Source organism: Lepeophtheirus salmonis, unplaced genomic scaffold, assembly GCF_016086655.4.
Source record: "Lepeophtheirus salmonis unplaced genomic scaffold, UVic_Lsal_1.4 unplaced_contig_942_pilon, whole genome shotgun sequence".
NCBI lineage: Eukaryota > Metazoa > Arthropoda > Copepoda > Siphonostomatoida > Caligidae > Lepeophtheirus > Lepeophtheirus salmonis.
This window is the reverse complement of record NW_027296841.1, coordinates 1-124,889: the sequence shown is the minus strand read 5'-3', so window position 1 is coordinate 124,889 and position 124,889 is coordinate 1. Positions and strand designations below refer to the sequence as shown.

At 30.6% G+C, this 124,889-nt stretch overlaps 10 protein-coding genes, 1 long non-coding RNA gene and 2 pseudogenes across 13 annotated transcripts; 6 read left to right on the top strand and 7 right to left on the bottom strand.

Annotated features, from left to right (window-relative positions):
- Nucleotides 1–23,622: 23,622 nt before the first annotated feature.
- LOC139907581 (cytosolic purine 5'-nucleotidase-like) lies at nt 23,623–24,024 on the top strand (the record flags this gene model as incomplete). The annotated part of the gene is made up of 1 exon (XM_071894009.1): nt 23,623–24,024. A coding segment is annotated over one exon (402 nt), but the record flags the coding sequence as incomplete, so codon positions are not given.
- A 1,013-nt stretch (nt 24,025–25,037) lies between these two features.
- Nucleotides 25,038–25,716, top strand: LOC121123368 (cuticle protein 8). Its single transcript, XM_040718489.1, has 2 exons — nt 25,038–25,123; nt 25,198–25,716. The coding sequence occupies exons 1-2, from the start codon at nt 25,118–25,120 to the stop codon at nt 25,660–25,662; spliced, it is 471 nt and encodes a 156-aa protein (XP_040574423.1). The 5' UTR covers nt 25,038–25,117; the 3' UTR covers nt 25,663–25,716.
- A 4,083-nt stretch (nt 25,717–29,799) lies between these two features.
- LOC121123340 (cuticle protein 8-like) lies at nt 29,800–30,523 on the top strand. Its single transcript, XM_040718458.2, has 2 exons — nt 29,800–29,935; nt 30,005–30,523. Exons 1-2 carry the CDS (start codon nt 29,930–29,932, stop codon nt 30,467–30,469), a joined length of 471 nt encoding a protein of 156 aa, XP_040574392.1. The 5' UTR covers nt 29,800–29,929; the 3' UTR covers nt 30,470–30,523.
- Nucleotides 30,524–34,817: 4,294 nt separating this feature from the next.
- Nucleotides 34,818–35,600, top strand: LOC121123193 (pro-resilin-like; annotated as a pseudogene).
- A 3,169-nt stretch (nt 35,601–38,769) lies between these two features.
- On the top strand, nt 38,770–44,569 carry LOC121123194 (uncharacterized). Of its 2 annotated transcripts, none has more exons than XM_040718327.2 (2): nt 38,770–38,810; nt 44,051–44,569. In XM_040718327.2, the coding sequence occupies exons 1-2, from the start codon at nt 38,805–38,807 to the stop codon at nt 44,513–44,515; spliced, it is 471 nt and encodes a 156-aa protein (XP_040574261.1). In that variant the 5' UTR covers nt 38,770–38,804; the 3' UTR covers nt 44,516–44,569. The 2 variants fall into 2 exon arrangements, with proteins under 2 accessions (XP_040574261.1, XP_040574260.1); XM_040718326.2 differs by lacking the exon at nt 38,770–38,810 and adding an exon at nt 43,898–43,984.
- Nucleotides 38,936–39,598, top strand: LOC139907582 (pro-resilin-like; the record flags this gene model as incomplete). The annotated part of the gene is made up of 1 exon (XM_071894011.1): nt 38,936–39,598. A coding segment is annotated over one exon (384 nt), but the record flags the coding sequence as incomplete, so codon positions are not given.
- A 17,737-nt stretch (nt 44,570–62,306) lies between the features above and the next one.
- Nucleotides 62,307–62,967, bottom strand: LOC121123513 (cuticle protein 19.8-like). The gene is made up of 2 exons (XM_040718639.2): nt 62,891–62,967; nt 62,307–62,825 (listed from the first exon to the last, which is right to left on the bottom strand). The coding sequence occupies exons 1-2, from the start codon at nt 62,894–62,896 to the stop codon at nt 62,361–62,363; spliced, it is 471 nt and encodes a 156-aa protein (XP_040574573.1). The 5' UTR covers nt 62,897–62,967; the 3' UTR covers nt 62,307–62,360.
- A 6,774-nt stretch (nt 62,968–69,741) lies between these two features.
- LOC121122890 (cuticle protein 8-like) lies at nt 69,742–70,386 on the bottom strand. Its single transcript, XM_040717969.2, has 2 exons — nt 70,321–70,386; nt 69,742–70,255 (listed from the first exon to the last, which is right to left on the bottom strand). Exons 1-2 carry the CDS (start codon nt 70,324–70,326, stop codon nt 69,812–69,814), a joined length of 450 nt encoding a protein of 149 aa, XP_040573903.1. The 5' UTR covers nt 70,327–70,386; the 3' UTR covers nt 69,742–69,811.
- A 4,305-nt stretch (nt 70,387–74,691) lies between these two features.
- LOC121122923 (uncharacterized) lies at nt 74,692–75,371 on the bottom strand. Its single transcript, XM_040718000.2, has 2 exons — nt 75,314–75,371; nt 74,692–75,241 (listed from the first exon to the last, which is right to left on the bottom strand). The coding sequence occupies exons 1-2, from the start codon at nt 75,317–75,319 to the stop codon at nt 74,762–74,764; spliced, it is 486 nt and encodes a 161-aa protein (XP_040573934.2). The 5' UTR covers nt 75,320–75,371; the 3' UTR covers nt 74,692–74,761.
- A 5,405-nt stretch (nt 75,372–80,776) lies between these two features.
- Nucleotides 80,777–86,581, bottom strand: LOC121122889 (uncharacterized). Of its 2 annotated transcripts, none has more exons than XM_071894010.1 (2): nt 86,541–86,581; nt 80,777–81,295 (listed from the first exon to the last, which is right to left on the bottom strand). In XM_071894010.1, exons 1-2 carry the CDS (start codon nt 86,544–86,546, stop codon nt 80,831–80,833), a joined length of 471 nt encoding a protein of 156 aa, XP_071750111.1. In that variant the 5' UTR covers nt 86,547–86,581; the 3' UTR covers nt 80,777–80,830. The 2 variants fall into 2 exon arrangements, with proteins under 2 accessions (XP_071750111.1, XP_040573902.1); XM_040717968.2 differs by lacking the exon at nt 86,541–86,581 and adding an exon at nt 81,361–81,437.
- Nucleotides 86,582–89,810: 3,229 nt separating this feature from the next.
- LOC121122891 (uncharacterized) lies at nt 89,811–90,520 on the bottom strand (annotated as a pseudogene).
- A 4,271-nt stretch (nt 90,521–94,791) lies between these two features.
- Nucleotides 94,792–95,470, bottom strand: LOC121122924 (uncharacterized). Its single transcript, XR_011784275.1, has 2 exons — nt 95,377–95,470; nt 94,792–95,311 (listed from the first exon to the last, which is right to left on the bottom strand). It is a non-coding gene; the product is annotated as an uncharacterized lncRNA (long non-coding RNA).
- Nucleotides 95,471–99,626: 4,156 nt separating this feature from the next.
- On the bottom strand, nt 99,627–101,655 carry LOC139907580 (uncharacterized; the record flags this gene model as incomplete). Its single annotated transcript, XM_071894008.1, is given in 3 exon segments — nt 99,627–99,882; nt 99,885–100,142; nt 101,321–101,655. Coding segments are annotated over 3 exon segments (796 nt in total), but the record flags the coding sequence as incomplete, so codon positions are not given.
- Nucleotides 101,656–124,889: the final 23,234 nt, after the last annotated feature.

The following is a 124,889-nucleotide window of genomic DNA, read 5'->3' as shown; positions in this document are numbered from 1 at the left end:
GATATACATAATTCCTTACAAGTCACATTTTCCTCATATAATTTTGATAGCTGTCTTTGGAGGGTCGATACTAACTGTAAATGAGCTGCATTTAAAAAAAGCACTATCTACTCGCAATGCCTGGGACACTTCAGTCCAGGTAGTAGAGGTAATTTTCATGTTTTTCCAGGTAAAACAAATTAGGGGCACATTTTTGTTGACTAGTGTGATTGACTTCCTTATAGATGTAGTTAAACTGACTTTATGAGGCATAAGCGTTGTTTACTTTCATTAGTTTGTAAACAAATTGAGAAACTTTGACTTAGGGTTGAGACAGGAAAAGATCACATCTTCTTTTATAAGGCACTTTTTTTTTTTGATATTTTGGCCTTATCATTCAGTCCAATAATCGACTCCAAGTGTCTCTTCCAGCCCCTCCTGAATTATCCACAAGAGACAAACTCACAATCATCCCAGTAAATCCTCATTATAAAAGGTTGCTATGATTGAATTTCAGCTTTAGCTTATTTTTGTTATAGCCTAAACTACAGAATATCAGACCACCTAGCAGACTCTATATAATTTTTTACTTTATTCATACCCTATTCTTGAACATAGAGTTCATTAATTCAATCAAAGAAAACAATCATTTTTCTTTGCTTTATGATTTTACTCGTACTGGACTTGACTCAATAGTCAAAAACTCAAATTTGATCAAACTCGGTAGTTAAAGCTTAAATTTAAGACAATGATTGACAGACATACAGGATTGATGCGCGTCAAAAATACATGCAATAAAACATGAATGACTGAAAATATCTTAACCCTGCGTGACAAACAGGAATAATTTATTAATGGAGATAAAAATACATGCGTAACCTGTAATAATATTGATAAATACATTAAAAAATTTATTGGAAGATTTATTATTAAATTAATGGAACATAGATTTATAAGTACATGGAAGACTTATTTCATAGTCTATTCCTTATGTAACCATATGCATGGTTTCGTGCACCGTTGAAGGTGTCAGCAACTTGAAACATACGCATTCCAGGAAAAACAGGAAGTATATTTCCCATTTTTAAATTATTTATGACGTAAAAAACAGCAATTCAAGCTAAAATGATTTGAAATTATGAGTTCATCAAGACTTAAATATGGCGAATTTAATTATGTTTTAATTATAACAATAAATTAGTGATAAAAGTCAGTATCGTTTTGAACTTTGCAAAAAAATAAAATTAATACTGATATCCTTTCTACACGCTAAGTAAAATACCAAAAAGTGGATTTTACTTTAAACGCCCTTGTTCTTTCCTACTTATCAAGATGTTAATAGTTGTTCACACATAGAAATACATTTCAATAAATATATATTCTGTTAATTGAAGACCTAACTTACATTCTAAATAATCTGTTGTAAATTTGACAAATATACAGAAAATAAGGGCCGATTATTGAAGTCCAGTAAAACATAATGTAACAGTAATTCCTGTTAGACCCTTTCCAATAAAAATTACTGCCTAACACTGATAATTAATAATATATTAATTGATAGTTGAATACCTATTCAAAAACGGAACTATTATTTTCAAAGTTAAAAATGATCTATTCTTTCCAATGCAAAATGATGCAGGTCCCATAATACTTCTTTCAACAGTATTAATTATTGGCCTATTAATCACAAAACCGTGATTACAGCACTGATATGTGAATTCATGCAGACAATTAGCATTCTCTAAATTTCCTTTAACAATTTGTTCGTATGCTAATGATATACCATTGTAAATTATTAAAAATTACAATATAATTTACATCATTGTTCATAGATAAACTTTTACTAGAAATATAGTTAAAATAAGGTTATCATTAAATTAATATCATTAATATCAAAGACCTTACATTAAGATATGAATTTATGAGCTAAAGTTAGGATGTCATTATTTATCCCTAGTGAATGTTTTCATTCTTCTTTTTTTGTTCATTATTGTATAGTTCGTCGTGGTGTTAACTTCTGTCTCTGAAGTAAGCCTTTTTGCCTATCTTCGGTGTAAATTGTTTTTAAACTTCATTATAAAATTAATATATATGAATTTAAGTATAATTACAATATTTTCCATGCATTATTGCTATTCTAAATGTAGAAGGGCCTATTTTTAAAGGAGTAATTCATTTTCTTTTCCAAAATCAATTAGCCAGCAACTGATATTAACTTAACCGCCTACTCCTTTTTTTTTTAAATGAAATCTTTAATTACGACTAACTTTATCCGAAAAATAATTTCTAAATTATATTTAAAACATAATAAAATAATTGAATACACTTTTACATAATAAAAACGTAACATGTGTATCTAAACATCTAGTGGGGGCGTTTAACAACCTTAAGCAAGAGTCCAAAGCATACGAATTTTGAGAAGAAAGTGTAGAACAATAAAATGCCAAATCTACTTGGAGTTAATTTATTTTAACTCTTCATGTAAAGACTGTGATAAACTATTGAACAAAGATATCCATGCTTTAAGTAATTTTCAAGCTTTCCAAATTCTAAGGTAATTTATCAATTTGAAGAGAGTTTTAGAATAAAGCTGCTTATTTCATTCTATTATTGGAATATCGACAAGGAAAGTTAATGCATCAGAAAAAAAAAAAACCCTCGTAATATATTTTGTTACTTTCAATTGTAAGGCTCCTTTTTTAGGAAAAATGACCCATTAAAAAGTTATTTCTTATTAAACCCGAGTAATAACATCTCCAATGGAGCTGCATAGCTCAGTGGATATTGCATTCAGAAGAAGCTATTATACGAACGTTTGCAGGGGGTGGGATTGAGGGGATGTACCCCCAAAAAAATAAGGAATTTTTACTTGTTACTATAATTTGTTTTGGCCGGGATGAAAAAAATTTACGCAAAAATAGGGGTAAAAAGTTTTCATTTATTAAAAATAAAGTAATTCTAGTAAATTGAGTAGCAAGGCAGCAAAAAATTTAATATGTAAAATTTTTTTGGAAAAAATTTAATTTTTTTAAAAATTCCTATCGAATTTTGAAACTGTTTTAAAAATAAATAATTTTTCAATTTTTTATCCCAAGAAAAAAAGAAAAATCTACGTTAACTGAAATTGGCGTTGTAGATGGAGTTGTTTTTTCACACTAAAATCTGTTAAATAGGATAAATTAATTTTGAAATGGTTCTTTTTTTCTTTTGTTATTCATTTTGGTGAATAAAATAATAAATATTTTATTCATCATAAATTATTTAAAATAATGTATGTCAGACAAGATTTAAACTTATGCAAGTATTTACTAAATATTTAATACAATCATCTCAGTGTTGTAAAATTTAAATTTTCAAATTTTTACCAGTATTTCTTTAGAAATCATTTTCATTGCAAGTTTGTATAATAAGTAGCGTTGGATCGTCTTAAGACTGATGTCCATACAAGTTTACACTCCTAAACACCATTTGATGTAGCTTCAAGTAAATAGTTCAGCTGCTTGCTTTTGTAGTTCAGTATCATTGATATAATTCAGTGAACAAAAAATGCCTGTCTGTCATTTTCTTTTTTAAATATAGGTACTTAATAGCCTAGGATAGATGTGGAGCGTACTATTTTTACTACCAATATGTACAATAATTTCTTCCATATTAAACATCTAGTTTTTATATGCCAGACTTTGATTTTTTCTTGAATAACTATTTGATAAATTAGTCATTTCTCCGAAAGATTTTTTTATTGTAAATCTTAGAAAGAAAAATCATTTATTTATCCGCTACCAAATATATTATATAATATTAAGGAAACAATTGTATCATTAAATTGTGCATAATTTGCTTCGAAGAATAAGATATGAACCTTTTGAAACATAATACATTTAATAACACTACATTTTGCAAATTAGTCAACTTGACTATGATCAAAAAATAATTTTGGTAATTCAACCGGTTAGCTACTTTTTTAAGGTGAAATAAAAAATGTCAATTTGGTCATTAAGCGTTTTTACATTTGAAAAGGGAACTTTTCTCAATATACATCTTTAAATCTGTCCATTCTGGTAACCCCTGTTACATTCTGGCATGGGAGTCATGATTTATATATACTTGGACTATGAAAAAGCTCAAATCTTTACTAGAGGAGTCCTAAAACTGTGATAGATAAATTATGGTTACTTTCATCAAAAACTGTTGAAAATTTCCCATCCCTTATATCACTAAGAAACATTCGATAGACGTTGAAGGGTATCACAGTGAAACTGCAAAGAGAGATTTGTATATTTTTTCTGTCTAGTGAAAATCAACAATTCATTGGATGAACTGAGCAAGATGATAAGTGGGATGGATGAATTATTTGATTCGAGGTACTCGGGCATTCTTCAGTTCATTGAGAGGGTTGAAGGAGAAGAATAAGCACCAAGAAGGACTTCATTAAGAAATATTGGGCCTACACTCCTGCTTTAAGCCCAAAAGAATAGGCCAAATCACCATTTTATTCTACTTTTGGATAGAGTCATTTGAAAAATGTGTACCAGGTTCTCCAAGCCATGAAATGTTGTCATAGTGAGTCTTTTTGAACTGTTGGGCGACCTTATTACCAAAAGGAACAACAGTAATCTTCTAGATCTCATCCAATAGTTGTGTATCTGCACAAAAAATTTGTCAAGATTCGAAAGTTTGGAAGTGGAGCTTCAGATGTGAAAAATAAGGTGGAAAAGCTCATTCGATACGCCAATTTATCTCTTATCTACGCTGAACAAGTGTGATAGTGATACCTTACTAAAAACTGCACTCTACTGCATCCTACCAGTTACAACCTGTGATGCAGAAATAAGCTTTTATATTCTTAGGAGGATCAAGTCTGTTCTGAGATCGATCAAGAAGGACTACAGTCTGACAGCACTATCCCTAATAAACTTTAATAAATTTGTAGTAAAAAGTATGTAACATACCGTTGTGTTGTGTTACTGTTTTACTTTTCTCCCGAAGAGAAGATTGAGTCTTTAAGTTTATTGGTTAAATAAAGATTGGTGAAGTAGGGGCAAAAGAAACAATTTCAAGTTTAGTGTTTTTGAAATTTATGCTCTGAGTAAAATATAAAATTTACGTCTCCACTAAAAGAATAAGACCCCCCCCACCCACCAAAAAAAAAAAAATCTTGCGTACGTCCCTGCCTTGCCTTGCTGATACGTTAGAGTTTTTAAATATTGAGGCATAAAAGTATTCATATTTTACTCTTAATGTATCTACTTTTTTTTATATTCATGCTATTTAGCCAATGTTTACAACCCTATTCATTTTAATGCTATCCTTCACTAATAGATACAACTCCGTCTGAAAGATATTTTCTACTAAAAATTGAATATAACTCAGATGAAAATTCAGCCTACACTCTCAGCAAAATATTTAATAGTTTTGTAGCAAATTATTCGTAATTTAAAAAGTTCACAAAAATTTACATTGTTTTAGTTTTTCTTCATGTTGTTCTTCATGTTATTCTTTTATTTTATTTATGCGTTGTTGTTTTTTTGTTTTCTTCAAATATGTTAGAATAAAGAAATTGTATTCTTTTCATTTTTGTAATCTGTTTGTGTACAATGTTGGGATTTTTTTGTTCGGAAAAGTAATCTTAAACTAATATGTTTATTTAAATTTATTTGTATAATATGCAACTTTTCGAGGAAGTATTATTTACAAAAAGTTAAAAAAATATAAAATTAGAGTCGAACAGATTCACCAGGCATCTTAAAAAAATCAACCAAAAATCAACATGGTAACCCTGAATAATGTTTTGGAGGGGAATAGATTAGATTGACAAGTCAATAGATTTGCTACAAGCAGCTGGGAGAAGGCGGAGAAGGAAATCAAAAAAAGACACGGGAAAGAATGATTCCATGTCGATCTTCAATTATACTCGAGTCCAACACAGGGTTACACTCATCCTTTTATGAGTACACAGAAACGTCCATTCAAGTTTTGAATATAATTGAACAATTTAGGAAAGGAAGTTCACTGCTCAGAAATTAAATAATAATGAGAACAGAATAGGAAAATAAAAAAGGGTTTGGCAACCCCATAAAAACAGGCAATGACTCAATCAAGTCGGTTTTATTATTGCAAAGCAGGCTTCAAAGAAAGTTGATTTTGTCAAATGTGTTAAAATAATTGAATTTTGTATACGAAGCAATGTCATACGAATAAAATATATATGAAACTCTTTAAAAGTTAAGAATAATATATATTTGACCATTTTTAGCAAATTAGAGAGGGAAATAAATAATGACACCTGTTATCTATGAAGTGTTGTGTCTGTCTTTATTTAATTAGTCTAGTCCTGACATAGAATCCGTTCTATCAGGCCTTGGATTTTTCTTTAAAAATGTTGATAGTTTATTGAACCTTTTGAATCGATGGGACACTGGTTTTCCATAATTTGATTTATTCCTCATTGAATTATTTTCATGATATTTAAGATTTTTTTAAATATTATAAAAGAGTTAAAGTAAATCCCTAAAATTTTTAATAAAAATTGTATACTTTATGTTCGTGGTATATAAGTCTTCAAACAATTTAATTTTTTGGAACTTGATAAAATAACATTCTTTCATATGCCTTTTATGTGCGGATAGTTTAAACTTTTTTTAGTAATTGACTATTTATCAATTATAAAGAATAAATGTTGACAGTTTTGGCCTGTTTTGATGATAAATGCAAAAGTTATGGCTGCTTAAAATCGTTGGGACACTGCTTTCTCTTTGGGTTTGACATGTATATTTTTCTCATTTTTATCAGATTGAAAAAATTGTTCAGGATTAGACTCGTATCTTTATTTTTTTCTGTTCTTTTATAATTTAGAATATTCACATTAAAGTACACTTTATTAGTGAACAGATTAGCAACTAAAACATATACAAACATAAGAAAAACTCCAATAATTAAATATGTTGATATTAAGAATACTTTATTATCGATAGGAAGTTGTAATGGAACGAAAACAAAAAACAAGGTATCTTAATATTTTATCAGCACTATTAGTGACCAAATTGTATCATTTTAGATCAAGTAGACATTGCTGATGAAGAGGACATTGACAATTTATTAAATAACTATGATATAGGTTACTATAGGTGATGAAGAGATTACCACATAAATGAATGCATAAGATGCTTCATTGATAACTGAAGGCAATATTCACGTCATTATAAATGATACTTCGAAATCTTCACTCTGATGATAATCTCATTGATGATAAGAGTGACGGAGCATATAAAATAAGACCACTAATAGTCTATCAGAAAGAAACGTTCACAAAATTATTGTCCTATGATTGTAAAGATCAACAAGAAAGGCAGAGGGTGTCGATCTCATGAATCAAAGAAGCGATATCTTCTACATATAACATGTGTAAATAGCTATATCGTTTATAACTTTAAATATCCAACTGAATCATTGCTTCTGGACTACCAAGTTGTAATCGCCAAGAAAATTATATTATTCAGGGTAATCTAATCGTCTAAGTCAGCGTTTTTCAATGTGGGCAATACCGCCACCTGGGGCTTTACATTGATCTAAGGGAAGGTATTGCAAATAGGGAGGATTGGGGGGTGGGGTGGAGGGGGTAGAGCAAAAACAACAACAACTGGTGATTACATATTATTACATAAAACAAAGAAATTGATCTTTAAAATTAATAAAATGTTACGATAAAGGTAGCATCTATGAATATAATGCCGGTTGATAGGATATAAGTAAGTTATACCAAGACTGCATTAATGTTCTTCATTATTGATTCCTTTATATTTTAACATATACTCAGTATACTATTTCTTTCAAATAAATATATAATACGGATAAAATATACTTATACTTTAGTTAAAAACTAAACTAAAACCCAAATTCTCTACCCCAAAACTTCAAGCAAGTACTAAAAAGATATCTAGTATTTATGAAATTGTATTAAGATATTTTTTGCCTCTATAACCTTTTATTTCTTTAATTATATAAGCCAAAAGTCCTTGAGAGTCATGAAACCTATGATAGGGTTTGGGATTTGACCCCTATTTCACTGCCATAATTGGGAAAATATCAAGTTTTGAATTTTTATGAGTAATAAATATTTTATAAGCCAAAATTATATGAAGAATTCAAATCTAAAGTCAGAAATAAAAAATATACAAATGGTTTCTGAGATATTCTCATTTTTGTAAAGGTATATCTAATTTAAAAGAGAAATACAAATATTTCTTCAGTATTTTCAAATTCAATAAATGAACTAATTAGTCAAAAACCAGTAGTAGCTCTGTATTAAATTGGACCTCGATTTAGTCAATATCAAGTAGTTGCTAAATTGTGCAGTATCTCGCGTTCTAAAACATGGCCATTTTGTTCAAAACCAAGTTTCTGTTCTCCGTTAAAAAAAAATCTGAAATAGACTCAGATCGACTATCATTTTCATGATAAAGTATATCCTGGGCATACCATATAAACTTTTCACAAATATCTGTCATTCTGTATTTTTTCCACGACCTCGCGTAATGCAAATCTAGCATTAAGTTTTAAATGCATAATCGTAAAATAAAATAAAAATCAGAAATATTACACCTGCTAACACAAAACTAAACACATCAGCTTAAAGGATATTTTTTCAAGTAAAAACCATTACTTTTCAAGTATAACGCTCCTAACGTTTTATGTATAAAATTATCGAGTAGGGGTTATATATAGTTTTTTAAAGCTTATTGAATTACCAATAAAATTATAGATAAATCAAGCCTATAGCCCTTTCATATTAGTTGATATGGCTACCTGAAGCAAGGTTTTTATAGATAAGTTCGAATTTTTATTACTCTTTGTCACTTGAGATTTATTTTTTTAAACAGCCATTGGACAAAAAGAAAGGAAAAAACAACTAAACAGACAGTTATCTCTTAATTTTCTGGCCACTATCTTTCATGTTAAGGGTATTTTAAAAGTACATTGTAGATTTTTCATGCTAAATCAATCATTTTTGGGCAAAATTGGTCAGAAATTCAAATTTCTCGCCTAAATGACTCGAAATAAAGGAAGGAAACTAAAAAAATCATAATTTACTTACATTACAGTAGAATTATCTCCGTTTAGCAAAATGTACATTAAGGAAATTATCCTACGGCAAATGTATGTTAGTAAAATTGTACCCCGCTCATATGTTCTTTTTTAAATTTTTTTTATCTTATGGTCTTAAAAATATTCAATAGATATGGGCTTTTAAACTTAGTGGAATAAAATTTATTATATTCAAAAAATTCGTCGAAATTTGACTAGACTCTCATTTCCACATCAATAACAAACTTCATTTTTATTAAATCATGTTCAAAATTTGTAAATTGACTAACTAAAGGATGTCAATTCCAAAAGTGTACTCTGGATTTACGCCTTTCAGTAATTTATAACACCAATTTGAAAAACCAATCTCAGGTATGTAGCGGAGTGACAAAGCAATTCAAATATAATTCTCCTTTTTTTCTATGGTGTAGCTTAGTTTATTTACTTTACAAAATTGTAACTTTCATTTTTCATTTTGCTTCACCACATGTGGAAAATTACCTTGAAAATTTGTATTGTAAAGTTCTAGAAGTTATTATTTGAGGAGCTAAATCTCTGTATGAATGCTTTTTAGAGACATACGAATTACAATTTTGATTAATTATGTCTACATATATCTTAACACGAATGTTGAACATCATTCAATCAAAAATCAGCATGTAATTGATGTTAAATTTTAGAGTGTTTTGTTAAGGAAAATTTAATTTTGCTAAATTGAGCACGTCGTTAACTTCATTTGATCACACAACCTTCCCCCACCCAAAAAAAAAAATAATAATACTAATCTGGTAATCACACCAACTAATATTTATCTAACTATGAAAAACGCAGATATACATTTGTGTTTTTACAAAACTTCTTCCTAAAAATAATATATAATAAACATCCAAAGATAAAAAGGAGAATTTTAGATATTATTCAAAATATGCTTATAAAATTGATGTCTCCCACTCACATTTTTTTTAAATTTACAAAAATGCTTTGTAAAATTAAAAACCTTTTTGCAAAAAAGGATCGATGAAAAATAATAAAAACACTTATTTATTTTAGTATATAAATGATGAATTTAAAAACTTCATATGAAACCTAGTTCTATGCAATGGATCACTTGGGTTGGGGGTTTATGAAGATTGCAGCTACCTGTGATTCGCAATGTGAACTTTTTTTTTTTTAGGAGCGTGAGGACTTAGAGGGAGACATAGCTATGATTGGGGAGTAGGGTTCTAATTAAACATGGGGTGATATATTGTATTGAAATCTGGAAACGGATACATTAGGCAAAATATCCAAATATCAGTATTGCATTGGTATCGGAGAAAATACTTAGAAATTTACTCTGATCTTGGAAAAAAGTAAAAATATTTCTGTAGAAAGAGCAATCCTTCCAGTGTCTGGGCCTGAGCCTCAAACTACACTCCTGATGGCACCCTTCCATCAATTCCTTTAAGTGTCAGCTTTGTGATATTGCCTTTAATACATGGTCAGAAAACTGGACGTTCGGATAATTTTTTTTTTACAGAAAACGACAATGTAATGATAAGTAATGATACTACAAAGCAACAGTATGTTCATTACAATAGCCTACGTTTCATCAATGTATATATATGTACTTATATAAGACAAGAGATCAACAAATGTGATAATCTTATTTGTTTGGAAACGGATATTAAATAAAGGTTAACTTATTACTTTATTTATTTATCAAAAAGAATAAATTATGAAATAATCATGACTAGAGATGAAATTTGTGTAAAAGAGCTAGGATAAGGTGGGACCGAGACATATGGTATTAGAGAATTAAGACCCTTCTTAATGTCAAAAGTTAATAATTAAAAAACTCTAAATATAAAAATAATCATATTTTTAAGAAAAAAAGCATCATTCATTGAAATATAATGTTTATCCCATTATTAAAGTAGACTGCTTGAGCATATTCATTTTCACGAAAGGTAATTAAAAAAAAAAGAATTAAAAAGATTTATGCACATATTTTTATATATTGAAAGGATATGTGTGTTGTTTTAATTTTTATCTACGTTTTGTAGAAACATATCGTACCTTATATGACTTATAAACTTTCATGACATTTAAATCGATTAGGTACTAGCACCTATAAGAAAAAGAAAAGAAAACACAAGTCGTAACGGTATCAAATGAAGACATGTGTAGGCAGAAATTACTACGAAAATCCATTCCTAAATTATACTTTGAATCCGACAGGGATTTAAGATGTAAATAACTATATCATATAACTAGTGATGTAAATTATGTTATTGTTTTTATTAGCTGGCCCACAATTTTGGAATCGGTAATCTGAAGAATACATTTTCTTCTCATCTGTTATCATTATTATTTAATTTCTGAGTAGTAGACTTCTTTTCCTGCTATATTCTAATTTAATCAAAACCTGATTTACGATTGGCGTGCGTGCTCTTCAAAGACAGAGAGTTACGCTGAGGATTTGTTGTGGAGTTATAATTGTAAGTCCTTGTTGCACTCTGAGTAGAATTAAGGATCCAAAATCGGAGGTATTCTTGCCTATGTCCTTTGTTATTTCCTTCTCCCTTATCACAGTTGAAAATGGTGCGAGTTGCTGTTTAGATTTTCCTTTTTTTTTACATGCCCAAAAAATACACGATTTTCATCACTACATATTATGTACATATTTTAATAGAGTGTTCCTTGAGGGGGCGATTTATGAACAAAAGTATAAATAAATGAGAAGTCATTTAACTATATCCATATGTTTGCAATTTGAATGTATCCACATTATTCTCGTTGAGTAATTAGACCATGATTTATATTCTTCATAATTTATAATATTTTTCATTATAGGTAAGTATGCTTGTACAATATTCGTATCATTACCAATCATACAAATTATTGCAATTCCGCCTTTAAATACAAATTATGGGTTATTAAACCATTACATTAAATTCCTATTGATACAACCATCAAAAGTTATACTACATTTGATATTCAATAACTTTTTTGCATACTTACATGACATCAATATATAAATATGAGTAAAGTTGTATAAAATAAGAATTAGAACAAGTGCGATAACTTTTGTATTTGCAAATTGAATTTATTTTGCAAAGCTACCATTATTATTATTGTATTCTTGAAGACAGAACATTTAAGTATAAAGTTATAACAATTGGGAGTCCATTGCAAATAGTGAATGACTTTTCCATGCTCAACTTTATTAAGGTTCTCAAAAAGTTTAAGTAGTAAGACAGTTATACTTTTGTATTTTTTTTACTTTATATACACAATTAAATTTCAAATTGGACCCCCTTGGCCTCCACCATGGGCTCAAACCTAGGCTTGAAGGCCTTGCAGGTCTTCTTCACGTATTCCTCAGACACGTTAGACCAGTCCTTTGGCACGGGAGACTTTAGGGTATCCCATTCAAATTAAATGTTGCACAGGCCTTCCTCTCGATGACACCCACATATCACAGTTAAAAAAAGTTACAGTCCCGTGAAGACTAGGGATAAAAATTCGCCAAATTGTCACACACCACTTTTGAGTTTGTTTATTTTTTTTCCTCTGTGGCTTCCAGGTTTCCCCTCAGAGACTTTGTTGTTGTTCATGAGCTTTTTAATCATAGTATTGAGATCCTTAGATGAGGAGACCGTGCAAGAATTGTCGTCATAACTCATCACCACTTCAAAAGTGCTGAAACAAGATTTATTTTGGCCTCCATCTCAGTTGTCCTTGGTCTGATGAAGAAATTGGTTTTACAAGAAATGTCTTGTTTTTATTTATTCACCAGTTGATATTTGTGAAAAAAAAAATTAGTAAATTATTTAGTACGTAAATTAAATCTTTCCAAAGTTTCATTCACGATTTTTCTTGAACACGCTGTAGAAACAATGAACGTTTACTCAGGAGTTATAAGTATGGTCCTTTATCGAACTTACAGTAGAATTAAGGATCAACATCGGAGTAATTTTTGTCTATATGCCCTTCCTATGTATTTACAGAGTGCGATTTACAAGACGACTGCTTGCAGATGATCTAATATAATTTTCATGACTGCTAGACTGCTCTATTACTAAAAAAATTTCAAATTGTCTGAATTATCACATTTTACATACAGGCAAGTCATACATTATACAGGTCCAGATATATGGAATGCTTTTATCTGAACTTTAAATTTTACAGATCACACAGTCTTTATTGTCAATAAATTCTTCTCTACTGGTAAGTTATGTCCAAAAAAACTCTTTGTATTTTTACATACTAAAGAAAACAAGTGACATTTTTCTGTTAAATAATTATTATTTCTTTTGTGCAAAAAAACCAAACTTTTTTATAATATTCTCCTTCAAGATTCCCGAAAGTAATAAATGCTTCGATACTTGAACAGACGTTAATAATAGCTTCATGATACTTCCTTTAGAAACCTTGTTCTAGGAAAGAGTAATGTGTTCATTAAGTGAATCAAAATTTGTGTGATAGTTAATTCATAATTTCTTTAGACTTTAAACTGGCAAAAAAAGTCAACATCTCTTCACAGTTTTACCCACCAACTTCAACTTGACACAAATATACTTACACTATTGACGGCCTTATCTACGTTGTAATTTTAATAAATGACGTTGGGAGTGATTGGATCAACAGGACGCTGATGCCGCCGATCTTCTTCAACCAAAAAGAGAGGGTCAGCACAGACAAGTACAACAAGGTGCAAAGGATAAAGTCATTAAGTGGATGAAAAGCCAACGATGGGGACATCGGGTTCACCTTCCAGCAGGACTCAGCCCCGCTCATAAGGCCAAGAAGACACTCGCCTTGCTTAAGGAGGAAAACGTCGACTTCTGTTGCTTGCAGACTTGCCCCCCTTAATTTCCCGATTTCACCCTATGGACTACTTCTTTTAGGGGTATTTAGAGAAGCAAGTTTTGTCGAGGTTCCAAAACAGTTTGATCTACCTCAAAAAATCCATCGTGAAGTACTGGACCAAGGTAAATCCTGCACACTTCGTCTCGGCTTACTCCTACTTCCAAAACCCCTCGACATATTCATTCCCGCCAAAGGCAGAAATATCGAATAAACCTTTTGTCCATCGATGGATAAACAACTTTTTGAATAAATTTTTTCCTTAAAATTAAAACTTCACACGTTATAGTCCATTAAAAAATGTCACAATTTACTTGGACATGCCTATATATTTAATGTATATTACAATTTGTTACCCACAATTAATTCAGTAGTCTTTTACTCTTACATGTAAAGGTCCATAATGAAGTTAATCACTCAGACCATCCACCTCCAGCTTCAAACAAAGCCTCAAACCAGACCCTGAATCTTGCTCAAACCTTGATGAGGAATCCCCAGCCTATATTGACTACTGCCTCAAGAATGGTAGCTCACATGGATTCAACAGTGTTAAATACATATTTATTGGACTCTATCTCTAAAAGCCCCACACGTAGTAGTTCAAGGTGTTCAGATCCAGGCAACTAGAAGGCACCATTCACTTAGTCCAAAATTGTATAAAAAATCTTAAAAATGTTGAGTTTTCCGTAATAAATCCAGTTTCAATTACCCAATTTGAACAAACCTTGCCTATTTAAAATTCTAGTATGACGCCTGATCAGTTAATATCCTTTTAAGGTAAAGAATAATTTTATAGCCAGTTTTGGCGTCCTTGAGCTTGCACCCGATACGGAGGGACACAATAGAAACAATTTTTACATTTGTAGAAAAACTGAAGGATGTGTAATTTGTCTTATACAGTGTTGTATGTTGTTGAACTTGATGATATAAACTTTCATAGACATACCGTATCTTGTGTGTAATAAATACAATTAGATTGAAAAATTATTTGATGAATATGGCATTACTTTTTAATGTTCATTCTTGATCTATTTGATTATCTATCAAAAACTAATCTTTTGACAACAATACAAGCCTCAATCTAGATATAAAGGACTTGCATACTTTTCAAATATAATCTTCTCACATGTTGTTCCATTCCTATGAAATAAAAGACTTTAGACTGTTGAAATTGTGTTGATAAGTGCGACAGGGTCTAGTCTCCACATGCTACCATATACTGAAGTCAAATTGAGTAAGGTTTGGCCTTGAGGGTGGTCAAAACTACTTCGACCGAAATTCACTTGACTTTAGTTTCTTCATAAAGTGGCTTGAACTCTGTTGCTGGTATGTGTAGGAATATCCAGACAAAGTTTTCTATATCATAGGTAGCCTTAAAGTGTGAAATCACATTTTGGATGAGGGTAGTTTTGTATTTGAATACATTTATTGTGTCTTCAATTGAAATCTTTTCCATACGAGCCAATATAACCTAACATCTTGACTCTAACAGATTGTTTGCCCAAAGGCACTTATCTTAATTCCTTTGGCCAAACAACCTGTTTGGCCAATGTTTATCGATACATGACTATACGAGAACTAAATACCTTATCAACGACAAATATATATTTCCATCCCTAATTGCGATGACCTTTGGTGTTTGCTGATTTTCGAGAAAGTTTGAAATCCACCAGGATCTTTCAACTTGTTTCTGTTGTGATAAGGTAGTCAACATTTGGATTCGGACTTCCAAGGCTTTTTAAACCAGAATTTTTCTTTAGCAAGTCCCTCATAAACTTCTCAGCGATGTTATTGTCACTAGAAGCTTCCTTATATTAGTTGAAGAATTAGAATGAAAATAGTCTCATTCATCTTGCCCTTGGTACGGACAATGCAGGATCATCCACACCTCTTGACTGTTTTAAAGGTTTCCAATTTCTTTTCAATTCTAGTTACAGTGTTTACATGAACTCTAAAGATCTTGGCTATCTCAACAATTTTTTCTCCAATACAAATCTATGGATATATTTTTGAATGTATTTCGGACATCCTTGATGACAAAAAAACAAGGCATTTCTTATTGATTTATATAAACAATAATATGTAACATTATAAAATATATCACAAAAACCTTGTTGAAAATTTCATCACATAAAAACCATATTACCAAGATACTAAAACTCTAAACTTGTACCGAATTTAAAATCCTACTGTTTACATGTAAAAGGGTTCATCAATTGAGGAAGTAACCATTTTAACACGTGATAAGTAAAGAAATCAGGTTATTATTCTTTTGTTCTTTTCTTATCTTGTCTTTCTCTACCTTCAAAGAATGCAACTTGTGTCAACGAACTATTAAAACTCTATTTCAGTGTCTTAGCATTTGGGATCCTTGACATGGGTATTTATGTCTACACCTATTTACAATACCTACCTACCGATATAAGTATGTACGTATGTATAATGTGGGTAATTGACTCTTGTGAGAAGAGTTCTAAAATATATCAACGCTTTTTCTATTTATGTAGGAACGTCGACCACAAATCAAACAACCGTAAATTAATAAATATATAAAAAATAGGTAGATATTTAAAAAAAATACGTTATACATTTTACCAAAAAACTGCATTTCCTACCTTACTGAATACAAGAGACATTTCAAAACTCGTCCATCACCAATCAAATGTAGTCATTGTACATATTATGTTATATGTAGAGATTTGATTTTTGTATAAGGGATAGGAGAAGACGAGGGCAGCATTTATGGTACATCTAAGCTATGACCATTGTTAATATTAGTTGTGAGCTATATGACTTTTCGGGAGAAAATGAATTATTACTTTAAAAGGAGAATCCTCTAGAATGAAAATATCCGTAATATAAATATATTTAGATCATATATACATTTATTTGATTATACATTTTTCAAACAAATTACACCAAAGATACAGGGTTCACTATAATATATAAGTAACCGATAAGTAATTACTTCATGATACAATCTTATCTACATACTCGGGATAATAAATATACTATTACATTTGCAAGGTTAAGATATTTTTCAACAATAATCCTTCTTTTCTCGTTATTAATCGATCAAAAACGAAATCGTCCTATTTTGAAAGGTATTTAATTCAAATATCACGTTTGATCATTGCCATAAAGTAGTATTTAATGCAGGTGTGAAGTCTTTATTTTGTGTGGTACAAATATTAATTGTGAGTCCCCAACATTAGAGTCAACACATTTTAAATTATCTTTATCATAAATGTAGTAGAAAAGATACAGAGAAAAGGAAAAATTGGAAAAAGTTGACCTTTAACGAATTAAACTATCGAAAAATATTTCTATTCAGATATTGTACTGGCTCATCATTAAATTAATTCAATTAACTCAGCTAATTTAAATAACCGATGATTTGGGTTAACGTTGCATAATTCAAACTGGTTCTTCAAACCAAGGATATCCCAACCCATTCTATTTTTATAGCGGATGAATTATTCTACCGGAGCTTGATAATGAAAAAGTCGTTTGCCCCACAATGTCAAACGGACAGCAACAATAATTTGTTATCTCTTTTTACAGTGCGCGCAAGCAAAATTGTTGCGCTCCAAAAAGTCTATATAATCTGACAACCCAGATGTTTTATGGAAAAAAAGTGGTCGGAATTTCATGTAGAGACTCTCTAAGCTTTTCAAAAAGAAAAAAAAATGAAAGTCAGACTAAGACCAAGGATAGTGGATCTTACCCAGAGGATTGCGGAGATTTTGGAAGTCCTAGATTGATGTCAATTATGCTGGTCTATCTTATGTGTGGCAACAGGATGGTGCTTCTAGCCAAAAGAGCAAGGATACCCCCAAGTGCCTAACAGGGAATCTCCAGCATCAATGTAGCCTTCATCCTTACCAGATTGTTCACCATTGTACTTTGGAATACATATGAGTATACGGGGAGGGAAAAACAGGAGTGTGGACGACCTCAATTCTGCTGTGGAGATTGAGTTGACCGACATGCTAGAGGACTATGTCGTCAATGTCTATCAGGCCTTCAGGCCTCCTGTAGGGACTATAGTTGCTGCTGAATAGAAAATATAGTCAATAATTTGGTAAATCAATTTAAAGAGTATTATAATTGTAAGACTTGTTTTTCTCAAATTTCATGGTTTTGGGTTTAAAGTGTAACAATTTTGCTAAGGCACACTGTAAAATCTCTTTCTCTATCACGACATAGCTTTGTTAACACAAAAATACTGGGTTTTTTTCTATGATGTTGATGTTCTGCTTTTTTTTCCAAATAAGTCTTCTGAACGTTGATTGGTTGAATGACCATAACCTTTTTTTAACTTGTAACAATGATCAACAATGATTGTATATTTATTCCATAGTAGGGAAGAATTGAGTAACTCCAAACTTATATTTGGGCCTTTTCCCCGTTTTCTTTTACTACAAAAGTAGCAACCAACATATTATGATAAAAACGTTCAATTCTTCTTTTCAGAATCAAACACTGCATTACCTCACCAATACAAAAATAACCTATGTATTTTATTTTCAGCTGTTGGTTCCCTTGTCTGACTTGATACGTCATATCTATGTCATCATTGATTATATTCGATAAATAAACAAATTAATAAGTTATAAATAATATCCTTATGGCTACTCCATTTTCAAAAGGCCAGAAATACAATTTCCTGTTGATCCCTCGTTTTTTATTTATTGGCAATTTTATTTCTTCTATAATTTTTTTTTTGCCTTTCATATAGAAATAAAAAAAGTACAACTACCCTTTTAATAAAATATTACTAAGTAATATTAGAAATAATACAGTAACTAATAAGGAAGAGTTTTATATTTTGAAACATATTTATGTAATTCATTTTAAAAATTGAGAAGAAATAAAATGACTATAATTGTCTGGGAGTACTTTAGTAATAAATATCAGTTGGTATAATTGATTTATTTGGCTAATCAATAAATGATTTTGGGCCTTTTTTTTTGTTTATTTTAAAGGATAGGTTGACTGATCGTATTGCGGAAGTTAGCCAATATTATTGCATTTTCCATCCTACAAATAGGAAATGTTTCAAATTTTATAAAACTTTTCATTTTGTGAAAATGTTGAAACACCCTTAACTCTATTTTAAGAATCAGTAATTTTATTTCAATGTATACTTCTACCTAATCATGTCTGCGTCTTTGTACCAACATTGTAGATACATATAACCTATTAAGCAACAAATGAATCAGACATGAATTGTTCCTTAAAGTACACATATGGAGGCTTTACATTAATATATAAGAAATATATCATTCTTGACGCTCATAAATTCTCCTATTTACCAGTAATATGTAACAACAACACAAAATCTTTTAAAAAAAAACTGGAAACAAAAATATTTGGGCATGGTAATTCTTAATTAAATTTATCTCTTGTTAAAGGACCACGCCTAACGATAAAACATAAACGAAGCACACTGTCTGTAAATAACTAGGAAAGGAGTTTTAATACAATCTTTTTTTTTCCTTTTTTTCACCATAACCTAGAGTGGAATAGAGATGATGAAGGTGTCACATAGTTGGAACATGTGACCCAAATATTTGGAAATGACAATGACTCTAATAACTTCAATTTCTGTGATTATAACGGATATTTGAACACTACATACATAGTTATTCTAATAATTACGTAATACCAAATGAAATATACAGGGTGCTCTGCAATTTGGCACTTTCTTATGCAACAAAGGCACTTAGGCAGCAAATTTTTTTGTTATATAGTTTGTTCAAACCTGCACTTGTAAAAAAAAATAAAATAGATTCTACTTACGAATTTGTTTACCCAAATATTTGGAAATGGCAATGAGCCTTCCTTGGAATCCGCACCGGGAGCGACAATATAACAATTCTTCGAATTCTGGGACTCAGTGAGACGTTTATTTGTAATGGTAGGAGGAAATTTGAGGACTCTATAGATTATTTTAAGGCAATAGAAATGTGGGTTGAGCTCAAGGGTGGAAGCAAATATGTCTGGACGCCAGAATTACAAGCCAGAATCCGGCAAATCGGCAATGAGGGCCCAGGGAAGTCATTAATATCAATTTCTCGAGAAGTCGGCAGGTCTGAGATGCTGATCCGGTTCTGCATTCACGAAAACCTACTTTACTACTCATACAAAATGAGGAAAAGTCTCAAATTGACTCCAAGACAATTTGAACGATTTGATCTTGCTGCACTTTTGGCCTCCAATATCGTTGGATCTGAATATAATGGATTTTGTTTTGTGTGTGTTTGGAGTGTGATTGAACGACAAACCAACCAAACCTCCTTCAACACCCAAGACGAACTTATTAGTCAGATCAAGAAGGAATTCTATTTGTTTCAAGGGACCACCTGGCAATGACCTGCACTCATTTTTGGCCTCGTATAGAGACTGGAATTGAGGCGGGAGGTAATTCTAAAGAATAATAAAAATTAAAATCCATCATGCTTTCAGAATCTGTTTTTTTTATTTTATTTGATATCTGTTTTGAGAGAAAATCGGGTTTTAAAAAAATCATTTTCGCGGCACTGATAGCTTGCACATGCTGTAAATGTACATTTAACTCAAATTTGAAATGCTCATAAAATTTTGTAGTGATACTAATTACAGTGTTGACTCATTAGTAAAAAAACATTATTTGTTTAATAATTATAGTCATTTTGTTGTCAGTTGTTAATTTATCTATTAATTAGTTAATGAGATTTTAATGTGTCAGATGGTTTTGCAAGATACAATAAGGGTGACGTCGTATAAAAAATATAATTTGAAGTTATTTATTTATATTTATATTCTTATGGAGAAATTGTCGAAAACTTACATAAAAAGTAAAAATATCGAACAAATTCAGATCAAATGAATTAAGAACTTGCCTTGATATTATAACAAAATTAACAGCAGATTTGTAACTAATATTTTCCCTGCACTAATGCTATTTGATATGTAAAAGGTTCTCATATTCATAGCATTATTTCATTTTCTCTCCAACCTCCCCCCCCCCCTTTCCAAATCATATAACAGGTAGGTGATATTAACAAGTGTTTTAATTAATTCAGTAATACAATTGTCTCACTCCTGCCTTCTCCTCGCCCTCTTACAGAAATCCACTCTTAAATCATACGACTTTTGAAACATTTCTTTCATTCTATCAGTGGAGTTTCTTACATCTCTTTGAGCCTCATCTAAGATCATGACTACGAATAAAGTACCAATAGTCAATGTGTTTCCCAGGAATAGACTAATGATCCTGGATCGGTTACTCCACTATGCTTATATTTCTTTATTTTATATATACTGTTCAAATAACTTGCACCCTGAATAATGATTAGGATTTACAGACCAACGAACCTATAGATTTTTTTTTTTTGTAAGTATACATATATGTATCAAATCTTGGAGGGGTTGAGTCACATATCAGTTCATTTGTGCACTTATTTTTGCGGCTTAGATCCTTCTTTTTAAAACAAATATGAGGAATTAATTTTTAAATGAAGTCCATTTATCATCACAGTTCTTCCAAAAATCTACTTAATTGATAGTTTTTTAATGTATTTCTGTTGCTTAGTCACCCAACCTCTAATTAATGAGTCAAGGTCCCTTAAAAAACAGTGATTCTGCATATTTTCACAAATGGAAGGCTTTAAAAAACACGTATAGTTGAGGTAAAAAAGCCTATAATTCAAAAGAAAAGAGATACATATAGATAAACACTTTGTTGATAAATAATAAGAGGAGTAAGGAAGTCAGGACATGTACAAACCTTGTATGTATTGTACTTGTGTCTAAGCAAACAAACATCCCATAACCAGAGAGCTATGACATAAATCACGTTGGGTAATATTTTGTTATTCAAAATGAAATATTCCATAAAACTAAATATCTAAATAAATAATACTGACAGTTATTAAGCGCTATTATAAATAACCGAGTGGATATTAAAAAAAAAAAAAAATACAATAATTACATATATTTTCATACAATAGAAAAATGATAAAAGTATTTATATGTTGTGGGTACTTGAAATGGGCAGGAGCAAAGTAAGTAAAAAAAAAATGGTGAACTAATTGTGCACAAAAATGAGATTTTGATTTATGAGTCTACATACTATGTTGGTTTATAAGGCCTTAAGTCCTATGGTTTTATGTGTTTACGTAGGGAAGACGGTGTAAAGTCAGAGGTGCCTGCAAAATTAAATTTGTTTTGAACTTTTTTTTTTTTTTTTTGATAAAGAATTTCAAAAGCCATTGGCTATTCAGAAAATATTAAATTTTTTGAAAAAAAATCAAAAAAAGGTATTTTTTGAGGAAAATATTTAAAAGATTTAATTTTTTGTAAGAAATAATTTTAAATATCAAATTTATATGAAAAGATTTCAAATATTTATAGTAAAATATTCAAATTAAATTTTTGCTCTTTTGCATAATTTGCCCCAATTACCTTTTTTAAGAAAATCAATCTGTCAAAAAGACAGCTACAGCCCCTCCACCTACCCTCTGCAGGCCCCTTCAAAAGTACACATACTCTTTTCTCGAACATAATCAAAGCTATATTTACTAAATTTAACTTACAATTGTCTTTTAATTTTTTCAACTGATTAAAGACGGTAAAAGTTTTACTTTTTTGTAAAAGGAATACTTTTGCTATAAAATAGTCAACTCTTTATTATTTTTGCTTTAACTTACATAATTTCATTGATTGATTATTTTGTTATCAGTTGATTTATTTTTATTAAAATTAAAAATCCCCCTTTAATTAGAGTTAAGGAAACGCTTAATAAGAAGACTTCAATTTGGTACTGTCATCGTTGGTCTTTGTATTGAGGTATGACTCAGATTTATTAGACCTTGTCAAACAGTCAAACTTTGCGCATAAAATATAGAAGATAACTACCTATAACATCTTCAGTATTACTCTCAACTATACATCAAGGAACACTTTATACAGTGAACCCTGTACACAAACTCAATGCTACATGCAACATGTCTACGAGATTTAAGTATAGATTACTTGATTACTATTTCTTAGATCAAAAATATGTATATGATATACACCAGCGATCATTTTAAACAGTGGAACTTGTATACACATCTCGATGCTACATGCAAAACGCCACCAAGATTTCAGTATTTATGACTGCATTGTTATTTCTTCAACCTTCGACTTTGAATTTTGACGCGTCTTTGTGAAAACAGCAAAAAGTACAACAAATCATGCTGGGCTCCCCTTCACCTCAAATATTTGCTCTATTTATTGTTTCAATGAGATATTTTGATTCATTCTCGGAACATCATTGCAAATGAAAAAAAATAAAAAATGTATGCGTAGAACCTTTGTTTCTGTGAAATAAGGGTAAACTGTCTAAACTAAGAATACAATTAATTAAATTATATTACTTTTTTGACATCTCGTAAGACAGGCATGCCAATTTACAGAGCTATCATGTTTTTTACTATAGTGCAATAGTACATATGTAGGATGTATTAAGAGAAGTAAAAAGTAGTTTCTTCATTCTCCTTTTCACCTCTGCAACACATATATATTCCTTCAAATGCATTGCAAATCCCATACTTAATTCAATTAAATCAATGTCAAACACTGCTTCTCTTGATGAAGGGATTCTTGAATGATCTTTTGCTACAAATAGCAAATATCCTTATACATAGTATCCAATTAATTCCTAATTATATTAACACACAGAATGCAATTTATGAGACGGATATATCATATAGTTTACTAGGTTCATTATTTAGATCAGGATCTAGTCAAACATTTCTTTGTTCTCAATTGACGCGCTATGCGGATATTTATGGTGCAAGTGTACTTAATTTGCTGCGTAATCCCTTTTATATATCTTTTGCACCTCCCATGCTTATGCCTTATGAGTACAAAGTGAATCATGAGGCAGACGAGCTTTTAGGAATTACTGAAACTTCTTCAAAGAGAGAAGTTGGAAAGGGTTTCTTAAATCCCCGTACGACAAGTCTACTTCCTAATACATTCTCGGAGGCTCCTGGCACTACAAGAAATACTCATGAGCTCGACAATTTTGATGATGAAGATCACTTGTATGGTTTTCCTAATTCTAGTAAGACACAATAAGGCCTTATTTCCGCTTTCAATGACCTCCTCTTTTTTCAGTTGATTCATTCAAATTCAATACAAGGATTTTATTCTATATAATTAATTAATTAGTAACTTTTCTTCATTTTCTTTCACTCCAAATAGTATTATAGTGAGGTTCTTCATCTTTTCTTCCACTACATCAAAGATACTATCATTATCATCAAAAAAGACTGAAATCCCAATATTTAGTAGATTCATCTCCCTCAAGATGTGTGATTCTTATTCAAAAAGTATTACATATTTTTCACTATTTTAATCCTTCCCTCTATCTCTCTCTCCCTTCAAATCACCCCACCAACTACCACAATATAAAATATTGCTCAGAAATATGTCAAATTATTATTGTTTTATGGTTTATCTAAGAAGCATAAAAAAAAAACTTGAAAGAGCTCAAATTTAAAAAAATAACATTATCATTGCATTTCATTTTTTTATCAAAGTTATTAAATTATAATTATGTCAACAAGACATGCTTTAATTTAGAAATAAAAATAATCACAAAATCATCTAGGTTTTTTTAAAAACAAAACTTCCATTTCGGAAGTCATAAGTGTACTCATATTAAATTCTCTGTTCATGAAAAGACATGCTTTAGGGCAGGCATTTTGTTCATTAAAAAAAAAAGGATATGAATTGTTTTTGGTTCTGACTATGATTATCTTAGGGGTTGATCATCTGTCTGTCCACTAGGAGTTACATAAATAGTCTAAAATAATAAAGTACTTTGAAAAATGAATTATGTTGAAGTCATCTAAAAATATGCAAAAGTTACATATTTTCCCATGTAAAAATCTATACATACAAGAAGTGTACCAATATAAGACTTTAAAAAATTATCACAAGATCTTTTTTTAAAAGAAACGGTGAACAAAATGTGAGAAGGAAACAAAATTCTATGCGTCAGAATGCGTACTAACATAGCACTTATGTACATGTTACAAAATATCCACGCCCAAAGAAGCATAAATTGTTTCACCGTTTATTTTTTGGAAAAAATATATAAATAGAGGATTGAACTGCGGAGTAGTCATCAGTTAGATTCCTCACTGCAAATCAATATCAAAACATCATGAAGGTAAGTACTCAATACAAATCCAACCCTCAAATGTCCATCATCATGATTTGACCATACTTTCTTCTTCTATACAGTCCTTCGTCGCTTTGTCCGCTCTTTTGGCTGTTGCCATGTCTGCTCCTGCTGATCCTTATAGACCAGCTCCCTATCACCCAGCCCCTGCTCCTTATCACCCAGCTCCCGCACCATACCATGCAGCTCCTACCTACAAGGAAGAACCTGCAGCCTACCAATACCAATACGCTGTCAGTGATGAATATGCTGGACTCAACTTTGGAGCTGATGAGGCTCGTGATGGATACTCCACCCAAGGAAAGTACTCTGTTGCCCTTCCCGACGGTCGCATCCAAACTGTGTCCTACAACGTTGCTGATGCTTACTCTGGTTATGTTGCTGACGTTACTTACTCCGGAGAGGCCAAATACGAGCCATACCACCCTGCTCCTGCTCCTTACAAGCCTGCTCCCGTCTACCACGCCGCCCCTGCTCCATACAAGCCTGCCCCTATCTACAAGCCTGCTCCCGTCTACCACGCTTAAATATTCTGTCTTTATTTATTTAGTTATTTATTTAAATAAATATTTCAAAACCTATTCAATAGTCTTTTTTTTTTTTTCTTTGTAGACGCTAGAGAGTAATGACCCATTCAAAATGGTTTACATTAAAACTTTAGTTTAGGAACATTAGGTTAGGTCATGATGAACTACTTTTGGATACGATAAATAATCTAATCTAATTGCTTCTATTAAATATAAATCAACAGACAATAATTAACCACGAATGCTAATTGCATAATTATTTGGAATACCGTGATATTCTTTATCTTGTGCATACCTTAAACAGATTGTTATAAGATTTAGTAGCCATATGTATGATCATAGATAATACACGGGGATTCATTACTAATTATTAGCCCAATTCCTAGTACATATTTGAAAAATTTCAATTAATTTCTCAATTAGTGGAATGCTAATTTAATGTGATCAGTTTGTTTACACCTATTTCTTTTAATAAATGGATGTGTCCTATCAAATAACTATGTTTAAGGACTAATTAACAATGATTAAATGTTAATTAATGCATTTAATAACATTTAATGATATGTTATTTTCTGTGTTTCTTCCTGAAATATCAATGCAATCTTTGTGTGTTGTATTTCACGTCCATAGATTTACTATTATACCTATTCATTTTGCAAAATGATTCAACGCCTATCAATGTATGTAGATTGTAGACACATGTGTACATGATTATAAGTACAAATTTAACTAGTATTTCACCGAATTACATGTTCTATAAATGTCAAGGAATGAAATATCCTGATCACATGATTTGTCCCTAATTTATGAACCTTTTACATAACATTGTTAATAGAGCAATGCAATGGCTACTATTCTCATTCATTTAGCTTAATGCATTAACATATATTATAATGGAAGATGATATTTTGTTTGCTCATCACCGCTAAATAGTGTTTGCCAATATTGATAGTTGTGTGGTCCATAGAGTTAAGTAAGATAGCATTAAAAAGGGTACCGAAGGTTAAAGAAGAGAGTGGTCATATACGGTATTTTAACGTTCTTCACAGTGTTACCTTACTAACACAAAAATGTACACAGTGGAGACCCAAACTTGCAGTAGTATTTAATTACAATAATATCCCCATTATTTTAATTATGATATTTTATTAGGCAACCAAACGACTGCTTCAACAAAAATAAATAAGTTTTGGTTTTATCCCGTGTCTCTAAGTGTAAATGTCGGCGCAACAACAATAGGGCATCATGTGAGTGATTCCATAAACCAAAACTTCTTCAGCAGCAATTTGGCTTACTTTCCAGCCATTCCAATATGTCCCTTCTCTAGCCTTGAGCTCAACCCCCTGGACTTTGCAGTTTGTAGATCCTTAGAGAAGAATGACTACTGCACCGAACAAAATCAAAATTTGTCATTTAAAAAAAACCTTTTTCAAATAGCAAAATAAAACATACTCAACCAAAAAATACACTACATTAATATGTAATTTATTTTAACATACAAAAAAAATTACTATACATGATTGATGGAGACAATCAACCTAGGACCAAAAATCCCTTCGTTAAAAAACGCCAATGAACAAAAAAAAAAAAAATGGCCTACTCAACTCAGATATTTTTTAACTCTTTTAATAATCATTTTGATATGTTTGTGTAGTATAAAGGAAACAGGCAGAAAGCTTTATTCACGAAAAGTATGCAAAAAAAAACAAGAACGTCGAATGATAATGTCTGACTTTAAGTTAAAAAGTTTAAATTTCTGTATAAAAATTTAAATCCATTGATCAAATCATAGGAGTAATACGCTTATATACAATCTATAAAGTATTCAAACTAATTATTTTTATGTGTCAACATAAAAACAATATTGAACAAAAATCAAGAAATTAAGAAAATGCTATTTTTTTTAATACTTCAAAAATATATACATATTTGAGTTATTGATGGGCTCTGTATTCAAATTTGTGTGATAAATTAAGATACCCAAAACTTTAGCTATTTTACGTGGAACTAGTGGTGTACATAAAGGGTTGGTAGGATATGTTTGTTGATTGAAACTGGGGATACTTCGTCACAAATGTAACCCACAAATAGTTTTGAGAAGTCATTCTAGATTACTTATGTGATGAAAATACATATATTTCCTTATAATATATACATTCATGTAGGGGAAGCTAACAACTTATTTATTTTTCTAGATTCCAAAGGTACAAATTATTAATAAAATATGAAGATATTTAATTGGGGATTTTTATTCTACTCTTTCATTATGCACTATTGTAGAAAAAAAAAATATTATTATATAATAATAATATGTATAATCTAATAGGTTGGGGATCAAGTAATTTCGTATTTTTTGCCTTATGTTAATGCTTTATTATGAGTGTTACAATCATTCGATTTAAGCCAAATATGCCCAGTTCTGTTTAATTACTTGTTGCTTACGAGAATCTAACTTTAGACTGCCCTTTTCTTTGAAGCCTTTGTCCATATTGGCATAAAGCTCGGACAAAATTTATACCCCCAAGCTCTTTGTCATAGACAGAAACAAGTAGTAGTCACTTGTTGCCTGGTCTGGACGGTAGGCTTTTTGCATAAAAACTTCCCCTCCGAGCTATCCGAGCTTATGGTGGTTCATCAAAGATGTGTGTGGCCTGTCGTTGTCTTGATAATATCTTGTTGTCTCTTATTCACCAATGCATCCCCTTATGTTCGATCCCCAGCTTCAAGCGGTCAAGTTGTTTACCTTATAGAGTAGAATTGAGCAGAAAAAAATAACCTGAACCACTGTTATGCAACACAAACCGAAAGAGAACATTGCGATTTTTGTTGGTCAATTTCGACACGTATTAATAAATAATAAAAATGTAAGATATGGCAAATGTCTTCCTTTGAGACCTCCATCCTCGACGCACGATAATTCACAACTTAATCGTTCAAGCGTATTACTGTGTTTGTAGTATATATTCACACTTTTATAATGCTTTATCGTATGATTTGATGTAACCAGTACTGAGTAGGGAATTACTTATCATAAAATGACATAAAAAGTAGCAAAACTTCAAGAGTTGATTGGAAAAGGAAAAAAAAACAATCATTTAATCAAAAGTTCCTCATTAAGTCATTTCGCATATAAGCTAGAGTCCTAAAGAGTCTTTTTCTTTTTAAAAAAAAAATATAGATCAAGGATGTTTTGCATTCAAGGGGATTGTGTTTGAGGGATGTTTGCTTTGGAGGTCTTTGTCCTACAAATATTTTTGTCTGAATATCACTCTACTAAGAGTGCAATATGCTTTTATGATAGAGGGAGTTGATAGAACGAGTCTAGGGCCGGTACTAGGATCAACAGCGTCAGAATTCGCAAGTGGGAGGCAAATTATATACCGGTGACGTCATGACCACAAAACATTACAATTTCATAATATAAATATTACACTGAAATAGGTTAGAGTCTGAAATAGGCTTCAAATTTTTTTTATATCTTGGGAAGAGGAGGGGAGATCAATTATATCCTAAAAACTGCTCAAATCTTTCAGAAATGTTTTTTATGTTTTTTTAATTATAAAATAAAATACTCTAGTGACAAGATTCAAGTCAAGAGACTTGAGACAACTAGCTTTTTAAGATGACTCAATTCCTATCGAATAATATAATGAAGTACTCCCCAGTTATTTTGAGGTCCCATAATCAATGATCTGTTAGATGTAAGTGGAAGAAGACTTGCTTATTTGATCTGATATGTTTTTGATTCATCTGGATCAAATCACTAGCTAGTTTTTTTCCCGTAGAACTAATCAAAATACCTATTTTAATCTTTCATACACAGCGTTGGGCATGAATGGGTTAATACTCCTCTCTATTGAGGTCCTTACATATGTGTTAAAATGAACTCTAATATATGTGCATGGTTATAATTCAGTCATGAAATTTGAAAGACATACATCATCATCTTTAATGAACATTGAATGTTTTAACTAATTATTTCATGATGCAAACAAATTCATCACTTTTTCTCATGAACGCCCTTCCTATCTCAGAAGAAAAACATAAACTTGTCTCTAAGGAAGGAAGAAGCATATTTTTATTATTCTTTTAAATGCTGTAGTGTAAAATGCGTCAATTTTCGAAGTTACGTTCACGCCCAGCGTTTAATTGTGGTACTACGGGAGTATGAGTTAGGTAAAAAATTATGTTGAAACTATAAATAGAAGATTGCACCGTATAGTAGTTATCAGTTAAATTCCTCACTCCAAATCTATATCATTACAACATGAAGGTAACAAAAATAATTATTATTTTCAAATATCGATTATAAATTAACCAAAAAAAAAAAAATCTTTTGCAGTCCTTCGTTGCTTTGTCTGCTCTTTTGGCTGTTGCCATGTCTGCTCCTGCTGATCCTTATAGACCAGCTCCCTATCACCCAGCCCCTGCTCCTTATCACCCAGCTCCTGCACCATACCATGCAGCTCCTACCTACAAGGAAGAACCTGCAGCCTACCAATACCAATACGCTGTCAGTGATGAATATGCTGGACTCAACTTTGGAGCTGATGAGGCCCGTGATGGATACTCCACCCAAGGAAAGTACTCTGTTGCCCTTCCCGACGGTCGCATCCAAACTGTGTCCTACAACGTTGCTGATGCTTACTCTGGCTATGTTGCTGACGTTACTTACTCCGGAGAGGCCAAATACGAGCCATACCACCCTGCTCCTGCTCCTTACAAGCCTGCTCCCGTCTACCACGCCGCCCCTGCTCCATACAAGCCTGCCCCTATCTACAAGCCTGCTCCCGTCTACCACGCTTAAATATTCTGTCTTTATTTATTTAGTTATTTATTTAAATAAATATTTCAAAACCTATTCAATAGTCTTTTTTTTTTCTTTGTAGACGCTAGAGAGTAATGACCCATTCAAAATGGTTTACATTAAAACTTTAGTTTAGGAACATTAGGTTAGGTCATGATGAACTACTTTTTTGGATACGATAAATAATATAATCTAATTGCTTTGATTAAATATAAATCAACAGTCAATAATTAACCACGAATGCTAATTGCATAATTATTTGTTTCAGTTTGTCATGCTGCCAATATTTATTGCTCAAGAATTATTAATGGTAAAAACATATTTCCATGTTCAATCATCAGAATGTTATTTAAGCCCCTGTCAAAGAATAAAATTCGTTTTTGTAACATTTGTCAACATTAGCAAAACAATAATCTAATTTCTAAATTATCAAAATATTTAAAAATAACGGCGATATGAATAGTTTAAAATTATAAATTGGATTGAAACATAAATTTCTTTTCAGAAGAGTATATTAAACCAGATTGGTTTAAGATTTTGTATATTTTCCTAGGCGCCAGTGTAAATATCTTACATTTTCCAATAAACATTTTCGTAAAAGGAAATGATAAATTATTAAGCTAAAATTAAAGTTTTGAGGGACAATTTTCTTCAATGTACTTCAAAACATTAATAAATATATAGAAACTTCCTTCCTTAAGAAATCAATTTAGACTCTGTTATTCTTAATTCAATAGAAACTACAAATCAAACTAAAAAACTCTAAATTTAACAGGTGTCTCATTATTTTTTCATAACACGTATAGAAGCAAAAACTCTGTAAATAAAAGCTCAACCCGTTTATAAGAATTGTTTTCCCTTTGAATCATACATAAAAAGCCTAGGAATACTCATACTAAGTATTTTGAGAAACAAACTGTTAAAAATGTTGATGGATCAATCTTGATATGTCATACATATTAAATTTGTAAGAGATGATAATCCATCTTCATTAAACGACTTTCCATCGGATATCTAAATTAAGAAAACAAAGTTTCACTCCTGAGGAATTTATAATAACATCAGCTCTTCTGTGTACTTCAATCTAAAAGGGTGGTTCATATAGAGGATTAGGGCCTCTCACTATTTGACTATGATATTCAATAGAAGTATTCAGTGAGTTGGTACAATTTGACTAAATTGAGTCTTCATTTGTAGAAAATCTTGTTAACTGTCATGAATAAACTTTGAAATGTAACAATAATTATACTTAAGAGACATTTATCAAGTAAAAATTATATTTAGATACTTGTATGTTTGAAAATATATCACATTCCTATACATATTTTTGATCTAATAAATAACGATATCGTCATAGTAATGAAATATTGCAGGCGTTTAGAATTTAGTATTGAGTGAGTAAACTATAAATTGGTTTTTTAAGTAATGTATTCACTCTTTTAAAAAGTTCACTGTTCTAGGATTTTAAATTTGGAAGTTGATGCCAAAACTTTTTCCTTAAATTAAGAATTTTATTTATATTTTATTGAAACACAAAGTCAAAAATCATGGAGTATTTTAATTTTTGAAGACATTAAATGGATTTAAATTGATGTATTTTGAAGATATGCGAATTAGACTATAGTTAATAATTATGCCTAGTGAGTAAAATGTTATATATAATTTTAGGTTGAAATAATTGAGAACTTGAAAGAAAAATGTCAACACAAATATGGATATTTAGGAGTTTATAAGTTATAATTATCTTACTTAGTCTAAATACATTGTCTATGAGTGAAAATACAAATTTGGAAATAATAATTTACTGTTTAATCGTTTGAATTCATTAGCTTTAAAATAAATCATAATGGTGTATCAGAGAAAAACTTATAACTTAAGAAAAGTAATCATCTTATGAAGAGATGTTCTCTCTAAAATAAAACCAATTGAATACATCAATCAATAGGTGATAAATATTGTGTTAATTCATTAACACGAAGTATAATACAATTTCATATGTATGTAAGTGTATAACATATTGGAATCAGTTTTTCTTTTTGATTATGATATTGCATTAGCAGTTCGTAGTGTTCATTCATTCATTCCCTTGTTTGGCAAACCATAATATAAAATTCAATGAAGTAAAATAAATTCAAAAAACAATTTATAGCCAACATTTCTTGGAATCTTTTAGCTCAACCACACCACAATATTTAAGTGCTCCTAAATCTGGTTCATTATCTTTTCTTACCTAAGGATTGTTTTCTTTCCCTGTATATACCTCAAAATTATACAAATACTCAGAGGCAGCTCATAATATAAAAAGTTTTATCCCCATTTTTGAGATTTTACTAGCATATACTGCTGGAAGAAACATTTACCTTTTTGTGGGCACATCTGACTATCAATACGAAGGTTATCTTTAAATGGAACCTGAAACTAAGTTTTTTTGAAATGTTCAATGGCTAAGTGTATTTTATGTAACCAGTCAGGATTTCCATCAAAAGAATAGGTGTCATTTTGGTTTCTTGCGAATTGAAGATAACACCTTAATTTTATAAATAAATTCATCATAAATGTATGTGGTTATCAACAGTATATACATTTGAGCTCCCTTATATGCATTTTTTTCATATTAAAAACAAAATAGAGAATTGTTGCAAATGTGCAACAAATTTCTAGTTGACCGAAAATTCCTCTAAGGAATTTTGTTGTACATTTGTTACATAAGAAACAAGGCCCATAAATATTACACATATAACAAAGTACTTAAATATTTGCATTTAAATAATTATAATAGAACAAAGAATCATAAAATAGTTTTTTTATTATTATTATCAACAGATTTTAAAGTTTAACCTCTCTAACTAATCAAACAACTTTGTATCACTCACTTACGGTGTCAAAGATATTGACTTCCTTTTTACCCGGTCGTTTGATGCAATTTATTAATAATACTTACTCACGCATATAAACAGATTCGTTGTAGATCTGCAAATTGTTTAAGATTAACACATTTTTCTAAAATATTATATTCAAGTAACGTTTTTCCGTATGCTACATATGTGCAACAAAAAACATTTAAGGGTTGAAACAATTCAACTTAAGATTAAATGTAATTTTCTTGGTGAGACTCTGATAAATGTATATAACCTCAAGAACTAGCCTAAGTAACTAAGACTCGACTCTTATGTATTTAATACAAATAGTATATCTAAAAAGCTTTACTTTTGTACATTAAAGTTTTAGAAATGATACATTTTTTTCTTATTTAATAATACATGAAATTTCTAAGGATAGTTCTCTGACACTTTACTAAGAATTTAGACATTCTGCATAAAACTATTGACTCATCGTGTCATCAAATTAACACAAACATTCCATCAGTTATTATTATCAGAGGTGGCAATGCTATAAAATAAATACCAAGCTACAGGGTATAAACTATCAATCAGCTATATAGCAAAACCATTGGCTCAAAAACATCACTTTTCAAAGCTTAACAAAATTTGAAAGTTTATATACAATCTTTTCCAAATGTAGGAATTTAACTCTATGTTTAATTAATCCCTTTATAATTCAAATTCATAGATAATGTGAGATTTTAATGGCAATATCTTATATTAAAAACAAAATGTTTCAATCAAGTTCTAATTTGACTCTAGCTGATATTTATACATGGTGTTGAAAATTTCTTATCTAATTTCGGGTTGAAAGAATTAAAAGAATTGTGTCAGCACAAATTACTTTTATTCAACATAAATTCATTTAGATGTGTATAGTGTATATAAATTAGTCTATGGCAAAAAAAAAAAAAATCATACGGCAAATATAATTCGCTGAAGAAACATCCAAGAATAAATCAATTGTTTATTAATGATATTTAATGTGATTACAAAATATGAATTAGTTACCATAAAGTTTGAATTTATTAAAAATAAATGATATTTTTTTCCCCCTGATAATACTTTTTTGGGAAAAAATATTTTATAAAAGCCCTCTTTAATATTCGATTAATTGAGTCATAACATCAAAAAATATCAAAACATTAGAGTATTGATGAATGAAATTTCTTGTATCCCTTTTCAAAAGAACAGTAAAAAAAACTACAACAAGATTCTCCTTTCTTATAAAAAACAGAGTTGATATTGTATTTATTAGGATAAACCACATTAATTTTAACGAAATTCTTTAAACTTGAACTCTTGAACTGGACACAAGACTTTTAATCCAAATAAGACTCAAATATGTATATGCCTAATTTTCTTATACATATTAAACATGTATTAACAGTCCGGAGTGTTACCTTTTTTAACTCCACGCCCTTCATTTATTAATATTTAGGCAGGGTCTGCGTAAATGGTTTTCTTCTTCTTTTTTGAATGCGTATAAATACTCAAAGCATCTAGAATCAAGACATTACTTGTCTAACTACAATTCAATCATTATGAAGGTAAATAATATATGAATATTAAATCCTCAAATGTGGACAATGAATTGACCATTTTTTTCTTCTTCTTTACAGTCCTTTATTGCCTTGTCTTCTCTCTTGGCTGTTGCCTTTGCTGCCCACCCAGCACCTGCTCCTTATCATCCTACTCCAGCCTACAAACCCGCCCCTTACCACCCAGCTCCTTCCTACAAGGAAGATCCCGCCGTCTACCAATACCAATATGGTGTCAGTGATGAATATGCTGGACTCAACTTTGGAGCTGATGAGGCCCGTGATGGATACTCCACCCAAGGAAAGTACTCTGTTGCCCTTCCCGACGGTCGTATCCAAACTGTTACCTACAACGTTGCTGATGCCTATTCTGGCTATGTTGCTGATGTTACCTACTCGGAGAGGCCAAATACGAGCCATACCACCCTGCTCCAGCTCCTACAAGCCCGCTCCCGTCTACCACGCTGCCCCAGCTCCCTACAAGCCTGCTCCCGTCTACCACGCTGCCCCAGCTCCCTACAAGCCTGCCCCTGTCTACAAGCCAGCTCCAGTTTACCACGCTTAATCTACATTCTTCTATAAATATTTGTTCCTTAATTAATTTATTTATGCTTAATAAATATATTAAAAACTTATTTGATCTCTTATCTCATTAGTGAGTTGATATAAATTATTTTTTTGTTTAGGGTACTTACAAATGGCTATTAATCGTTTCTACCTTGATATTTGACGATTTTTATTATTAAAAATGAATGTGTTGATATATTTGCACACATATTTATATTTTATGAAAAAATTATATTCAGCTAAATGAATGTTTTAAAATAATGCAATTAGCACAATCTTCCATGTGACCGTGATCAAAGAGATTTATCAAAATATTATGACATTATTAAATACCCAAAATATTCCAATATTGTGGCTCAAATAGTGAAAAGTTAACACATTTCATAAATTCAGTGTGTTTGAGTCTCCAATATTTATCATAGATGCATTAAGTAATATTAATATATTATTTATTTGACTAATTTTTCAATTAGGTAGTTATTTAATACACTTAATTGTAAATGATAATATTTTGGAAAAACTTGAAGCAGAGAGGATCTCTGATAACCTAGATGACCTGGCAAAATAGAATTGAACCAAAATTAATATTTTTATTTTGAAAATTGGTGGATTTACAGATAGAGAACATTTAATAAACCGTGACATATGTTTCATAAAAAGCCATAAAAAAAATTACTATTGTTTTTGAGCTTTATGCGCTTTAATGTTGCTCTCAGACGATTGATGCATCAGATTTGGGTTATGGTCTCTAAAGTGAATGGCAAATTCACAAAATTGAAATAGTCAATATCGATCTCTGTCCCTCAGAAAAAAAAACCAACATAAAATTATTGAAATTGTAAAAGTCTTTGAAGTATCTAAGATCGCCGTGAACTAGAGCATCCAGATGTTTAAGAAGATGAACAACGAAGACATTATCGTTGGGATGATTTGTTGAATTCCATATAATCGGCTGAATGGGATAATTTCAACTAGAAAACCATTAATAAATAGTGCCTAGTAGTGACATAGAGGCTTGAGCCTGTCAATGTTGCTTTGGATGGTCTTTGTGAGTGAAGATCTGAATTTTAATCAAATATAAGCTTTTTTTTCGATTGTTATTTTATAAAAATTTTGTCACGCCCATAAAACGAGTTATTTGGGATTGAATATGTTCAAAAACTTATTAAGGAAAAAGGTTATTGTATAAAAAATAACACGGGCCAACAAAATTAAACTTGCTTTTTTCATCACGAACTTCATAACATTTTATAAAACGTATTTTATACGCTGATTTTTTTTTTCTTGTAGCTAGCAGATTTTTCAAAATACAGTGGTTTGAAATTTTTATACATTTTTTTATAGGTCATAGATCAAACTTTAAGAAAATTGTCTAAAACAAAACAACAATATACATAAATGTGATTTATTAGAAGCCTTGTGAATGAGTTTTCCTTTTGTATATTTTGGGTGGATTGTCACAATAAAGCATCTAAAAATGTACTGCCATCATGCTTTCATTCCAAAATCTTTGGTAGCCATTCTTCCTTGTGCGAATATCTAGGTGAAATCGCTCTCTTTGTTTTTCCTTACTGCAACAATGTTTTCGCGGAAGAAATAGAAGTAGGAATGCAGGAAATGTATTTTCAACTACATTTCGTACTCAAGCACATTGTAAGCATCAGGCAAGTTCTAGACTCCATCTTTATGCGCTGGTGACTTCTTTTTCCCAAGAAATTTCCACATATCCATTTGAAAGCCAACCAAACCTTCAATTCCTGTAGACGTAAGGCTTTTTGAAATTCATTCTCATTCAAAACCTCCCTTATTTGTGATCCAACAAAAATTCCCTGTTTCAACTTTGCTGCACTAACCTTTGAAACTTTGATTGAAAAGTATTGGAACCTTTCAGAATATACTTTACCCGTAGTTTTTACAAAATTATTTGTTAAACCAAGTTTAATGAGGAGAGGTGGAAGATGTTTTTTTAGATCAACTAAAGGGACAGACTGTATACTGCTTGTTCCTAGGACACATGTCGATCTAAGATGTAAGTAACTTCTGGATTAATTTACCATAATTACAAGACTGTCACACAGACATAGGAAACAACAAAAATTTGGTAAATTCTGAAAGCATATCGATAAGAGATATCCACTGATTTTCCATTGATATCTGTTATATTTAATTGTGTTAGAAGTATTTCTTTATTGTCATATGTCTCTTTTAAATGGACAGAATGAGCAATGGGAACGGATATCATTTTATTATGGTTTTGCAGAAGGATAGTATTTTAATTATTATTCTATACTTTAGAAAATAACAAGGGGATCTGTCTACAAATTTTGAGACTCATAGATCCATTTTTTATTATAAAATATCATTTAGAAATAAGGAGACTTAATCAAAATTAATGATTTACTACAAATAAATAAGAAGCCTTATAAAAAACAAAACTAGCTCCATCTTAAAAACTGTACGTGCTAGAAGAAATATAAAGACAGATTTGGAATTTGGGTCTAAATTGTAGTAAACTATATCCAAAACTATTTATGATGTAATTTAAAAAAAGTCTAAAATTATATATAAATCACCTTTACAGTAATATCCAAACATACCTATTTTCAAAATTCCAGTACTAAAATTATATTTCATTTAATTTTAAATATATAAATAATTTGTTTAATGAATTGCAACTTTTGTATGGTCTTACGTCCAGTTCAAGTTCCAAGTCGCTGAAGATGAGCTTCAAATCTTCCAACAACATAAGTTATCATGTTAACCACTCTTGTAAAATCTACTTTTCTATTGAATTTCCTAATTATATTTAAAATTTGAAAATCAATTAAAGTAGAGCTAATTTTTGAATTAAAACATTTTTCTAGAAAACCGTTAAATATATATAATATGCGCATTTTAACTACAAGCAGGAAGAAAACTTGCATAAAATAATTCATTTAAGGATATTTCATCTTCATATATTACACTTTTACGCTAAAATATTGCTTTACAAATGAGCAAAGATTGATTCCTTTCGGAATTTGCCTCTCAATAAGAGTAAAATATTATGTCAATTACCATAAAAAAATGAAAAAAAAAAATGTTTGTTAGCTTGATTTTGCTATAAAATTTTTTTAAAATTAGATATCAATTTAATATACTAAAAAAGTAGAATAAGTGTGGAGAGGAAGTACATTTTTCTTCCCCTTAATAACTTGCGTTAACAAATCCTAGTGCTGTTCTGTTTAACTCAACGCCCTACAAAAATATAGGCTGCGTAAGTAGTTTTTTTATTTAAAAAATGCGTATAAATACTAAAAGCATCAAGAAACAAGACATCAGTTTTATTACTCCAATTAAACCAAAATGAAGGTAAGTTACAATTGAAAATTAAGTCCTCAAATGTAAATCATCAATTAACCTTCTAATTTTTTACAGTCTGTTGTCGTCGTATCTGTTCTTTTGGCTGTTACCATGTCTGCTCCTGCTGATCCTACAGACCAGCTCCATACCACCCAGCTCCTGCTCCATATCATCCTGCTCCTACCTATAAGGAAGACCCCGCAGTCTACCAATACCAATATGCTGTCAGAGATGAATATGCTGGACTCAACTTTGGAGCTGATGAGGCCCGTGATGGATACTCCACCCAAGGAAAGTACTCTGTTGCCCTTCCCGACGGTCGTATCCAAACTGTATCCTACAACGTTGCTGATGCTTACTCTGGCTATGTTGCTGACGTCACCTACTCAGGAGAGGCAAAATACGAACCATACCACCCTGCACCATCTCCTTACAAGCCCGCTCCCGTCTACCATGCTGCTCCAGCTCCCTACAAACCTGCCCCTGTCTACAAGCCTGCTCCCGTCTACCACGCTTAAGCATCTTTCCGGCATTGTATTACTATTTTCCTATGATAAATAATTTATTTATTTATGCTAAATAAATTTATAAAATCTAATATAGAAAAAAACTAAATATTTTTTTTGGGTTTTTGGTCCAATATATTTTTTGGCTGCTATATGATTTTTAAATTCTCGAAATGGAGAAAGTTTATAACCCCTTGGGTCCCCATTTTTGTGCAGTGCCTATTTGGTAATATTTAACTGTTATCAGCAAAGATAATGCATTTACAAACATAAACAAGACGCAGAAACTTATTTTATCCTTTTTATTACTGATTGATTTTTATTTTTTGATAATGAAAAAATAAGGCTGGAGATATGAAATGGATTTTATGTATGAATTTGAAGATCAACAGCATTAAAATTTTATTTAAAAATATATTTTTAACAAATTAAGGAAAATGACTTCTTTAACATTATGTTAAATTCCATTGCTGCAAAAAAAAAAAAAAAAAAAAATAGAACAATTTAGAATGCTAATTAAGATTTTAGTATACATGAATAAATATACAACAGAGTTAGGAATTTGGAGCAATAATTCACAAATAAATTTGTACTTTGTATGCAAACGATTTATTGATATAGATTATGTAGTTTTTGATTTTCGAGTGGGTTATCCTGCATTACTTCCAAATGTAGTGTGTCTAAGCATGAATAAAAAAAATCTAGAGTTGAACTGAGCAATTTTGTTTTTTGGAATTATTCTTATTTGAGAATGTATTGATTATATAATTTAAAAACAATAATATTTTTGTTATTTATGCAATCATTTTTATTAATTCGATACCGAAACTATATTTTCAAGTGGGGAAGCAAAGATCACATAATCATTATATTTTGAAATGGCTACTAGACAACTTGTTTGTCCACTAGGGTCGTTGAGGACCCCAAGAATTACCCCATAAACTATCAATACAACCTTCAAAAATACATAAATCCTCCCGCCCTTTAATTAAATTAACAGAGTAATTGTTTTGTAAATCCTTATTTTGTTGCTCAAGTCCAGTCTTAGGAATGGTCCTATTAGTTCATAGGATCGGTCCTTAATCCTGTCGGTCCTTCAGAATATCAGTACTAAAGCTGATTAAAACAAAATTGATTTACATCATCATATAACGAACTTTTTAGATTTTAGGATTGATATGCAGAACTAAACTAGACCGAAACGAGACAGAAATCGACAGGACTGTAGTCTCCAGTAACATATCAGGACTGACACAACAATAAGCAGATTTATTTCTGCGAAGAGAAATAGGACACGTCATTAGGAAAAAGTTGCATTATCTATGAAGTGAAAAAAATTGGCACAAGCTAATTTAAGTGTTTCACTACGTATATTTTATTAATTTTAATATGTTGCACATACCTGGACATTGGTCATCCTGCAGTCCAAGTACGGACTCTCCTTTGACTTTCATCGGTATGTGTAAGGTTTTAAATAAATTAAGAAAGGAAATGTAATTCTAAAGGTTTCATATGTATAGGGTAACATAAATATTTTGAAGTTAAAATGTTTTAAGATGCAATATACCAGTCAAACTGTTTAAATATATAGTTTCAACAGTTCTCACGTAGTTCAGCTTCGATAAAGTAGGCAATTGAAATAAAGAATGGTTGCAGCTGGCTCATGTTCTACAACATCAAAAATATTTACCAACAAAGTTACATCACAATCATGTAATATAACACACATTGTTGCAAAAAAAGTAATAAAAACTTTTTCAACTTTTCTTCGAGATATTGGATAAAAACTGATTTTGTAATCATGCAGTTGATGAGAAATGTTAGAAATTGTAACTTTCAGCAATATAGATTAGTGGTAACAAGAGTTGCAAGTTCTACGGTGCTGTTAACTCCGGCAACGAAGATTACGGCAAAAGTTACAGATCGATTTTGACTAAACTTAGTACAAAAATTATATATGGTCACAATACGAGGCGATAACATTTCTAAAGGTCAAGGGCAAGAAAGCGCAAAACGTAAAAGATGCTTAATCGAACATAGCTTTGGAATAAATTAAGATACATCTTTCAATTTGATTTTAGGATGGGGTTTACCCTCTACCATGTGACAATTCCAGTTTATTATGTATTCTTTTATATGCTATATTAAAAATTCACAGAAATTTGTTTGTTAGTGTTGGCCGAACCATCAAAAGCTTTGTAGGTACTGAATTTATTCAATCTATAAAATTAATTAAGAGATATAATACAGCTTTATTAAATCTTGGTCTGCAGTAATGCATTGAAAATTAATCATTCAACATTTTCAAAAGCCTCTTTTTGTTTTTCCAAAATATTTTTCATTTTATTTTCCTTAACTCCTAACTCAATCGAGATAGTTTAACTGATGCAACCATTTCCCAACGACCTATGTAATTGCCCCAGGGTAGTATAATCTATAAATAGATTATAAATATGATATGCTAAATTTTAACGTGTCTAAGGCAAACTAACTCCCAAATAAATCAAAACAAAATGTTGTTCGTATTTTGATCTCTTCTAAAAAATGTTTTTCTCTCTGAATGCTGGAATTGGAGAGTTCCTTAAACGATGGGAAAATACACTATAGACTAGGGTATAGACTAGGTAGACTAGCAGTATTTGATATCTACAATTTTATCTAATAAAATAAAGTTACAAAACTTTGGCTGTTATCATAAATATATCTTTGGGTAGTTTTTGTAGCTTTAATATTAATTAGATAGTACCAGGGGTAGTATCCACATTGCCAAGAGTAATTAGGCGTCGGCTATAAGATAAATTTTGCTTTAATAATATAGAAAATAAACTACCCAATAAATTATAAGATTTACGCTCCGTTTTTCATTAGCACACTCACATGTAACTTCTTATTCTTATATCAATTATTCATATGTGTTCTGTCCTGAAGTATGTAAGAAATAATAATATGAGTTTGGACAAAAAAGATATACTTGGCTCGATTAATACTTTAGTCATTAGAAAATTCACTAACAAAATGAAAAAAAATCATTTTAACATAGCAACCTCTATATTTAATTCAAATCTTAACATTTGCTAAAAAATTCAATGAATTATAAATTACATAAAACACCAAACACAAAAAACAAACAGAAAATGTGCTCTTTTTATACATGCACATGTCAGCAATATTTTATTATACGACCACAGTATTATTTCTGATACCAAAATATTTATATGATTTTCAACAAGGAGACTTGATACAGTGAAATCTGTGACTTGTTTTCATATATTCAGACAGACAGAAGTATAAACTTTGCTTTATAAAAGCAGATTTATTGTATTAAAAAACACTTTATCGACAATAATTGTCATTTATTTATCGTTTTATTTGTTTTAAAATATAAATGTATGCAAATTTTGAGAAATTTACAATTTTACTCAAAAGATTATGCGTCAAGGGAGATGGTTGAACGACGCTCAAATGTTACATATTTAGCATAACGAAATATATATTCATTATTACAACCCATGCAGAAAGTGATGGAATGCAAAAAAAATCATGGATTTTTTAAGTTGACAATAAGAACCACATTACCTCGGACCTCGTAGATTTTGATTGGACGGAAAAACTTACTGTTGACGTCTCATCATGGACTAATGAATCAATTTTTTTATTTAAACTAGTCCTTATAAAAAATGACGCATGCTGCGAAGAAGGCCCAAAATCAGTTGGTAGTTAGCAAATTCTTTCGGAATGATATTTTAATAAATGCTGAAAATTGTTCACAGCTAAGACCAGTTCCTATTCAATCAATCAACGTTCATGACACTGATGAGGAAAAAATAATCCCAAAATTCGCCAGCTGACAATAAAATACAACATGTTATTTTTATATGTGTCATGTGAGGTAATGCCATGAATTTTATCATTCGGGAAGTTGTATTATTTTCCCTCAAGACCGCACCATTTTCTGTTGCTTTGTTTACAAACTAATAATAAGCAAACAACGTTCATGCCCATTATAATATAGACGAATTTTATAATCTTGTCAAAAAAATGTTATATGTGTGTATACAGTACATTGGTTGTACTTGAACCGGTCCTCAAAAATGTTTTTTAGGTGCCCTCAACGAAAAAATAATTGTCCATACCTGATATAGTATTACATATTTGAATTTTAAGAACCACTTCTGGAATATATATAATGTTAAATCATTGTTAGATACATTCATATTTTCAAAACAAATAGTTTTCTAACTTGGATGATGAAGCTCAAATTCTACTTTGGATCCATTTTGTTCTGCAAACTAATTAACTTTACAATCAATCTTCTCTTAAAAATATTTAGCATTAACTCAAAGCTCAATACTTATTGAATGTTAGGATAATTCCACGTAAAATTATTAAATGAATTTACAAACACTCTGATTACTTTATCAAATATTGTGTTTTTTAAAATTTGTTACATCGAAGAATGTGAATGAAAATATCCTAATGATTTTATCTTCTACATATGTACTGTCGACGAAAAGACCTTAGTGATGCTCTATTGCAATCCACGCCCAACAATAATAATAAATATTTAGACAGGGTCTGCGTGAATGGAGTTCTTCTTCTTTTTTGAATGCGTATAAATACTCATAGTATCAAGAATAAAGACATTAGTTTTATAACTACAATTCAATCAGCATGAAGGTAAGTAACGAATGCAAATCAAATCCTCAAATGTGGATCGTGAATTAACCTTCTCCTTTTTTACAGTCTTTTGTCGTCGTATCTGCTCTTTTGGCTGTTACCATGTCTGCTCCTGCTGACCCCTACAGACCAGCTCCATACCACCCAGCCCCTGCTCCATACCACCCAGCACCGGCACCATACCACGCAGCTCCTACCTACAAGGAAGAACCCGCAGCCTACCAATACCAATACGCTGTCAGTGATGAATATGCTGGACTCAACTTTGGAGCTGATGAGGCCCGTGATGGATACTCCACCAACGGAAAGTACTCTGTTGCCCTTCCCGACGGTCGCATCCAAACTGTATCCTACAACGTTGCTGATGCTTACTCTGGCTATGTTGCTGACGTTACCTACTCCGGAGAGGCTAAATACGAGCCATATCACCCTGCTCCAGCTCCTTACAAGCCCGCTCCCGTCTACCATGCTGCTCCAGCTCCTTACAAGCCTGCCCCTGTCTACAAGCCAGCTCCTGTCTATCACTCTTAAAAAATTTATATGATATTGCCTTATTTATTTGAATAAAGTTATAAAATCTAACTATATAGACAGCTTGATTAGTTATTTGATCAGTACCAATTAATATATCTTAGTCAATCAAAAAGGACTACTAGAGTGAAGGGTTGGAAATCAAATTGAACCAGCTGTTGATTGCAGGCATAGATACAATTTATCAATTAAAACTTGTTGTATGTGGAGTTGTGGAAATAATTTTTTAATTAGAATGTATCATATTTTTTTTTTTATATCTAACTTCTATTCCCATATCTTCATTATTTGTGAATATGGAAGATAAGAAGCTCTGTTTAAATCTCGTCAAAAGAAAGCATTTCTTGAGGAGTATCCATGACATAACAGGGGCATCCGCTGTTGGTGGGCTAGATGGCTCTAGCAAATCCCCCCAAATTAAGGATTTTTTGCTTGTTACTAGAAAATTCAATATTCATTTTTTCTCAAAATGTTTTCCAATTACAAAGCCCCCCCCCTAAATATAATGCTGGAGACGCCCCTGCATAGTTATATTATACCGTCAGTTCCTTTCTTGTTCATCATATGTCTCTTTTATTGATGAACCTGCTTTCTTCTATAGATAGCTTTACATTTACAAATAAAGTAATTCATGTTACACCTAAACAATGAAATAAAATAATTCATTTGATAAGAATCGTAAGGGTTATAATAAAATGGTTGTTTGATTTTAAAAGTGAATAGTTTAAGCAGATGTTTAGTAATTCATGGATTATACAAGGAACTCTCACTGCATAGCAAATAGCTTCTTATTTTACGACAGTCGATTTTTTTTTCTATTATTAGAAAAGTAATTAAATGAAATACGAAATTGAATTATGGAAATCGTGTAATGAATGCCTTAGGGAATTAAAATAACATTATTTACTAATTATTATTCTTTAAACAAAAAATAAAAATACCATTTCTATTATGAAAATCACTTTTCCTTTGGGGTTCTGTATAGCCCAAATTGTATAAAATTGCTTTAAATTTGTTAACTAACTTTTTGTATGCCTTAACATTTTCAAAATAAATGCAATTTTGTGTTTTTCTAAAAATGTATTTTTTTGAAATATTTCGTAAATTTGTCTACTTTTAATCAAGATTTAGTGCATTTGATTAATGTGTTCACTTTTAAGTTGGTCCTTTAGTTTTCTTATTTCCTTTTTCTTTTTCAATTAAAGTATACAAGTTGCCACTCATGTAGTATGAATAGTTATTTTGTTTATCACACTCAACCTCATGAATACAAAATATTACATTTTGGTTCTTAAATTCATTAAAGGTTTTCATGATAAATTGAATTATAACGGGTGAACTATAATAATAACAAACTTTATTGTGTTGACAACACAAACTAATGTTGTTAATGTTAATATTAAAAATATCATATTTATTCTGCTCCTCTTGAACTTACGTAATAATTTTTGTGTTTTAATTCTTTAAGAAAAATATTCGAGTCACATATCCTCCAAATTTGGATGATCTCCAAGCTGCCATCAACACAGCGTGGTACGTCATGGGCATGGCCTTCACGTCAAGAGCTGCCAGTCGGTTCACCGGTGTCTGGAAGATATTATTGCCTGTAAAGGACGACCTATTGGATAAAAAAAATAATGCTAAATATAGTATTTCAACAAATCATAAATTGATTTTGATCTGTCTTTTCATGATTAATAAAAATCTCGCTTTTTTAAAATTTAGTCATGCGAATGTTAGTTTTAGATAGGGGAGTAGGTTTGTTGTTAGGGATTCTTTTTAACACACAAAGATCCTTGATTCCATTCAAAAGATAGATTTACTTTGAACTTTCATGTTTTCTGGATTATACCACTATGATCCTCTCACTTTTAGCTCTTGAATACATTAAGGGACTTTTCTTGTTTCAATTCTCCGAAAAAAAAAGCTATAGCATTGAACTCTTGTGATGACTTTATCCCAAATTTTATAAAAATATAGATGGTGCTTGAAGGAGAATCTTCAATCGAAATTTTCACCCGTCAGATAAAGTATTTTTACTGTTTTTTTATTCATTCTCCTTGGAGCTATGAGTTTTTGAAACTAGGACGTTAATTTTCTTATTGAAACAAAGATAACTCAATGAAAACAACATAATAGAAATAGGTTGATAAATATTTGACATTTTTTACCATTTATCTCCATCTTCAATAACAAAGGCTTAAATAGCTTTGAATCAAAAATAGCTTATCCCACCAAAAACGTAATGACCTTTGTCTGAAAAATCTGAATCTGATCAAAAACAACTAATACCACATTTCCAATCTGGAGTTCAAAACTTCATAAAGTTTAGTCTATTTTAATTGCTGTTAAGTATCATGATGGAGAATAAAAGTGTGTTAGATCGATTAATTTTTATACTATATATAAAAATACTAACAATTTGTTCATATAAATCATTTTAAACTTTTGAAATAAACTAATTTGAGCAGCAAATATTTATATTTAGTGTTCCATCTCTTTAACATAAAAGTTTATACTTTTCAACTTGGAAATATTAACCATCATAAACTAGAAAAGAAAGGTCGCTGAATATTTGCATATATTTACAGGGTGCTACGACATAAATTCCTTTCTATGTGTGGCGATCAGGCTGTAAAAGTAGTAACGTGATTTCAATCTAGAGGCAAGGTTTTTTTTGGAAGTACAGTCAGACGCTTTCCTACGTTGGAGTAATGAGAAACGTGCGTCTGCCGTCGAAAATAAATATTGCCAAAAAAGTGAGTGACAAAATATTTTATAACATCAAACTTATTTCAATTTAGCTCTTGAGTTTTTATTGCTCTGATTAATAAAAATTCGTTATTTCCTTGTGAATATAAAAAAAAGAAATTTGGTTTGTCTTGGCTTTTTAATTCTTTGAATAATCTTGAATAACTTTGTGGTTCTCTTTGTAAGTAACTGATATTTTAAAAGTTTTTATTATGGATGAAGAATACAGAACAATATATATGATTAAATATTAAGAAAACAACATAATTATACACTTTATTTATTAAAACCACCAATTAGAAAATAAATTTGGATTATGTACCGTACCATACACACCGTCAATGTCGTTGTACCGTAGGCATGATTTACTTTCACATGAAGAAAAAAAAAGATAAATTAAATAATGTAAGAGGTTTTCATTAACCCATTTCTAGTAAAAAATGATATTTTATCCATTAATTTGTAGTAAGATTCACCCTTTCATACAGATTCAGATACTTAATTAACCGTAAAAAGATGTTGATTACAGCAATAGTTCCCAAAATGAGGGTCACGGCACCTGTAGTGTCGCAGGACACAACGGAGGGTTTACACCATGATTTCCAAAAAGAAGAAAATAATTGAAATTGACATTATTTTGAGTAACATCAAAACTTACATAATGATGAATCTATATGTTTTTTATAAGTTTCATCTGGATCATTTTAAAAAGTATTTCCCAGAAGATAATGCCTCACCGAAACATAACTGGATACGCACCTTTTACCACCACAGCTAATCATCGGTAGTCTTATATGGAATATGCGCTTATTGAACTTTTTTGTGACCCAATACTAAAAACCGAATTTGATTCAATATTACTTGACGAATTCTGGCTTTCTGTGATTAATGAGTAATCACGTTTGGCTCAAACAGCTTTATATTTACTTATACCATTTTGCTCAACTTATTTATTTGAAAAGACCTTTTCCCTAATTAAAAGTGTTGAGCTTTATAGGGTAGATATATGGCCTTCAATTAATATTCATCTCTCAAGTAGAGGTGTAAGGGCTGTACATTCTACGGCTTCATGTTTTAAGTGTCGAACTCAAAAAAGTTTGAGAATTAATCCACTAAAGGACTTCTAAGGTATCTTACTGTTTATGTCAATTAATTCATTCGTCGTCTCCACGAGCTGACAAAATGCAAAGATCATTTTAGTATTCACAATGTTTCTCGCTACTCTTGACATATAATCAATGTTGCTATTCATGACAAGTGATTAATATTGATACTCTTAGACGTTTTACAGTATAAAGCGTCGTTTATATGTAAATATTATGTCAATTGGTTACATATTCCGAAGAATACAAATGATGTATTGTGCAAGTTGCACAATACATAATTTGTATGAATTGAATACATTATATTAAGGATATCAAACTTACTTTCTCTATCTCTTATGTCAAATATAGTTATCGAATTCATATAAAATTCCAAATTTGATTCACTAAAATATGTTTCTTCGGTTCTTCTTCATTATTAGGTATTTATCAATAAATATTATGCATTATTGATTGTATTTGCATAATGTAAAAAGGGATTTCTTGGAAAGAAATATATATGAATAAATATAATTTTAAATTAGTGTGTTCAATCTCTTGTTTCTATGTGGTTAAGAGTTTTTACATATATTATTAATGTAGGTAAGCATTTCTTTATACCTATAGTAAACTATGATAAATAAGTAGACATGGTTTTGAATTAAAGATAAGGTGCATAAAAATATACCAACGATCATTTCAATGGGTTTACAAAATATTATTTTGAATATTTCAACCTTTACAAATCAATATTAAGAAAATGTAAGATGTTTATGTATATCTAGATGTTAAAACTATAGCTAATAAGTGAGTGAGTTAGATGTAAATTGTATATGATTTCAGTATCATTATTACATGGGTACTTATTCTGAATTAGATGTAAAATTATACAGGCAATAAGATAATTGATTAAACATTGAAGCTAAGAATGAAGTATTTGAAAAAGGGCAAGTTACTTTATTATGAATAAATCGATGAATGGCTGCTTTGAACTATCTATGAAGTCCAATAACAAAATATTGAAAACAGAATAAATATTAATCATGAAGTGAATCGCTTTTCTTGCAAGTGTTATTAAATTTTTATTTGAATGTTTTAATCAAGTCCACAGTCATTAAATGTCGGAAAAAACTGCCTACAGGTCGACAAATATAATTATATGAGATGCACTTCCTAAGAGTAAAATCAAACGAAGGAAATACGTTTTTTTTTGTTTTTTTTAAACGTTGCCTTGTTTCACACCACGCCCTACGAAAACACGGTCTGCGTCATTGTTTTTTTTTTTACATTAAAAAATGAATACATGCAAATACTCAAAGCATCCAGGATCCAGACATTAGTTTTCTTACTCAATTTCAATAAAAGTAATAAATGGAAATCAAACCCTTAGCCTTAAAATAAGTTGACCATCTTTTTTCTTCTATACAGTCCTTTATTTCTTTATCTACTCTTTTGACTGTTGCCTTTGCTGACCACCCAGCACCTGCTCCATACCACCCAGCCCTTATCACCCTGCTTCAGCCAACAAACCCGCTCCTTACAACCCAGCTCCTTCCTACAAGGAAGATCCCTCAGTCTACCAATACCAATAGGCTGTCAGTGATGAATATGCTGGACTTCCCTTTGGAGCTGATGAGGCCCGTGATGGATACTCTACCCACAGAAAGTACTCTGTTTACCTTCCCGACGGTCGTATCCAACCCGTTTCTTATAACCTTGCTGATGCTTACTCTGGTTATGTTGCTGACGTCACCTACTCCGGAGAGGCTAAATACGAGCCATACCACCCTGCTCCACTCCAAAAGCCTGCCCCGTCTAAAAGCTCCCTACAAGCCAGCCCCCGTCTACCACGCTTAAGCTTCAATCTGAAAATATTTATAAGTTTATTTATTTATTTCTTATGCTAAATAAATCTACATATATAAAACGTTTTTTTTACGCTTCAATCACTAATGACTCGTTATAAATTTATTTCTATGTAATGTTAGGGCTAAGTTGAGAATATTTACTGTTTTCCACCATGATTAATCATTTGTCAATATTCATTAGTTGTAATATACAAATGTAGTTGTATTTTACATACAAATCAAAGCTATTCAACTATGTTTAAAGAATTTTTATTATCATATTTGCCATGTTATCAGTATCAAACAATTCTTTCAAATTACTTTATTACTACGAAATTCTCAAAAATATATATAATATGGAACATCTAGGTATACTATAACGTAAATACTCATTTTCGACTTCTAAGAATGACAAATCTTCTTCTTAAAATATATAAGATGATGAGTCTAAAAATAATGTTACCCTTGATAAGGCAAGAAATATTTTATATATTAAGCATACACTCATTTTCCCCTTTCTTTTTTTTTTGACCATCTAATGGACTTTTTTCTTTTATTCTCTTAATAGAATAGTTGTGAAATGAAAGAGTGAATCGAATTAACATAATTTTGTTATTAATGTCTCAAGGAATAAAATTATTTTATATTATTCTGATGACCTAATATAAATATTTACCCCCCTCGAAAAAAAAACAACATCTGAAGACATTTATTAAAGGATTATTTTAATTCAATATTGTATTTCATACTGGTAAAGTTGGAGTGTATAACAATTTACAAACTCATATCAACAGCAAATCTTTATTACACAACTATTTTATTGAAAAATGGCCTCGAGAAAAGGAAAACTCCTTTAACTGTGGAACAATGGACAAACAATTACATATTTCTTACGGATTTTATGAAAACAATAGATTCCAAAAGGCTTTAGACAAAGATTTTATGGAGTTTAGATTTGGGAAAAAAGTCGCGGACTTTTCTTTTCGGACCGATAGAAAGAAAGAGAAAGGCCACTAAAGGAATGAATACTTTTGAGCAAAATTAAAGATGTATTATGATAACTAAAATGGTTGATGAATAAAGCCCATAGTTTCGCCAAAGAGTCGTCTTGTGTTTTACCTGTAGTCAATCAATTATTTTGACGAAGAACTTTGCTTTTTGATGGAGTCATCGATTTAACAAATCATTTTAATTTACCAGTTAAAGGTATAAACAGTTTAAAAGAATAAGATTATCCGAATGAGGAGGGCCTTTATGAATATTGCCGCTCTTTTACTTATTTTTATTTATTTTGAATGCAGTTATATTGGGAAGAAATATATATTAAAAGATGTTTCAACTTTCATTTCATAACTATTCTGTTCTAATAAATCGCTATTAGGTCAAGGTTTGAAAAATTTGAATCAAACTGGAATACTTCTGGACGTTTCAAAAAGCACTGAGCAACCGGAGGGATTTGGTTTTTAGAAGGAATGGCATTACACCTATTTTGCATTGTGCTGGGTAGTATGGTCGAGTGTTGTGTCAGCTCTTATTTATTCGAAACCGTCCAATCAAAGCACTACTAGTCTTATAAGTTGTTGAGATCGGTTTTTAAGAACGTTGGTCCTTAGCACTGGCAGTACTCAGCGGTATCCATAGGGGAGGGCTGCAGGGCATTAGCAACCCTCCCCCACCCCAAAAAAAAATAAAGGAACTTTTACTCCTTATTAGATTTTTTTTTCCGTCACAATAAAAAAAAATCCTGTCATAAAAATAAAAGAAAAAAAGAATTATATGTTAAATATTCTAAGGTTTAACATTTTGCTTTGTATTTATGTGTCTCTTTAGTTTGTCCTAAAAAAGGTATAATGTCCTTTATTTATCTAATTCTTTATATTATACTCACAAATATGATAAATTTAAAATCATTTTTACGTTACTTTTTTTTCAACCACCTTACACATTAGGATATTATCAATCTAAACATAATCCAGTTTTTGCACCAGGTCAAGTCATATATTTTGTATTATAAAAAAGTAAGAACCAATAAAAAATTTAAGAAAAAATTTCATCTATTGATTTGAGATTGTAAATACTTTATCTTCGCTGATAGTAAAGGATCTATACACACAAAATATTTATATTGTACATATTTCATTAAATATTACTCCAATGAGTTGAAGATATTTTTATCCATCGAACAAATATTTGTTCTAACACAATTATAAGACATATACTAAATATATTTTTCCCTTTGAATTAGTTTTTTATAAAATTATGAAACATTCGAAAATAATATTGAAATTTCAGAATGGAGCTTAAACGTGGTAGATATGGGCATGCTTGGAGCTAGGTCAAGGAGGTAGGGGTTGTATTTGTGATAAAATAGAAAATATGATGATTAAATTTTCCTTGAACATTATGGAATAGTTTTGATTTCTATAAAAAATAGTAACTTCATTTTTATGTTCCTACAAATCAATATTAACCAATGATTAATCATGGTGGAAAATAGTTAAGATTGTCAACGTAACCTTAACAATACATAGAAAAAAAATTTAGTGACTCACTAATGATTGAAGCGTAAGAATTTAGTTTTATATAGATTTATTTAGCATAAAAAATAAATAAATAAACTTATTAATATTTTCAGAATGAAGCTTAAGCGTGGTAGGTGGGGGCAGGGTGGTAGGTAGGAGCTGGCCTGTAGGGAGCTGGGGCAGTGTGGTATAAAGGAGTAGGCATGTAGGGAGCTGTGGCAGGGTGGTATGGCTCGTATTTGCCCCTCTTCAGAGTAGGTGACATCAGCAACATAGCCAGAGTAAACATCAGCAACGTTGTAGGACACCGTTTGGATGCAACTGTCGGGAAGGACAACAGAGTACTTTCCAAGAGTGGAATATCCATCACGGGCCTCATCAGCTCCAAAGTTGAGTCAAGCATATTCATTACTAACAGCATATTGATAATTGTATACTGCGAGTTCTTCATTGTAGGAAGAAGCTGCGTTGTATGTTGCGGGAGCCGGGTGATAAGGAACAGGGGTTGGGAGATAGGGAGCTGGTCTATAAGGGTCAGCAGGAGCAGGCATTGCAACAGCCAAAAGAACAGATAAGGCTACCAAGGACTGTAGAAAAGTAAATGGTCAGTTCATAATCCACATTTGAGGATTTGATTTCCATTATTTACATACCTTCATGTTGATGGAATTAAAGTTAAATAACTAATATCTTGTTTCATGATGCTTTGAGTATTTATTAACAGTTTAAAAAAAAGTAAAATAATAAATAAATAAAACATATACAGATATACTTTACTTTTGTTGGGCGTGAAGTGAAAAAAAGCAACATTAGGATTTGTTGAGGCAAGTCATTCAGTGGTAGAAAAGTGTACTTTCTCTCCACAGTTATTTTACTTATTTCAGTACATCAAATAGACACTCAATTTCAAAAAATGCCTTGTGAAATCAAGCAAGTAAACAAACATATTTTCTTTCCATTTTGGTATCAGAATCATTTTTTATGTTTAGTGAGTTAAAGAAATTATGTTCTTCTTATAATTAGAAGTAATTAGAAGTGAATTATTCTTTATTTTAGAATATTTAAAAGCCGGACCTTTGTGTAAATCAGGATATTACTAACATGTTAAAAAAACTAATAAATATACCTTCAGTTAACATACGTAGTTCATCATAGTTGGCTGCGTTTACATAAGTATTTTGATACTTATGGAAAGAAACATATAACAAGTTTTTTACTATAGGCTGTACTGAAATATTAAGTATTTAATTTACAAAAGGATTATTTGCAAATAGTTTGAGTGAAATGTAATTTCAAAAAGGATTAATTAAGAGTAAATATATATTAAAAATAGTTATAAAATGAAAAAAAATATATAAATTCTTTCATCTTATTAACTTCATTTTGAATAAATCTTTCTTTCTTTTCGACCGTGCTTATTACATGTTCGTATACAAAATCGGATAAATTGTTTACAACAGACTTTGTTACTGGGGGGTATGCATATTCAAATCCATACTTATGTATTGTTTTAATTCTCTTGTAGTTATATATTATTTAACAAGTTAACTTTTAAAAAACATACTTTTAGGTATGTAGGGAAGAAAAAAGAAATGTTTAAAGAAGAAATGAAACTAAAACAATAAAAAAATGTTTTTGAAGAAAACAAGTTTTGAGATATTTTAGTGTGCATGAAATATTTAATCATAACAGAAATATGGCGAGCTGGAATAATAATGGTGTTATGTTGGTTCTTATTTAGGACTGAAAACTGCATTCCCGTCTAGTTCAGTCTCGGTCCAGGCTAGTCAATTTCAAAAGTTAAATAGCAAATATTCAATTTTTTGGAAAAAAAATTTCAAAAATCTAGTAGTCACAAAAAATTTAATATTTTGAAAAAAAAGTTCGAAAATCAACAGCTGTCCACAATCAATTAATTTTTTTGGGAAAAAAAAATTAAATTCGAAATATTGAATTTTTCGGAATAAAATTAAAAATCCAAAGATATTCGCAGAAAAATTATTTTATGTGGAAAAAAAAATCCATAATTTTCATTAAAATCTCAAAAACGTTTAGCTTATCTTAAAAAATTCAAAAATCTATAGCAATTCACAAAAGATTGATTTTTTGAACAACAAATGTCAAATATTTAATTTTTTGCTTTGCTATATAATTTGACTGAATGACTTTTTATTATAAGAGAAGAAATGTTTATTATAAAAAATGTTAACCCCTATTTTCATGTAATTTTTTTATTGTGACAGAAAAAAATCTAATAAGGAGTAAAAGTTCCTTAATTTTTTTTTTTTTTTGGGTGGGGGGGGAGGGTTGCTAATGCCCTGCAGCCCTCCCCCTATGGATACCGCTGAGTACTGCCAGTGCTAAGGACCAACGTTCTTAAAAACCGATCTCAACAACTTATAAGACTAGTAGTGCTTTGATTGGACGGTTTTGAATAAATAAGAGCTCACACAACACTCAACCATACTACCCAGCACAATGCAAAATAAGTGTAATGCCATCCCTTCTAAAAACCAAATCCCTCCGGTTGCTCAGTGTTTGTTTAAACGTCCAGAAGTATTCCAGTTTGATTCAAATTTTTCAAACCTTGACCTAAGAGCGATTTATTAGAACAGAATAGTTATGAAATGAAAGAGGAAATTCTTTTAAATATATATTTCTTCCCAATATAACTGCATTCAAAATAAATAAAAATAAGTAAAAGAGCGGCAATATTCATAAAGGCCCTCCTCATTCGGATAATCTTATTCTTTTAAACTGTTTATACCTTTAACTGGTAAATTAAAATGATTTGTTAAATCGATGACTCCATTAAAAAGCAAAATTCTTCGTCAAAATAATTGATTGACTACAGGTAAAACACAAGACGACTCTTTGGCGAAACTATGGGCTTTATTCATCAACCATTTTAGTTATCATAATACATCTTTAATTTTGCTCAAAAGTATTCATTCCTTTAGTGGCCTTTCTCTTTCTTTCTATCGGTCCGAAAAGAAAAGTCCGCGACTTTTTTCCCAAATCTAAACTCCATAAAATCTTTGTCTAAAGCCTTCTGGAATCTATTGTTTTCATAAAATCCGTAAGAAATATGTAATTGTTTGTCCAGTGTTCCAGATTTAAAGGAGTTTTCCATTTCTCGAGGCCATTTTTCAATAAAATAGTTGTGTAATAAAGATTTGCTGTTGATATGAGTTTGTAAATTGTTATACACTCCAACTTTACCAGTATGAAATACAATATTTCATTAAAATAATCCTTTAATAAATGTCTTCAGATGTTTGTTTTTTTTTCGAGAGGGGGGGGGGTAAATATTTATATTAGGTCATCAGAATAATATTAAATAATTTTATTCCTTGAGACATTAATAACACAATTATGTTAATTCGATTCACTCTTTCATTTCACAACTATTCTATTAAGGGAATAAAAGAAAAAAGTCCCTTAGATGGTCAAAAAAAAAAAAAAAGGGGAAAATGAGTGTATGCTTAATATATAAAATAGTTCTTGCCTTATCAAGGGTAACATTATTTTTAGACTCATCATCTTATATATTTTAAGAAGAAGATTTGTCATTCTTAGAAGTCGAAAATGAGTATTTACGTTATAATATACCTACATGTTCCATATTATATATATTTTTGAGAATTTCGTAGTAATAAAGTAATTTGAAAAAATTGTTTGATACTGATAAAATGGCAAATATGATAATAAAAATTCTTTAAACATAGTTGAATAGCTTTGATTTGTATGTAAAATACAACTACATTTGTATATTACAACTAATGAATATTGACAAATGATTAATCATGGTGGAAAACAGTAAATATTCTCAACTTAGCCCTAACATTACATAGAAATAAATTTATAACGAGTCATTAGTGATTGAAGCGTAAAAAAACCGTTTTATATATGTAGATTTATTTAGCATAAGAAATAAATAAATAAACTTATAAATATTTTCAGATTGAAGCTTAGACGCTGGCTTGTAGGGAGCTGGATCAGCATGGTAGACGGGAGCAGGCTTTTAGGGAGCTGGAGTAGGGTGGTATGGCTCGTATTTAGCCTCTCCGGAGTAGGTGACGTCAGCAACATAACCAGAGTAAGCATCAGCAAGGTTATAAGAAACGGGTTGGATACGACCGTCGGGAAGGTAAACAGAGTACTTTCTGTGGGCAGAGTTCCATCACGGCCCTCATCAGCTCCAAAGTGAAGTCCAGCATATTCATCACTGAAAACATATTGGTATTGGTAGACTGAGGGATCTTCCTTGTAGGAAGGAGCTGGGTGGTAAGGAGCAGGTTTGTTGGCTGAAGCAGGGTGATAAGGGCTGGGTGGTATGGAGCAGGTGCTGGGTGGTCAGCAAAGGCAACAGTCAAAAGAGTAGATAAAGAAATAAAGGACTGTATAGAAGAAAAAAGATGGTCAACTTATTTTAAGGCTAAGGGTTTGATTTCCATTTATTACTTTTATTGAAATTGAGTAAGAAAACTAATGTCTGGATCCTGGATGCTTTGAGTATTTGCATGTATTCATTTTTTTAATGTAAAAAAAAAACAATGACGCAGACCGTGTTTTCGTAGGGCGTGGTGTGAAACAAGGCAACGTTTAAAAAAAAACAAAAAAAAACGTATTTCCTTCGTTTGATTTTACTCTTAGGAAGTGCATCTCATATAATTATATTTGTCGACCTGTAGGCAGTTTTTTCCGACATTTAATGACTGTGGACTTGATTAAAACATTCAAATAAAAATTTAATAACACTTGCAAGAAAAGCGATTCACTTCATGATTAATATTTATTCTGTTTTCAATATTTTGTTATTGGACTTCATAGATAGTTCAAAGCATCCATTCATCGATTTATTCATAATAAAGTAACTTACCCTTTTTCAAATACTTCATTCTTAGCTTCAATGTTTAATCAATTATCTTATTGCCTGTATAATTTTACATCTAATTCAGAATAAGTACCCATGTAATAATGATACTGAAATCATATACAATTTACATCTAACTCACTCACTTATTAGTTATAGTTTTAACATATAGATATACATAAACATATTACATTTTCTTAATATTGATTGTTAAAGGTTGAAATATTCAAAATAATAATTTGTAAACCCATTGAAATGATCGTTGGTATATTTTTATGCACCTTATCTTTAATTCAAAACCATGTCTACTTATTTATCATAGTTTACTATAGGTATAAAGAAATGCTTACCTACATTAATAATATATGTAAAAACTCTTAACCACATAGAAACAAGAGATTGAACACACTAATTTAAAATTATATTTATTCATATATATTTCTTTCCAAGAAATCCCTTTTTACATTATGCAAATACAATCAATAATGCATAATATTTATTGATAAATACCTAATAATGAAGAAGAACAGAAGAAACATATTTTAGTGAATCAAATTTGGAATTTTATATGAATTCGATAACTATATTTGACATAAGAGATAGAGAAAGTAAGTTTGATATCCTTAATATAATGTATTCAATTCATACAAATTATGTATTGTGCAACTTGCACAATACATCATTTGTATTCTTCGGAATATGTAACCAATTGACATAATATTTACATATAAATGACGCTTTATACTGTAAAACGTCTAAGAGTATCAATATTAATCACTTGTCATGAATAGCAACATTGATTATATGTCAAGAGTAGCGAGAAACATTGTGAATACTAAAATGATCTTTGCATTTTGTCAGCTCGTGGAGACGACGAATGAATTAATTGACATAAACAGTAAGATACCTTAGAAGCCCTTTAGTGGATTAATTCTCAAACTTTTTGAGTTCGACACTTAAAACATGAAGCCGTAGAATGTATAGCCCTTACACCTCTACTTGAGAGATGAATATTAATTGAAGGTCATATATCTACCCAATAAAGCTCAACACTTTTAATTAGGGAAAAGGTCTTTTCAAATAAATAAGTTGAGCAAAATGGTATAAGTAAATATAAAGCTGTTTGAGCCAAACGTGATTACTCATTAATCACAGAAAGCCAGAATTCGTCAAGTAATATTGAATCAAATTCGGTTTTTAGTATTGGGTCACAAAAAAGTTCAATAAGCGCATATTCCATATAAGACTACCGATGATTAGCTGTGGTGGTAAAAGGTGCGTATCCAGCTATGTTTCGTTGAGGCATTATCTTGTGGGAAATACTTTTTAAAATGATCCAGATGAAACTTATAAAAAACATATAGATTCATCATTATGTAAGTTTTGATGTTACTCAAAATAATGTCAATTTCAATTATTTTCTTCTTTTTCGGAAATCATGGTGTAAACCCTCCGTTGTGTCCTGCGACACTACAGGTGCCATGGCCCTCATTTAGGGAACTATTGCTGTAATCAACATCTTTTTACGGTTAATTAAGTATCTGAATCTGTATGAAAGGGTGAATCTTACTACAAATTAATGGATAAAATATCATTTTTTACTAGAAATGGGTTATGAAAACCTCTTACATTATTTAATTTATCTTTTTTTTTCTTCATGTGAAAGTAAATCATGCCTACGGTACAACGACATTGACGGTGTATGCTATGGTACGGTACATAATCCAAATTTATTTTCTAGTTGGTGGTTTTAATAAATAAAGTGTATAATTATGTTGTTTTCTTAATATTTAATCATATATATTGTTTTGTATTCTTCATCCATAATAAAAACTTTTAAAATATCAGTTACTTACAAAGAGAACCACAAAGTTATTCAAGATTATTCAAAGAATTAAAAAGACAAGACAAACCAAATTTCTTTTTTTTATATTCACAAGGAAATAACGAATTTTTATTAATCAGAGCAATAAAAACTCAAGAGCTAAATTGAAATAAGTTTGATGTTATAAAATATTGAGTCAACCACTTCTTTGGCAATATTTATTTTCGACGGCAAACGCACGTTCCTCATTACTCCAACGTAGGAAAGCGTCTGAAAAAAAACTTGCCTCTAGATTGAAATCACGTTACTACTTTTACAGCCTGATCGCCACACATAGAAAGGAATTTATGTCGTAGCACCCTGTAAATATATGCAAATATTCAGCAACCTTTCTTTTCTAGTTTATGATGGTTAATATTTCCAAGTTGAAAAGTATAAACTTTTATGTTAAAGAGATGGAACACTAAATATAAATATTTGCTGCTCAAATTAGTTTATTTCAAAAGTTTAAAATGATTTATATGAACAAATTGTTAGTATTTTTATATATAGTACGAAAATTAATTGATCTAACACACTTTTATTCTCCATCATGATACTTAACAGCAATTAAAATAGACTAAACTTTATGAAGTTTTGAGCTCCAGATTGGAAATGTGGTATTAGTTGTTTTTGACCAGATTCAGATTTTTCAGACAAAGGCCATTACGTTTTTTGGTGGGATAAGCTATTTTTGATTCAAAGCTATTTAAGCCTTTGTTATTGAAGATGGAGATAAATGGTAAAAAATGCCAAATATTTATCAACGTATTTCTATTATGTTGTTTTCATGTAGAGGATTTGAGTTATCTTTGTTTCAATAAGAAAATGAACGTCCTAGTTTCAAGAACTCATAGCTCCAAGGAGAATGAATAAAAAAACAGTAAAAATACTTTATCTGACGGGTGAAAATTTCGATTGAAGATTCTCCTTCAAGCACCATCTATATTTTTATAAAATTTGGGATAAAGTCATCACAAGAGTTCAAAGCTATAGCTATTTTTTTTGGAGAATTGAAGCAAGAAAAGTCCCTTAATGTATTCAAGAGCTAAAAGTGAGAGGATCATAGTGGTGTAATCCAGAAAACATGAAAGTTCAAAGTAAATCTATCTTTTGAATGGAATCAAGGATCTTTGTGTGTTAAAAAGAATCCCTAACAACAAACCTACTCCCTATCTAAAACTAACATTCGCATGACTAAATTTTAAAAAAAGCGGGATTTTTATTAATCATGAAAAGACAGATCAAAATCAATTATGATTTGTTGAAATACTATATTTAGCATTATTTTTTTTATCCAATAGGTCGTCCTTTACAGGCAATAATATCTTCCAGACACCGGTGAACCGACTGGCAGCTCTTGACGTGAAGGCCATGCCCATGACGTACCACGCTGTGTTGATGGCAGCTTGGAGATCATCCAAATTTGGAGGATATGTGACTCGAATATTTTTCTTAAAGAATTAAAACACAAAAAATTATTACGTAAGTTCAAGAGGAGCAGAATAAATATGATATTTTTTAATATTAACATTAACAACATTAGTTTGTGTTGTCAACACAATAAAGTTTGTTATTATTATAGTTCACCCGTTATAATTCAATTTATCATGAAAACCTTTAATGAATTTAAGAACCAAAATGTAATATTTTGTATTCATGAGGTTGAGTGTGATAAACAAAATAACTATTCATACTACATGAGTGGCAACTTGTATACTTTAATTGAAAAAGAAAAAGGAAATAAGAAAACTAAAGGACCAACTTAAAAGTGAACACATTAATCAAATACACTAAATCTTGATTAAAAGTAGACAAATTTACGAAATATTTCAAAAAAATACATTTTTAGAAAAACACAAAATTGCATTTATTTTGAAAAATGTTAAGGCATACAAAAAAGTTAGTTAACAAATTTAAAGTAATTTTATACAATTTGGGGTATACAGAACCCCAAAGGAAAAGTGATTTTCATAATAGAAATGGTATTTTTATTTTTTGTTTAAAGAATAATAATTAGTAAATAATGTTAGTTTAATTCCCTAAGGCATTCATTCACGATTTCCATAATTCAATTTCATATTTCATTTAATTACTTTTCTAATAATGGGAAAAAAATCGCCTGTCGTAAAATAAGAAGTTATTTGCTATGCAGTGAGAATTACTTAACATCTGCTTAAACTATTCACTTTTAAAATCAAACAACCATTTTATTATAACCCTTACGATTCTTATCAAATGAATTATTTTATTTCATTGTTTAGGTGTAACATGAATTACTTTATTTGTAAATGTAAAGCTATCTATAGAAGAAAGCAGGTTCATCAATAAAAGAGACATATGATGAACAAGAAAGGAACTGACGGTATAATATAACTATGCAGGGGCGTCTCCAGCATTATATTTAGGGTGGGGGGCTTTGTAATTGGGAAACATTTTGAGAAAAAATGAATATTGAATTTTCTAGTAACAAGCAAAAATCCTTAATTTGGGGGGATTTGCTAGAGCCCTCTAGCCCACCAACAGCGGATACCCCTGTTATGTCATGGATACTCCTCAAGAAATGTTTTCTTTTGACGAGATTTAAACAGAGCTTCTTATCTTCCATATTCACAAATAATGGAGATATGGGAATAGAAGTTAGATATAAAAAAAATATGATACATTCTAATTAAAAAAATTATTTCCACAACTCCACATACAACAAGTTTTAATTGATAAATTGTATCTATGCCTGCAATCAACAGCTGGTTCAATTTGATTTCCAACCCTTCACTCTAGTAGTCCTTTTTTGATTGACTAAGATATATTAATTGGTACTGATCAAATAACTAATCAAGCTGTCTATATAGTTAGATTTTATAACTTTATTCAAATAAATAAGGCAATATCATATAAATTTTTTAAGAGTGATAGACAGGAGCTGGCTTGTAGACAGGGGCAGGCTTGTAAGGAGCTGGAGCAGCATGGTAGACGGGAGCGGGCTTGTAAGGAGCTGGAGCAGGGTGATATGGCTCGTATTTAGCCTCTCCGGAGTAGGTAACGTCAGCAACATAGCCAGAGTAAGCATCAGCAACGTTGTAGGATACAGTTTGGATGCGACCGTCGGGAAGGGCAACAGAGTACTTTCCGTTGGTTGAGTATCCATCACGGGCCTCATCAGCTCCAAAGTTGAGTCCAGCATATTCATCACTGACAGCGTATTGGTATTGGTAGGCTGCGGGTTCTTCCTTGTAGATAGGAGCTGCGTGGTATGGTGCCAGTGCTGGGTGGTATGGAGCAGGGGCTGGGTGGTATGGAGCTGGTCTGTAGGGGTCAGCAGGAGCAGACATGGTAACAGCCAAAAGAGCAGATACGACGACAAAAGACTGTAAAAAGGAGAAGGTTAATTCACGATCCACATTTGAGGATTTGATTTGCATTCGTTACTTACCTTCATGCTGATTGAATTGTAGTTATAAAACTAATGTCTTTATTCTTGATACTATGAGTATTTATACGCATTCAAAAAGAAGAAGAACTCCATTCACGCAGACCCTGTCTAAATATTTATTATTATTGTTGGGCGTGGATTGCAATAGAGCATCACTAAGGTCTTTTCGTCGACAGTACATATGTAGAAGATAAAATCATTAGGATATTTTCATTCACATTCTTCGATGTAACAAATTTTAAAAAACACAATATTTGATAAAGTAATCAGAGTGTTTGTAAATTCATTTAATAATTTTACGTGGAATTATCCTAACATTCAATAAGTATTGAGCTTTGAGTTAATGCTAAATATTTTTAAGAGAAGATTGATTGTAAAGTTAATTAGTTTGCAGAACAAAATGGATCCAAAGTAGAATTTGAGCTTCATCATCCAAGTTAGAAAACTTTTTGTTTTGAAAATATGAATGTATCTAACAATGATTTAACATTATATATATTCCAGAAGTGGTTCTTAAAATTCAAATATGTAATACTATATCAGGTATGGACAATTATTTTTTCGTTGAGGGCACCTAAAAAAACATTTTTGAGGACCGGTTCAAGTACAACCAATGTACTGTATACACACATATAACATTTTTTTGACAAGATTATAAAATTCGTCTATATTATAATGGGCATGAACGTTGTTTGCTTATATTAGTTTGTAAACAAAGCAACAGAAAATGGTGCGGTCTTGAGGGAAAATAATACAACTTCCCTAATGATAAAATTCATGGCATTACCTCACATGACACACATAGAAATAACATGTTGTATTTTATTGTCAGCTGGCGAATTTTTGGGATTATTTTTTCCTCATCAGTGTCATGAACGTTGATTGATTGAATAGGAACTGGTCTTAGCTGTGAACAATTTTGAGCATTTATTAAAATATCATTCCGAAAGAATTTGCTAACTACCAACTGATTTTGGGCCTTCTTCGCAGCATGCGTCATTTTTTATAAGGACTAGTTTAAATAAAAAAATTGATTCATTAGTTCCATGATGAGACGTCAAAAGCAAATTTTTCCATCCAATCAAAATCTACGAGGTCTGAGGTAATGTGGTTCTTATTGTCACCTTAAAAAATCCATGATTTTTTTTTGCATTCCATCACTTTCTGCATGGGTTGTAATAATGAATATATATTTCGTTATGCTAAATATGTAACATTTGAGTGTCGTTCAACCATCTCCCTTGACGCATAATCTTTTGAGTAAAATTGTAAATTTCTCAAAATTTGCATACATTTATATTTTAAAACAAATAAAACGATAAATAAATGATAATTATTGTCGATAAAGTGTTTTTTAATACAATAAATCTGCTTTTATAAAGCAAAGTTTATACTTCTGTCTGTCTGAATATATGAAAACAAGTCACAGATTTCACTGTATCAAGTCTCCTTGTTGAAAATCATATAAATATTTTGGTATCAGAAATAATACTGTGGTCGTATAATAAAATATTGCTGACATGTGTGTAAATAAAAAGAGCACATTTTCTGTTTGTTTTTTGTGTTTGGTCTTTTATGTAATTTATAATTCATGGAATTTTTTAGCAAATGTTAAGATTTGAATTAAATATAGAGGTTGCTATGTTAAAATGATTTTTTTTTTCATTTTGTTAGTGAATTTTCTAATGACTAAAGTATTAATCGAGCCAAGTAAATCTCTTTACTCCAAACTCATATTATTATTTTTTACATTCTTCAGGACAGAATACATATGAATAATTGATATAAGTATAAGAAGTTACATGTGAATGTGCTAATAAAAAAACGGAGCGTAAAACTTATAATTTATTGGGTAGTTTATTTTTCTATATTATTAAAGCAAAATTTATCTTATAGCCGACGCCTAATTACTCTTGGCAATGTGGATACTACCCCTGGTATTATCTAATTAATATTAAAGCTACAAAAACTACCCAAAGATATATTTATGATAACAGCCAAAGTTAGTTTTGTAACTTTATTTTATTAGATAAAATTGTAGATATCAAATACTGCTAGTCTACCTAGTCTATACCCTAGTCTATAGTGTATTTTCCCATCGTTTAAGGAACTCTCCAATTCCAGCATTCAGAGAGAAAAACATTTTTTAGCAGAGATCAAAAATACGAACAACATTTTGTTTTTGATTTATTTGGGAGTTAGTTTGCCTTAGACACGTTAAAATTTAGCATATCATATTTATCTAATCTATTTATAGATTATACTACCCTGGGGCAATTACATAGGTCGTTGGAAAATGGTTGCGTCAGTTAAACTATCTCGAATGAGTTAGGAATTAAGGAAAATAAAATGAAATATTTTGGAAAAACAAAAAGAGCCTTTTGAAAATGTTGAATGATTAATTTTTAATGCATTACTGCAGACCAAGATTTAATAAAGCTGTATTGTATCTCTTAATTAATTTTATAGATTGAATAAATTCAGTACCTACATGGCTTTTGATGGTTCGGTCAACACTAACAAACAAATTTCTGTGAATTTTAATATAACATATAAAAGAATACATAATAAGCTGGAATTGTCACATGGTAGAGGTAAACCCCATCCTAAAATCAAATTGAAAGATGTATCTTAATTTATTCCAAAGCTATGTTCGATTAAGCATCTTTTACGTTTTGCGCTTTCTTGCCCTTGACCTTTAAAAATGTTATCGCCTCGTATTGTGACCATACCTAATTTTTCTACTAAGTTTAGTCAAAATCGATCTGTAACTTTTGCCGTAATCTTCGTTGCCGGAGTTAACAGCACCGTAGAACTTGCAACTCTTGTTACCACTAATCTATATTGCTGAAAGTTACAATTTCTAACATTTCTCATCAACTGCATGATTACAAAATCAGTTTTTATCCAATATCTCGAAGAAAAGTTGAAAAAAGTTTTTTATTACTTTTTTTGCAACAATGTGTGTTATATTACATGATTGTGATGTAACTTTGTTGGTAAATATTTTTTGATGTTGTAGAACATGAGCCAGCTGCAACCATTCTTTATTTCAATTGCCTACTTTATCGAAGCTGAACTACGTGAGAACTATATATGACAGGATCCACACAAATCCTGAATTAATTTAAACTATTGAGAATTCTTTCAAAAATAGTTATAGCACATACAAACTTTCAGAAATCTACAAAACTAAATATGACTTTATGAGTACAAAATATGTGGACTAATTTTATGGAGCCTTTTGTTGAATTATTAAAAACAGGGAAGATAATCAGATATTATATTTACAATTTATAATCAACTCTCTAAAAAAACTATTTGTAAGTGACTTATTGGTCGCGATCCATCTGTTAAGAAACGCTAATTTAGCACACTCTTCAGTATATTCATAATATAAGGTGCGAAAATATAGATGCCTTTTTTCAAAGACAATAAAGGACGTTTTATAAATCAAAATGTTTTGGTTTTTTTTGTTTCATAACGATAGTACACATTGTGTATACACTGAATAAACCAAACTTCGATATTTTAGTTCTCTGTTATTTTTTTGTCACTTTTTAAACATTTTTTCTTTGATAGATTTTATTTTATACAAAAAGAGGCGAAAAATAACAATTAAGGTGTCTTATTTTATAATAGTGTACAATCACTATTAGTTTCTGGCAATTTCGCAAAGGTCTTAAAAATGTTGGATTTTCTGCTCTTAATGTTGTTCCAAACTTATGATTTGAAAAACTGCACCGATTTAGAACATTCCACGATATCAATTCAGATGAAACCAACTTTAGCTTTTTTCCATAATAATTTATGGAGTTATTAGCATTCAATGAACTTTACAAATTTTAAAAGTAAATTTAAAAAATTGTTTTTATATATTAGAAATTGAAGGGATTAATTAATTTTTATAAACTGCACCAATAAAAACTCTAGACCTAAATTGGAATTAGTTATAATTTTCATAAAATATGGTTATTTAAAAATAAAAAAAGACAGGAATTCGAAATTACTTTTTTCACAAATTAATACATTTATTTTAAGTATATCAATTGGTAATTGCTTATAATATCTAATAAATAAACTTGATATTTTAAAGATATTTTGTCCAAATTCAAGGTCAAGGATTTAAAATATATGTCCAACTTCATTTAATTCAAATTAGATACGGACCAACCCAAATATGTATGTTTATAATAGAGAAGATAATGGATTTAAAGGTTCCTTAAACTGTTAAATGGCCCTAAAAGTATAGTCTAATTACGCATAAAGTAAATCATGGTTATACACTTGAGATATTCCTACATAGAAATCTATCAAGTTCAATTAATATTGAAGATAAATATGATATAAAGCCCCATTAATGAAATAGACATTTTGATTATAATTTATAGATATAGTTCCTCATAAGTACAGAAACAACTATGTTTGTATAGTAGTTATTTTTATAAATATGTAATTTTATGAAGTGTATTGAAAGGCATTCGTTCTACTCAAAAGTCCTCAAAAGTATTAAAATTATACACATTTCTCAAAAAGTTATTAGATATATTATAAAACTTTATAGTATTTGAAAGTAGTGTAGTGTGAGTACTTATTTAGGACTGAAGATGGTAGTACTGTCTCGTTTAGTCTCGATCTGGTCCAGCTCAGTCCTGCAAAGGAGTCCTTACAGTTATAAAATTTAGTATTTTGTGAAGTAAATCAACTATATTTCTTCTTTTTTAATTAGTTCTAGTACTGACATTCTGAAATAAAACAAATATATATTTAATTAGATACAGATATTTGTATTTTTCATTGCTTAAAAATTGAATAACAAATAATGAACGAAACGTCATCAAACTCCACTTTCATCCATATAATGGGATTATGTATCTTTTATTCCCAATTTCATAACCTAAGTATTAATTCAAAAAATAAACAAAATTATAATAAGAAGTACTAGTTACCTATTCTGACTTCTTTATATACTCTTCAATTTGAGTTTTTTAAAGAGTTAACACATCTTTTTTTTAATTCAAATAACTACATACTTATGTTAGAATAGTCAAATGGGCTTAATGCTTCAAGTTACATTAGTAGAACAAATCAATAATAGATATAAAATAGGTCAATTTACAAGTATTATAATTGTTATTAGATTGTAGTCATTTATTTGATAAATTATTCATCCAATATTATGAAACCACTTATAAAGCTTTATAATCATCCAACGTTCAGTTCGTGCCTTTGATATTTATCAAAAGTGGTAGATTAATTGTTTTCAACTTATTATGTGCAGTTTGATGTTTTTTCGTTTCTTATTTGAAACAATGAACTTCATCCATAATGATCTAGTCTTGTCGATATCGTAAAAATCATCTCAATCCATGGATATCCATAGTCAACTCTCTTCTCTGAATTAATACTCCAAGGACAAAGATGCCCTTAGAGGAATAAACACTGAATGGCTAGTTGGAAAGATCCCAGAATTATTAATTGTCATTAAAATCGTTTGTATTTTTGGCAAAAAGAAGAATAACAAAATCAACAAATAACGATGCGATATTGCAGTCATCTTTCTCTTGAATAGATGGATTGATTTTTCGCCACCGATCTCAATCCCACTTTATCGATCCCCATACTTGTTAGCGAATTCTTAGCAAATTATTCCACACTGTCGAATAATTATCCAATAATTGATTGATTGAAATTATGCATAGCTTAAATAAACATATCATGACCGAACAAGAGAACTATAACAGTTTTGAAATATTCAAAAAGGTACTAGATACTACAGTTGGAATATTGGAATCAAATATTTTGAATATCTAACGAAATTAACCTCATTTTTTAAAGACAGGTAAATTAAGAATTAAGATTGCAAAACTTACAAATAATTATAAGAAAGTACATTTTTACAACAACAAATAGTTGCATTTACTTTAATGGACTATTTTACTCGCATATAAATTAAATTTTATTGGAGGCACTCTATGGTTCTAAGTATGCAACAACTAAGTTATTGATAAAAACTTATTCCCCTTTATATTACCTACATTACCTTCACACTAAATTATTTACTAATAAAAATTATCTTAATTCTCTGGACTTTGCAGTTTTGTGTGTCTTATGGCTAATAATTGGGGATAAGTTGGGGACAAAAAGAAGAGTTGAAGACATTAATGAAAAATTTGAATTATATATGTCCCTGGTTTTCTAAACAGTTTTAAATTATGTATTGTCTTATTTTTGTTCATTACATTTAAAACTTTAAAAAACCAAACATTATTATTTTAACCCAGAAAATTTGAAAAATGTCAGACATTTGCCAGACAGGTTCTAACACTAGACATGGCGAAAAAAAATAAGGACCGATACAACAGTAATTTCAAATATTTAGATTTGCTGAAGAAATGAAATGTGAACTTTAGTGAACACCTGGGGTAGGTAAGGGGTTTGGAGCAGGGACCGTTTTTTGTAAATTTTAATAAAAAAAAACAATGTTATCAAAGCATTTTGTTCTAAATAGAGGCCCAGGTGTAAAATTAGTAATGTTATGGTTGAGCAATAAGTTTGAAAAAAAGGAACAAAATAAAATCCAGTATCAATTAAATACAAAAACAGGCAGGTTCAAAGTGACAAAACAAACTAAAATTATAAAATCTAATCATGTAAATATTTTGAAAGAAAGGTTTAATTTTGACAACCTAGCAAATATGTTGATTTAATTTTCTTAAAAAATAGTTGAATACCTTTGATTTTGATATGTGTGTTTAATGCAATTTATTCCCACAATAAATATCTACGAATGATTTATCTTAAAGAAAAACAACTTATATTGACTAACTGATGATTGAACTATAGTAAAATAAGTTTTAAATAGATTTATTTAGAATAAAAAATAAATAAATAAACTAATAAATATTATAACAATAAAGCCTAAGCGTGGTAAACGGGAGCAGGGTGGTAGACGGGAGCTGGCTTGTAGGGAGCTGGAGCAGCATGGTAGACAGGAGCAGACTTGTAAGGAGCTGGGGAAGGATGGTATGGCTCATATTTGGCTTCTCCAGAATAGGTAACATCAGCAACATAGCCAGAATAAGCATCAGCAACGTTGTAGGACACAGTTTGGATGCGACCGTCGGGAAGGGCAACAGAGTACTTTCCTTGGGTGGAGTATCCATCACGGGCCTCATCAGCTCCAAAGTTGAGTCCAGCATATTCATCACTGACAGCATATTGGTATTGGTAGGCTGCGGGTTCTTCCTTGTAGGAAGGAGCTGCGTGGTATGGTGCCGGTGCTGGGTGGTAGGGAGCTGGTCTGTAGAGGTCAGCAGGAGCAGAGATGGCAACAGCCAAAAGAGCAGACAATGCGACGAAGGACTGTAAAGAAGAAAACAAAATATGTTAAATAATGCTTGAGGATTTGATTTCTATTAGCTACTTACCTTCATGTTGATTGAATTGGAGTTAAAAAACTAATATCTTGTTTCATGATGCTTTGAGTATTTATACGCTTTTTTATAAAATTTAAAAAAAACATTGACGCAGACCCTACCTAAATATTCATTATTATTGTAGGGCGTGGAGTGAAACAGGGCAACAGTATGAACTGTTTGTTAACTGCATGTTTGGGATTTATAATCAAGAAAAAATCACTTCCTTCCTATTCCTTTGATTTTACCATGGGAATAGATGTAAATCAAAACTGTATTCGGTTTTCCACCTATGTAATTGGGTTAAAGAGATGATGTATCAATTATTTATGATTTTTTTGAAGTATTTATTATCTGTTATGCTATGAGATAAAATATCAATTTCAGAAATGTAATTTACAATTTAATATTCCTTTAATTTGCTTAATGTAATATGAAATTCGGAAACTCTGTCTAGTCAAGAGACAATCACTTGTTTTACAGGAAACCGATTCTTCCTTTTTTATTACCCATTCCTTTAATATGTGTAGATTATTTGTATACTTATATATTTTAATGCATAGTGTAAGGCAATACGAAGGTGTCTAATGGGAAAGAACCGGTTAGTTGTTGTTTTTGTTGTCCAGACAGTTATTTGGTTGTAAAATATTTGTTATACTCTGTGAAAGAAATTAAAACGACAGTGAGTTCAAAAGGCCAAGGGCGTGTACAATTTTCACGCCCACTGTCCACTGGACATGCATTTGTAAGAAATAAAGTTTATTTCCCTATGACGCCAGGGTTCATCCCTACATTTTTCTACTCTCGAAATCAGCTTACATTACAATATAAATCGGTTTGCTTATCGATGAAGTAAGTACTTAAATTGGGAAATAAACAAAGCAAAAGAACGACTTTAACGTGAACAAATTAATCAAAATCAACAAACCTTGATTAAAAATGGCAAATATTGTCTGATATTGTTTGGTACACCTAATATTTTCCTCAATACCCTTTCATCTCATACAACTACAATAAAAATCATATCTCAATCTAAAACCATTTGCATCATCATCTGGATTCAGATTTACACTCTGTGTAATAGGCAGAAAACAAGACTAACCCCTGAAATAAGGGAGAAACAACAGTTGCGGTAGTGTTATAAGTTCAACCTGACTTGCCACCTACATTTTTGTCTCTTGTAATTTTCCATTCAGGAGATTTTGCCGCATGACATATTTGCCTCCTTTTTATGTGTTTATATTATCGGTTCGAACTTTACTGTTGTATTTCGATCAGATTTTCTATAAAGCTAAGAGAAGAAGAAAAAAGGAAATTGACATGAATACTATCAAATGGTTAACTGACGTTACTCGAGTCAAGAAGGGAGGGGGAAATCACATTGACAATGTGAACTGGTCTTGTTATTTTGTCATAACATTCTTAACTTTGGTGTGAGTGAGCATTTAATAAATAATATTAATGTATTATGTTTATTGATATCTTTTAGAAATTTGCACATTTATAATTTTTTTCGAGAAAAGATATAATTAATAATAAGATCGATAATGATTTCTAAGAGACAAACGAATATATAAATGACTGAAAAAAGCAAGAAAGACAATACTAATAGAAAATATTTATTAAGTAATATTAGACATGGGTACATTGCATAAGTTTGCTTTACTTCATATTTTCTCTATCTATCTCAAAATTGGAGATAGCAGATAGTTGAATTAACATTTTCGCAACCTTCTAATATTAAGAGGAATTTATTATTGGAGTTGGAAGAAAAGGATCTCGATTTTTCCGAGATATTCGGACAATTAACACTTTGGAGGAGCATAAAAATAAATTGAAGGCTCATTATGTGGAGCAAGTTGTGATTTTGTCTGTTCTGAAGTATTCCAGGAGGGAGGGGGGACTTGGAGTCGATCCATGAACTGAGGGATTAGATGGAGGAGATCACATCTAATTAAGTAAAGTCTACAACTTTTTCTTGTATCTACTATGATCCATTACAATATAATTACACGATGAACTTAATAAATAGCATTGACATGCACTTCTATGCCATCAAATCCAAACATATATAAATATAAATTTCTAATGACAAGGCTTATGCCGCGCGGAAACTTATTTGAACAATTGTGATTCATTGAGTCGAAATCCCTCTCCACCTACTCCAAAAATATGTTATTTGCTTTGCAAAGTTATTTCTTTATTATTGAATGCCGTCAGCCGTCACTTTCTCCATTTCCAAGATAGAAACAGAGAATATAACGTATAATAAACTTATACAATGTATCGTCCGACTGGTCTTTAATATACTAAGAAATTCACTTTACTATTATTCAATTTTGATATGTTTCATTCAGAAGTAGTACAATCATTCTTATCAAAGTATTTTCACATCCTCAACATGATTCCTCTTCTCCTGAACAAAATTCCTTGTGTATGGAGAGAGCATTTTCCCAGCAATAATGTCTTCCACCTTAATTTGCTCAATAGTGTCAGCAGGTAAAGAAGATTGATTACTTTCTTAATTTAAAATTAATTTTGAACGATATGGTTATCGAAATGTATTCATAGAAATTATTTACATATAAAACTACTATATTTAACATTTCTGATGGTGCAGAGAGGCCATCCACCTCAATTACATATATTAAGGAATTCAGCATTAGAAGTTTCATAGTATTTGAAGGATAAGTCTAATCGGTCCTAACTTTTTTGAGATCCCTTATGAGATTATCTCTACTGCATGAGAAGTTTCAGAATATTTTATGGGAAATTATATTAAAATAATGTACTCTTCAGAAAATTCCGTTGTCTGGCTTTGTAAAGGCATATTTACGATGGTTTCAACCATTTTTTATTCACTTTTTACAATTCAGTTATATTTTAATAATAACACAATGCCTTGTGTATCAGGAGCGTTCACAGGATTATATAAATATTTGGTTTTTTAACTTTTTTAAAAAATCCAAATACTATCATTTTTTAGAAAATAATTTCAAAAATCCATAGCTATTCATACGAATTCAAAAAGTTAAACTTTTGGGAATAAAAAATTGACCTAAAAATATTAAAATTCTTGGCAAAAATTTAAATAATTAAATTTATTTTTAAAAATTTCAATCCATAGCTTTTCACAGAAATTTAAATTTATGGGAAAATAATTTTAAAAGTCTACAGATATTCACAAGTAATATCAAAAATTAAATTGCATAAATAAAATTTTTTAGAAAAAAATATAGGAATTTTAGTTTTAAAAATCAAATCTTTTGGAGAAAAAGATCAAAACTTCATAGTTTTTTACAAAATTAAATTTTTCTGGAAAAAAATATGAAGAACTAAATTTTCTGTAAATTTGGATATTTGGGGGGGGGCTACAGGCCCCTCCAGCCTAAACCCTGCGGACCTGTGCATTTACACTTTTTGAAGTAGACTATTTCAAAAAAAAGATAGCATCAATCCAATATTTCTACGAATTATGATGCCCCACATTTGGATGTCCTTAATGAATACATAAAAAGCGTACTTCCATTTGTTCTAATTTCTGCCCACGAAGTTGAATGAAGGTTATGGAATAATTTACATTTGTTTCCCTGTTCCTACAGAAAACTTAGACATAGGGTCAAATACTTGTAACTTGTCTCTTACTATTAAATTAATGATTATGACAAATCTAGAGAACCTAAACACTAAACGGTGAAGGCAAGCTAAAATGTAAATTTAATTTGATTTTATAATAGTTATTTAATATAAAATATGATGTACACAGAACTAACAAACAAATCTTTCTTTTATTTTTATTTAAATAGTTATAGTTCTTAGGTTTCGAGCTCATGTAAAGTCATTGATTGAATTATCCAATAAAAGACAATATGTTGTCCAGCTCAATTAGAAGATTTTGAGTACAAGTACCCACGTCCAAAACATTTGAGGATTATTGGGCAATAACTATGTACATATATCCTCTGATGATCTATAGTTTCAGATTTTTTTTTCATTTTGGAGGAGGAATACCACATCTTATTGTAGCTGAAATTTTTATTTTCTAAATATACATTTAAGTGTAGTTTGTAATTACCTAGTTGAAAAAAAGTCATAACATTAAAAAACTAAGAAAATACTGTATTAATACAAATAAATATCACAGAAATACTAAATTTATTACATGTAATAATTTTATCACCATTTGACCTAGAATACTAGAACTTTTGTAGTATTTAATAAGGCCTATAAATATATTGATAAATCTGTTTCATCAGGGAAAAATTAGATATCTACAAATCAAATATATAGCTTATCAAGGTAGAAACGATTAATAAACATTTGAACCTACCCTAAACAATAAAACAATGAATATTGACTCACAAATAAGAAAACCATACAAAATTAGTTTCAAATAGATTTATTTAGCATTAAAAATAAATAAATAAACTAATAAATATTATCAGCATGAAGCTTAAGCGTGGTAGATGGGAGCAGCGTGGTAGACAGGAGCAGGCTTGTAGACAGGGGCAGGTTTGTATGGAGCTGGGGCAGCGTGGTAGACGGGAGCAGGCTTGTAAGGAGCGGGAGCAGGATGGTAGGGCTCGTATTTAGCCTCTCCAGAGTAGGTGACGTCGGCAACATAACCTGAGTAAGCATCAGCAACGTTGTAGGACACAGTTTGGATGCGACCGTCGGGAAGGGCAACAGAGTACTTTCCTTGGGTGGAGTATCCATCACGGGCCTCATCAGCTCCAAAGTTGAGTCCAGCATATTCATCACTGACGGCATATTGGTATTGGTAGACTGCGGGATCTTCCTTGTAGGAAGGAGCTGGGTGATAAGGAGCGGGTTTGTAGGCTGGAGCAGGGTGATAAGGGGCTGGGTGGTATGGAGCGGGTGCTGGGTGGTCAGCAAAGGCAACAGCCAAGAGAGCAGACAAAGCAATGAAGGACTGTAAAGAGAAGAAAAAAAATGGTGAATTCAAGGTCCACATTTGAGGATTTGATTCTTATTCATTATTTACCTTCATGTTGATTGAATTGGAGTTAGAATACTAATACTTTGATTCTGGATGCTTTGAGTATTTATACATACGCATTAAAAAAAAAATTGACGCAGACCCTGCCTAAATATTCATTGTTATTGAAGGGCGTGGAGTAAAAGAGGGCAACATTACAGACTGTATATGCAAGTTTATTATGTAGAAGAAACATTCACTCAAGTATTTATTTTCCAATTGACACTTACATAATTATCAACATATCAAAATATAAATGTGTATTTATCAGGATTGTACTCAAATGGTTTTATATAATAATTTCTTCATATTATGTTTACTTTTATGTATATTTCTCTTCAAGCAAATGAATTCAAACTATGTATTAAATAGTGAACTACTTATTGTGGTGTTGTGTTTATTTTTATTTATAGGCTAATTCACTAATTACTCTATTATTATTGTGATATTCATTTGATTTATACTATTTAAGATTGCTTTAATTTTGAATGGCTTAATATGTCAAAATGAGCATCTTTTGTGGTACTTTTTTTTCAAGATCTTCATAGTTTTAATCTAAAATGGCGTGAATATCAATTGAATTCAAATTAGTACTTTTCTATGTTTTCAATCCAGTCAATGACATCAAAACTTGACATTATCCATGGGTTTTGACAAAAAGGGATTCCATTAAACAGAAAATAAAATTTCCATCTTTGATAATCTTTGAACAGTGATGTCCTTTAATTTAATGGTGTTGCTTATATAACCTCTGAATAGGTTTAAGTATGTAGAAAATCGTTTAATCTGAAGGATTGCCAGAATCGAAAAATTCAGTTCAAACATTTTGTTTCAGGGTTAATAATATTCAAGAGAGAGTTTGTTAAAAATTAAAACAATTTTTGCCTTTGATTCAATTACTCGATACTGATATGTATCAGACACATGTAAATTTGATTCGCCATATCTTGTATTATCTGAATCAATTTTGGAAGAGCCTTTCGCTGTTCCATTACACATTGGACCTTTGCAACTAGGGATTTGAGCTAATAGGAGGAGACCATTGGTGCCTCTAAAGCTTTTACTTGGAGCTCATCTAAAAATAGATGAAGACTTAGTCAATATGACGAATAAATTATAAACAAGGTAGATAGCCATTTAGTCTAAGTTTCATGTGTTGACTACTTACCAGTTAAATATTGGACACTATCCATCCTTTATCCTTGCAAACACAGCTATTATTTCATCAAAGAGATCACTCCTTCTATTCCTTTGTTGTATTTAGAAATGCTTCCATGACATGTCAGGTTCTTTTACAAATTTTTAATCCTATTCTCCTGGCCTTAGAAAATGAAATATCTTTAAAACTATCTTTAAAATTTTGATAAGAGTAAGATATTTCTCATGGAAAAATATATTCTTAGAAATCACGATGCTAATCTTACTGACAAGATGTTAATCACCTAATTTCAGAATAAAACTATATAAGTAAAAAATGAATGGAAATAATAAAAAGTTGATCTTAAAAAATATCAAGGATTACAAAAACATTTCTAATTAAAAGTTAACACGTAGGCTTTATACTGAAGAAAATATTTGCGTTTTCTCAATGACCATAATTTTAATTCGACCTAGACTTAGTAATTCAGTAGATAATTTTTGCTTTTCTTTTTATATAATTATTCAGTTAACTACTCAGAACAGGTAAACAGAAATTAATCAATAAGTGTAGAATTTAGAAGTGGGAATATTAGGTCTCTCTCTTTGGCAAAATATCCATTGTTCTAGATATTGTGGGATGTGTCGAAAGTCTATTGTTTCTCATTGGAAAAGATGATTTGGCTACCATGGGACATCCAATCGCTTAGCACTTTTCTTCCATAGAGAGCCTGTGATTACTCATTAATCACAGAAAGCCAGAATTCGTCAAGTAATATTGAATCAAATTCGGTTTTTAGTATTGGGTCACAAAAAAGTTCAATAAGCGCATATTCCATATAAAACTACCGATGATTAGCTGTGGTGGTAAAGGTGCGTATCCAGTTATGTTTCGGTGAGGCATTATCTTCTGGGAAATACTTTTTAAAATGATCCATATGAAACTTATAAAAAACATATAGATTCATCATTATGTAAGTTTTGATGTTACTCAAAATAATGTCAATTTCAATTATTTTCTTCTTTTTTGGAAATCATGGTGTAAACCCTCCGTTGTGTCCTGCGACACTACAGGTGCCGTGACCCTCATTTTGGGAACTATTGCTGTAATCAACATCTTTTTACGGTTAATTAAGTATCTGAATCTGTATGAAAGGGTGAATCTTACTACAAATTAATGGATAAAATATCATTTTTTACTAGAAATGGGTTAATGAAAACCTCTTACATTATTTAATTTATCTTTTTTTTTCTTCATGTGAGAGTAAATCATGCCTACGGTACAACGACATTGACGGTATATGGTACGGTACATAATCCAAATTTATTTTCTAATTGGTGGTTTTAATAAATAAAGTGTATAATTATGTTGTTTTCTTAATATTTAATCATATATATTGTTCTGTATTCTTCATCCATAATAAAAACTTTTAAAATATCAGTTACTTACAAAGAGAACCACAAAGTTATTCAAGATTATTCAAAGAATTAAAAAGACAAGACAAACCAAATTTCTTTTTTTTATATTCACAAGGAAATAACGAATTTTTATTAATCAGAGCAATAAAAACTCAAGAGCTAAATTGAAATAAGTTTGATGTTATAAAATATTGAGTCAACCACTTCTTTGGCAATATTTATTTTCGACGGCAAACGCACGTTCCTCATTACTCCAACGTAGGAAAGCGTCTGACTGTACTTCCCAAAAAAACCTTGCCTCTAGATTGAAATCACGTTACTACTTGTACAGCCTGATCGCCACACATAGAAAGGAATTTATGTCGTAGCACCCTGTAAATATATGCAAATATTCAGCGACCTTTCTTTTCTAGTTTATGATGGTTAATATTTGCAAGTTGAAAAGTATAAACTTTTATGTTAAAGAAATGGAACACTAAATATAAATATTTGCTGCTCAAATTAGTTTATTTCAAAAGTTTAAAATGATTTATATAAACAAATTGTTAGTATTTTTATATATAGTACGAAAATTAATCGATCTAACACACTTTTATTCTCCATCATGATACTTAACAGCAATTAAAATAGACTAAACTTTATGAAGTTTTGAACTCCAGATTGGAAATGTGGTATTAGTTGTTTTTGATCAGATTCAGATTTTTCAGACAAAGGCCATTACGTTTTTTGGTGGGATAAGCTATTTTTGATTCAAGGCTATTTAAGCCTTTGTTATTGAAGATGGAGATAAATGGTAAAAAATGCCAAATATTTATCAACGTATTTCTATTATGTTGTTTTCATGTAGAGGATTTGAGTTATCTTTGTTTCAATAAGAAAATGAACGTCCTAGTTTCAAGAACTCATAGCTCCAAGGAGAATGAATAAAAAAACAGTAAAAATACTTTATCTGACGGGTGAAAATTTCGATTGAAGATTCTCCTTCAAGCACCATCTATATTTTTATAAAATTTGGGATAAAGTCATCACAAGAGTTCAAAGCTATAGCTATTTTTTTGGAGAATTGAAGCAAGAAAAGTCCCTTAATGTATTCAAGAGCTAAAAGTGAGAGGATCATAGTGGTATAATCCAGAAAACATGAAAGTTCAAAGTAAATCTATCTTTTGAATGGAATCAAGGATCTTTGTGTGTTAAAAAGAATCCCTAACAACAAACCTACTCCCCTATCTAAAACTAACATTCGCATGACTAAATTTTAAAAAAAGCGGGATTTTTATTAATCATGAAAAGACAGATCAAAATCAATTTATGATTTGTTGAAATACTATATTTAGCATTATTTTTTTTATCCAATAGGTCGTCCTTTACAGGCAATAATATCTTCCAGACACCGGTGAACCGACTGGCAGCTCTTGACGTGAAGGCCATGCCCATGACGTACCACGCTGTGTTGATGGCAGCTTGGAGATCATCCAAATTTGGAGGATATGTGACTCGAATATTTTTCTTAAAGAATTAAAACACAAAAAATTATTACGTAAGTTCAAGAGGAGCAGAATAAATATGATATTTTTTAATATTAACATTAACAACATTAGTTTGTGTTGTCAACACAATAAAGTTTGTTATTATTATAGTTCACCCGTTATAATTCAATTTATCATGAAAACCTTTAATGAATTTAAGAACCAAAATGTAATATTTTGTATTCATGAGGTTGAGTGTGATAAACAAAATAACTATTCATACTACATGAGTGGCAACTTGTATACTTTAATTGAAAAGAAAAAGGAAATAAGAAAACTAAAGGACCAACTTAAAAGTGAACACATTAATCAAATACACTAAATCTTGATTAAAAGTAGACAAATTTACGAAATATTTCAAAAAAATACATTTTTAGAAAAACACAAAATTGCATTTATTTTGAAAAATGTTAAGGCATACAAAAAGTTAGTTAACAAATTTAAAGTAATTTTATACAATTTGGGGTATACAGAACCCCAAAGGAAAAGTGATTTTCATAATAGAAATGGTATTTTTATTTTTTGTTTAAAGAATAATAATTTGTAAATAATGTTAGTTTAATTCCCTAAGGCATTCATTCACGATTTCCATAATTCAATTTCATATTTCATTTAATTACTTTTCTAATAATGGGAAAAAAAATCGACTGTCGTAAAATAAGAAGTTATTTGCTATGCAGTGAGAATTCCTTGTATAATCCATGAATTAAACATCTGCTTAAACTATTCACTTTTAAAATCAAACAACCATTTTATTATAACCTTACGATTCTTATCAAATGAATTATTTTATTTCATTGTTTAGGTGTAACATGAATTACTTTATTTGTAAATGTAAAGCTATCTATAGAAGGAACAGGTTCATCAATAAAAGATAAATATGATGAACAAGGAAGGAACTGACGGTATAATATGACTATAACTATGCAGGGGCGTCTCCAGCATTATATTTAGGGGGGGGGCTTTGGAAAAAACATTTTGAGAAAAATGAATATTGAATTTTCTAGTAACAAGCAAAAATCCTTAATTTGGGGGGATTTGCTAGAGCCCTCTAGCCCACCAACAGCGGATACCCCTGTTATGTCATGGATACTCCTCAAGAAATGCTTTCTTTTGACGAGATTTAAACAGAGCTTCTTATCTTCCATATTCACAAATAATGGAGATATGGGAATAGAAGTTAGATATAAAAAAATATGATACATTCTAATTAAAAAATTATTTCCACAACTCCACATACAACAAGTTTTAATTGATAAATTGTATCTATGCCTGCAATCAACAGCTGGTTCAATTTGATTTCCAACCCTTCACTCTAGTAGTCCTTTTTTGATTGACTAAGATATATTAATTGGTACTGATCAAATAACTAATCAAGCTGTCTATATAGTTAGATTTTATAACTTTATTCAAATAAATAAGGCAATATCATATAAATTTTTTAAGAGTGATAGACAGGAGCTGGCTTGTAGACAGGGGCAGGCTTGTAAGGAGCTGGAGCAGCATGGTAGACGGGAGCGGGCTTGTAAGGAGCTGGAGCAGGGTGATATGGCTCGTATTTAGCCTCTCCGGAGTAGGTAACGTCAGCAACATAGCCAGAGTAAGCATCAGCAACGTTGTAGGATACAGTTTGGATGCGACCGTCGGGAAGGGCAACAGAGTACTTTCCGTTGGTTGAGTATCCATCACGGGCCTCATCAGCTCCAAAGTTGAGTCCAGCATATTCATCACTGACAGCGTATTGGTATTGGTAGGCTGCGGGTTCTTCCTTGTAGGTAGGAGCTGCGTGGTATGGTGCCGGTGCTGGGTGGTATGGAGCAGGGGCTGGGTGGTATGGAGCTGGTCTGTAGGGGTCAGCAGGAGCAGACATGGTAACAGCCAAAAGAGCAGATACGACGACAAAAGACTGTAAAAAGGAGAAGGTTAATTCACGATCCACATTTGAGGATTTGATTTGCATTCGTTACTTACCTTCATGCTGATTGAATTGTAGTTATAAAACTAATGTCTTTATTCTTGATACTATGAGTATTTATACGCATTCAAAAAGAAGAAGAACTCCATTCACGCAGACCCTGTCTAAATATTTATTATTATTGTTGGGCGTGGATTGCAATAGAGCATCACTAAGGTCTTTTCGTCGACAGTACATATGTAGAAGATAAAATCATTAGGATATTTTCATTCACATTCTTTGATGTAACAAATTTTAAAAAACACAATATTTGATAAAGTAATCAGAGTGTTTGTAAATTCATTTAATAATTTTACGTGGAATTATCCTAACATTCAATAAGTATTGAGCTTTGAGTTAATGCTAAATATTTTTAAGAGAAGATTGATTGTAAAGTTAATTAGTTTGCAGAACAAAATGGATCCAAAGGTAGAATTTGAGCTTCATCATCCAAGTTAGAAAACTTTTTGTTTTGAAAATATGAATGTATCTAACAATGATTTAACATTATATATATTCCAGAAGTGGTTCTTAAAATTCAAATATGTAATACTATATCAGGTATGGACAATTATTTTTTCGTTGAGGGCACCTAAAAAAACATTTTTGAGGACCGGTTCAAGTACAACCAATGTACTGTATACACACATATAACATTTTTTTGACAAGATTATAAAATTCGTCTATATTATAATGGGCATGAACGTTGTTTGCTTATTATTAGTTTGTAAACAAAGCAACAGAAAATGGTGCGGTCTTGAGGGAAAATAATACAACTTCCCGAATGATAAAATTCATGGCATTACCTCACATGACACATATAAAAATAACATGTTGTATTTTATTGTCAGCTGGCGAATTTTTGGGATTATTTTTTCCTCATCAGTGTCCTGAACGTTGATTGATTGAATAGGAACTGGTCTTTGCTGTGAACAATTTTCAGCATTTATTAAAATATCATTCCGAAAGAATTTGCTAACTACCAACTGATTTTGGGTCTTCTTCGAAGCATACGTCATTTTTTATAAGGACTAGTTTAAATAACAAAATTGATTCATTAGTTCATGATGAGACGTCAAAGCAAATTTTTCCATCCAATCAAAATCTACGAGGTCTGAGGTAATGTGGTTCTTATTGTCACCTTAAAAAATCCATGATTTTTTTGCATTCCATCACTTTCTGCATGGGTTGTAATAATGAATATATATTTCGTTATGCTAAATATGTAACATTTGAGCATCGTTCAACCATCTCCCTTGACGCATAATCTTTTGAGTAAAATTGTAAATTTCTCAAAATTTGCATACATTTATATTTTAAAACAAATAAAACGATAAATAAATGACAATTATTGTCGATAAAGTGTTTTGTAATACAATAAATCTTCTTTTATAAAGCAAAGTTTATACTTCTGTCTGTCTGAATATATGAAAACAAGTCACAGATTTCACTGTATCAAGTCTCCTTGTTGAAAATCATAAAAATATTTTGATATCAGAAATAATACTGTGGTCGTATAATAAAATATTGCTGACATGTGCATGTATAAAAAGAGCACATTTTCTGTTTGTTTTTTGTGTTTGGTGTTTTATGTAATTTATAATTCATGGAATTTTTTAGCAAATGTTAAGATTTGAATTAAATATAGAGGTTGCTATGTTAAAATGATTTTTTTTCATTTTGTTAGTGAATTTTCTAATGACTAAAGTATTAATCCATCCAAGTATATCTTTTTTGTCCAAACTCATATTATTATTTCTTACATACTTCAGGACAGAATACATAGGAATAATTGATATAAGTATAAGAAGTTACATGGGAATGTGCTAATGAAAAACGGAGCGTAAATCTTATAATTTATTGGGTAGTTTATTTTCTATATTATTAAAGCAAAATTTATCTTATAGCCGACGCCTAATTACTCTTGGCAATGTGGATACTACCCCTGGTATTATCTAATTAATATTAAAGCTACAAAAACTACCCAAAGATATATTTATGATAACAGCCAAAGTTAGTATTGTAACTTTATTTTAATAAAAAAAAATTAGAGATATCAAATACTGCTAGTCTACCTAGTCTATACCCTAGTCTATAGTGTATTTTACCATCGTTTAAGGAACTCTCCAATTCCAGCATTCAGAGAGAAAAACATTTTTTAGAAGAGATCAAAAATACGAACAACATTTTGTATTTGATTTATTTGGGAGTTAGTTTGCCTTAGACACGTTAAAATTTAGCATATCATATCTATAATCTATTTATAGATTATACTACCCTGGGGCAATTACATAGGTCGTTGGGAAATGGTTACATCAGTTAAACTATCTCGATTGAGTTAGGAGTTAAGGAAAATAAAATGAAATATATTTTGGAAAAACAAAAAGAGCCTTTTGAAAATGCTGAATGATTAATTTTTAATACATTACTGCAGACCAAAATTTAATATAGCTGTATTATATCTCTTAATTAATTTTATAGATTGAATAAATTCAGTACCTACAAAGCTTTTGATGGTTCGGTCAACACTAACAAACAAATTTCTGTGAATTTTTAATATAGCATATAAAAGAATACATAATAAACTGGAATTGTCACATGGTAGAGGGTAAACCCCATCCTAAAATCAAATTGAAAGATGTATCTTAATTTATTCCAAAGCTATGTTCGATTAAGCATCTTTTACGTTTTGTGCTTTCTTGCCCTTGACCTTTAAAAATGTTATCGCCTCGTATTGTGACCATACCTAATTTTTGTATTAAGTTTAGTCAAAATCGATCTGTAACTTTTGCCGTAATCTTCGTTGCCGGAGTTAACAGCACCGTAGAACTTGCAACTCTTGTTACCACTAATCTATATTGCTGAAACTTACAATTTCTAACATTTCTCATCAACTGCATGATTACAAAATCAGTTTTTATCCAATATCTCGAAGAAAAGTTGAAAAAAGTTTTTTATTACTTTTTTGCAACAATGTGTGTTATATTACATGATTGTGATGTAACTTTGTTGGTAAATATTTTTTGATGTTGTAGAACATGAGCCAGCTGCAACCATTCTTTATTTCAATTGCCTACTTTATCGAAGCTGAACTACGTGAGAACTGTTGAAACTACATATTTAAACAGTTTGACTGGTATATTGCATCTTAAAACATTTTAACTTCAAAATATTTATTTTACCCTATACATATGAAACCTTTAGAATTACATTTCCTTTCTTAATTTATTTAAAACCTTAACCATACCGGTGAAAGTCAACGGAGAGTCCGTACTTGGACTCCAGGATGACCAATGTCCAGGTATGTGCAACATATTAAAATTAATAAAATATACGTAGTGAAATACTTAAATTAGCTTGTGCCAATTTTTTTCACTTCATAGAAAATGCTACTTTTTCCTAATGACGTGTCCTATTTTTTCTTCTCCTCGCAGAAATAAATCTGCTTATTGTTGTGTCAGTCCTGATATGTTACTGGAGACTACAGTCCTGTCGATTTCTGTCTCGTTTCGGTCTAGTTCAGTCCTGCATATCAATCCTAAAATCTAAAAAGTTCGTTATATGATGATGTAAATCAATTTTGTTTTAATCAGTTTTAGTACTGATATCCTGAAGGACCGACAGGGTTAAGGACCGATCCTATGAACTAATAGGACCATTCCTAAGACTGGACTTGAGCAACAAAATAAGGATTTACACAACAATTACTCTGTTAATTCAACTAAAGGGCGGGAGGAGTTATGTATTTTTGAAGGTTGTATTGATAGTATATGGGGTAATTCTTGGGTTCCTCAACGACCTAGTGGACAAACAAGTTGTCTAGTAGCCATTTCAAAATATAACGATTATGTGATCTTTTTCTTCCCCACTTGAAAATATAGTTTTGGTATCGAATTAATAAAAATGATTGCATAAATAACAAAATATTATTGTTTTTAAATTATATAATGAATACATTCTCAAATAAGATTAATTCCAAAAAACAAAATTGCTCAGTTCAACTCTAGATTTTTTTTAATTCATGCTTAGACACACTACATTTGGAAGTAGTGCAGGATAACCCACTCGAAAATCAAAAACTACATAATCTATATCAATAAATCGTTTGCATACAAAGTACAAATTTATTTGTGAATTATTGCTCCAAATTCCTAACTCTGTTGTATATTTATTCATGTATACTAAAATCTTAATTAGCATTCTAAATTGTTCTATTTTTTTTTTTTGCAGCAATGGAATTTAACATAATGTTAAAGAAGTCATTTTCCTTAATTTGTTAAAAATATATTTTTTTAAATAAAATTTTAATGCTGTTGATCTTCAAATTCATACATAAAATCCATTTCATATCTCCAGCCTTATTTTTTCATTATCAAAAAATAAAAATCAATCAGTAATAAAAAGGATAAAATAGGTTTCTGCGTCTTGTTTATGTTTGTAAATGCATTATCTTTGCTGATCAGAGTTAAATATTACCAGATAGGCACTGCACAAAAATGGGGACCAAAGGGATTTTAAACTTTCTACATTTCGAGAATTTAAAAATCATATAGCAGCCAAAAAATATATTGGACCAAAAACCCAAAAAAATATTTAGTTTTTTCTATATTAGATTTTATAAATTTATTTAGCATAAATAAATAAATTATTTATCATTGGAAAATAGTAATACAATGCCGGAAAGATGCTTAAGCGTGGTAGACGGGAGCAGGCTTGTAGACAGGGGCAGGTTTGTAGGGAGCTGGAGCAGCATGGTAGACGGGAGCGGGCTTGTAAGGAGATGGTGCAGGGTGGTATGGTTCGTATTTGGCCTCTCCTGAGTAGGTGACGTCAGCAACATAGCCAGAGTAAGCATCAGCAACGTTGTAGGATACAGTTTGGATACGACCGTCGGGAAGGGCAACAGAGTACTTTCCTTGGGTGGAGTATCCATCACGGGCCTCATCAGCTCCAAAGTTGAGTCCAGCATATTCATCACTGACGGCATATTGGTATTGGTAGACTGCGGGTCTTCCTTATAGGTAGGAGCAGGATGATATGGAGCCGGAGCTGGGTGGTATGGAGCTGGTCTGTAGGGATCAGCAGGAGCAGACATGGTAACAGCCAAAAGAACAGATACGACGACAACAGACTGTAAAAAATTAGAAGGTTAATTCATGATTTACATTTGAGGACTTAATTTTCAATTGTAACTTACCTTCATTTTGGTTTAATTGGAGTAATAAAACTGATGTCTTGTTTCTTGATGCTTTTAGTATTTATACGTATTTTTAAATAAAAAAAAAAACTACTTACGCAGCCTATATTTTTGTAGGGCGTTGAGTTAAACAGAACAGCACTAGGATTTGTTAACGCAAGTTATTAAGGGGAAGAAAAATGTACTTCCTCTCCACACTTATTCTACTTTTTTAGTATATTAAATTGATATCTAATTTTAAAAAAATTTTATAGCAAAATTAAGCTAACAAACATTTTTATTTTTTATGGTAATGACATAATATTTTACTCTTATTGAGAGGCAAATTCCGAAAGGAATCAATCTTTGCTCATTTGTAAAGCAATATTTTAGCGTAAAAGTGTAATATATGAAGATGAAATATCCTTAAATGAATTATTTTATGCAAGTTTTCTTCCTGCTTGTAGTTAAAATGCGCATATTATATATATTTAACGGTTTTCTAGAAAAATGTTTTAATTCAAAAATTAGCTCTACTTTAATTGATTTTCAAATTTTAAATATAATTAGGAAATTCAATAGAAAAGTAGATTTTACGAGAGTGATTAACATGATAACTTATGTTGTTGGAAGATTTGAAGCTCATCTTCAGCGACTTGGAACTTGAACTGGACGTAAGACCATACAAAAGTTGCAATTCATTAAACAAATTATTTATATATTTAAAATTAAATGAAATATAATTTTAGTACTGGAATTTTGAAAATAGGTATGTTTGGATATTACTGTAAATGTGATTTATATATAATTTTAGGCTCTTTTTAAATTACATCATAAATATTTTGGATATATTTTACTACAATTTAGACCCAAATTCAAAATCTGTCTTTATATTTCTTCTAGCACGTACATTTTTTAAGATGGAGCTAGTTTTGTTTTTTATAAGGCTTCTTATTTATTTGTAGTAAATCATTAATTTTGATTAAGTTTCCTTATTTCTAAATGATATTTTATAATAAAAAATGGATCTATGAGTCTCAAAATTTGTAGACAGATCCCCTTGTTATTTTCTAAAGTATAGAATAATAATTAAAATACTATCCTTCTGCAAAACCATAATAAAATGATATCCGTTCCCATTGCTCATTCTGTCCATTTAAAAGAGACATATGACAATAAAGAAATACTTCTAACACAATTAAATATAACAGATATCAATGGAAAATCAGTGGATATCTCTTATCGATATGCTATCAGAATTTACCAAATTTTTGTTGTTTCCTATGTCTGTGTGACAGTTTTGTAATTATGGTAAATTAATCCAGAAGTTACTTACATCTTTGATCGACATGTGTCCTAGGAACAAGCAGTATACAGTCTGTTTCTTTAATTGATCTAAAAAAAACATCTACCACCTCTCCTCATTAAACTTGGTTTAACAAATAATTTTGTAAAAACTACGGGTAAAGTATATTCTGAAAGGTTCCAATACTTTTCAACAAAAGTTTCAAAGGTTAGTGCAGCAAAGTTGAAACAGGGAATTTTTGTTGGATCACAAATAAGGAGGTTTGAATGAGAATGAATTTCAAAAGCCTTACGTCTACAGGAATTGAAGGTTTGGTTGGCCTTCAAATGGATATGTGGAAATTTCTTGGGAAAAAGAAGTCACCAGCGCATAAAGATGGAGTCAAAAACTTGCCTGATGCTTACAAAGTACTTAAGTACGAAATGTAGTTGAAAATACATTTCCTGCATTCCTACTTCTATTTCTTCCGCGAAAACATTGTTGCAGTAAGGACAAACAAAGAGAGCGATTTCACCTAGATATTCGTACAAGGAAGAATGGCTACCAAAGATTTTGGAATGAAAGCATGATGGCAGTACATTTTTGGATGCTGTATTGTGACAATCCACCCAAAATATACAAAAGGAAAACTCATTCACAAGGCTTCTAATAAATCACATTTATGTATATTGTTGTTTTGTTTTCCAAAATTAGACAATTTTCTTAAAGTTTGATCTATGACCTATAAAAAATGTATAAAAATTTCAAACCACTGTATTTTGAAAAATCTGCTAGCTACAAGAAAAAAAAAATCAGCTTATAAAATACATTTTATAAAATGTTATGAAGTTAGTGATGGAAAAAGCAAGTTTAATTTTGTTGGCCCGTGATATTTTTATACAGTAACCTTTTTCCTTAATAAGTTTTTGAACATTTTCAATCCCAAATAACTCGTTTTATGGGCGTGACAAATTTTTATAAAATGACAATCGAAAAAAAACTTATATTTGATTAAAATTAAGATCTTCACTCACAAAGACCATCCAAAGCAACATTGACAGGCTCAAGCCTCTATGTCACTACTAGGCACTATTTATTAATGGTTTTCTAGTTGAAATGATCCTATGCAGCCGATTATATGGGATTCAACAAATCAACCCAACGATAATGTCTTCGTTGTTCATCTTCTTAAACATCTGGATGCTCTAGTTCACGGCGATCTTAGATACTTCAAAGACTTTTACAATTTCAATAATTTTATGTTGGTTTTTTTTTCTGAGGGACAGAGATCGATATTGGCTATTTCAATTTTGTGAATTTGCCATTCACTTTAGAGACCATAACCTAAATCTGATGCATCAATCGTCTGAGAGCAACATTAAAGCGCATAAAGCTCAAAAACAGTAGTAATTTTTGTTATGGCTTTTTATGAAACATATGTCACGGTTTATTAAATGTTCTCTATCTGTAAATCCACCAATTTTCAAAATAAAAATATTAATTTTGGTTCAATTCTATTTTGCCAGGTCATCTAGGTTATTCCTCTCTGCTTCAAGTTTTCAAAATATTATCATTTACAATTAAGTGTATTAAATAACTACCTAATTGAAAAATTAGTCAAATAAATAATATATTAATATTACTTAATGCATCTATGATAAATATTGGAGACTCAAACACACTGAATTTATGAAAAGTGTTAACTTTTTTCACTATTTGAGCCACAATATTGGAATATTTTTGGGTATTTAATAATGTCATAATATTTTGATAAATCTCTTTGATCACGGTCACATGGAAGATTGTGCTAATTGCATTATTTTAAAACATTCATTTAGCTGAATATAATTTTTCATAAAAATAGAAATATGTGTGCAAATATATCAACACATTCATTTTTAATAATAAAAATCGTCAAATATCAAGGTAGAAACGATTAATAGCCATTTGTAGTACCTAAACAAAAAATAATTTATATCAACTCACTAATGAGATAAGAGATCAAATAAGTTTTTAATATATTTATTAAGCATAAATAAATTAATTAAGGAACAAATATTTATAGAAGAATGTAGATTAAGCGTGGTAAACTGGAGCTTGCTTGTAGACAGGGGCAGGCTTGTAGGGAGCTGGGGCAGCGTGGTAGACGGGAGCAGGCTTGTAGGGAGCTGGGGCAGCGTGGTAGACGGGAGCGAATTTGTAAGGAGCTGGAGCAGGGTGGTATGGCTCGTATTTGGCCTCTCCAGAGTAGGTAACATCAGCAACATAGCCGGAGTAAGCATCAGCAACGTTGTAGGACACAGTTTGGATGCGACCGTCGGGAAGGGCAACAGAGTACTTTCCTTGGGTGGAGTATCCATCACGGGCCTCATCAGCTCAAAGTTGAGTCCAGCATATTCATCACTGACACCATATTGGTATTGGTAGACGGCGGGATCTTCCTTGTAGGAAGGAGCTGGGTGGTAAGGGGCGGGTTTGTAGGCTGGAGTAGGATGATAAGGAGCAGGTGCTGGGTGGGCAGCAAAGGCAACAGCCAAGAGAGAAGACAAGGCAATAAAGGACTGTAAAGAAGAAGAAAAAATGGTCAATTCATTGTCCACATTTGAGGATTTAATATTCATATATTATTTACCTTCATAATGATTGAATTGTAGTTAGACAAGTAATGTCTTGATTCTAGATGCTTTGAGTATTTATACGCATTCAAAAAAGAAGAAGAAAACCATTTACGCAGACCCTGCCTAAATATTAATAAATGAAGGGCGTGGAGTTAAAAAGGTAACACTCGGACTGTTAATACATGTTTAATATGTATAAGAAAATTAGGCATATACATATTTGAGTCTTATTTGGATTAAAAGTCTTGTGTCAGTTCAAGTTTAAAGAATTTCGTTAAAATTAATGTGGTTTATCTAATAAATACAATATCAACTCTGTTTTTTATAAGAAAGGAGAATCTTGTTGTAGTTTTTTTTTTTACTGTTCTTTTGAAAGGGATACAAGAAATTTCATTCACCAATACTCTAATGTTTTGATATTTTTTATGTTATGACTCAATTAATCGAATATTAAAGAGGGCTTTTATAAAATATTTTTTCCCAAAAAGTATTATCAGGGGAAAAAATATCATTTATTTTTAATAAATTCAAACTTTATGGTAACTAATTCATATTTTATAATCACATTAAATATCATTAATAAACAATTGATTTATTCTTGGATGTTTCTTCAGCGAATTATATTTGCCGTATGATTTTTTTTTTTTTTTGCCATAGACTAATTTTTATACACTATACACATCTAAATGAATTTATGTTGAATAAAAGTAACTTGTGCTGACACTATTCTTTTAATTCTTTCAACCCGAAATTAGATAAGAAATTTTCAACACCATGTATAAATATCAGCTAGAGTCAAATTAGAACTTGATTGAAACATTTTGTTTTTAATATAAGATATTGCCATTAAAATCTCACATTATCTATGAATTTGAATTATAAAGGGATTAATTAAACATAGAGTTAAATTCCTACATTTGGAAAAGATTGTATATAAACTTTCAAATTTTGTTAAGCTTTGAAAAGTGATGTTTTTGAGCCAATGGTTTTGCTATATAGCTGATTGATAGTTTATACCCTGTAGCTTGGTATTTATTTTATAGCATTGCCACCTCTGATAATAATAACTGATGGAATGTTTGTGTTAATTTGATGACACGATGAGTCAATAGTTTTATGCAGAATGTCTAAATTCTTTGTAAAGTGTCAGAGAACTATCCTTAGAAATTTCATGTATTATTAAATAAGAAAAAAATTTATCATTTCTAAAACTTTAATGTACAAAAATAAAGCTTTTTAGATATATTATTTGCATTAAATACATAAGAGTCGAGTCTTAGTTACTTAGGCTAGTTCTTGAGGTTATATACATTTATCAAGTCTCACCAAAGAAAATTACATTTAATCTTAAGTTGAATTGTTTTAACCCTTAAATGTTTTTTTGTTGCACATATGTAGCATACGGAAAAACGTTACTTGAATATAATATATTAGAAAAATGTGTTAATCTTAAACTATTTGCAGATCTACAACGAATCTGTTTATATGCGGGAGTAAGTATTATTAATAAATTGCATCAAACGACCGGGTAAAAAGGAAGTCAATATCTTTGACACCGTAAGTGAGTGATACAAAGTTGTTTGATTAGTTAGAGGGTTAAACTTTAAAATCTGTTGATAATAATAATAAAAAAACTATTTTATGATTCTTTGTTCTATTATAATTATTTAAATGCAAATATTTAAGTACTTTTTATATGTGTAATATTTATGGGCCTTGTTTCTTATGTAACAAATGTACAACAAAATTCCTTAGAGGAATTTTCGGTCAACTAGAAATTTGTTGCACATTTGCAACAATTCTCTATTTTGTTTTTAATATGAAAAAATGCATATTAGGGAGCTCAAATATATATACTGTTGATAACCACATACATTTATGATGAATTTATTTATAAAATTAAGGTGTTATCTTCAATTCATAAGAAACCAAAATGACACCTATTCTTTTGATGGAAATCTGACTGGTTACATAAAATACACTTAGCCATTGAACATTTCAAAAAAACTTTGTTTCAGGTTCCATTTAAAGATAACCTTCATATTGATAGTCAGATGTGCCCCACAAAAGGTAAATGTTTCTTCCAGCAGTATATGCTAGTAAAATCTCAAAATGGGGGATAAAACTTTTTATATTATGAGCTGCCTCTGGGTATTCGTATAGTTTTGAGGTATATACAGCGAAAGAAAACAATCTTTAGGTAAGAAAAGATAATGAACCAGATTTAGGAGCACTTAAATATTGTGGTGTGGTTGAGCTAAAAGATTCCAAAAATGTTGGCTATAAATTGTTTTTGAATTTATTTTACTTCATTGAATTTTATATTATGGTTTGCCAAACAAGGGAATGAATGAATGAACACTACGAACTGCTAATGCAATATCATAATCAAAAGAAAAACTGATTCCAATATGTTATACACTTACATACATTTGAAATTGTATTATACTTCGTGTAAAAATGAATTAACACAATATTTATCACCTATTGATTGATGTATTCAATTGTTTTTATTTTAGAGAACATCTCTTCATAAGATGATTACTTTTCTTAAGTTATAAGTTTTCTCTGATACATCATTATGATTTATTTTAAAGCTAATGAATTCAAACGATTAAACAGTAAATTATTATTTCCAAATTTGTATTTTCACTCATAGACAATGTATTTAGACTAAGTAAGATAATTATAACTTATAAACTCCTAAATATCCATATTTGTGTTGACATTTTTCTTTCAAGTTCTCAATTATTTCAACCTAAAATTATATATAACATTTTACTCACTAGGCATAATTATTAACTATAGTCTAATTTGCATATCTTCAAAATACATCAACTTAAATCCATTTAATGTCTTCAAAAATTAAGATACTCCATGATTTTTGACTTTGTGTTTCAATAAAATATAAATAAAATTCTTAATTTAAGGAAAAAGTTTTGGCATCAACTTCAAATTTAAAATCCTAGAACAGTGAACTTTTTAAGAGTGAATACATTACTTAAAAAACCAATTTATAGTTTACTCACTCAATACTAAATTCTAAACGCCTGCAATATTTCATTACTATGACGATATCGTTATTTATTAGATCAAAAATATGTATAGGAATGTGATATATTTTCAAACATACAAGTATCTAAATATAATTTTTCACTTGATAAATGTCTCTTAAGTATAATTATTTTACATTTCAAAGTTTATTCATGACAGTTAACAAGATTTTCTACAAATGAAGATTCAATTTAGTCAAATTGTACCAACTCACTGAATACTTCTATTGAATATCATAGTCAAATAGTGAGAGGCCTAATCCTCTATATGAACCACCCTTTTAGATTGAAGTACACAGAAGAGCTGATGTTATTATAAATTCCTCAGGAGTGAAACTTTGTTTTCTTAATTTAGATATCCGATGGAAAGTCGTTTAATGAAGATGGATTATCATCTCTTACAAATTTAATATGTATGACATATCAAGATTGATCCATCAACATTTTTAACAGTTTGTTTCTCAAAATACTTAGTATGAGTATTCCTAGGCTTTTTATGTATGATTCAAAGGGAAAACAATTCTTATAAACGGGTTAAGCTTTTATTTACAGAGTTTTTGCTTCTATACGTGTTATGAAAAAATAATGAGACACCTGTTCAATTTAGAGTTTTTTAGTTTGATTTGTAGTTTCTATTGAATTAAGAATAACAGAGTCTAAATTGATTTCTTAAGGAAGGAAGTTTCTATATATTTATTAATGTTTTGAAGTACATTGAAGAAAATTGTCCCTCAAAACTTTAATTTTAGCTTAATAATTTATCATTTCCTTTTACGAAAATGTTTATTGAAAATGTAAGATATTTACACTGGCGCCTAGGAAAATATACAAAATCTTAAACCAATCTGGTTTAATATACTCTTCTGAAAAGAAATTTATGTTTCAATCCAATTTATAATTTTAAACTATTCATATCGCCGTTATTTTTAAATATTTTGATAATTTAGAAATTAGATTATTATTTTGCTAATGTTGACAAATGTTACAAAAACGAATTTTATTCTTTGACAGGGGCTTAAATAACATTCTGATGATTGAACATGGAAATATGTTTTTACCATTAATAATTCTTGAGCAATAAATATTGGCAGCATGACAAACTGAAACAAATAATTATGCAATTAGCATTCGTGATTAATTATTGACTGTTGATTTATATTTAATCAAAGCAATTAGATTATATTATTTATCGTATCCAAAAAAGTAGTTCATCATGACCTAACCTAATGTTCCTAAACTAAAGTTTTAATGTAAACCATTTTGAATGGGTCATTACTCTCTAGCGTCTACAAAGAAAAAGAAAAAAGACTATTGAATAGGTTTTGAAATATTTATTTAAATAAATAACTAAATAAATAAAGACAGAATATTTAAGCGTGGTAGACGGGAGCAGGCTTGTAGATAGGGGCAGGCTTGTATGGAGCAGGGGCGGCGTGGTAGACGGGAGCAGGCTTGTAAGGAGCAGGAGCAGGGTGGTATGGCTCGTATTTGGCCTCTCCGGAGTAAGTAACGTCAGCAACATAGCCAGAGTAAGCATCAGCAACGTTGTAGGACACAGTTTGGATGCGACCGTCGGGAAGGGCAACAGAGTACTTTCCTTGGGTGGAGTATCCATCACGGGCCTCATCAGCTCCAAAGTTGAGTCCAGCATATTCATCACTGACAGCGTATTGGTATTGGTAGGCTGCAGGTTCTTCCTTGTAGGTAGGAGCTGCATGGTATGGTGCAGGAGCTGGGTGATAAAGAGCAGGGGGCTGGGTGATAGGGAGCTGGTCTATAAGGATCAGCAGGAGCAGACATGGCAACAGCCAAAAGAGCAGACAAAGCAACGAAGGACTGCAAAAGATTTTTTTTTTGGTTAATTTATAATCGATATTTCAAAATAATAATTATTTTGTTACCTTCATGTTGTAATGATATAGATTTGGAGTGAGGAATTTAACTGATAACTACTATACGGTGCAATCTTCTATTTATAGTTTCAACATAATTTTTACCTAACTCATACTCCCGTAGTACCACAATTAAACGCTGGGCGTGAACGTAACTTCGAAAATTGACGCATTTTACACAACAGCATTTAAAAGAATAATAAAAATATGCTTCTTCCTTCCTTAGAGACAAGTTTATGTTTTTCTTCTGAGATAGGAAGGGGCGTTCATGAGAAAAAGTGATGAATTTGTTTGCATCATGAAATAATTAGTTAAAACATTCAATGTTCATTAAAGATGATGATGTATGTCTTTCAAATTTCATGACTGAATTATAACCATGCACATATATTAGAGTTCATTTTTAACACATATGTAAGGACCTCAATAGAGAGGAGTATTAATCCATTCATGCCCAACGCTGTGTATGAAAGATTCAAATAGGTATTTTGATTAGTTCTACGGGAAAAAAAAAAACTAGCTAGTGATTTGATCCAGATGAATCAAAAACATATCAGATCAAATAAGCAAGTCTTCTTCCACTTACATCTAACAGATCATTGATTATGGGACCTCAAAAATAACTGGGGAGTACTTTATTATATTATTCGATAGGAATTGAGTCATCTTAAAAAAGCTAGTTGTCTCAAGTCTCTTGACTTGAATCTTGTCACTAGAGTATTTAATTTTATAATTAAAAAAACAAAAAAAACATTTCTGAAAGATTTGAGCAGTTTTTAGGATATAATTGATCTCCCCTCCTCTTCCCCAAGATATAAAAAAAAATTTGAAGCCTATTTCAGACTCTAACCTATTTCAGTGTAATATTTATATTATGAAATTGTAATGTTTTGTGGTCATGACGTCACCGGTATATAATTTGCCTCCCACTTGCGAATTCTGACGCTGTTGATCCTAGTACCGGCCCTGGACTCGTTCTATCAACTCCCTCTATCATAAAAGCATATTGCACTCTTAGTAGAGTGATATTCAGACAAAAAATTTGTAGGACAAAGACCTCCAAAGCAAACATCCCTCAAACACAATCCCCTGGAATGCAAAACATCCTTGATCTATATTTTTTTTAAAAAAAAGACTCTTTAGGACTCTAGCTTATATGCGAAATGACTTAATGAGGAACTTTTGATTAAATGATTGTTTTTTTTCCTTTTCCAATCAACTCTTGAAGTTTTGCTACTTTTTATGTCATTTTATGATAAGTAATTCCCTACTCAGTACTGGTTACATCAAATCATACGATAAAGCATTATAAAGGTGTGAATATATACTACAAACACAGTATTACGCTTGAACGATTAAGTTGTGAATTATCGTGCATCAAGGATGGAGGTCTCAAGGACGACATTTGCCATATCTTACATTTTTATTATTTATTAAAACGTGTCGAAATTGACCAAGAAAAATCGCAATGTTCTCTTTCGGTTTGTGTTGCATACCAGTGGTTAAGGTTATTTTTTTCTGCTCGATTCTACTCTATAAGGTAAACAACTCGACCGCTGGAAGCTGGGGATCGAACAGAAGGGGATGCATTGGTGAATAAGAGACAACAAGATATTATCAAGACAACGACAGGCCACACACATCTTTGATGAACCACCATAAGCTCCGATAGCTCGGAGGGGAAGTTTTTATGCAAAAAGCCTACCGTCCAGACCAGTCAACAAGTGACTACTACTTATTTCTGTCTATGACAAAGAGCTTGGGGGTATAAATTTGGCCTCACTACAGCTTTATTTGCCTTTTTTCTCAAGCCAATATGGACAAAGGCTTCAAAGAAAGGGCAGTCTAAAAGTTAGATTCTCGTAAGCAACAAGTTATTAAACAGAACTGGGCATATTTGGCTTAAATCGAATGATTGTAACACTCATAATAAAGCATTAACATAAGGCAAAAAATACGAAATTACTTGTTCCCCAACCTATTAGATTATACATATTATTATTATATAATAATATTTTTTTTTTTCTACAATAGTGCATAATGAAAGAGTAGAATAAAAATCCCCAATTAAATATCTTCATATTTTATTAATAATTTGTACCTTTGGAATCTAGGAAAATAAATAAGTTGTTAGCTTCCCCTACATGAATGTATATATTATAAGGAAATATATGTATTTTCATCACATAAGTAATCTAGAATGACTTCTCAAAACTATTTGTGGGTTACATTTGTGACGAAGTATCCCCAGTTTCAATCAACAAACATATCCTACCAACCCTTTATGTACACCACTAGTTCCACATAAAATAGCTAAAGTTTTTGGGTATCTTAATTTATCACACAAATTTGAATACAGAGCCCATCAATAACTCAAATATGTATATATTTTTGAAGTATTAAAAAAAATAGCATTTTCTTAATTTCTTGATTTTTGTTCAATATTGTTTTTATGTTGACACATAAAAATAATTAGTTTGAATACTTTTATAGATTGTTTATAAACGTATTACTACTATGATTTGATCAATGGATTTAAATTTTTATACAGAAATTTAAACTTTTTAACTTAAAGTCAGACATTATCATTCGAGTTCTTTTTTCTTTTCTTTTTTTGCATACCTTTCGTGAATAAAGCTTTCTGCCTGTTTCCTTTATACTACACAAACATATCAAAATGATTATTAAAAGAGTTAAAAAATATCTGAGTTGAGTAGGCCATTTTTTTTTTTTGTTCATTGGCGTTCTTTTAACGAAGGGGATTTTTGGTCCTAGGTTGATTGTCTCCATCAATCATGTATAGTAATTTTTTTGTATGTTAAAATAAATTACATATTAATGTAGTGTATTTTTTGGTTGAGTATGTTTTTATTTTGCTTTTGAAAAAGCTTTTTTTTTTTAAATGACAAATTTTGATTTTGTTTGGTGCAGTAGTCATTCTTCTCTAAGGATCTACAAACTGCAAAGTCCAGGGGTTGAGCTCAAGGCTAGAGAAGGGACATATTGGAATAGGCTGGAAAGTAAGCCAAATGTCTGCTGCAGAAGTTTTGGTTTATGGAATCACTCACATGATGCCCTATTGTTGTTGCGCCGACATTTACACACTTAGAGACACGGGATAAAACCAAAACTTATTTATTTTGTTGTAGCAGTCGTTTGGTTACCTAATGAAACCCATAATTAAAATAATGGGGATATTATTGTAATTAAATACTACTGCAAGTTTGGGTATCCCCTCTGTATATTTTTGGGTTAGTAAAGTAACGCAGTGAAGAACGTTATAACACCATATATGACCGCACTCTTCCTTAACCTTCGGTACCCTTTTTAATGCTACCTTACTTAACTCTATGGACCACACAACTATCAATATTGGCAAACACTATTTAGCGGTGATGAGCAAACAAAATCTCATCTTCCATTATAATATATGTTAATGCATTAAGCTAAATGAATGAGAATAGTAGCCATTGCATTGCTCTATTAACAATGTTATGTAAAAGGTTCATAAATTAGGGACAAATCATGTGATCAGGATATTTCATTCCTTGACATTTATAGAACATGTAATTCGGTGAAATAATAGTTAAATTTGTACTTATAATCATGTACACATGTGTCTACAATCTACATACATTGATAGGCGTTGAATCATTTTGCAAAATGAATAGGTATAAAAAGTAAATCTATGGACGTGAAATACAACACACAAAGATTGCATTGATATTTCAGGAAGAAACACAGAAAATAACATATCATTAAATGTTATTAAATGCATTAATTAACATTTAATCATTGTTAATTAGTCCTTAAACATAGTTATTTGATAGGACACATCCATTTATTAAAAGAAATGGGTGTAAAAAAACTGATCACATTAAATTAGCATTCCACTAATTGAGAAATTAATTGAAATTTTTCAAATATGTACTAGGAATTGGGCTAATAATTAGTAATGAATCCCCGTGTATTATCTATGATCATACATATGGCTACTAAATCTTATAACAATCTGTTTAAGGTATGCACAAGATAAAGAATATCACGGTATTCCAAATAATTATGCAATTAGCATTCGTGGTTAATTATTGTCTGTTGATTTATATTTAATAGAAGCAATTAGATTAGATTATTTATCGTATCCAAAAAGTAGTTCATCATGACCTAACCTAATGTTCCTAAACTAAAGTTTTAAAGTAAACCATTTTGAATGGGTCATTACTCTCTAGCGTCTACAACGAAAAAAAAAGACTATTGAATAGTTTTGAAATATTTATTTAAATAAATAACTAAATAAATAAAGACAGAATATTTAAGCGTGGTAGACGGGAGCAGGCTTGTAGATAGGGGCAGGCTTGTATGGAGCAGGGGCGGCGTGGTAGACGGGAGCAGGCTTGTAAGGAGCAGGAGCAGGGTGGTATGGCTCGTATTTGGCCTCTCCGGAGTAAGTAACGTCAGCAACATAACCAGAGTAAGCATCAGCAACGTTGTAGGACACAGTTTGGATGCGACCGTCGGAAGGGCAACAGAGTACTTTCCTTGGGTGGAGTATCCATCACGAGCCTCATCAGCTCCAAAGTTGAGTCCAGCATATTCATCACTGACAGCGTATTGGTATTGGTAGGCTGCAGGTTCTTCCTTGTAGGTAGGAGCTGCATGGTATGGTGCAGGAGCTGGGTGATAAGGAGCAGGGGCTGGGTGATAGGGAGCTGGTCTATAAGGATCAGCAGGAGCAGACATGGCAACAGCCAAAGAGCGGACAAAGCGACGAAGGACTGTATAGAAGAAGAAAGTATGGTCAAATCATGATGATGGACATTTGAGGTTGGATTTGTATTGAGAACTTACCTTCATGATGTTTTGATATTGATTTGCAGTGAGGAATCTAACTGATGACTACTCCACAGTTCAATCCTCTATTTATATATTTTTTCCAAAAAATAAACGGTGAAACAATTTATGCTTCTTTGGGCGTGGATATTTTTGTAACATGTACATAAGTGCTATGTTAGTACGCATTCTGACGCATAGAATTTTGTTTCCTTCTCACATTTTGTTCACCGTTTCTTTTAAAAAAGATCTTGTGATAATTTTTAAAGTCTTATATTGGTACACTTCTTGTATGTATAGATTTTTACATGGGAAAATATGTAATTTTTGCATATTTTTAGATGACTTCAACATAATTCATTTTTCAAAGTACTTTATTATTTTAAACTATTTATGTAACTCTAGTGGCCAGACAGATGATCAACCCCTAAGATAATCATAGTCAGAACCAAAAACATTTCATATCCTTTTTTTTAATGAACAAAATGCCTGCCCTAAAGCATGTCTTTTCATGAACAGAGAATTTAATATGAGTACACTTATGACTTCCAAATGGAAGTTTTGTTTTTTAAAAAAAAACCTAGATGATTTTGTGATTATTTTTATTTCTAAATTAAAGCATGTCTTGTTGACATAATTATAATTTAATAACTTTGATAAAAAAATGAAATGCAATGATAATGTTATTTTTTTAAATTTGAGCTCTTTCAAGTTTTTTTATGCTTCTTAGATAAACCATAAAACAATAATAATTTAACATATTTCTGAACAATATTTTATATTGTGGTAGTTGGTGGGTGATTTGAAGGGAGAGAGAGATAGAGGGAAGGATTAAAATAGTGAAAAATATGTAATACTTTTGAATAAGAATCACACATCTTGAGGGAGATGAATCTACTAAATATTGGGATTTCAGTCTTTTTTGATGATAATGATAGTATCTTTGATGTAGTGGAAGAAAAGATGAAGAACCTCACGATAATACTATTTGGAGTGAAAGAAAATGAAGAAAAGTTATTAATTAATTAATTATATAGAATAAAATCCTTGTATTGAATTTGAATGAATCAACTGAAAAAGAGGAGGTCATTGAAAGCGGAAATAAGGTCTTATTGTGTCTTACTAGAATTAGGAAAACCATACAAGTGATCTTCATCATCAAAATTGTCGAGCTCATGAGTATTTTTTGTAGTGCCAGGAGCCTCCGAGAATGTATTGGGAAGTAGACTTATCGTACGGAGATTTAAGAAACCCTTTCCAACTTCTCTCTTTGAAGCAGTTTCAGTAATTCCTAAAAGCTCGTCTGCCTCATGATTCACTTTGTACTCATAAGGCATAAGCATGGGAGGTGCAAAAGATATATAAAAGGGATTACGCAGCAAATTAAGTACACTTGCACCATAAATATCCGCATAGCGCGTCAATTGAGAACAAAGAAATGTTTGACTAGATCCTGATCTAAATAATGAACCTAGTAAACTATATGATATATCCGTCTCATAAATTGCATTTTTTGTGTTAATATAATTAGGAATTAATTGGATACTATGTATAAGGATATTTGCTATTTGTAGCAAAAGATCATTCAAGAATCCCTTCATCAAGAGAAGCACTGTTTGACATTGATTTAATTGAATTAAGTATGGGATTTGCAATGCATTTGAAGGAATATATATGTGTTGCATAGGTGAAAAGGAGAATGAAGAAACTACTTTTTACTTCTCTTAATACATCCTACATATGTACTATTGCACTATAGTAAAAACATGATAGCTCTGTAAATTGGCATGCCTGTCTTACGAGATGTCAAAAAAGTAATATAATTTAATTAATTGTATTCTTAGTTTAGACAGTTTACACTTATTTCACAGAAACAAAGGTTCCACGCATACATTTTTATTTTTTTATTTGCAATAATGTTCCAAGAATGAATCAAAATATCTTATTGAAACAATAAATAGAGCAAATATTTGAGGTGAAGGGAGCCCAGCATGATTTGTTGTACTTTTTGCTGTTTTCACAAAGACGCGTCAAAATTCAAAGTCGAAGGATGAAGAAATAACAATGCAGTCATAAATACTGAAATCTTGGTGGCGTTTTGCATGTAGCATCGAGATGTGTATACAAGTTCCACTGTTTAAAATGCTCGCTGGTGTATATCATGTACATCTTTTTGATCTAAGAAATAGTAATCAAGTAATCTATACTTAAATCTCATAGACATGTTGCATGTAGCATTGAGTTTGTGTACAGGGTTCACTGTATAAAGTGTTCCTTGATGTATAGTTGAGCGTAATACTGAAGATGTCTTAGGTAGTTATCTTCTATATTTTATGCGCAAAGTTTGACTGTTTGACAAGGTCTAATAAATCTGAGTCATACCTCAATACAAAGGCCAACGATGACAGTACCAAATTGAAGTCTTCTTATTAAGCGTTTCCTTAACTCTAATTAAAGGGGGATTTTTAATTTTAATAAAAATAAATCAACTGATAACAAAATAATCAATCAATGAAATTATGTAAGTTAAAGCAAAAATAATAAAGAGTTGACTATTTTATAGCTAAAGTATTCCTTTTACAAAAAGTAAAACTTTTACCCTCTTTAATCAGTTGAAAAAATTAAAAGACAATTGTAAGTTAAATTTAGTAAATATAGCTTTGATTATGTTCGAGAAAAGAGTATGTGTACTTTTAAGGGGGGCCTGCGGAGGGTAGGTGAAGGGGCTGTAGCTGTCTTTTTGACGGGTTGATTTTCTTAAAAAAAGGTAATTGGGGCAAATTATGCAAACGAGCAGAAAATTTAATTTGAATAGCAATGGAAATTTTACTATAAATATTTGAAATTTTTCATAAAAATAAATTTTTCGATATTTAAAATTATTTCTTTCAAAAAAATTAAATCTTTTAAATATTTTCCTCAAAAAATACCTTTTTGATTTTTTTTTCAAAAAATTTAATATTTTCTGAATAGCCAATGAATTTTTGAAATTCTTTATCAAAAAAAAAAAAAAAGTTCAAAACAAATTTAATTTTGCAGGCACCTCTGACTTTACACCGTCTTCCCTACGTAAACACATAAAACCATAGGACTTAAGGCCTTATAAACCAACATAGTATGTAGACTCATAAATCAAAATCTCATTTTTTGTGCACAATTTGTTCACCATTTTTTTTTTTTACTTACTTTGCTCCTGCCCATTTCAAGTACCCACAACATATAAATACTTTTATCGTTTTTCTATTGTATGAAAATATATGTAATTATTGTATTTTTTTTTTTTAATATCCACTCGGTTATTTATAATAGCGCTTAATAACTGTCAGTATTATTTATTTAGATATTTAGTTTTATGGAATATTTCATTTTGAATAACAAAATATTACCCAACGTGATTTATGTCATAGCTCTCTGGTTATGGGATGTTTGTTTGCTTAGACACAAGTACAATACATACAAGGTTTGTACATGTCCTGACTTCCTTACTCCTCTTATTATTTATCAACAAAGTGTTTATCTATATGTATCTCTTTTCTTTTGAATTATAGGCTTTTTTACCTCAACTATACGTGTTTTTAAAGCCTTCCATTTGTGAAAATATGCAGAATCACTGTTTTTTAAGGGACCTTGACTCATTAATTAGAGGTTGGGTGACTAAGCAACAGAAATACATTAAAAAACTATCAATTAAGTAGATTTTTGGAAGAACTGTGATGATAAATGGACTTCATTTAAAAATTAATTCCTCATATTTGTTTTAAAAGAAGGATCTAAGTCGCTAAAATAAGTGCACAAATGAACTGATATGTGACTCAACCCCTCCAAGATTTGATACATATATGTATACTTACAAAAAAAAAAAATCTATAGGTTCGTTGGTCTGTAAATCCTAATCATTATTCAGGGTGCAAGTTATTTGAACAGTATATATAAAATAAAAAATATAAGTATAGTGGAGTAACCGATCCAGGATCATTAGTCTATTCCTGGGAAACACATTGACTATTGGTACTTTATTCGTAGTCATGATCTTAGATGAGGCTCAAAGAGATGTAAGAAACTCCACTGATAGAATGAAAGAAATGTTTCAAAAGTCCTATGATTTAAGAGTGGATTTCTGTAAGAGGGCGAGGAGAAGGAAGGAGTGAGACAATTGTATTACTGAATTAATTAAAACACTTGTTAATATCACCTACCTGTTATATGATTTGGAAGGGGGAGGTTGGAGAGAAAATGAAATAATGCTATGAATATGAGAACCATTTACTTATCAAATAGCATTAGTGCAGGAAAATATTAGTTACAAATCTGCTGTTAATTTTGTTATAATATCATTCTTAGATCTGAATTTGTTCGATATTTTTACTTTTTATGTAAGTTTTCGACAATTTCTCCATAAGAATAAAAATATAAATAAATAAACTTCAAATTATATTTTTATACGACGTCACCCTTATTGTATCTTGCAAAACCATCTGACACATTAAAATCTCATTAACTAATTAATAGATAAATTAACAACTGACAACAAAATGACTATAATTATTAAACAAATAATGTTTTTTTACTAATGAGTCAACACTGTAATTAGTATCACTACAAAATTTTATGAGCATTTCAAATTTGAGTTAAATGTACATTTACAGCATGTGCAAACTATCAGTGCCGCGAAAATGATTTTTTTAAACCCCGATTTTCTCTCAAAACAGATATCAAATAATAAAAAAAAAAACAGATTCTGAAAGCATGATGGATTTTAATTTTTATTATTCTTTAGAATCACCTCCCGCCTCAATTCCAGTCTCTATACGAGGCCAAAAATGAGTGCAGGTCATTGCCAGGTGGTCCCTTGGAAACAAATAGAATTCCTTCTTGATCTGACTAATAAGTTCGTCTTGGGTGTTGAAGGAGGTTTGGTTGGTTTGATGTTCAATCACACTCCAAACACACACACAAAAAAATCCATTAAATTCAGATCCGACGATATTGGAGGCCAAAAGTGCAGCAAGATCAAATCGTTCAAATTGCCTTGGAGTCAATTTGAGACTTTTCCTCATTTTGTATGAGTAGTAAAGGAGGTTTTTGTGAATGCAGAACCGGATATTTCATTTGGTATTACGTAATTATTAGAATAACTATGTATGTAGTGTTCAAATATCCGTTATAATCACAGAAATTGAAGTTATTAGAGTCACATGTTCCAACTATGTGACACCTTCATCATCTCTATTCCACTCTAGGTTATGGTGAAAAAAAAAAAATAACTATGATTGTATTAAAACTCCTTTCCTAGTTATTTACAGACAGTGTGCTTCGTTTATGTTTTATCGTTAGGCGTGGTCCTTTAACAAGAGATAAATTTAATTAAGAATTACCATGCCCAAATATTTTTGTTTCCAGTTTTTTTAAAAAGATTTTGTGTTGTTGTTACATATTACTGGTAAATAGGAGAATTTATGAGCGTCAAGAATGATATATTTCTTATATATTAATGTAAAGCCTCCATATGTGTACTTTAAGGAACAATTCATGTCTGATTCATTTGTTGCTTAATAGGTTATATGTATCTACAATGTTGGTACAAAGACGCAGACATGATTAGGTAGAAAGAAGTATACATTGAAATAAAATTACTGATTCTTAAAATAGAGTTAAGGGTGTTTCAACATTTTCACAAAATGAAAAGTTTTATAAAATTTGAAACATTTCCTATTTGTAGGATGGAAAATGCAATAATATTGGCTAACTTCCGCAATACGATCAGTCAACCTATCCTTTAAAATAAACAAAAAAAAGGCCCAAAATCATTTATTGATTAGCCAAATAAATCAATTATACCAACTGATATTTATTACTAAAGTACTCCCAGACAATTATAGTCATTTTATTTCTTCTCAATTTTTAAAATGAATTACATAAATATATTTCAGAATATAAAACTCTTCCTTATTAGTTACTCTATTATTTCTAATATTACTTAGTAATATTTTATTAAAAGCTGTAGTTGTAATTTTTTTATTTCTATATGAAAGGCAAAAAAAAAATTATAGAAGAAATAAAATTGCCAATAAATAAATAAATAAAACGAGGGATCAACAGGAAATTGTATTTCTGGCCTTTTGAAAATGGAGTAGCCATAAGGATATTATTTATAACTTATTAATTTGTTTATTTATCGAATATAATCAATGATGACATAGATATGACGTATCAAGTCAGACAAGGGAACCAACAGCTGAAAATAAAATACATAGGGTATTTTTGTATTGGCGAGGTAATGCAGTGTTTGATTCTGAAAAGAAGAATTGAACGTTTTTATCATAATATGTTGGTTGCTACTTTTGTAGTAAAAGAAAACGGGGAAAAGGCCCAAATATAAGTTTGGAGTTACTCAATTCTTCCCTACTATGGAATAAATATACAATCATTGTTGATAATTGTTACAAGTTAAAAAAAGGTTATGGTCATTCAACAATCAACGTTCAGAAGACTTATTTGGAAAAAGAAGCAGAACATCAACATCATAGAAAAAAACCCAGTATTTTTGTGATAACAAAGTTATGTCGTGATAGAAAGAGATTTTACAGTGTGCCTTAGCAAAATTGTTACACTTTAAACCCAAAACCATGAAATTTGAGAAAAACAAGTCTTACAATTATAATACTCTTTAAATTGATTTACCAAATTATTTACTATATTTTCTATTCAGCAGCAACTATAGTCCCTACAGGAGGCCTGAAGACCTTATAGACTTTGACGACATAGTCCTCTAGCATGTCGGTCAACTCAATCTCCACAGCAGAATTGAGGTCGTCCACACTCCTGTTTTTCCCTCCACGAATACTCATATGTATTCCAAAGTACAATGGTGAACAATCTGGTAAGGATGAAGGCTACATTGATGCTGGAGATTCCCCGTTAGGCACTTGGGGGTATCTTTGCTCTTTTGGCTAAAAGCACCATCCTGTTGCCACACATAAGATAGACCAGCATAATTGACATCAATCTAGGACTTCCAAAATCTCCGCAATCCTCTGATCTTATCTGACTTTCATTTTTTTCTTTTTGAAAAGCTAAGAGAGTCTCTACATGAAATTCCGACCACTTTTTCCATAAAACATCTGGGTTGTCAGATTATATAGACTTTTTGGAGCGCAACAATTTTGCTTGCGCGCACTGTAAAAAGAGATAACAAATTATTGTTGCTGTCCGTTTGACATTGTGGGGCAAACGACTTTTTCATTATCAAGCTCCGGTAGAATAATTCATCCGCTATAAAAATAGAATGGGTTGGGATATCCTTGGTTTGAAGAACCAGTTTGAATTATGCAACGTTAACTCAAATCATCGGTTATTTAAATTAGCTGAGTTAATTGAATTAATTTAATGATGAGCCAGTACAATATCTGAATAGAAATATTTTTCGATAGTTTAATTCGTTAGAGGTCAACTTTTTCCAATTTTTCCTTTTCTCTGTATCTTTTCTACTACATTTATGATTAAGATAATTTAAAATTTGTTGACTCTAATGTTGGGGACTCACAATTAATATTTGTACTACACAAAATAAAGACTTCCACACCTGCATTAAATACTACTTTATGGCAATGATCAAACGTGATATTTGAATTAAATACCTTTCAAAATAGGACGATTTTGTTTTTGATCGATTAATAACGAGAAAAGAAGGATTATTGTTGAAAAATATCTTAACCTTGCAAATGTAATAGTATATTTATTATCCCAGTATGTAGATAAGATTGCATCATGAAGTAATTACTTATCGGTTACTTATATATTATAGTGAACCCTGTATCTTTGGTGTAATTTGTTTGAAAAATGTATAATCAAATAAATGTATATATGATCTAAATATATTTATATTACTGATATTTTCATTCTAGAGGATTCTCCTTTTTAAAGTAATAATTCATTTTCTCCCCAAAAGTCATATAGCTCACAACTAATATTAACAATGGTCATAGCTTAGATGTACCATAAATGGTGCCCTCGTCTTCTCCTATCCCTTATACAAAAATCAAATCTCTACATATAACATAATATGTACAATGACTACATTTGATTGGTGATGGACGAGTTTTGAAATGTCTCTTGTATTGAGTAAGGTAGGAAATGCAGTTTTTGGTAAAATGTATAACGTATTTTTTAAATATCTACCTATTTTTTATATATTTATTAATTTACGGTTGTTTGATTTGTGGTCGACGTTCCTACATAAATAGAAAAAGCGTTGATATATTTTAGAACTCTTCTCACAAGAGTCAATTACCCACATTATACATACGTACATACTTATATCGGTAGGTAGGTATTGTAAATAGGTGTAGACATAAATACCCATGTCAAGGATCCCAAATGCTAAGACACTGAAATAGAGTTTTAATAGTTCGTTGACACAAGTTGCATTCTTTGAAGGTAGAAAAGACAAGATAAGAAAAGAACAAAAGAATAATAACCTGATTTCTTTACTTATCACGTGTTAAAATGGTTACTTCCTCTATTGATGAACCCTTTTACATGTAAACAGTAGGATTTTAAATTCGGTACAAGTTTAGAGTTTTAGTATCTTGGTAATATGGTTTTTATGTGAGGAAATTTTCAACAAGGTTTTTGGGATATATTTTATAATGTTACATATTATTGTTTATATAAATCAATAAAAATGCCTTGTTTTTTGTCATCAAGGATGTCCGAAATACATTCAAAAATATATCCATAGATTTGTATTGGAGAAAAAAATTGTTGAAATAGCCAAGATCTTTAGAGTTCATGTAAACACTGTAACTAGAATTGAAACCTTTAAAACAGTCAAGAGGTATGGATGATCCTGCATTGTCCGTACCAAGGGCAAGATGAATGAGACTATTTTCATTCTAATTCTTCAACTAATATAAGGAAGCTTCCTAGTGACAATAACATCGCTGAGAAGTTTATGAGGGACTTGCTAAAGAAAAATTCTGGTTTAAAAAGCCTTGGAAGTCCCGAATCCAAATGTTGACTACCTTATCACAACAGAAACAAGTTGAAAGATCCTGGTGGATTTCCAACTTTCTTTAAAATCAGCAAACACCAAAGATCATCGCAATTAGTGATGGAAATATATATTTGTCGTTGATAAGGTATTTAGTTCTCGTATAGTCATGTATCGATAAACATTGGCCAAACAGGTTGTTTGGCCAAAGGAGATAAGATAAGTGGCTTTGGGCAAACAACCTGTTTGAGTCAAGATGTTAGGTTATATTGGCTCGTATGGAAAATATTTCAATTGAAGACACAATAAATGTATTCAAATACAAAACTACCCTCATCCAAAATGTGATTTCACACTTTAAGGCTACCTATGATATAAAAAACTTTGTCTGGATATTCCTACACATACCAGCAACAGAGTTCAAGCCACTTTATGAAGAAACTAAAGTCAAATGAATTTCGGTAGAAGTAGTTTTGACCACCCTCAAGGCCAAACCTTACTCAATTTGACTTCAGTATATGGTAGCATGTGGAGACTAGACCCTGTCGCACTTATCAACACAATTTCAACAGTCTAAAGTCTTTTATTTCATAGGAATGGAACAACATGTGAGAAGGTTATATTTGAAAAGTATGCAAGTTCTTTATATCTAGATTGGAGGCTTGTATTGTTGTCAAAAAGATTAGTTTTGATAGATAATCAAATAGATCAAGAATGAACATTAAAAGTAATGCCATATTCATCAAATAATTTTTCAATCTAATTGTATTTATTACACACAAGATACGGTATGTCTATGAAAGTTTATATCATCAAGTTCAACAACATACAACACTGTATAAGACAAATTACACATCCTTCAGTTTTCTCCAAATGTAAAAATTGTTTCTATTGTGTCCTCCGTATCGGGTGCAAGCTCAAGGACGCCAAAACTGTGTATAAAATTATTCTTTACACCTTAAAAGGATATTAACTGATCAGGCGTCATATTAGAATTTTAAATAGGCAAAGGTTTGTTCAAATTGGGTAATTGAAACTGGATTTATTACGGAAAACTCAACATTTTTAAGATTTTTATACAATTTTGGACTAAGGAATGGTGCCTTCTAGTTGCCTGGATCTGAACACCTTGAACTACTACGTGTGGGGCTTTTAGAGATAGAGTCAATAAATATGTATTTAACACTGTTGAATCCATGTGAGCTACCATTCTTGAGGCAGTAGTCAATATAGGCTGGGGATTCCTCATCAAGATTTGAGCAAGATTCAGGGTCTGGTTTGAGGCTTTGTTTGAAGCTGGAGATGGATGGTCTGAGTGATTAACTTCATTATGGACCCTTACATGTAAGAGTAAAAGATGTCTTAACTACTGAATTAATTGTGAGTAACAAATTGTAATATACATTAAATATATAGGCATGTCCAAGTAAATTGTGACATTTTTTAATGGACTATAACGTGTGAAGTTTTTAATTTTAAGGGAAAAATTTATTCAAAAAGTTGTTTATCCATCGATGGAGAAAAGGTTTATTCGATGTTTCTGCCTTTGGCGATGATGAATATGTCGAGGGTTTTGGAAGTAGGAGTAAGCCGAGACGAAGTATGCAGGATTTACCTTGGTCCAGTACTTCACGATGGATTTTTTGAGGTAGATCAAACTGTTTTGGAACCTCGACAAAACTTGCTTCTCTAAATACCCCTAAAAGAAGTAGTCCATAGGGTGAAATCGGGAAATTAAGGGGGGCAAGTCTGCAAGCAACAGAAGTCGACGTTTTCCTCCTGAAGCAAGGCGAGTGTCTTCTTGGCCTTATGAGCGGGGCTGAGTCCTGCTGGAAGGTGAACCCGATGTCCCCATCGTTGGCTTTCATCCATTAATGACTTTATCCTTTTGCACCTTGTTGTACTTGTCTGTGCTGACCCTCTCTTTTTGGTTGAAGAAGATCGGCGGCATCAGCGTCCTGTTGGATCCAATCACTCCCAACGTCATTTATTAAAATTACAACGTAGATAAGGCCGTCAATAGTGTAAGGATATTTGTGCCAAGTTGAAGTTGGTGGGTAAAACTGTGAAGAGATGTTGACTTTTTTTACCAGTTTAAAGTCTAAAAAAATTATGAATTAACTATCACACAAATTTGGATTCACTTAATGAACACATTACTCTTTCCTAGAAGAAGGTTTCTAAAGGAAGTATCATGAAGCTTTTATTAACTTCTGTTCAAGTATCGAAGCAGTTATTACTTTCGGGAATCTTGAAGGAGAATATTATAAAAGTTTGGTTTTTTGCACAAAGAAATAATAATTATTTAACAGAAAAATGTCACTTGTTTTCTTTAGTATGTAAAAATACAAAGAGTTTTTTGGACATAACTTACCAGTAGAAAAGAATTTATTGACAATAAAGACTGTGTGATCTGTAAAATTTAAAGTTCAGATAAAAGCATTCCATATATCTGGGCCTGTATAATGTATGACTTGCCTGTATGTAAAATTGAAAAAAACCAAAAGTTTATGTGATAATTCAGACAATTTGAAGAATTTTTAGTAATAGAGCAGTCTAGCAGTCATGAAAATTATATTAGATCATCTGCAAGCAGTCGTCTTGTAAATCGCACTCTGTAAATACATAGGAAGGGCATATAGACAAAAATTACTCCGATGTTGATCCTTAATTCTACTGTAAGTTCGATAAAGGACCATACTTATAACTCCTGAGTAAACGTTCATTGTTTCTACAGCGTGTTCAAGAAAAATCGTGAATGAAACTTTGGAAGGATTTAATTTACTTACTAAATAATTTTACTAATTTTTTCACAAATATCAACTGGTGAATAAATAAAAACAAGACATTTCTTGTAAAACCAATTTCTTCATCAGACCAAGGACAACTGAGATGGAGGCCAAAATAAATCTTGTTTCAGCACTTTTTGAAGTGGTGATGAGTTATGACGACAATTCTTGCACGGTCTCCTCATCTAAGGATCTCAATACTATGATTAAAAGCTCATGAACAACAACAAAGTCTCTGAGGGGAAACCTGGAAGCCACAGAGGAAAAAAAAATAAACAAACTCAAAAGTGGTGTGTGACAATTTGGCGAATTTTTATCCCTAGTCTTCACGGGACTGTATCTTTTTTTAACTGTGATATGTGGGTGTCATCGAGAGGAAGGCCTGTGCAACATTTAATTTGAATGGGATACCCTAAAGTCTCCCGTGCAGAAGGACTGGTCTAACTTGTCTGAGGAATACGTGAAAGACCTGCAAGGCCTTCAAAGCCTAGGTTTGAGCCCATGGTGGAGGCCAAGGGGTCCAATTTGAAATTTAATTGTGTATATAAAGTAAAATAAATACAAAAGTATAACTGTCTTACTACTTAAACTTTTTGAGAACCTTAATAAAGTTGAGCATGGAAAATTCATTCACTATTTGCAATGGACTCCCAATTGTTATAACTTTATACTTCAATGTTCTGTCTTCAAGAATACAATAATAATAATGGTAGCTTTGCAAAATAAATTCAATTTGCAAATACAAAAGTTATCGCACTTGTTCTAATTCTTATTTTATACAACTTTACTCATATTTATATATATTGATGTCATGTAAGTATGCAAAAAGTTATTGAATATCAAATGTAGTATAACTTTTTGATGGTTGTATCAATAGAATTTAATGTAATGGTTTAATAACCCATAATTTGTATTTAAAAGGCGGAATTGCAATAATTTGTATGATTGGTAATGATACGAATATTGTACAAGCATACTTACCTATAATGAAAAATATTATAAATTATGAAGAATATAAATCATGGTCTAATTACTCAACGAGAATAATGTGGATACATTCAAATTGCAAACATATGGATATAGTTAAATGACTTCTCATTTATTTATACTTTTGTTCATAAATCGCCCCTCAAGGAACACTCTATTAAAATATGTACATAATATGTAGTGATGAAAATCGTGTATTTTTTGGGCATGTAAAAAAAAGGAAAATCTAAACAGCAACTCGCACCATTTTCAACTGTGATAAGGAGAAGGAAATAACAAAGGACATAGGCAAGAATACCTCCGATTTTGGATCCTTAATTCTACTCAGAGTGCAACAAGGACTTACAATTATAACTCCACAACAAATCCTCAGCGTAACTCTCTGTCTTTGAAGAGCACGCCCACCAATCGTAAATCAGGTTTTGATTAAATTAGAATATAGCAGGAAAAGAAGTCTACTACTCAGAAATTAAATAATAATGATAACAGATGAGAAGAAAATGTATTCTTCAGATTACCGATTCCAAAATTGTGGGCCAGCTAATAAAAACAATAACATAATTTACATCACTGGTTATATGATATAGTTATTTACATCTTAAATCCCTGTCGGATTCAAAGTATAATTTAGGATGGATTTTCGTAGTAATTTCTGCCTACACATGTCTTCATTTGATACCGTTACGACTTGTGTTTTCTTTTCTTTTTCTTATAGGTGCTAGTACCTAATCGATTTAAATGTCATATATAAGTCATATAAGGTACGATATGTTTCTACAAAACGTGGATAAAAATTAAAACAACACACATATCCTTTCAATATATAAAAATATGTGCATAAATCTTTTTAATTCTTTTTTTTTTTTAAATTACCTTTCGTGAAAATGAATATGCTCAAGCAGTCTACTTTAATAATGGGATAAACATTATATTTCAATGAATGATGCTTTTTTTTTCTTAAAAAATATGATTATTTTTATATTTAGAGTTTTTAATTATTAACTTTTGACATTAAGAAGGGTCTTAATTCTCTAATACCATATGTCTCGGTCCCACCTTATCCTAGCTCTTTTACACAAATTTCATCTCTAGTCATGATTATTTCATAATTTATTCTTTTGGATAAATAAATAAAGTAATAAGTTAACCTTTATTTAATATCCGTTTCCAAACAAATAAGATTATCACATTTGGTTGATCTCTTGTCTTATATAAGTACATATATATACATTGATGAAACGTAGGCTATTGTAATGACCATACTGTTGCTTTGTAGTATCATAACTTATCATTACATTGTCGTTTTCTGTAAAAAAATTATCCGAACGTCCAGTTTCTGACCATGTATTAAAGGCAATATCACCAAGCTGACACTTAAAGGAATTGATGGAAGGGTGCCATCAGGAGTGTAGTTTGAGGCTCAGGCCCAGACACTGGAAGGATTGCTCTTTCTACAGAAATATTTTTACTTTTTTCCAAGATCAGAGTAAATTTCTAAGTATTTTCTCCGATACCAATGCAATACTGATATTTGGATATTTTGCCTAATGTATCCGTTTCAGATTTCAATACAATATATCACCCCATGTTTAATTAGAACCCTACTCCCCAATCATAGCTATGTCTCCCTCTAAGTCCTCACGCTCCTAAAAAAAAAAGTTCACATTGCCAATCACAGGTAGCTGCAATCTTCATAAACCCCCGACCCAAGTGATCCATTGCATAGAACTAGGTTTCATATGAAGTTTTTAAATTCATCATTTATATACTAAAATAAATAAGTGTTTTTTATTATTTTTCATCGATCCTTTTTTTGCAAAAAGGTTTTTAATTTTACAAAGCATCTTTTGTAAATTTAAAAAAAAAAATGTGAGTGTGAGACATCAATTTTATAGGCATATTTTGAATAATATCTAAAATTCTCCTTTTAATATTTGGATGTTTATTCTATATTATTTTTAGGAAGAAGTTTTGTAAAAACACAAATGTATATCTGCGTTTTTCATAGTTAGATAAATAGTAGTTGGTGTGATTACCAGATTAGTATTAGTATTTTTTTTTTTTTGGGGAAAGGTTGGTGATCAAATGAAGTTAAAGACGTGCTCAAGTTAGCAAAATTCAATTTTCCTTAACAAAACACTCTAAAATTTAACATCAATTACATGCTGATTTTTGATTGAATGATGTTCAACATTCGTGTTAAGATATGTAGACATAATTAATCAAAATTGTAATTCGTATGTCTCTAAAAAGCATTCATACAGAGATTTAGCTCCTCAAATAATAACTTGTAGAACTTTACAATACAAATTTTCAAGGTAATTTTCCACATGTGGTGAAGCAAAATGAAAATGAAAGTTACAATTTTGTAAAGTAAATAAACTAAGCTACACCATAGAAAAAAAGGAGAATTATATTTGAATTGCTTTGTCACTCCGCTACATACCTGAGATTGGTTTTCAAATTGGTGTTATAAATTACTGAAAGGCGTAAATCCAGAGTACACTTTGGAATTGACATCCTTTAGTTAGTCAATTTTTTACAAATTTTTGAACATGATTTAATAAAAAATGAAGTTTGTTATTGATGTGGAAATGAGAGTCTAGTCAAATTTCGACGAATTTTTGGAATATAATACATTTTATTCCACTAAGTTTAAAAGCCCATATCTATTGAATATTTTTTAAGACCATAAGATAAAAAAATTTAAAAGAACATATGAGCAGGTACAATTTTACTAACATACATTTGCCGTAGGATAATTTTCCTTAATGTACATTTTGCTAAACGGAGATAATTTACTGTAATGTAAGTAAATTATGATTTTTTTTTAGTTTCCTTCCTTTATTTCGAGTCATTTAGGGCAAGAAATTTGAATTTCTGACCAATTTTGCCAAAATGATTGATTTAGCATGAAAAATCTACAATGTACTTTTAAAAATACCCTTAACATGAACGATAGTGGCCAGAAAATTAAGAGATAACTGTCTGTTTAGTTGTTTTTTCCTTTCTTTTTGTACAATGGCTGTTTAAAAAAATATGTCTCAAGTGACAAAGAGTAATAAAAAATTCGAACTTATCTATAAAAACCTTGCTTCAGGTAGCCATATCAACTAATATGAAAGGGCTATAGGCTTGATTTATCTATAATTTTATTGGTAATTCAATAAGCTTTAAAAACTATATATAACCCCTACTCGATAATTTTTTACACATAAAACGTTAGGAGCGTTATACTTGAAAAGTAATGGTTTTACTTGAAAAAATATCCTTTAAGCTGATGTGTTTAGTTTTTGTGTTCTATAAAACCTTTGCAGGTGTAATATTTCTGATTTTTATTTTTATTTTACGATTATGCATTTAAAACTTAATGCTAGATTTTTGCATTACGCGAGGTCGTGGAAAAAATACAGAATGACAGATATTTGTGAAAAGTTTATATGTTATGCCCAGGATATACTTTATCATGAAAATGATAGTCGATCTGAGTCTATTTCAGATTTTTTAACGGAGAACAGAAACTTGGTTTCTGAAAACAAAATAGCCATGTTTTAGAACGCGAGATACTACACAATTTAGCAACTACTTGATATGGACTAAATCGAGGTCAATTTAATACAGAGCTACTACTGGTTTTTGACTAATTAGTTCATTTATTGAATTTGAAAATACTGAAGAAATATTTGTATTTCTCTTTTTAAATTAGATATACCTTTACAAAAATGAGAATATCTCAGAAACCATTTGTATATTTTTATTTCTGACTTTAGATTTGAATTCTTCATATAATTTTGGCTTATAAAATATTTATTACTCATAAAAATTCAAAACTTGATATTTTCCCAGTTATGGCAGTGAAATAGGGGTCAAATCTCAAACCCTATCATAGTTTCATGACTCTCAAGTACTTTTGGCGTATATAATTAAAGAAATAAAAGGTTATAGAGGCAAAAATATCTTAATACAATTTCATAAATACTAGATATCTTTTAGTACTTGCTTGAAGTTTTTGGGGTAGAGAATTTGGGTTTTAGTTTAGTTTTTAACTAAAGTATAAGTATATTTTATAAGTATTCTATTTTTATTTGAAAGAAATAGTATACTGAGTATATATTAAAATATAAAGGAACCAATAATGAAGAACATTAATGCAGTCTTGGTACAAATTACTTATATCCTATCAACCGAATAATATGCATTATATTCATAGATTCTACTTTATCGTAACATTTTATTAATTTTGAAGATCAATTTCTTTGTTTTATGTAATAATATGTAATCACCAGTTGTTGTTTTTTGCTCTACCCCTCCACCCCCCCCCAATCCTCCCTATTTGCAATACCTCCCTAGATCAATGTAAAAGCCCCAGGTGGCGGTATTGCCCACATTGAGACTTAGACGATTAGATTACCCCTGAATAATATAATTTTCTTGGCATTACAACTTGGTAGTCCAGAAGCAATGATTCAGTTGGATATTTAAAGTTATAAACGATATAGCTATTTACACATGCTATATGTAGAAGGTATATCTTCTTTGATTCATGAGATCGACACCCCTGCCTTTCTTGTTGATCTTTAAGATTATAGGACAATAATTTTGTAGACGTTTCTTTCTGATAGACTATTAGTGGTCTTATTTTATATGCTCCCAATCCTCTTATCATCAATGAGATTATCATCAGAGTGAAGATTTCAGTATCATAACTGCTATATGACGTGAATATTGGCTTCAGTTATCAATTAAGCCTCTTATGCATTCATTTATGTGGTATTCTCTTCATCACCTATAGTAACCTATATCATAGTTATTTAATAAATTGTCAAAGTAACTCCTCTTCATCAGCAATGTATACTTGATCTAAAATGATACAATTTGGTCAATAATAGTGTGATAGTATCGTCTATGTTTTTTGTTTTCGTTCCATTACAACTTCCTATCGATAATAAAGTATTCTTAATATCAATATATTTAATTGTTGGAGTTTTTTTTATGTTTGTATATGTTTTAGTTGCTAATCTGTTCACTAATAAAGTGTACTTTAATGTGAATATTCTAAATTATAAAAGAACAGAAAAAATAAAGATACGAGTCTAATCCTGAACAATTTTTTCAATCTGATAAAAATGAGAAAAATATACATGTCAAACCCAAAGAGAAAGCAGTGTCCCAACGATTTTAAGCAGCCATAACTTTTGCATTTATCATCAAAACAGGCCAAAACTGTCAACATTTATTCTTTATAATTGATAAATAGTCAATTACTAAAAAAAAGTTTAAACTATCCGCACATAAAAGGCATATGAAAGAATGTTATTTTATCAAGTTCCAAAAAATTAAATTGTTTGAAGACTTATATACCACGAACATAAAGTATACAATTTTTATTAAAAATTTTAGGGATTTACTTTAACTCTTTTCTAATATTTAAAAAAAATCTTAAATATCATGAAAAATAATTCAATGAGGAATAAATCAAATTATGGAAAACCAGTGTCCCATCGATTCAAAAGGTTCAATAAACTATCAACATTTTAAAGAAAAAATCCAAGGCCTGATAGAACGGATTCTATGTCAGGACTAGACTAATTAAATAAAGACAGACACAACACTTCATACATAACAGGTGTCATTATTTATTTCCCTCTCTAATTTGCTAAAAATGGTCAAATATATATTATTCTTAACTTTTAAAGAGTTTCATATATATTTTATTCGTATGACATTGCTTCGTATACAAAATTCAATTATTTTAACACATTTGACAAAATCAACTTTCTTTGAAGCCTGCTTTGCAATAATAAAACCGACTTGATTGAGTCATTGCCTGTTTTTATGGGGTTGCCAAACCCTTTTTATTTTCCTATTCTGTTCTCATTATTATTTAATTTCTGAGCAGTGAACTTCCTTTCCTAAATTGTTCAATTATATTCAAAACTTGAATGGACGTTTCTGTGTACTCATAAAAGGATGAGTGTAACCCTGTGTTGGACTCCGAGTATAATTGAAGATCGACATGGAATCATTCTTTCCCGTGTCTTTTTTGATTTCCTTCTCCGCCTTCTCCCAGCTGCTTGTAGCAAATCTATTGACTTGTCAATCTAATCTATTCCCCTCCAAAACATTATTCAGGGTTACCATGTTGATTTTTGGTTGATTTTTTAAGATGCCTGGTGAATCTGTTCGACTCTAATTTTATATTTTTTTAACTTTTTGTAAATAATACTTCCTCGAAAAGTTGCATATTATACAAATAAATTTAAATAAACATATTAGTTTAAGATTACTTTTCCGAACAAAAAATCCCAACATTGTACACAAACAGATTACAAAAATGAAAAGAATACAATTTCTTTATTCTAACATATTTGAAGAAAACAAAAAAACAACAACGCATAAATAAAATAAAAGAACAACATGAAGAACAACATGAAGAAAAACTAAAACAATGTAAATTTTTGTGAACTTTTTAAATTACGAATAATTTGCTACAAAACTATTAAATATTTTGCTGAGAGTGTAGGCTGAATTTTCATCTAAGTTATATTCAATTTTTTAGTAAAAAATATCTTTCAGACGGAGTTGTATCTATTAGTGAAGGATAGCATTAAAATGAATAGGGTTGTAAACATTGGCTAAATAGCATGAATATAAAAAAAAGTAGATACATTAAGAGTAAAATATGAATACTTTTATGCCTCAATATTTAAAAAACTCTAACGTATCAGCAAGGCAAGGCAGGGACGTACGCAAGATTTTTTTTCTTTTTCTTTTAGTGGAGACGTAAATTTTATATTTTACTCAGAGCATAAATTTCAAAAACACTAAACTTGAAATTGTTTCTTTTGCCCCTACTTCACCAATCTTTATTTAACCAATAAACTTAAAGACTCAATCTTCTCTTCGGGAGAAAAGTAAAACAGTAACACAACACAACGGTATGTTACATACTTTTACTACAAATTTATTAAAGTTTATTAGGGATAGTGCTGTCAGACTGTAGTCCTTCTTGATCGATCTCAGAACAGACTTGATCCTCCTAAGAATATAAAAGCTTATTTCTGCATCACAGGTTGTAACTGGTAGGATGCAGTAGAGTGCAGTTTTTAGTAAGGTATCACTATCACACTTGTTCAGCGTAGATAAGAGATAAATTGGCGTATCGAATGAGCTTTTCCACCTTATTTTTCACATCTGAAGCTCCACTTCCAAACTTTCGAATCTTGACAAATTTTTTGTGCAGATACACAACTATTGGATGAGATCTAGAAGATTACTGTTGTTCCTTTTGGTAATAAGGTCGCCCAACAGTTCAAAAAGACTCACTATGACAACATTTCATGGCTTGGAGAACCTGGTACACATTTTTCAAATGACTCTATCCAAAAGTAGAATAAAATGGTGATTTCGGCCTATTCTTTTGGGCTTAAAGCAGGAGTGTAGGCCCAATATTTCTTAATGAAGTCCTTCTTGGTGCTTATTCTTCTCCTTCAACCCTCTCAATGAACTGAAGAATGCCCGAGTACCTCGAATCAAATAATTCATCCATCCCACTTATCATCTTGCTCAGTTCATCCAATGAATTGTTGATTTTTCACTAGACAGAAAAAATATACAAATCTCTCTTTGCAGTTTCACTGTGATACCCTTCAACGTCTATCGAATGTTTCTTAGTGATATAAGGGATGGGAAATTTTCAACAGTTTTTGATGAAAGTAACCATAATTTATCTATCACAGTTTTAGGACTCCTCTAGTAAAGATTTGAGCTTTTCATAGTCCAAGTATATATAAATCATGACTCCCATGCCAGAATGTAACAGGGGTTACCAGAATGGACAGATTTAAAGATGTTTATTGAGAAAAGTTCCCCTTTTCAAATGTAAAAACGCTTAATGACCAAATTGACATTTTTTATTTCACCTTAAAAAGTAGCTAACCGGTTGAATTACCAAAATTATTTTTTTGGTCATAGTCAGGTTCGACTAATTTACCAAAATGTAGTGTTATTAAATGTATTATGTTTCAAATGGTTCATATCTTATTCTTCGAAGCAAATTATGCACAATTTAATGATACAATTGTTTCCTTGTATTATATAATATATTTGGTAGCGGATAAATAAATGATTTTTCTTTTCTAAGATTTACAATAAAAAAATCTTTCGGAGAAATGACTAATTTATCAAATAGTTATTCAAGAAAAATCAAAGTCTGGGATATAAAACTAGATGTTTAATATGGAAGAAATTATTGTACATACAGTAAAAAATAGTACGCTCCACATCTATCCTAGGCTATTAAGTACCTATATTTAAAAAAGAAATGACAGACAGGCATTTTTTGTTCACTAAATTATATCAATGATACTGAACTACAAAAGCAAGCAGCTGAACTATTTACTTGAAGCTACATCAAATGGTGTTTAGGAGTGTAAACTTGTAAGGACATCAGTCTTAAGACGATCCAACGCTACTTGTATACAAACTTGCAATGAAAATGATTTCTAAAGAAATACTGGTAAAAATTTGATAATTTAAATTTTACAACACTGAGATGATTGTATTAAATATTTAGTAAATACTTGCATAAGTTTAAATCTTGTCTGACATACATTATTTTAAATAATTTATGATGAATAAAATATTTATTATTTTATTCACAAAATGAATAACAAAAAAGAAAAAAGAACCATTTCAAAATTAATTTATCCTATTTAACAGATTTTAGTATTGAAAAAACAGCTCCATCTACAACGCCAATTTCAGTTAACGTAGATTTTTCTTTTTTCTTGGGATAAAAAATTGAAAAATTATTTATTTTTAAAACAGTTTCAAAATTCCATAGCAATTAAAAAAAAATTAAATTTTTCCAAAAAATTTTACATATTAAATTTTATGCTGCCTTGCTACTCAATTTACTAGAATGACTTTATTTTTAAGAAATGAAAACTTTTTACCCCTATTTTTGCGTAAATTTTTTTCATCCCGGCCAAAACAAATTATAGTAACAAGTAAAAATTCCTTATTTTTTTTGGGGGGTACATCCCCTCAATCCCACCCCCTGCAAACGTTCGTATAATAGCTTCTTCTGAATGTGATATCCACTGAGCTATGCAGCTCCATTGGAGATGTTATTACTTGGGTTTAATAATAAATAACTTTTTAATGGGTCATTTTTCCTAAAAAAAAGAGCCTTACAATTGAAAGTAACAAAATATATTACGAGGGTTTCTTTTTTCTGATGCATTAACTTTCCTTGTCGATATTCCAATAATAGAATGAAAGAAGCAGCTTTATTCTAAAACTCTCTTCAAATTGATAAATTACCTTAGAATTTGGAAAACTTGAAAATTACTAAAAGCATGGATATCTTTGTTCAATAGTTTATCACAGTCTTTACATGAAGAGTTAAAATAAATTAACTCCAAGTAGATTTGGCATTTTATTGTTCTACACTTTCTTCTCAAAATGCGTATGCTTTGGACTCTTGCTTAAGGTTGTTAAACGCCCCCACTAGATGTTTAGATACACATGTTACGTTTTTATTATGTAAAAGTGTATTCAATTATTTTTATTATGTTTTAAATATAATTTAGAAATTATTTTTTCGGATAAAGTTAGTCGTAATTAAAGATTTCATTTTAAAAAAAGGAGTAGGCGGTTAAGTTAATATCAGTTGCTGGCTAATTGATTTTGGAAAAGAAAATGAATTACTCCTTTAAAAATAGGCCCTTCTACATTTAGAATAGCAATAATGCATGGAAAATATTGTAATTATACTTAAATTCATATATATTAATTTTATAATGAAGTTTAAAAACAATTTACACCGAAGATAGGCAAAAAGGCTTACTTCAGAGACAGAAGTTAACACCACGACGAACTATACAATAATGAACAAAAAAAGAAGAATGAAAACATTCACTAGGGATAAATAATGACATCCTAACTTTAGCTCATAAATTCATATCTTAATGTAAGGTCTTTGATATTAATGATATTAATTTAATGATAACCTTATTTTAACTATATTTCTAGTAAAAGTTTATCTATGAACAATGATGTAAATTATATTGTAATTTTTAATAATTTACAATGGTATATCATTAGCATACGAACAAATTGTTAAAGGAAATTTAGAGAATGCTAATTGTCTGCATGAATTCACATATCAGTGCTGTAATCACGGTTTTGTGATTAATAGGCCAATAATTAATACTGTTGAAAGAAGTATTATGGGACCTGCATCATTTTGCATTGGAAAGAATAGATCATTTTTAACTTTGAAAATAATAGTTCCGTTTTTGAATAGGTATTCAACTATCAATTAATATATTATTAATTATCAGTGTTAGGCAGTAATTTTTATTGGAAAGGGTCTAACAGGAATTACTGCTACATTATGTTTTACTGGACTTCAATAATCGGCCCTTATTTTCTGTATATTTGTCAAATTTACAACAGATCATTTAGAATGTAAGTTAGGTCTTCAATTAACAGAATATATATTTATTGAAATGTATTTCTATGTGTGAACAACTATTAACATCTTGATAAGTAGGAAAGAACAAGGGCGTTTAAAGTAAAATCCACTTTTTTGGTATATTACTTAGCGTGTAGAAAGGATATTATTATGATTTTATTTTTCTGCAAAGTTCAAAACGATACTCGACTTTTATCAGTAATTTATTGTTATAATTAAAACATAATTAAATTCGCCATATTTAATTCTTGATGAACTCATAATTTCAAATCATTTTAGCTTGAATTGCTGTTTTCTACGTCATAAATAATTTAAAAATGGGAAATATACTTCCTGTTTTTCCTGGAATGCGTATGTCTCAAGTTGCTTACACCTTCAACGGTGCACGAAACCATGCATATGGTTACATAAGGAATAGACTATGAAATAAGTCTTCCATGTACTTATAAATCTATGTTCCATTAATTTAATAATAAATCTTCCAATAAATTTTTTAATGTATTTATCAATATTATTACAGGTTACGCATGTATTTTTTATCTCCATTAATAAATTATTCCTGTTTGTCACGCAGGGTTAAGATATTTTCATTCATTCATGTTTTTGCATGTATTTTGACGCGCATCAATCCTGTATTGTCTTGAATTTAAGCTTTAACTACCGAGTTTGATCAAATTTGAGTTTTTTGGCCATTGAGTCAAGTCCATACGAGTAAAATCATAAAGCAAAGAAAAATGTTTGTATTTTTGATTGAATTAATGAACTCTATGTTCAGAATACAGCATGAACAAAGTAAAAAATTATAGAGAGTCTGCTAGAGTGCTAACCTTTTATAATAAGGATTAACTGGGATGATTGTGAGTTTGTCCTTACGGAGAATTCAGAGGGGTGGAAGGAGCAGGTCGATTCGTGGACTGAAGGATAAGGCCAAGATATCAAAAATAATAAGGATTTACTGGGATGTGTGAGTTTGTCTCTTGTGGAGAATTCAGGAGGGGCCGGAAGAGACACTTGGAGTCGATTATTGGACTGAATGATAAGGCCAAAATATCAAAAAAAATAAAGTGCCTTATAAAAGAAGATGTGATCTTTTCCTGTCTCAACCCTAAGTCAAAGTTTCTCAATTTGTTTACAAACTAATGAAAGTAAACAACGCTTATGCCTCATAAAGTCAGTTTAACTACATCTATAAGGAAGTCAATCACACTAGTCAACAAAAATGTGCCCCTAATTTGTTTTACCTGGAAAAACATGAAAATTACCTCTAGTACATGGACTGAAAAGTCCGGGCTTCATGAGTAGATGGTGCTATTTTTTTTAAATTCAGCTCATTTACAGTTAGTAACAACCCTCCAAAGACAGCTATCAAAATTATATGTAAATTTCATCTTAGTTTGTGAGTTAAAGAGGAAAATGTGACTTGTAAGGAATTATGTATATC